Raw genomic sequence first — 144,179 nt, 5'->3', positions numbered from 1 at the left:
ATTTCAGGTTTAAATTTGTTTATAATTATCTGCACGATGTTGCCATACATATTTGCACATTTACTGAGAATACTGAACACGTCCGGCAAGTACTGGAGTGTTTCAGTAGTGATGGTCTCAAGGTAAGCCAGGTAAAGGTGAATCTGCGCTGTGAAGCTATTTCCTTCCTCGGACATGTAGTGACAGTCAGTGGGGTTGATACAGATCAGAAGCTAACTAAGACGAGTAGAAGATCCGTAGACCTAATAATAGGTAGGGAAACGCCATCTTTGAAGGAGCAGTGAATTTTTCAGGACGTTGATGCCTAGATGTGCACTGCTCGTCGTACCACTGAATGAGTACCGTGAGAAAAGGCAGGAATTTCAACGGATTGAAAATCCACAGGTCACTTTTGAAGCATTGAAATGCACCTTAACTAACGCCCCGATTCTGGCTGCCCCTGATTTTGATCGTGAACGAATAGTTGAGGCCAAAGCCTCTAATTTGGGGTTTGCGACAGTTTTGCTGCAGGAAAGGGCAGGGACCGACGTCCTACATTGTATGCCTTCTCGTCTTTGTCTCCTGATGAGGGTCTCCTGATGGGGTAAAATATTTCGTCTACGTATTAGAGGCACTTTACTCAAAAAAAATTCAAATTCTAACATGAACATTAAGAGTGTACTCTTGAATTGGAAAATGTGTCTTCAAGATGGAACCTTAATCAACCACATGAAGTAAATCTCATATCCCGTTGGGTCGTATTTCTACAACCCATTTCTGCATCAAACACATAAAAGGCTCTGACAATTAGTGACCGATGCTGTAAGCAGCATCTTGGAACAGCACGTCGTTGGTCCTAGTAAAGCTGAAGACATTGGGTTTCTGCTGTATTAGCTGACATGACTTCCTATTTTGGAGATCTCAAAGGAAGGCAACAACAAAACCCTAGCCTTCAGGAGATGAAATGGTGATTTGTAACTTGGAGGGTGGGGGGCGGGGGCTACTGTAGGTTATGAATTACTAAAGGGCTTGCTCTGTTAGCGTACTCATGGAGACAACATGCTGAACATCTGTTTTCTGTGTAGGAGAGTGCCGGATGTCTTAAAATATTTTCACCAGTCAGTGCTCAGCTGGCCATTGGAATATACAATAGAGTTCAAGAGATTAAGGAGTGTCTTACTTGGCCATACCAGAAAAAAACGTGAGGAGGTCTGTGAATTAGTGTGAAGCTTGAAAGCTTTCCAAGCCGAATTCCAATGTACATAAAGGTTTCCTTCATTCCAATCGGCCTGAGAGACAGGTGGACATGGCATTTACTGTTTATGTAGGGCAGCTGCCCCATACCTAGAAGGGTGTAACTGGGTAACCCCTTTTGATGCTAGTCAGTTGTCAGGATGAGCATTACTGCTAAGAGCATTTGATTGTAAAGGATCATGTCACGGTGAAAAACACACAGGATGCGTTCTTCCTTGGCTCGGGTATGAGGAAGAATGAAACAGCATTTTTACATAACTTTTATTGAAAGATTTGTACAATGGTTTCCTTACTGGATTGTTCTGGCTGGGAGAGCAGCAGCTGTGTCGTTTGCTAAGCCTTCTACTGCATGAGCGGCAGCGTCTCATTACGCCTGGCGGTGTGTATCCCGTGTCGCTGTTTCACTTAATTGACTGGAGACGCGCATTTTGAGGTGGCCTGTTTAATTATTGAGAATGAAGTCGTGAATAGGATGGTGATACCTTGGATGTGGTGTCCCAGTATTTCTCTTCTCTAGGCGGGTACGTGTGTCAGTGTCGTGCGTCAGCCAGTGGAGCAGCGCGGCGGGGGAAGGCCAGTGTCTCAGACTTGAACAACAGACTCCAGCTTGCCAGTCTTTGGCTGTCAGATCTTCATCACCAGCCAACAGGTGACTGCTGATGTGAGGCTCTCTCCTTCCCATTCTCACGAGTCACCCGGGTACGTAAAAATCAGTCTTCAAATACCTTCTAACTTCTGTCTTCCGGCAGCGAGGCTGCTGCTTGCTATTCCACTACAGCGGCGGACTTAGTCCTTCTGCGTACGATGTAGTCTCTTCCTGTACGACGGTCTTCAGCACAGACTGAATTGTATTGGAACTGAACTCGAACTGAAGCTGGACTGAAAACTACTGTCGGATCACTTTGTCTCGCGTATTTATTTACTTCAGTTCACTGGAGGTGAACGACTTCACGGTCATTGGCTCTTTTCTCACGTTGAAAAGCTTCTCGAAGAATCTTCTTAACGTCGGTCATTGGCTCTTGGAATGCAGGTGAGGGCCTTTGATCACATGTGACAATTGAGAAACACGTGAGCCGCTTGGGCGATGCCCTGCGGCTGAATCGACGGCTTCCGTTTATGTGGGGAGGGCAATGACTTCTCCTGAACGTGCTGAGTTGCAAGTGCTGGCCGTTGCCACTGCTGCTCTGCCCGCTGTTTGCCAGTGTGTAACTCTTCTAGACTAAACTAAGGTTTTATTTATTTTCTAATTTCTGCTTCACTTCACATTGATTTCACTAATTTATTTACGTATCTTAAGTACCACTCAACAAAGGTAATGAATTTGTATTCAACGTCACTGATATATTTTCGTTTTTTTTTTTTGTGGTTGGTTCCTTGTGGATCAATAACAGCTGCACGGACGATTAAATGTCTTCGTAAAGTCAACTCTGTATTTGAACCACCTAAGTGCTTTTCTTGTCATCAGTTCTCTATCACCTAATTCTCAACATTCTTCTGTAGCACCACATTCCATACTGTTCCGACATCCCTGGAGTCCACGTTGCATACCACACAATGCTGTGCTGCAGACATACATTCTCAGAAATTACTTCCTCAGATTAAGACCTATGTTTGATGCCACGATGCCAGTAAACACCTCTCGCCAGAAATCCCCTTTTTGCCTCTGAGAGCCTTCTTTTGATGTCCTCCTTGCTCTATCCGTCAAGGCTTATTTTGCTACGTAGCAAAAAACTCCTGATTTTTTTGGATACTGATAATCACCGAGTAGCAGCCTAATGAATGACTCTGAGTGTATCTTAAGGATAAGGGACTGATCAGCTAATACTGCTGAGGGAGTTGCTTCGTATCAGTGTTTCGGCTGCTGAACAATCAATTTACACAGATCTGTTCTCCACTTATCATCAACTTACCTCTTTCATCACTACAGCTAGGAAATACATATTGTTAGAAATAGAACAACTTGTGTGAACGCAAATGACATTCAGACATCAGTCATTACATGCTTCTCAGTCTATGTATCTTAAATCTTGTATAAACCTCAATGAACATGTACATATCAACCTTAACTCAACTTCTCAACTCCGTGTCACATTCACTTCAAATACATGTTCCTTCATAATCCATTATCGACTTTCATTAATCTCCATAAGTAAACAAAAACTCCATGATGCTCCATTAAATCTCTACGTATTATAAACCTCTTTAACTGCGCAACATCACAACACTGCTTCTCTATACATCTCAGTTATATTCAAATACAAACCTACTTGTCAATTATATTGCACTATAATCATCCTCCTGTTGACTACACCCGTCAGCTGTTATTTGACTACATTTTCTTTCATTTTGCTTACTCTTTCATTACTCTTGAGACAAAAACTACAAGATTGCATTAAACTCCTTACTGATACTAATTAGCCCTTTTCTGTATTTAAAAACATCTTTACCTTCATGTCTGGCACTACTCTTTTTGTAATGTAATTTCCAAAAATTACATAAGACCTGATTTCTTTGATACTTAATATTTATCTTCTATTATCGTAATGAAACATACCAGAGGAATTACTAACTAGTTTTACAGAAAACCTGATCTCTTTGACACTTAACATTTATCTTCTATTATCACAATGAAACATACCAGAGGTATTACTAAATGGTTTTGACTGCAATGCCTGGATAACCACAGAAAACATGACAACACAATAATTTAGACAGTAACTTCTCCTATATGTATGTGTTATTTGTGTAACCACTATATAATCTATTTATTGATCGAATGAATAAACCATAAAATTTTCTTAGCATCTTTTTAGTATTTGCCAGGATTTGCTAATTACACAGGCGAATGAAAAAATCTTTTTGAAAAACATTTTTTAACTCGATAGATAGATTTTTATGAGCTGAATCGAAATCTAGCCTTAGCTTTTTGTATCACCCATAGTTTTCGACTAATATACTTTTTAATATATAGTATGAAAATTCTATAACATACAGTAAATGGGGAAATTAATGAAACGCTTTGATATAACATAAGAATGATTTGTACTTATAGTAAGCTACTTAAAACAATGATATGTGTTAACAGAGGTTTTACTTGTCAGCTGGAATTGGTTTCTATTTTCTTTCTCTTTTTTCTTTGAAGTTTGTTGTGTAGCTTTTCCTGCGATGAGCAGCTTGCTTAACTTCTCAGTGAAGTGCCCAACATTAGTCCTCAATCATGTTGGTGTTCCAGTGGCCTTGGTAACGTTTCTCCTTCACATTAATGTCCTGGTGAAAACGCTCCCCTAGCTCCTCACTAACATCTCCCATAATGTCCAGGAAGTAATCAAGATGACTGTTCAAAACGTGAACTTTCAGGCTCATAAACATCCTAAAGTTTTAAACTTCCTTAACATTGTAGCTATAATAGAAACATATTCTGGGTCCTTTTCATGTCCTAAGAACTTTGTAACGACTTGCTTGAATGTTACCCATGCTTCTTTCTCATTTAAGGTCATTGTGGATTCTAAGTTACATGAAACATGAATTTTCTAATGTAAGATTCGATAAAGAAGCCTTCTTTTAGTTTAGCTTCTGAAAGGTGTGGAAATTTTTGGCAGAGGTACTTAAAACATCGTCCCTTTTTAGGCATAGTCTTTACAAACTGTTTCATTAGGCCTAACTTTAAATGCAGAGGTGGTATGAGTATATCTTTTGGATCTACAAGGTTTTTGCGTAGAATGTTCTACTCACTGGGCTTTAAGGACTTCCTCACAGGTCAGTTCTTTCTGGAAATTGGGTACAGCCACCTTGCTGACCAAGGAGCATGCAAGTTACTTTTAGATCGCGACATATCATCCAACCATGAGCAGAATAGCCTATTTTATTTACCACTATTTCTAGGTATTCATATATATTTTCCATATGTACAGAATGTCCAACAGGTATAGTTGCATACATGTTACCATTGTGTAATAAAACAGCCTTTAAACTAGTTTTGGATGAATCTATAAAGTGTCTCCAGTCTTCCTTTTTATGTTCAATACCACACTCATTCATCAGACTGGGAATGTCTGAGCAGTACACTAAATCATCTTCTTGTTAGAAAAAACTTGCAAAATTGCTGCTCTCTCTTTTTATACATGTATATGCTTTTCCAACTGCCAATAAGTTTTTCCTTTTAACCTAGTGTCGAGCAATTCAGCTTTTTCTTTTGCCTAGCCCAGATCCCTAACTAAATCATTAAGCTCGAATTGAGTAAACAATTTCGGCACAAGGCGTTCTGTATTACAATGGAATTCATCATCATCTGGCTCATGTAAATCAGATTGTACATCAAGAAATGCTTCTGTTGGAATTGAATTTAATTCATCAGGTGGTTCAGGAACCACCAAATCTACACCACGCCCTACTGGTCGTATGGTGGATGGAAGGTTAGGGAAGCTTATTACGTTCTTGTTTTTCGAATTATGACCGGTAATATCAACACTGCAAAAATAGCAATCATTGGAATGATTTCTTGGTTCCCTCTGTATCGTAGGAGCAGCAAATCTACAGGCTTTTTCTACTTTTTGAACCATTTTCTCAAATATTCAACACACACATTGCCTACCTTATGTGGTGCCCAAGATTTGCCTTGGTCACCAAGTTTAGACCCAAAGTATGATAGATAAGCCTTTCTCACAAAGACTGTAATGTTTCTTTGGTTTGTTTTAATCAGAAATACACCACAAATATAACAAAAACTGTCAGCAGAGTTTTTAAAACCACGATTATACATTGTAGTTAGCACACGGGAAAGTGAGATTATATTGACAGTAAACAAAACACAAAAATACAATCGACCTTCTTTTGCCAGCAAATGATTTTCATCAGTGCTACCAGCATCATCTACATTCATTACACCTCGTTTTTAAATTATTTTAACAGTATAAAATGTGGCAAATACTTAAAAAAATCGCTTAATTTAATAAATTTAACTGTAAAATGTGAAGAAATGGTGGGTGATACAGTTTTTTAGGTATCATATTTGTATTTCCCACCCTGAGGAACATAAGAATAAGGTATTTTCAGAAAGAACGTTTTTCCATCGTTGGCCTGTGTTATCCAACGAATTAATGCCTGAAGATATTCTGACGGGACATACTATGTGGACCGTTACATAAAATATTCGGTACCATTCTTTTATGTGTTATACGATACACATTTCACAGTATGTGTTCTGTATTGTATCACGTACCATGAGATATAAAAAATGTAACACATGCATTTAGTCTTTGGATGATTTAAATACAATCAACAGGAATCTTTAATTGTTGGAAAAGTATGTTGTTGCATTAATCAATATTACGAAATTTACAGAAAAATAAACTATTTCATGTGTAACTATCAGAAAATAATCATGTTGAAATGTTAGTATTATAATCAGTTCAGTCATTAACTGGAAAATTAATTTTCATTATTCAAATTTCATAAAGTTTGAAATTTAATGTTTTAGATACATGAACATACAGGAAAATCAGTTTGTAAGTGTAGAATCATGTCATACTCAGAGCTTTCGTGGAGACATGTCTGATGAGAACGTCAGTAATCCAGTTGTGAGAACGAAAATTATCCCTGATACGAGTTTTTATGGGGACATGTCTAGTGTATATGACAGCAGTCCAACAGTGAAAACAGAAGTCGACACCAAAATGCCAGTAGCTCGATCAAGTGTAACTTTTAGTAGTTCAGGTATAGAATATGGTGAAACATGCTCACTATCTTGAGACAAATGTTCACAGAAACAAACTCCAAAATCAAAAATTCACAGTTACGACTAGGACAGCAAGTGAATACGAGAACTGAAAGCTTACAGTCAGAATTAGGACAGCAAGGGAATACCAAAATCGAAAGTTTGGAATCAAAATTAGGAGAGTAAGTGAATACCAATTTCGAAAGTTTGCAGTCACAGTTAGAACAGCAAGTGAAAACTGAAATCGAAAGTTCGCAACCCAAATTAGGAAAGCAAATAGGATCACAGGACAAAACAGTACTAGACAATATAAAATACGAACTGAAAGAAGTTATGAAACTAAATAGTATCAGAACCTCAACTCTCAGCAAACATTACTCAGATCGTAGAAATGAGACAGGAATCCGGCACATCGAAAACAACAGTTGTCTCTGAACAAAAACAGCTTAGTACTCTTGTGGAAACTGCAGAAAATCGTAAAGGGAATGTACAATCTGAAGTGAAATTAGCACGATAACTCTATACACGGTGTAGAAGTACCACAAATTAAATGGTTATCCGAAGAAAAAGTGGATACAAGAGCCACATGAAAGAGGAAATTTCGCAAATTGCCAGTTGTGTTTGCGACATAGAAAAGTATATCAATGATATCATAGAGAACAGCGAAAGCAATGTGAATAAAGCCTAGAAGCTCTGCAGGAGGTTGAGGTACAGAAAACTTTTAGTGTTACTCATGTTGGTGGCGTATTGAGAAATATGCCAGTAAAGTGCTTCCCTGAAAGTGCAAAATTTCGCCCCACTGATTACATGCAATATTGTAAAGAGAATTTCACATTATACATGACTAACAGTTCTAAAAATAAAATTTGTTAATAATATTGTTGAATGGCCAAGCATTTTCGTGTACCAAACGGAGTACAAGTTCTGATATGACGTTTGAAAGTTTAGAGAAAAATTTCTTAAATAATTTTTTCTGAAACAGAGCAAGCACAAATCAGCTGCGAAATTCTTAACAGTCCATGCCATAAGGAAAGTGATGGAACAGTGAAAGAATATTGCGCAAAACAGATTTGTAAATTGAAACATTAAAAAAAACTATTGATGATTTAATGTAGATTGATGCATTTAAATGCAGATTACCTAAACGAGTTCAATTGGATCTCATCTATGGATTTGATGAATCAGTCGAACAGTTTCTTAAATATGTTGACAATCTGGATAGCGCGATCGAATGTAATAAGGGATCAGATTTTAAGTGGAGATTTCAGTGGTCTACCAGATGGGTGGTGGAATCAAAGTTGTAACAGATAAAAATAATTTTGGTAACAATTCGCATGGATACCAAGAGGTGGAAATGGGCTAAACTTTAATGGTAATTATGGGAATAGAAACTGGAATCGCAATCATGAGAAAAGAAATAGATCGTTCAATGGAAACAGATCAAATGATAATCGGCATCTGTGTGATGCCAGAAGTAGGCATTTAAAAGCATAGACATCCCTTTGGGAAATAGTTTGGTGCGAGATGCTGGTAAAAAGTCAGGCTAGTAATAACTGGATTAGACATAATAACAAGCACGAACGTTTGTGTAATAGATAAAAAAAATATAAAATCTAATGTTTAGAGTAGTCAACTCAGATTATATCAACCAAATAAGATTCGTTTTAACAGATAATTTTGAGATGTAATTAGAAGTAGTGCTGAGGAAAACCATACTGATAAACAGATCTGTTCAAGAGTAGCTTTCGAAGATGCAATCATTACAAATTTGTATGAACAGGGTAATTAACCTGATTCTAATAGGAAAAATACTGTGGATACAGATTACAATGAACTTGGATTGCATGGACTTATGGATACACTGAAATTCCTTTAGCCAGCCCTGATGTTGTTGCTGATACTGTTGCTGACAAGTCTGATGATCTTGTGGAAATAGTTGATGATAATTTAATGTTAGGCGTTGGTGATGATGATGTGGTCTCTAACTGTAGTAGGGATGTTAGTGATAGTGATAATGTTGTTACTGAAGGGAATTCGGATTTGATGATGGTGTTGCTTATAATAAAGATGATGATGATACCGTAGATGAATTTGAGAAAACATTAGATGGGATAATATTTGTTGAAATTATTGAAGATTTAATTAATGAGAGGGAATTATGTATCACAGATAGTGAAACTGAAACTCTTCAGCATGAAAATCGGACTGTGTCAGTATAACTTCGTAATGCATCAGTAGGCAGGTGTGTTAGTAATTCATTGGTAGTTAGGTGGGTTAATAATAAAGACAACATATATGAAGCAATATAATGAGCAGTTGGGGATAGATACAAAGATTATATTGGCAAAATTAAAATAAAAGATATGTGTGCATAGTTTCACCCTTCTAAGCAGGTAAGTAAAACCAAGAGGTGAACATGTCATCTAGTCAGAATAATCTAAAGGAACATGGTATGTCTGTAACGAAAGTACAACCTGAAAGGGAGAACCTAATGAGGAATCAGGAGTTGGAAGTGATAGTAGGAAATTTTATGACATGAAGGTGAGGATGACAGGGCAGCTGAGACCTGTGGGAGCCCATATATACAGATTAAAACCTAAAATTGGGGAGGGTACAGTCTACTTAACACAGGGAGCCTAGTATATTCTATTTAAGTTTAGGGATAAAATGAAACAGAGTGCAGAATTTGTGGAATTATCAGTTCTAGGGATCGAAATTAGAGGCAACTGGCAGGGTAGGTAAGATTATTTAGTAGACAGGTGCTTCTTGTTTTCAATATAAATGATATACAATTCACATAGCATAGTATGGTTGCATCTGATGTATGAAAATGTATTACTAGGGATGAATTACATTCTTAAGGCTGGTGCAAACTTCGACTGGACATGAAAGCAATTAATATTCACAGACCAAATCACGTGTGCTGATAGTGGATTTCAGATTAGAGAAGTGGGTTTCGCAGATGACAGAGGGTATTATTAGGTAGACATTGGGGTGGATGCGATGATGAAAATTATGGTGACATTGTTGTGTCAAATTGCACATGGCAGATAAGTTACATTTCAATCAAAAAACCGAACAACGAAATTTGTTGTGGGTCCAGTTCGCGATGCGCCAGCCTCGCGGCAGACGGCGGACGAAGGCTGGCTGGCGCGTTATGCAGGTGACACAGTTTCGCAACGAGCGTCGGTATGTGTGTGTGTGCATGGCAGCCATCAACAGTCAGCATTAGCAGACTTCCGCAGACTTTTTTCTGACCGGCTTGGTGAGCGGCAGACCGTGCAAATTTTTATTGGATACCGGGTCTCAGGTATCCGTGGCGTGTAGAAATGTACTCGGCAAAGTAGAATTAAAACCACCACGCTGGGTGTTATGTGGCGGGAGTGGAGGACAGGTAAAGTCTCTAGGATCAGCAGTGTTAAACTTCTGAGTGGAAATGAGGATCTTCCAGATGAAGGTAGAAGCTCTTCCAGTTGTTGGCAGCAGCTATAATGTCATACTCGGATTGTATTTCTTGGTTGCGCATCACGCAAAAGTTAATGTGGAACGGCGCACAGTACAACTGGACGGAATATAATTACGCCTACGTTCAGCGGCCGAAAAACCATTACTGTCGCAAGGAACCGCCCAGACGTCGGATGGGCCACCTAAAATGAGTACAAGGTCCCTTAGGGTTAACTCACGGGATACTGTACCGACGGGTACAGGGAAAATAATCTGGGCAGATGTTGGAGCTAGCGTGCCGATAAATTCGTTGTGTGTCGTTGAACCTATGTCTGAGAATGAGCGGTTGGATAAAATGAAGTGTTTTACGCGCCGTAGGGTCTCATACGTGAGGGAGATGGAAGGAAAAAAGGTTGTGCCTGTCAGTATTGATAATTTTGGCCTTGAAGAGGTGCAGTTAGCACGGGGTACCGTAATAGGTAATCTAGAGATAATAGGGGAAGATGAACTGGTTAAGGATTTCACAGCAGATTACACAATGCCGAGAGAGTCTATCAGCTGGTCCGCACTGAGGGGTAAAGTAGCACATTTAGAAGGGCAAGACAGACAAGTCATGGACAACCCTTTGACAGAATATAAAGAGTTATTTAATACTCACGGTCCACTGCCCGCCACACTGTTAGTTCAGCATTACATCCGCACTGGGAATGAAGCATCGGTGTATAAACGTTCACATCGTGTTCCATAAAGTTTGCAGCTTGTCATGGAAGAATTTATTAATCAGCAGCTTAGGGATGGGACAATAGAAGCCAGTAGTTGTCCCTGGTCCGCTCCTGTCGTAATAGTGGGTTAAAAATTCACCTGATGGGGGCAAGGCATATCGTTTTTGTTGTGATTATCGTTTCCTGAATGAAAAAACTGTATCGGATGCTTACCCAATGCCTAATATCACTGAAAATATTGATAATTTGAGTCAGTGTCGGTACTTCACGACCTTGGATCTTCGAAGTGGGTACCACTAGTTGGAGGTCGCCCCAGAAGACCGACCAGAGGCAGCTTTTACAACACCTACAGATCATTTTCAGTATCGTCGAATGCCTTTCGGACTCAAAAATGCTCTGGCAACCTTCCAACGGTTACTAGATAGTGTGTTACGAGGGCTGAATCCTAATCAGTTCAAATGGTTCAAATGGCTCTGAGCACTATGGGACTCAACTGCTGAGGTCATTAGTCCCCTAGAACTTTGAACTAGTTAAACCTAACTAACCTAAGGACATCACAAACATCCATGCCCGAGGCAGGATTCGAACCTGCGACCGTAGCGGTCTTGCGGTTCCAGACTGCAGCGCCTTTAACCGCACGGCCACTTCGGCCGGCCTCCTAATCAGTGTATGATATAATTCGACGACATAATTGTTTTCTCAAAGGACGTGCAAGAACATGTGCGCCGTTTGCGTGAAGTTTTCGATCTTCTGAAAGCAGCGCAGTTAACTCTTCATATGGAAAAATGTCATTTTTTGTTGCAAGAAGTCCGTTATTTCGGTCATATTATAGGACAGGAGTGTGTCCGCACGGATCCAAACATGTAGGGGCGGTAATGAATTTTCCAACACCTACGAAAGTAAAAGAGTTGCAGTCTTATTTAGGTCTCGCCAATTTTTACAGGAGGTGGATTCCAGAATTTGCCGAAATTGCAAGACCCCTCACGCAGTTTTTGAAGAAGGGAGCAAAATTTCACTGGTCAGCAGAATGCGAAGAGGCTTTTCAAAAGTTAAAAAATTTGTTAACATCTAGTCCGGTTTTGGCTTTTTCAGATTTTAGCAAACAGTTTATATTATCATGTGACTCTAGCAACTTTACTTTGGGTATTGTGTTATCTCAGGAAATAGATGGGCAGGAACACCCAATAGCATATGCTTCCAGACAGCTAAACAATGCAGAGAAAAATTACCCAACAACTGAGAAGGAGTTATTGGCATTAGTTTTTGGAATAACCTATTTCCAGTGATATTTGTATGGACGAGGTTTCACGGTGATTACTGACCATGCAGCACTTAAGTGGTTGTTAGTGGTTAAAGACCCAACATGTAGATTAACTAAGTGGGTTTTGCGTCTTAGTGAGTACGATTTTTAAGTGATTCATTGGCTGGGTAAATTGCACGGAAACGCGGACGGTCTAAGTCATAAAGTATGCGCCATGGAATGCACAGGAATAAATGAGAACGAATGAGTGGAGGCACAAACTGCTGACACAGATTGTCAACGATTTACCTTGCAGCGACAGTTCACCATTGAAGACGGGATATTGTACCGTAAAACTAGGAACGCTCCACGCATAGTCATACCAGAAAAATTGTGAAGCGAAATTTTAAGGCAAGCATATGATTCAATGTTTTCTGATCATTTGGGTCGAAGAGCAACGGAATGAGGGTAGCACAGCGTTATTGGTGGTCAACGCATAGGCAAGATGTCGATCATTATGGAAAGAATTGCGTTCCGTGTGCTCAACGGGCGGAATTGAGTCATCAGAAAATTGTGTTGCAACAACTACCGGAAACGGATAGACCTCTCCAACTACTTGGCATAGACGTCTTGGGAGCGTTTGGGCAAACACCAGTGGGTAATCGCTATGTATTAACAATAATAGATCATTTTTCACGCTATGTGTCTATGACAGCTATTCCGGACCAGCGAGCCGATGCAGTGGCTCACACCATGGTACATCAATGGATACTGAAATTCGGAACACCTGAAACTATAATTACAGATCAAGGGACAAACTATGTCCGATTTGATGAAACAGTTATGCAAGTTGTTGCTTGTAAAGAAATTGAGAACGAGGGTGTTACACCCGCAGGCTAACGGTTGGACCAAGAGAGTTCATCGTACAATAGCTAAGATGTTAAGTTATTATGTAAATTCGCAACACAACAATTGCGATACCCTATTGGAGTTTGCAACCACAGCGTATAACTCAAAAGTGGATGAAAGTGCAGAATTGTCTCCATATCAAGTACTGTTCGGTTGGAAGATGCCATCTCCGTTTGAATTGCTCAAGACCCCACCAGGAACTGATATTTCGGCTGTTAACTATTTATCCACAAAGTTGAAAAGAATGTGGCGGCAGGTGAAAGAAATGAATACTAAAGTGTTAGAGAGACAGGACAAAGTTGACAATAGAAAGGCGGCTTTACCCAAATGTCATGTAGGACAATGGGTGACGATGATTAATCCATATGTTCCAAAAGGCCAAACGAAGAAATTTGTATCCCGTTATCAAGGTCCATTCAAGGTGATCGAGATGACATTGCCGGTAAATGTAAAATTACAGCTTCCAACTCGTCATACTATTGTGCATATGAGCCGAATTATTCCTTTCAAGGGGAATTTTGAGGAACTTCCCTCATTGTCTGCAGTAACTTCTAGTGGAGAGAAACATGAATCCAAGACAAAGAATAAGAAAGGAGTAGATGAAGAAGAGAACCAAGTTAATTGTGGAAGCGATCAGATATGCTACTATGCTCTTAGGCCATATGTAAAAAGCAAGAGCTAATGTGAGTTGTTACTCAGGAGAAGTGATGTTCTGGTAAGACCAGCAGTTCCAGCACCGTGGGTTGCGCTGAGGAGGGAAGGTGTGCACTATCTCTCAGCAAAGTTATTCTGTTTTTCTGTTGCAACTTAGCTGAAGCCTTGAAGGTACGTGCTATATCAAGTGGTGTTCTGTTCTCGCGACAAGCGGATGTAATTATGTCCGAACATCAATGGACTTTAAGGGAGGACTGTAATATTTGGGCAGTTGAAGACGAAATCTGTAAATTAGAGGATACGTTTAATGAACTTCATTCCATGGTGGCTAATCAGCCAAGATTTAGTGACACACAGGGGGAATATCAGCTACTACGATCAGATTCTGCACGCTTACAAGCTCATGCGTTCCTCACTACACAAGACTTGTCGAACAGGTCCAGTTACCATTTAACCCGCGAAATTGTTACACACTGTTACCCAATCTTGTGAGTATTCTCTATTCCACTCTCAAGAACCAGTCGCCGAGTGCTCTACGGATATTATAGCAGGCATGGTGCAGTTCTTTCAGCAAGTGGTTCCACATTGGGTAATTTTAGTAATGGAAAACACAGACATTATTTGCGTTTGTTACGAGCAGGGTAAGCAAGGGAGTACGCAAAGAATAGAACTGTAGGGGCACGGACTGTTAATTAAGGCCACACAGTTAACATTTCAGGGCCATCTTTCCGTTTACCAGTCGTGATTACTGGAGCTATAACCATGAGCAAAACACGCACATTGATCTATGTACCCGACCAACCGGTGCAATTCGTCACAAAAGAAATTCTCACTCTTTTGAATAACACATTAGACCCGACTTTGCTCGCCTCTTTGGACCGGACCGGATGCTAGCAACTCAGGATGGACATATAACTATGGAACATCTTTTTCAACGAGTGCATGAGTACCGTAATGAGCATAAGCAATGCTTACTATTTATTGGATCATCAACCACAGCCACCTCTTTTATCTTTGTCATAGGATTAGTGTACTATCGGGTCAAGAGGAAGGTAGCCCCAATCCCGCCCCTTCCAACCTTTAACCAAAGGGTCCAGACAAAATCGCTGAACAGTTGTGAGGCACTGCAGCAGAACACTCAATAATATTTACGAACAAAGATTAGACTGAGGATAGAAGTGGATGAACACAGTGTAAATAGTGAATCAATCGCATTTTGTGGTGTTTGTGAAGTTAACGGTAGTTGTTTTGACTTTTTGGTTGAATTCGGGGATGAATTCTTTTCGTGCGAGGGAGGAATTGTAAAGGACAAGGGGTTATTTCTAGGAAATATGGTGCGAAATTTTGACTTAGTGTGGTCCAGTTCACGATGAGCCAGCCTCGTTGCAGATGGCGGATGAAGACTGGGCAGCGCGTTATGCAGGTGCCACAGTTTTGCAACGAGTGTCGGTATGTGTGTATGTGCGTGGCAGCCTTCAACAGCCAGAACGTAGCATTAGCAGAATTACGCAGGTGTGGGCCGCGTGTGGCGCAGTTGCGTTAGCCAACTCATTGAGAACCTTCTAATAAACATGGCGCCGCGTAACCAGCGGATTGAGCAGTGGTCTGCACTATTTAAGGGCATCAGAGGTGGGCGTCGGCATCAGTTCGACCGATTGGGCGTTCGGTTGCTGTTACGTTGTCGTCACCAGCGACGCTGTCCCCAAGGACCGGCCGGCGGAGGGCATTGTCCGCTGCTGCACCGGCGACTCCTGGCGTCGTCATGAGCTGCAGCATCTGCAGGGGCCATCCTGGGCGCGGGCATCGTGCTACTAACCTTCAACCACCTGCGCAGCCACTGACCGAGCGCGGCGTGGCGTTCCTTGGGGCTGCGCACATCAGCATGTCTCCACCACAGCACGAGCGGTGGGGCTAAGCTACCGTAAAATGTATTGGAAGAACCAACAATAAAGAGGATGATTGTTAAAAACAGCCACCTTCTTCTACTGAGCCACACCCTACAACCTCGACTACATCACCCACTCCGGTCTTCCTATTACAGAACTATGGGTGCAGGCTTAAGCTAAAACCACCTGACCTTGTTTTCATAAAACCAAATAGCGTACTTTAAAAATGGAAAGCTGTAAAAGAAGAACTATGAATGATGGAAGACTTGAATATTGTGAAAAAATTGTCAGTGAATATAATAGTCTATTAGCGGTAGTTAGTAAATGTGATGGTAGAATTGGACTGGTTCCAGATTCAAGTACATAAACCAGTTCTCACAGAGAGAAACAGACCATCTAAAGAATATTGAGGAGCTGTTGGATAAACTTGAACCTATGAAGATCATGACTAGTTTAAATCTTTCCTCTGAGTTTCATCAGGTAGCACTTGAATCAAACCCATGGAATTGCATAGCGTCTTTGTATGAGGGAGATATTATCAGTACAGCGTCGTCCAATTCGGATAGAACATATCAGTTGCTGAGTGTATCAGAAGTTAAGATTTTGCTTTAGGAAGAGAACTTTTGGCAAAATTGACAATTTATCTCGACGATAACCTGATTATTGGAGAAGCTTGGGAAGAACATGTTAACAGCCTGAGGAAAGTTTGCGACAAGTTAATGCAGAGAGGGATGTCACTGAAGTAAACCAAGTGTAAATTTGCTCTCAAAAAATTAAAATTTCTGACTCGCTGCCTGTCAGAAAAAAGAATTTTACCAAATAATGAGATCCTTGAGGCTATAGCAAGATTTCCAACCCCAAAAAACAAAGAAACAACTTAAGAGTGTGTTTGGAAAGTGTGGGTACGACCGAAAATTTCTGGTATATGGGTATGCGACCAAGACTGTCAGGAAATCTTTGATAATTTCAAGACAGAATTGTGTAACAGTAATTTCCTACGCCTGCTTGATTTATCTCTTCCCTTTTGTATTTTTGTGGACAGCAGTGATTATAGTTTGGGAGCACACCGTTTGCAGTAATTTGGAATAAATGGCACAGTGAACATAAGTCTATCTCTTTAACCAGCTGTACACTACAGAAACATGGAAAATGTATACAGACACTAAAAAAGAAATACTAGCAATTTATTGAGCATTTTTCAGATTCAAAAACTACTTGCTATGGAATCAGCAGTTTACAGTGACCATAGAGCAATGATTTATTTGCCCAAACGTAAGTTGCATCATGGCAGAACAACAAAAGCCAGAACAGCTTGATCACTGATGCATTGTCAAGATTCCACATAGGGTGTAACTTTGAGGGTGGTAGTGGGGAGTGTGAAAAAGAATTTTAAAATTATGTATCCTCAGGGAATAAGTAATGATCATGAGATCAGAGACATATAGAACGATATTCGAGAAATCAGAATTATGACAAAAATTGGAAACTGGTAAAGAGTTGCCTGGAAGAAAAAGGTCACAAAAAATCAGGATAATACTAAAAGGTGTAAAACGGCAGTTTGTTCAGAAGGAACAGCACTGACAGCGCATTTGACTGCATTGATCAAGTATGTGCATGAGAGCTTTGTTCATTGTGAGACACAAAAATGTTCACAGAAAATACAGGAGAATGGGTATTTTATAACATCACCTGAAGGCTTAAAAAATTATTAGCTTGTAGTCAGAGATGCCCAAGGGCAAAGAATATCAATCAAACATAGAGTGGTTTTATGCAGAATAGACAACCCAAAAGGGAATATGACCTTGTTGCTGTCGATCTGTGTGATGATTTACCTAAATTTAGAAGTGGTTCTTGCTACATTTTTGTCATGGTTGATGTTTTCCCAACATCTGTCAAATTTCACCCACTTAGGAAATCATCAAATAAGAATATTATTCACAAAATTAGGGGAGATTACTTCACCAATGTCGCAAAAACAAAAAAAGATATTGTCAGACAATGAGACACAATACACTTCGGGTACCTGGGAGACATACGTTGAAGTTGATGGTATAAAACACATAATGATATCTGCATACAATCCATCAGAAAATTTGACTGAACACTAGGTGTGTGAAATTGAGAGAATGTTCTGCATTTATAACAGAAAACCTGATATCTGGATACAGTATGTAGATAAGTTTGAAGACATCATGAACATTCTCCAGCACTCCGTGAAGGGTTTCTCATCACACAAAGTTCTGTTTGACAGTAGACCACCCAACCCAATCAGTGGAATAATAGATTTCGCAGTATATAAAACCATGGGCCCCCAGGAAACAGAAGAAATTGTGAGGAAAAGTGTGGAAACTCTAGGAGAAACATGGGAACAGAGACCTAACAGAAGACTAAAAGAAAGTATCTTAAGAGCAGATGATTTAGTACTAGTGAAAACACAAAAGAAGACAAAATCTATCAGTTGTGGGATAAAAAAGTTCTTTTATATTTATACAGGGCCTTTTGGAGCACAAGACAATCTTTATCCAAATGCACACCGACTTCTGTATCCAAGATCTGGAATAATGTGTGGCCTATGAAATATGATCGAACTGAAAGCCTATAAATAAGCACAATAATGATCATGGCACTAATGAGAAAAATGAGATAATATTCTGAAAATAGTAGGTTATATGCTTATAAGTGTATATTATTCAACTTAGTTCATTATGTATATCAAGATGTAAATAAACAACAGAGTTCTGTTAATTAATTGTATAATCAATTATGTTCTGTCCCTTTCATATTTGTAACTGGAATCAGTAAACACTATTTCTGTGATAAATAGTAATCTTCAAGTTAATTAGACCTTAAAAGTTTGACATTTCTGCATATAACAGATGAAGCCAAAGTACATAATGATTGACACAAGTCTCATTGATGCCATTAAAGACATTTAGCAAAGTATTACTGATTGTGGCATAAACATGATTCGCAATTACATAACTTGTTGCATTGATTATAGATGCCATTGCAGGTTTGTTCTAAACTTTATGGTGTATGTTTCCCACACAAGTACCCAAAACCCAAACATGTACATAAATAATCTGTGACTCTGTATATTTTTACGTAACCTAGATTCAGCTGTGGATGATGTGAAAACAACTGAGCCGTGAGTGGGACAGAAAGAGACTGCACTGTTGATGAGCAACCAGATTTTCCAATAATTTAAAAGCTCTGACAGACATGAGTGAGACAGACAGAGACTGCAATCCTGCAGTGCTGCCAGACGTTCCAGCCAATTAAGAAGAAAGTAGGCATCACAGGTAAGTGGTATCCGGCCATTAATATTGAAGAAAGGAATTGTAATGTGTAATGAAAAATCAGTTAAGCACTTACAACAAATGAGGTAAAAAATTAAATTTCATATTAAAGTTTTCGATATGTTTTTGAACATAGGTTTCTTAAATATACCAATAACTTAATTAATTGATGGAAAATTCAATAATAAATTTCGTGAAGTATTAGACTACATAACAGTTTTCAGGGTCATCACAATGAGTACAGACATCATCTCTGCCATGTCAGATTGGACATACTATGGGGGTCTTTACATAAAGTATTTGGTACCAAGGTACCATGCCTTGAAATGTTATACAATGCACATTTCACAGTATAGCACATGTTAAAATATAGCATTGGGTTAAGTTTAGTGTTTCAAATAGCACTGTACATGTCATATAGAAAATATAAGACATCCATTTAGTCAACTACAACTCATTTAAGTACAAGTATCCGGGATCTTTAATTACTGGAAAAGTATCTTACTGTTATCTTCAATTTTACAAAGTGTACAGCAAAACTAACTTTATCATTTGCATAACTATCAGACAGTAAGCATGCAGAAATATTAGTGTTAAAGACTGTTAACTTATTAAATGTGAAATTAGTTGTCATATTTTGATTATTTCCTAATAGGTACAAATTAATGTTTTGGTTAGATTTCTTGCTACCACATGCACTACAAGCTGCATTCGTTCACAGGAGATTATGTTTCTATAAGAACTCATGTCAGATTGATTGTAATTTCGAGTTATAGAACAGTCCATCATAAACAAACTATTACTTCGATCATTAGGTCAAAACGAGATTATTATGTAAAATTTGAAACCCAAAATCTATTTCTGCACTATGTTCATTACTTCAAAATATGTTAGCATGAACATTACTGCTGTAATGATCGAAAACTTAATTATTTTGTATCAAATATTGTTAGTCACATTTCTGTAACAGAATTTCAATACTAATGTTGAAAAGCAATTGCAGAAATCACAATTTGTTATAATCACACATTTAATGTCTTCAAAACAGTTATTGTAATTTCTTATGAAACATTCGATTATAATTGTTACCCAATTAATATAACTTTGTTGAACATAACTTTCAAAGAACTTGTGTTATTAAGAAACGATATAATCAGTTAGCCTAAGAGCTCAGGTGTGGCACTAGAGTGACCATTGCTCTCTGTTAGTTCAAGTGTGTAATTTGTAAAGTCAGTTTTTTTCAACAAGGCACTGTACAAATGTTCTAGAACAATAGAAGCAATAGCAAAAATTGAAAACTATATGTTGATGTCAATTATTTATTATGATCGACTTTTCACATTGACTTCTGGGACTTCTGCAGTGAAGTAATTGATGTTAAGCTCCCCAACTGTCATTGAATTGGTGGATAAAAATCGTCGAAAGCGGCAAGACAAGTACACACTTCAAGCATTTCGTTGAACTTAACATAATCTCGTAATCTACAAGTATGTTAAAGGAAAATTTTTGTCTGTAACCTGGCAAAATGAGTGTGTTACAACCTTTTAAACCTACAGATAGGAAAGATGGTAGAGGAGTGAGAACTGAAAAAGAAAGAAAAAGTCTCACACAGCTGGGATCGTGCCAATCGCCACATGGTATACAGGCAATAGAGCTACCTGTTCCCTATGCTTTAACTATATTCGTCATTCCTTCCGTGAATTACTGCTACACTGCTCCTGCATACACTTTCTCCACTGACATGTTCCACATCCTGGAGGACCTCCTCACTACGGATCAATTGGAATGAAAGTAAATCTAATCTAAATCTAATCTAATCTAATCATAATTCCTCTAATCCTCATCTCTTCTGCAATCACTGAAAAATTGACAACCATTTCCTTGGTTCCTGTACCCATGACCACTTCTTCTTCCTCAGTGAGATTTTTGATTGTTAGAGCTACTGTGCTTGCAATTATGTCCTCGGTTTTGCTCGCCCATCAAACTATCTTCCCACACAAACTTCTCAGTTACCTCCATTAGTGAATCTCTATCCTTCATCAGACTTACTGGTAAGGTCTCTTGCATTGTTCTAGTCAGTCTTCTCTTCATGGCAGATGTCATTATATCCCAATTTAAACGGATGCTCTGATGTTTTATTCAGTTTCCAGAACTGGTCAGCAAACTCGCTCAGGGTACCTGTTAAGTAATTTGCGATAATTTCATCTTTCTTCCGCCCCCCCCCCCCCATGTGAAAGCTTCAGCCACTATTCTGTGTATCACACACTGAATCATGTCTTTCTCCTTCAAATGTGCGTGGAAAGTGCCCTTTAATCATTTCATAAATATCAGTGGGTGCAAGATGCCCTCATGTTTTTATATTTGTGCTACGTGACCTTGGTTGTACCTGTCATCCCCATTCACCACCTTAATAACCTTACCCATCCATAGTTAATGCTGCATCAATCTACTTAACAGTCTTGTCAGTTTTCATTTCAAGTTGGCTTTATGCCATAAGTGCTGCATATCCTGTGTAATCTTCTGACTATCATCTCTACTTTACACTGATATAGCATTCTTTATATTTGCAGCCAGTTCAACTTGCTTAATCCATAGTCACTGAATAGCGGCATCACAATGCCATTGTTCTGTGTCATCTCTTCGATTTACTGGCAAAATGTCTCTCGCCTTCTTGGTTCTTCCCCTTCCATTATTCCTGGACGTTTTTAACACCTTCCTCGATTTTAATTGCCAGTTTCTCTTGCATTTTGCCCATATATTCGTGGGGTTGCTTCACGTTCTCGTACAATTTATTATCTCTTTCATCAAATTCTCTGTTCATCTTTTCCTTAAACTCCCATAACCCTTCCTATGGGTCTCCATGTTATTGTAATACCTTTTGAAACGTTTCTTCATTTTTGTTCCCCATTTTCTAAAATCTTTATTCTTCAGTCTAAACAGAATCATTATTGCTTTGGCAAATCACTGCTGTCATTGATTGCATTTCTTTCCACCTCTCGTCACTTGGATCGCTTTAGCTTTCCATTAGTTTTATCGGCGTTCAGTATCAATGGTTGAATTAGGTAACGGACGGTCCACTTACAATCCACAAACACTGATCCCTGTGTCGTCTCCATCTTTCAGCACTACCTCTTTCTTTCCAAGTTCTACTTCCTGAACCTCTTGCTTAGCCCCAGTAGACGTTATTGACTATGTGCTATACACTGGGAAGTAGCATTAAGATAATGCTTGGGTAACGCAGACTCTCCTAATTATCGACATATTAAGGACGCAAGGTACTTTTACAGCTCAATATTATGTAAAAGTCAACACCTGTTTCAGGCACTGTTTATAATGTGTGTGCTCTAGAGATTTTTTGTTGATATCGGGTAATGGAGCACATTTTCTAAACAAACTAGAAGTATTTTAAATATTTTCGAACCTGCTTCAGGTTACTAAAAATTGCAAAGTAATTGATGCTTTTTTTCCAAGATGTTTCCTCAATCTGAGGTACCATTTAATGCAATATTATACATCTGAAGGAGACCAAAATTTTACCAGATAAGCATGACATGATGGCTCAGGTATTAGACCTATTTAATTCCATCTATTCTGTACATTACAAGGATATAAAATATCGCACCTTACATTTTAATTATTATATTTTTTCCTAATAAAAATGTTATTTTTTCTATAATTAGTTGATTTTGCAATAAAGCTTACGTCTAATACGTAAGTATGGACTATTGCGAGTTACAGAGAAAACAGAGCAATGCTTTGTAAACTTTAGGAAATATTTGTACTGAATTCTTAAAAATAAAACTTGCAGGAAATTGCAAATGAAGATATGAGTCCAGTTAAACTGTGCCTCAGACATTCCTGAAGCGTTGTCTTCATCCTGATGCATCTTCAAGCGTCCTATGGGCATTGCTTTTAGCACTTCTTGCTTCTTTGGTAACTTGAAGAGCGAATCTTTCTGCTTCATGCACCAATTGCCTGTTACATATAAGCAATTGATCTTCCATATCAGAGCCACATTTTATGCCTAAATTTCTCAGGACTTCCAACCTCCCTATAACTCCATCATTGAAACATATCACTGCATGTCATACATGAACTTTTAACTCATTTAGTCCTACAAAAATATTCATGGGTAATGATTTCCGATATTCAATGGCTGAAACATTCATTTTATTCTGAGTGCCCCCATGAAGGCATTTATTAGGCACAGGGTCACTCAGGTGGCCAAAAATTGGTTTTATTTAATTCATAACAGGCTCAGGAAGAGACTGCTTGTGATTGTATATTTGACCACTTTCTTTTGCTTTTTGGTATCCACACCAAGAATCAGCTCCTTCACAGCAACGTTAGTGAACAGGATGGTAATCTGTGGACATCTTATAAAACTAGGTGGCTTTCCTCATTGCTGTAACATCATTCAGAGGTGTAGTTCGTCCAATGGCTAGTCCATAATAACTCTGAAGAAGGTCTATTTCAGTTTCTGTCAGTCTGCCTCGGCCAGACAAAGATTTTTTTTATCAGATAACAACTTTCCTTTCATATCTCTTAGTAACTTCCTCGATCTAGCACCCATACTCTTTTGCACATGTCCACAACATTCCAGTTTTGTTACCAAGGTATCACCATAGACATTGAACACATTAATTTTATTGAAACCTTTTGAGTATCGCCTAGGTACATCGTGTATCTAACGTTATAAACGGGTTCCTACCTCTGAAATATTTCTAGTGTCCTCACACTCCATACCTTCACTGTAACCATCATAATTCTTAGAACGCTGAAGTTCAATATGTCCTTCAGTGTTATCATGGCAGGTGTGGCAATACTTAGATAAGCACTCAACATCATCAACTTTTCCGTTCTCCATAGAAGTAGCACTCACAACACCATTCAAGGAACGATGTCCTCGACGTTGCCATGTCCCACCAAGTGCAACAGCAATGTCCCTGGTTACACAAATATTTAGAGTTTCTTCTACTGCACGTTTCATAGATGCTTTAGACACAACAGTCAAGGCACCTAAAAGTATTTTTATGTACTTCCTGAACCTACTGGGAGCTGGAAGAAGGTCCATCAAACCACAAAACGTTTGAGCAGCCTTTTTTCCTTTTCCAATTGCATGCACTGCATACACTAACTTCAAATTCACATCATATGAATTACGCATAATGTTCGAAGTCATTTTCGAGGTAGATATATTTCAGGATCTACACAGAACAACTAATTTTGATGCTAAACTCTTCCTACCACTTTGTTGTTCAGTTATTTCCAGACAGCATACACCATCACAATGTTTACATTTCGCCACTTCCTTTATCAAAGAAGATAGGACTCCCACATCAACAACAACAAATCAACTACATACAGCGTCATTGTTAACTAAAAAACTTTAATGACCAGGAGGTGTGTCATGTGGTAGTTTCTTCCCTGAAGAACTGATACATTGGTTGCGTTCAATGGGATGGCTGGCTTTGCTTGTGAACTGGTTACCGCGGAACTTCTTTATGTGTGGCATAGTTCATATTCATTGCACACTAAAGGATATGTCCTTCCACCAATATTTATGTAGCAATTGGGCAGCAAACATTCAGTAACACGTGAACAAACTGCTTCAGCGAAGAAAAGTAAATAATAGCGAAGACAATAATTTACAGACACCAGAAACCTGCACTGTTACCAACATATACAATGTATCGTACGTATAATCACTGGAAACAGGAAGTTCACAGTTCTTTTCGAAACAATGCTGGTTACTGTAACAGAAATTGAAGGGGGCATGGCGTGATACATCACAGTAACTTTAAAATTTGGCATATATAGTTCATTTTTCATTTGAAACCCTATAATTCACATATCAATGTAATCAGGAAAGACTATAGAATTTAATAAAGTCATAAAAAAATTCGACTTCCCCACCGTTTATAAGTACCCTGTATCCTTAAATAAATGCTGACAGCAGTACCTCAGCTAATCCAAATTAACACAATATCTACACTATTACCACTGAACACAGTATACCTCACAAGCTTATCGTAACCAAATATCAATGTCAACATTCACCGGGTTAATCACTACACCAAACAGGATACACATCATAAATTACTACACATTTCAACCCATAGTTAATTACTTGAGTGATAGCATCGGCTTGAGGCTGTAAGTAACAATTCTATTGATGTAAACCTGCATACACACGCACACAATACTTTACACCAAAAAATTTCAGAAACGGCAGAATTACCATTACAGTTATTCATATTACCGTAAAATATGATATGACGGTACTTATATGTTCTCAAAACAGCATAACATTGTTTATTGCTGTGTCAACAGATCATCTCCACTCACCACTCGACACTGGTACAAGTCACCGTACTTGACGGTTTGCGCGGGCGCGCCTGTGTTTACAATCGGCAGGCCTCGCTGTCAGTTGGGGCTGTTGCACGCAGAATGTTGTGGAGCCATGTGCATTCACTGTCTCGTCCCCGAAGCTCCGCAGTTTACCAAAAAGAGATGCTGCCGTCGTAGTAGTCTGTTGGTCGGCTACCAGATGGAGCTCCAATAGACAGTTCGGAGATTAGCCAAGAGATGTCGATATTGGCGGCCTTGCTTTTACCAATGTGCCCACTGGGAGTCCCTGCACTAACGGACAAGTGTATGCAGCGTGTCTGCGCTGTCCACGTTCCTTGCGCAGCATGCTATGATGTCGTGTACTGTCACCTATCACCTTGTTGCTAGAAGGTCTTTGGCATGGCTCCTACGTGAGTGTACATGATGTCATCCAGCAATCACGTCAAAACTTGGACTATCGTCTATGTCACAGTTTATTATTCCACATATAATTGATCGATTTTAAACATTTGAAAAACAATTGCAAGCATGCCACTCCAAAGCATATCTCTTAAATTCTCATGCAGAATATTTGACCTCCACGTATTTCTTCGTGATAATGTTCATACGTATCTCTCGTTGGTATACAATTATTATTGTTTTTTGCTTGGATTTTACCGTTCGGCTTTTGCGACACAGTTTGTTGATACCTATTGCACTGTACTATTTTAAACGTATTGTTTGTTCCCGTGATTTTTTAATTTGGCGCACTGCCTTGTAGTGCACTTTTCAAAATTCGATACACCTTACTATTCAGCTCCATTTACAATATCTAGCCACGGTGGTGCCTCAAAACCCACAAATAAAGCAGAAACTGCGGCACAGACTTAAATGTTAAGTACTGTAGTCCACTTGGTCCGAAAACTGTAAATATACTGGAACAGTCGCGACGATAAAACACTCCCAATTGTTTTGAATCTTACTAATCACCCAGCAGAAGCCTAATAAATGACTTAAGACTGATCGTGTCCTAATGGCCGATCTGCTGAATGGAATGACGTCGGGTGGGTCATCCAAAATGCGTACAAGGTCCCTTAGGATCAACTCGTGGGATACTATACCGACGGATACAGGGAAAATAATCTGGACAGATGTTGGAGCTAGCGTGCCGATAAATTTTCCAGGTCGACAAATCGTATGAATATGTCTCGATTTTTCTTTAGCCTGGTTCCGTTATCAACTATAGCCTCGGAACTTCCTCTGTTGCGCAATTACTTTTCCTAAATCGAAGTTGATTCCATGTAATTCATCCAAATTTCCTAAGTTCGTAGTGACTGAAAATGCACTTGCTTTTGTTTCGAGGAAATTTAAGAGGTCTCGTTTTCAATATCTTATATCTCTCGCTACGAGCATTTCTTACTGTCTTCAGCCTTCTTTCCCTGAAAGTGTGAACCATAAGTAGAACTAAGCTGTAATAATATTCTGTTCTCGTGCTGATACAAAGTGGTTCAGCTCTACCCTTTGACTCAACCAGTTTTTAACACTGCCACTAATGAGGACCATAAGACGACCCCACTGGCTTTAGGGTTTGCTTATTCGGTATATTCGCCCTTGTTGAACCTTTGGCCAGTGACTGACCACCTCCCAGGGCAGATGACTTTTGAAGTCATGCTGGATAACAGGAGGTAGGCACAAATTAATTCCCTCTGTGAACATCAGATGCAGATGGAACGATACAACAGGATAGGTTCTACGCCAAATTGAATATTGGAGACGTATTTCTTACTAACAGTTTCAGGGCTCAAGGGAAGGCTGATAAAAAATTTCAAATAAGTTGTTTTGTGGGACTTTCTAAAACTATAATAATGCTCACCTGTGCTACCCTTCACGGTGGGAACCAATCCAAGGCTAAGACACACCAAATACACCTAAGCCACTGGTCTCAGTACTTATAGTTTTGCTCCCTCCCCTTTTGTGGTGTTTTGGTGTCAATAGAGGAGATTGAGCCATGTTGGTTACAGTACGTATTCCATGGGATTACACTTGTTGATTGTTACCATGTAACGGCTTCGCATATCATGCAACGGAGGGCATATAGCGAGTTACAAGCCTCTTAGAGACATAACTGGATCGTATGGTGAATTATTGTTCTGGTGATCATGAGGCAAGGTTCCGGCTGGCAGATGGAGCACCATCTTCACTCTAAGCGTAGAAGATGAGTGGGTGCCTGCCGAGCAGTGTGTGTGGCCGGTGGTAACATGTGGACATGAGGCAAAGTTGGTAGCTGTACATCTGGTGAAGGGCTCACTGGGTGACAAGTTACGACCAGAGGAAGACTGGTGTACCACTGGCCACTTACCCTGTGTTCAACCAAAAGAGCTGAAACTGGCGAACATTTTTCCAAACATCGTCCGTTTTTGTGAGGTTGTAGCACGAAGCTGAACTTAACATGCATTGGATTCTGTCCAGTGTCGTTTGCTGGACCCTGTTCCCTATTGAGCTTCAGTCAGCTTTCTTTTATTGTTTGTTACCTTTTCTGACAGACTTGGAAAAGGAGGATTACTTACAGTCTTATGTTAAATGGATTCTGCCAGTTGGTTTTTTATTGTGATTGTGTGTCAGGAATAAATGATTTTCTCTGAAGGTTCATGTATTAGTTTGTGTACAAAAGTGGATCGGTACAATATTTTTGTGCGATACAACTGGTCTGATCTTCCTTAGTGATTGTGTATGGTTTAAAGATTTTATTGTAAGTTAAATCCTTGTAACCCTCTTGTTTGACGGTCTAACTTTGCTTCATTCTATTTAATCAGGCTTCCCTCATAACCACCTTCTATTATAGGTATCAGTCTACCTGTATTGTGCTTGTAACAGGTTTACCAGGACTTATTGTTGTTCACAAACTAAGCAAGATTTGTAAATAAGGCTCCAGTATCAGGAATTAAGACATTTATTGATTATTATGACAGTTCTTTCAGAAGATTCTCATTTTCAAGTATTTGGGTATACAAAGCTTGAGAATTACAGCGTTTTGTAGTTCAATAGGAGCTTTAGACTTAATTTTTTATAAGTGAAGAATTTAGTGAGCTATTGAGGTACAACTGAAATTACAGTCATAATTTTCAGTATCACGAATTACACAAATTTTTATGCTGTAGTTAGTTTTTATATTTCTAAATAATGTATGTAAAAGGGAGACTTACGTCTATGTAGTCCTGATGTATATATAACTTCTGGTCTGGCTGTAGCTGGTGACTGTTCTCATTACATCACATGTGAAATTCTAAAATATCGATTTCACGTCGATTTTGTGCTACTTCACACAGTGTGAGGTAATATTTTGGTATAGTTTTATAAATTATTACATCTCTTACCGTATGTGTTTTATATTAGCGTAGTAACAGACTATGCACAGAGGTGATTAAATCTTATGGTAACTCAAGTGTGTGTATCTTATGCCTAAGGATATAGTCACGTCTGACCGTAGTCTGTTACTATATAAATACAAAACACCTATGGTGTGAATTGTCAAGAAATTACAAGAAATATTTAAAATATTATATAAAAACATTCAGCTACACTGTATAAAACAACACCAAATCGATGTGAAATCGATATTTTAGAATTTCAAGTGAGATATAACGAGAACAGTGACCAGATACCACAATACCAGATGTTATATCTACATCAGGGCAATGTAGACTTAAATCTTCCTCTTACTTACATAATTAAGAAATGTAAAGGTTAATTACAACATAGCTGATTGTGTAATTCGTGATAATCAAAATTATGACTGTAATTTCAGATATACCTGAATAATTCACGAAATCCTTCACTTATAAAAAGATTAAATCTAAAATTCGGATAGAAGTATAGCAGACTGTAATTCTCAAACTTTATATACGCAGGTACTTGAAAATAGAAATATTCCGAAACAGCTGTCGTAATAATCCATAAATGTTTTAAGCAGTGATACTGGAATCTTACTTACAATTTCGTTTCAAGATATATATTTCACTGCAGGCTCAATGACCAAGAAACTATTCAAGATTTAGCAGCTATGTCCATCAGATACAAGCACCGCTGTTTTCACTTTCCCTTGTTCTTATTTTTGGGATTTAAATTACTTACTAATTTCTTGAAAATGTATTTCAAATACTAACCAGGCTGAAGGCAATGTGATGTGTAATATGGGAAAACTTAAAACAATTGCCCTCTTTTTGTGAATGGGTTATTGTGTTTGTTAAATGCATTTCATTTGTGTGTTTTACACATGCCAGTGACTGTGCCATTTAGCCAGATCCAGAAGGCCTTCACATTTAGTACTATGCTGTGTTCGAATGCTGTCCACATTAATATGACAGGGAAAAGAAACTAATTCAGTATCTCATTCCATTTGTAGCTGTAAAATTATTTTGCTACCTCTGCGCAGCGCTTGTTTATTTAAACAGAATTTTATTTATTGTGTGAATGATGTTAATTTGATGACCTAGTCCTACCCCTCCCTAAGCATATTGCTCTATGACTATTTTGTAGACAGCATTAACTATTTACACATTTACTGTCTGTTCATACGGCTGAATCATCTTGTCAATGGCAGTGGCGACTGCAGCACAAATGCCACACAGGACTAGAATACGCCGATGCAATCACCTTATAAATCTCGAAGGCACTGGCATCGGTGCAGCCACTATCATAACATATATGCATGCAGAGTAAGGTAGCTGGCCAAGCTGGTGAGCTGGTGGCAGAGATACTCATCTGTCAGCGATGCCAAACAGCTCAGCAGCACAGTAGATTAGGGCCCTGTCGTGGAACTGATATGGTCCTGTAAGTTCCCAGTGCCTCACAAAGGGGGAAATTGTTTATGCAGAGTTACGCCATTGCTTTCCCAACAGTGGATTGCTTACACATTCTAGATTGGGGGGGGGGGGGAGGGGGGGCAGTAGCAGTTGTGTGCCTCTCTGGCACAGTGGCCGTTTTACAGTGCGACAGACATAATTAGTGAACAGGTGTTAGAAGGCTCCAAGCCTTCACATCAACAAAGGGGTGGACGGCAGCTTGGCTGCTGTCTCGAATGAAGGAGTCATCTGGCGAATGGATGTCAGTCCATCACTAGTCCTGTCTCAGAACTGATTCACTGCAACTGAATAGAAGAACGGCTCAGAGACCTGAGTATATGTAGCTCTGTTGCGGTCGATGAAACTATCCCTTTGCAAGGATGACCGAATGACCTGGTTTTCTCCACCCCACAGCAGCTTCCCAACCTATCGTTTTCACGCGTTCAGCTAGTTCCTTTCTGGATTGAAAATGTTCAATTCACGAAATTCATTCAGTTAAGCTAGTTCCTTTCTGGATTGAAAATATTCAATTCACGAAATTCATTCAGTTTACGTTATGTTGTCTCTGTTTCCTCCTTAGATGCTAATACAGATTACTGTTCCATTACGTTACACTTATTATAAATTAGCCATTGCATAGATATCTGATGTACCATAAACTCGGGGATGGCAAAACTGGTAGTTGTAACAGTAACGGTAGTGGTGTTATAACGCTGATGATCTCAGTGTTTCTAGGTATATTTGTTCGGCAGAAATACGTCCTCTCAGCGATGCTATTCTTCCAAGCAGTATTACAGATCACAGTTAAAGACAGTGGTTAGGAAAAACAGATTTGGCGTTGGTAACACTTACAACGGATTTTCGTAATAATACAACACAGAGGTTGATAAGCTTATTGTGGTCGTAGTGCTGTTGGTAGCTGGAAGTCGAAACTGGGCTCCTGATATATCGTAACTTGTATTATTTGTCAGTACAGTACTTTCCTGTACGAAGCCTTCATCATGCGTTTAAATCTTCCGTTCCCGATATAACTCATGATTACAGTTTCCGGTGAGAAATCTATATAAATCGAGTGTGGTCCAACTCTCTGGAAATGGGATCTAAACCCTCTGTTGCAGCCCTTACACGTCCCTGAGTGGACGTTATTCTGTACTAGTCGGCTGGCCAAATTGTAATACTTATCCCAACAGTCTTTAAGGCTGCCAGTGGCATGGGAATGTAAGCTCTACTCTGCTGCGAGACTGCCAACACTCCCAGTGTGCGTACTTATATCCACTTCAGAGATAGAAACCTTTCTCACTTCACTTCCTCATCCAACAAAGCGTATACATGAATAAACAACAGTAAGAGAGTTCTCCCCCCCCCCCCCCCATGGACCATGGACCTTGCCGATGGTGGAGAGGCTTGAGAGCCTCAGCGATACAGATGACCGTACCATAGGTGCAACCACAACGGAGAGGTATCTGTTGAGAGGGCAGACAAACATGTGGTTACTGAAGAGGGGCAACAGCCTTTTCAGTAGTTGCAGCGGCAGCAGTCTGGATGATTGACTGATTTGGCCTTGTAACACTAACCAAAACGGCCTTGCTGTGCTGGTACTGCGAACGGCTGAAAGCAAGGGCAAACTACGGCTGCAATTTTTTCCCGAGGGCATGCAGCTTTACTGTATGGTTAAATGATGATGGCGTGTACTTGGATAAAATATTCCGGAGGTAAAATAGTCCCCCATTCCGAACTCCGGGCGGGGACTACTCAAGAGGACAAAGTTATCAGGAGAAAGAAAACTGGCGTTCTACGGATCAGAGCGTGGAATGTCAGATCCCTTAATCGGGCAGGTAGGTTAGAAAATTTAAAAAGGGAAATGGATAGGTTAAAGTTAGATATAGTGGGAATTAGTGAAGTTCGGTGGCAGGAGGAACAAGACTTCTGGTCAGGTGAATACAGGGTTATAAATACAAAATCAAATAGGGAAGTAGGTTTAATAATGAATAAAAAGATAGGAGCGCGGGTAAGCTACCACAAACAGCATAGTAAACGCATTATTGTGGCTAAGATGGACACGAAGCCCAAGCCTGCTACAGTAGTACAAGTTTATATGCCAACTAGCTCTGCAGATGATGAAGAGATTGATGAAATGTATGATGAGATAAAAGCAATTATTCAGGTAGTGAAGGGAGACGAAAATTTAATAGTCATGGGTGACTGGAATTCGAGAGTAGGGAAGGGGAGAGAAGGAAACGTAGTAGGTGAATATGGATTAGGGGTAAGAAATGAGAGAGGACGTCGTCTGGCAGAATTTTGCACAGAGCACAACTTAATCATGGTTCAAGAATCGTAAAAGAATGTTGTACACATGGAAAATTCCCGGAGATACTAGAATATATCAGATATATTATATAAAGGTGAGACAGAGGTTTAGGAACCAGGTGTTAAATTGTAAGATATTTCCAGGGGCAGATGTGGACTCTGACCACAATCTATTGATTATGAACTGTAGAATAAAACCGAAGAAACTGTAAAAGTTGGGAATTTAAGGAGATGGGACCTGGATACACTGACTAAACCAAAGGTTGTACCGAGTTTCAGAGAGAGCATAAGGGAACAATTGTCACGAATGGGGGAAAGAAATACAGTAGAAGAAGAATGGGTAGCTCTGAGGGATGAAGTAGTGAAGACAGCAAAGAATTAAGTAGGTAAAAAGACGAGTGCTGGTAGAAATCCTTGGGTAACAGAAGAAATACTGAATTTAATTGATGAAAGGGAAAATATATTAAATGAAGCTGGCAGAAAGAAATACAAACGTCTCAACAATGAGATCAACAGAAAGTACAAAATAGCTAAGCAGGGATGGATAGAGGACAAATATAACGCTGTAGAGGCTTATCTCACTAGGGGTAAGATAGATACTGCCTACAGGAAAATTAAAGAGACCTTTGGAGAAAAGAGAACCACTTGTATGAATATCAAGAGATCAGATGGAAACCCAGTTCTAAGCAAAGCAGGGAAAGCAGAAAGATGGAAGGAGTATATAGAGGGTCTATACAAGGGTTATTTATTTGAGGACAATATTATGGAAATGGAAGAGGATGTAGATGAAGATGAAATGGGAGATACGATACTGCGTGAAGAGTTTGACAGAGCACTTAAAGAACTGAGTCGAAACAAGGCCCCCGGAGTGGAGTAAATTAGAACTACTGACGGCCTTAGGAGAGCCAGTCCTGACAAAATTCTACCATCTGGTGAGCAAGATGTGTGTGACAGGCGAAATACCCTCAGCCCTGAAGAAGGATATAAAAATTCCAATCTCAAAGAAAGTAGGTGTTGACAGGTGTGAAAATAATCCAACTATCAGTTTAATAAGTCACAGCTGCAAATACTAACGCGAATTCTTTACAGACGAATGGAAAAACTGGTAGAAGCCGAGCTCGGGGAAGATCAGTTTGGATTCCGTAGAAATATTGGAATCCGTGAGGCAATACTGACCCTACGAGTTATCTTAGAAGAAAGATTAAGGAAAGGCAAACCTACATTTCTAGCATTTATAGACTTAGAGAAAGCTTTTGACAATGTTGACTAGGAAACTCTCTTACAAATTCTAAAGGTGGCAGTGGTAAAATACAGGGAGCGAAAGGCTATTTACAATGTGTCCAGAAAGCAGATGGCAGTTATAGGAGTCGAGGGGCATGAAAGTTAGGCAGTGGTTGGGAAGGGAGTGAGACAGGGTTGTAGCCTCTCCACGATGTTATTCTGTATGTTGAGCAAGCAGTAAAGAAAACGAAAGAAAAATTCTGAGTAGGTATTAAAATCCATGGAGAAGAAATAAAAACCATGAGGTTCGCCGATGACATTGTAATTCAGTCAGAGACAGCAAAGGTCTTGGAAGAGCAGTTGAACGGAATGGACAGTGTCTTGAAAGGAGGATATAAGCTGAACATCAACAAAAGCAAAACGAGGATGATGGAAAGTAGTCGAATTAAGTCGGGTGATGCTGAGGGAATTATAAGTGTCTCATTTCCTAATAAAGTAGTAAAGGAGGTTTGCTATTTGGGGAGGAAAATAACTGATGATGGTCGAAGTAGAGAGGATATAAAATGTAGACTGGCAATGACAAGGAAAGCGTTTCTGAAGAAGAGAAATTTCTTAACATCCAGTATAGATATAAGTGTCAGGAAGTCGCTTCTGAAAGTGTTTGTATGGATTGTAGCCATGCATGGAAGTGAAACGGACGATAAATACTTTGTACAAGAAGAGAATAGAAGCTTTCGAAATGTGGTGCTACAGAAGAATGCTGAAGATAAGATGGGTAGATCACATAACTAAAGAGGAGGTATTGAATAGAATTGTGGAAAAGAGGAGTTTGTGGCACAAATTGACAAGAAGAAGGGACCGCTTGGTAGGACATGTTATGAGGCATCAAGGGATCACAAATTTGGAATTGGGGGGCTGCGTGGAGGGTGAAAATCGTAGAGGGAGACCAAGAGATGAATACACTAAGCAGATTCAGAAGGATGGAGGTTGCAGTAAGTACTGGGAGACGAAGAAGCTTGCACAGGGTAGAGTAGCATGGAGAGCTGCATCAAAGCAGGACTGAAGACCACAACAACAACAACATCAACAACTAGAGATTTCTACCCTAAGCAACTACAAGAAAGCTTCCAAAATCTATGGTAATATATATTAGAAAAATAAATTCAGAGTAACACCTGAAAAACCGCAACCCAATCCTTCTTTCGAAGTTTCACTAGATACAGATTAAATTTGAGTTAAAGCTGTGAAAATCGAATAAATGCATTTTCACACAAATAATAAGTTAATAACAGTAACGCCAGAGACGATATGATTCCTTTTTTCTCTTCTGAATCTTAATCAACTAGGTGCATGCAGAATTAGTAATTCCTTTGGGTGATCTTTTCGGGTTAAGTTGCTCACAATCTTGAGTAGTTATAAACGCTGCCCTCATCGCAAAGAGAACGGCTGCCTGCTTTCTCTGGAAGACGGAATTCTGAGAACCGCACATTCACTGGAAACAGGTAGATGCAGCGAGCCACCCACATTGTCTATGTGACTGGCTAACAACTGAGACGCTGTGACTCTTGTAAACAATACGACGAGTCGAAAAATGAATTGGCTCGACTGCGCGGATATGCGGCTTTTGCCCACTAGAGCAATGCTGACCGATAAGGCTTCCCTGCGGATCGAGTGATTCTAAGAACGAGAAGCGGTGGCTGGGGTTATATGAAAACATAGCGTTCAGTAGATAAACATTTGCTGGCTGCCCGTTGGTACATTACATTCTACGCGAAATTTTGTCGCTGGGTAGGATGCAGACTGGCTGACGCCAGAGAATAGAGCTATATTTTCTCTCTTGGTTTCCCACCGTCGGAGAAAATCGTGGCGTTCGCCCTAAAGAGTGCTCGTTGCCAGAACTTTTGTTATGCATCAATGACCTACTGTTTGAGTCGACAATTTGTAAGAGAGGGGGCGAAAGGTTAGCTCGTTGAAGTCGTCGTTTTTCTCAGCTTGTGGTGGGAGATTGGCAATTGCTTGGGGAAGTGGACTCCACTCTCTGGCTCTGGACACTAAAGGCTGCTCTCGTCTTACGAAGCTACTTTGTTCGAATCTGATGTTCGAGTCTGCTGTAGAGTCTTGCATGACCGAGTAAGCGAGCACAAAATACGAAATGGGGCGAGCACACCCTAACTGGATAGGCTACCCACACTAGTTCTAGTGACCGAGCATAGATGCCGTGACCGAATACGTAGCACGTAACGTCAAACACATTACACGTGTCATTATCCGTGTGGTGTGTCTCTCTCTCTCTCTGTAATCATGCCAGTGCAGTAAGATGTAAGATTGAAACCAATGTTTGCACATTGAAGCAACTGGAAGGTCTAAAAAGCCTAGTATGGAGTAAATTTATGTTGGTTGTAGACGAAAACAGTGCGTCTACTGGGTACGTATCGTGCATAAACTGCTCCACATTATCGTGTTTCCAGTCGGGAACCATTCATTTAAGGGGCTCCGGAACGCCCTATACTTGGAATGTTAAAATAACGCTTATAAATTACATCTTTCCTCACAAAGTATATGAGGTAGGAAGTTGAACTTTTTACAGATTGTTTATTGGAATATGGGCTACAACCTAACACAAGGATATTACAAAATTTTAGTTCAGTTATTAAAGATGATTTTTTTCTATTGTAATGAAAATTCACAACATTTTTTTGCAATTTTTTATTTATATATTCAAAAATATACAGTTTTTTGGAAAAAGGCTGTGTTAAATTATGCAGAAGGTACTGTGTAACATTTACTGAAAGTTTGAAACAAATATGTTTGGAAGATCCTTAGAAAACATGTAATTACTACGAGAAAATAAAAGTTTTGGGAATCGAGTGACAAAGATTGGATTAACTTTTTAGTGCATTCCAGGTCCATAGGATGGATTATCTTCATCCTCTGCAAACTCCTCCTCCAGCTTCCTCTTGTTCCTCCTCCTGTTTACTCTTGTTTGTATTTCTAGACTCTTTACAGCCCTGTCTGCAGCCCAAAGGCGTTCCTTGTCTAAAGCAAGCATCGCTCGTTGTTGTGTTCGTAGATTTTGCTACCATTTTCTTCAGTTGCAGTTACTGCAACACCGTTCCAAAAGGTGGTCATGTATGAACACTTATCACATTTCAGTTGTATTTCACTAGCAAGTCCTACGTGCTTTATTATGGAGAGTTCCAGACCAACTTCACTACCTTGAATACATCTTACACAGTTTGAAAAAATTCCTTTGAGAACCGACATATCAAATATTTCATTCACATCCGATTCACCCATAAAACATTCATAGTTTTCACTCATTGAACCAAGCTTCTTCTGTGAAGTATTTTCTTTCCCACTTTGACTGCTATGGGCGGGTGTACTTGAGAGGTTAGGTTCACTCACTTGGTTATCGTCTGTATTGTTTACAGTAATAACACATACCTTTGGCTTTCCAACATTTCTCCTTTTCTTAAAAGCCTTCAGAGGATTTCTAATAACTTTACTTTTACTCATTATTATACTTCAACAAAAGAGAGACTCAAGGAACAGAATTAATTACGAATATTTTCGAGATAACGACAGAGTAAATGAACATGAAACAATCGACAATCACACCAGCGATATATATTGAACCATAACAGGATAGCCACAACACATACTTTATCTCACATCACTGAAATGTACCTGATGAACACGGACGTTAATAATAACACCATTTGACAGCAGTTTAACAACCCCACAGTGGGTCACGCCCATGTAGAACACATTTCAAATAAAATTTAAAAATAGTTGCAGTCTTCGGAATTGAATAAATTATATATCTATTAAAAGATAATAGTCTGCAGATTCAGAAAACGCAAAAAAGTAAAAATTGAACTTTTCATGATTTTGAGCCTTTCCGGAGCCCCTTAAAGAAACATAGTTGCAAGATACAGCTCCTTCACGGATATCCACAGTAAAAAAAAAAAAAAGATAGTATTACAGCAAAATGTGTTGCCATGTGTGCTAAAGATATGAGACCTTTTAATGCTGTTTCCGGTGAAGGTTTCAGAGAACTAGGCCAAGAATTAGCACATCTAGGTGCGCATTATGGAGAAGTTAACGTGGCAGACGTGGCAGACATGTCAAAGAACGAGCTGATGAATACGAAACAGCATAATGCCTTCTGTTATTGCAGAAGTTATTAATGAAATATGTGCTGCGACAGATGATATGTGGACTGGTTCGCAAAATCTGGTGCACTATTTAACGCTTACAACACATTACATTAACACAGATTGATCTGTTGTGAACAATGTTTTATTTACAACAAAATTCCCTGGAGTTAAGAAGACGAGAGTAAATATTATGACAGAAATTGAAGAGAGGATGGGTGATTGGGACATTTCGCCGGACATGTTGCACAGTTTTGTTTTTGTCTCCGACCAGGGTGCCAATGTAATAAAGGCTTTGGAAAATCACGAAATGATTCCTTGTGCTGCCCATTGTATAAACACACAGTTAGCCATAGTTTCGATGAAGATAACTTCTTGCTAAATCATGCCCCGAACATCGCATCAACAATAAATACTGCAAAATGCAGTATAAGGTACATTGAGTAGCCTCTGCTCGTCTTTGATATCATCGTTGAAACTAGAGGCCTACACACGCTGGAACAGCTTGTACACTATGCTGGAATCCTTACACAATTATCATAGATCCTTCAAGTACTATGTCATCACCACCCAGAAAGAGAGTTCGTTTCAAGGAATGGAGGAACAACAGATCATCCGCAGCAGATGAAGTAGATCTCTACATTTTAATGTACCCCGGAGATGATGATGACATCTTAAAGTGGGGGAGCAGACATGAAACAGATCTACCAGGCCTGGCTGCAGTTGCACGACGTATTTTCTGTATCCCAGCAACAAGCGCACCTAGTGAAAGATGCTTTAGTAAAGCCGGCATGTTACTAACAAATCGCTGCAGCCAGTTAAATGCGGAACGCGTAGGTGATTTATTGCTGATAAACAATAACTATAATTTTGTTTCTGTTGCAAACATGTGAAAAGTACGACAAGTCACGTCTGTAAATGTTTAATGTTCTTTGTATGCTTTCTTTATGAAGATGGTTGTCTTCTAGATTACAGGGACAACACTTATTTAATGTTTCCTATTAATGAAAGGAGAAATATATCTTCTGCTTGGAAATGAGACTCGTCTTCAATCCAAGATTGTATTGAAATATCATTTTACTTCCCAATTGCTTTATGAATTTAGCTGTGTCTCGTACCCGTTCTTGGAAACGTTACTTTTGTACTAAAAGAGAGAGAGAGACAGAGATAAATACATTGTGTCTGTGTGTGTGTGTGTGTGTGTGTGTGTGTGTTTGTGTGTGTGTGTGTGTGTGCGTGTGTGTGTGAGAGAGAGAGAGAGAGAGAGAGAGAGAGAGAGAGAGAGAGAGGCGTTGGATTTGTACAGTACGGTGCAGCGAGCCGGGGCGAGGCGAGGAGAGACGTCAGCGGTGACCGGTCACGCTCGGTTATCCGCGTGTCCGGAATCCGGACAACAGACATGGGGCGAGTACGTGACCGAGTCGAGTCGTGTGAGGCCGGACACGAGCGGCTCGGTCCCCCTGTCAACAGGCGAGCGGTGCCCGGTCAAACATTGAGCGTTGCAGCACTCTAGTCTGCTGCACAGCATTACTGGGTGCACTCTTGGTGGCAGCTACCCGCGCCATCAGTAGCCAGGTCACATGCAGGGTAACAATTATTGAACTATATGAAATAAAATTGTCATAACTTCTGAACGGTTCAAACTGGACAGTTGGCCGCAGAGAATGATGGGAATTAGTATGCGCAGTATAGTTTGGTTTAGCGACAAAGCCGACTTTCATTTGGATCGGTTTGTCAACAAGCAAAATTGGTGGATTTGGGGGACTTTGAATCCGCATTTCACGATCGAAAAGTCTCTTGGCCCTCAACGGGTGACTATGTGGCGTGCAATATCCAGTCATGGAATAATCGGTGCGATATTTCTTGATGGTAAAGTGACTACCGAACGATACGTGAAGGTAAAGGAAGATGATCTCATCTCCGTTATCCAGAGTGACCCTGATTTCACCAAGATGTTGTTCATGCAAGACGGAGCGCGACCCCATCGAAGTAGGGAATGTTTGATGTCCTGGAGGAGCACTTTGGGGGACCGTATTCTAGCTCTATGGCACCGAGAGGCCACTGGCACGGGCCTCGGTTGGTCGCGATATCCTCCGGATCTGAAGACATACTACTCATTGTTGTGGGACTACGTTAAGACAAGGTGCCCAGCAATATCCCCACAATCGTTTCTTAGTTGAAAATAGCCATTCAGGTCATCAGCAGCATCAATGTTCCGACACTTCAGCAGGTCATGCAGTTTCGCTATTCGTGTACGCCAACCATCGGCAGTGATGGCAGGCATATCGAACAACATGTGTAATGACGATTACATGTTGAATAAAGTGTGTCCATGCCGCAATTCCTAACTACTGTATGTTTTCTCATATAGCTTAATAATTGTCACTGTGTACTATAAACGAGTGTCGTGAGATTATCTCGGAGCATTGGCGTCTTGGGACATGTTGATGTTAGGATGCTGTCATTACCATTATCCAAGGCTTCCAAGAATAGAAATAGCAGAGTGGCATGTGTAGTTTCATTATTCTCACCGAGACATGTACGATCATTGTTACTAGCTGTACCTACGTTCTGTTAAATCAGTCATGTTAGTTAGCCAATGTGACCAAAATCCAACTCCCCTATTAACTAACTCTGCCAACCATAGTTTTCTGTACCTTAATTTCATTGTAATTAATAATTCGTACTAGTTAATTTCATGGGATGTTTGTTCCTTTAATTTTGCAAATCAAATTTTCTAATAAATCCTGGGTTTATGCAGGTCATGTTTCAATTCCGTATCTCGCAAATCCTTTCTCAGTAAGTGGTTTAAAATGAGAATGTTTGAATATCACAAGTTACGTTACATTGCTAACGGCCAAAATTAGTATATAACGTCAATAAATCTGTTGCATAACTTTCAATCAAACATCAATCCGGAGGAGCTATGTGACTTGTCGTAGACATTTACGACACAGATCATGACAACAGTTAGCTCAAGCAGGTTTCCGCATAATTTTGTATTCATCTTGCCATGATATAAATTTTTATTGCATAGCCACAGATGCAGTCAGTGAACATCACTTTTTCATTTTAAAATTTGGGAGTGAACCATTACAACTGCCGAATCTTAGAATAGTTGCTGGCATAATTAAACCACATATGTATTTTTATTGCAACATTTTCAAATATATATTACGATGTCCGTCCACATAGCTGAGTGGTCAGCGTGACGGATTGCCGCCCTACGGACCCGGGTTCGATTCCCGTCTGGGTCGGGGATTTTCTCCGCTCGTGGACTGGGTGTTGTGCTATGATCATCATTATTTCATCCGCATCCTGCGCACAGGTCGCCCAATGTGGTGTCGAATGTAATGAGACCTGCACCAAGGCGTCCGGACTTGGGTCACAAGTAGGCTGCCGGCCAGTGACGTCAAACGCACATTTCCATGTATTACGATGATTCCCTCCCGCTTATGCTGGACTGTCTGCGTCGATAACAGCGTCGAAAAGTAATTCTGAAAGGGAATTTGTATGCGTGTTGTTCGCGTATTTGCAACAGGTTTCATTCTAACATTCTGCATGGTGTCTGTTAGTTCCAAGTCGTGCCTCCCTACCACTTTCGCGCAACGGCGCTCTGAGCGTGTATTTTAGGGAATTGACTAATCTGAACCTGGGACCTGTTGCTGGTAAGGAGACGCCAGACGACACATGACATGTAGAGTTCAGAAGAGTTCAGTGAGACTAGCGATGATATAATAAATTACTTAATGATTTCAGCGTCAGATCTACTGCACTCCCTGTAAAAGAATCTTAACACTAACTAAATTTAGAGGAAAGGGTACAAGGCTTTCCTATTTTTAGTTAGCTGGTAAAATAACGTCGTAAAAGCAGTTAAGTTCACCACTGCAATTTTTATTCTACTCACAAAACATTTGTTTATAAATTGCGCTATTGATGAAAGGAAATATTTTAATACAGGATGATAAAAACCAACTACGTTCAACAAAAATGTGAACGAATATTCCCTGAATGGGTTTCCAAGTTCTATAATGGATCGAAGGATGACCTATGCCATACCACATCTATAATCTACGTTAAAATTAAGTTTCATAAAAGAAAAAAACTATCAAATATGGTCTACAGCGACCCTCAATTATCTTTAATTACTTATTTAACTTGTCATAAATTACAGTGGCTGATGTGGCTTCTCAATAATTATATAACAATAACATCATCGCGTTTCAGATTTTAACTTCAAGTAGCAAATGTGAATACCATGAGGTTTAATTGACGATCGACACTAGTATTACGTAAAAGGGGATGTAACAGATAAGACCTCTGCAGTCCTGAATGAAGCCTTATGCGCTCTTATGCGCCATCACGTGCGTTCATTACCTTGTCGGTGGTTAGGCAGCGTCAGCGGCGGGAAGCGGCGCAGCTCCGCACACCTCGCTGTCTTGGTATCAACTCTCTAACTTCTCCTTACTACAATTTACTGAAGTGGGTTTAAGAATAAGGTATCTGGCTGTGTTTCCAACTGACCAATCAGGGTCTCAATGTTAACCTTAAGCTCGACCTACAAAAATTCTGTCAATCCAATGAGAAACGTTATACTTTTAGTGGTGTAGCAAAGGTTTTAATGTCTGCAATGTAAGAGACATGTGTATAATGTCACGCTAAAAGTGGCAGCTGGTGTGGCCCTTTTAGCGTTATCGTAAGATCTGTACTGTTCTTCCTGAGGGCTCTATCTTTTAACATGGGCTGGGGGCTGCTCTTGGCGATCAGCCGGCGATGTGGGTATCCGTCCCTTATTGTAGGGCCTTCTAGCTTACACGGCTGTGCGCTCGACTTCTGATCTCGTTTCTCCCCTCGGAACAGCGTCTGTTTCACGGTGGGACAGTATGACATGCATTTAGGCGGTATTGTGTTAGTCTGAGATATTCCAGTTGCTCACTCGTTGATCGTATTACTTTGGTTAATTTAATGTCAGGATTAATTCGGAGCTATGTGACATACTGCCAGATTTGCTATCATGTCAGGGCTTTCGTGGAAGGTGTTGGATTTGCCTGACACCTTACATATCACCACCCTTCGAACTTAATTTTTGCACTGAAATTAGGCAATGATTGAATCGTTGTTTAAGTCAGTCAAAAATTAATCCTTTATCTGAATTTTGTTGCCTACCTTTCAGCCATGTTATTCTAGTTCTACGCTAGTCTGTATTATTAATTCATGTTTTTATATTCTTCCATGTTATTCTCAAAAATATGTTTATATTGACAAGAGAAGAATATTTTTATGCTATTATCATTATTAATTTCTAATTATTTTCTTTCTTTATTTAAGTGTGAAGTTTGTTTTTTAAAACGCTTGTCATCGAAAGTGAGGAGTCTTTTACATCGATTTCCTTAGCAATATTTATTTTTTATAAATGTAGTAATTAAATAAAACCTATTCCTAACACGTTTTCTATATATCATGTACAAGTAAATACTGTGAATATTGTTGGCCATAATACAAAAAATGTTTTTGTTTGAAGACATTCATTTCAACATTGTTACACTAACAAATAAGAATTTTTTCCAAGAATTGCTTTGACAAAGAAATATACATATATAAGTATTCAGATATTATCCTAACAAAAGGTACAAATGTTGAAAAACGGAAAATATCCAACAAGACAATTTATATTCTTGGTTTTTATAGGGAGAAAATAAGTAAAATATAGTTGTTCATTTATTTTTGTGAGGAGAAAATAAGTAGCATATAGTTTTACTGTTTATTATGCCTTACTTTTGTTCTTTATACACTGTCCATTTCAGAACTAATGACTTATTCTTATCGATAGTCTATTTTTACTTAAGTCCATAGTCAATGACTGTTATTTTGTAGGTTATTAGGTTTCTGGTGTGCTTTACTTATTTAGTTTTTCACATGTGTCTTTTGCATAATTCTTACATCACATGATTTCACACATTTTCACGATACTGTGAATGTTTATCCATTAGGTTGACGAATGTTATTGCACGAAGTTGATGGACTTGAGTGAGATGGATGTGGGCAAGTATTTGATGTACAGCCTCGTTCGTCGTCCTTGTTGGTTTTGCAACTGTGTATTGCTGTTGTGGAGGTCCCATAATGGAATGGAGCTGTGAGTGCGGTATCTCGTGGTTTACTGGCTTTGTATGTGTGAAAGTCATCGTTATGTGTCGCTGAAAGCGGTTGTTTTTCGTTGTAATACTTCGCAGACGACTAGTTTACTGTAGGATTGGGATTTGGGAAGGCATGTCGTCTATTCTTCATCCATCTTCTTTCTTCGTCTCAATCTTGCAAATCTTCAACTCCTGTTCTTCTTGTTTTATCTCTGCTTCTTACCTGATTCTTGGTTCTTCTCTAGGCAGGATGTTGGAATATTTATTGATAACTAGTCGCTTTGAATTTCTCCTCTTAGTAACAGTTTGATAAATAGTTTGGACGTGTCATTTCCACTTTGTGGCAGTTTTCTTCAGTTTCGTGGTACAGTGTTGTCGTTTAATAGGAGTAGTGTGACTTTTACACATATTTTTTGCCAGTGGTGGCTTTCCCAAGCTGTCTTCCTGTCGGGCCGATTTTAGTTCGCTCCGCTGAGTCGGGGCATCTCAGGACCCTCGGCCTTCCGTGTCGTGTCCCGGCAGGACTTAGTAGATTTACTGCCGAGTTTGGATACATGTGCCCTTTGTTGGTCTTGCTGCCCTTTCCCTTCTCTCGACGCTTCTGACTTGTAGGAATCATGTCTTGCTAATTACATTCTTTTCTTTGTTAATACTTCTCTCGTTGCAGCTTGTGGGTCGTTGTATCTGGTTCTTGCTGGAACTTGTGGGTTGTTGCATCTGGTTCTTGCTGGAGTTTTTTACAATGGTTCTTACAAAAAGTTTTACTTATAATCATCTAACGTATGTCTAGTACCTACATTGTTTTACGCCTTTTTAAAACGCTTTACAAATTTCGGCACCCTTTCCATGTTACAATTCAAAGATATTTTGAGTCTTAATTTCTACAAGAATCACCAAATTCGTTTTTTTATTTTTGTGTAGTGTTGTAGTGTATAGTATTTTAGTATTTCATGCTACAAATTAATCCCTTCAGCTTAATCTATGTTACTGTTGGTGTTATTTATGTTTTTGTTTTTATTGAAACTACTTTCTTTTTCCCACCTTCCTCTCTCTTCATTCTTCTTTCTCCTGACGATCTTATCTGCAACATAAACTTGAAATATTGTACTGATTATTTACCAGTAATAAAATTAATCCTCAAACTTTTTGATATAGCTCACATGGTGAAGTCCTAAGATTTTGCCTGTTTTGGGTTCATTATTTCCACAGCATTACCATGAGCAATTCAGCTAATTATGACCCGTCCTTTGTATGCAGCGTAAAACTTATGTATTTTGTGTTTCCGTTTGGTGGAGACATGATGTGTTTTTACAAATACTTTCTGGCCTACTGATAATGTTCTTTTAATTGCTGTTCTATCTCCTCTTTCTTTTCTTTTAATGGCTGCCTTTCTGACATTGGAGAGTGCTGTTGCTATGACTTGTTTGTGCTGTCTACGTGGTACAATAGGAAATCTTACATTTTCTCTGGTTATGTTTGGGAGTTCAATATTTTTAAGCCCAGCATTTGGAGGTACTAGTGTAGCGCTATATGGCATTTCATTTATTACTTCTTGCAAATATTTAAGGTATATATCCCAAGTGTTGTGTCTTTTGCCTGCATATAATCGGTATAAAGTTCCTATGTCCTATAGATCGTTCTGTTGGATTTACGCTAGGTTTGTACTTAGATATGTAGATGGGTTTTATTTTGTGTTGTTTTAACGTGTTCTGCCATTGCATTGATTTGTATTGTGGGCCATTATTCGAAATTATTCATTCCACTCAACCTACTTGTTTGCATAAATCTTGTCTAAATGCTTTACTTATAGCAAGACCTGTTGCCCGTTTTAATGGTGTCAAGGTAACATATTTGGTAGTTAGTTCCAAAACGACAAATATGAAAATATATCAATTTTATGTGCGTAAGAGGCCCATCGGGGGGCCCCATCAAATCCGTTGCAGCTATTTGTTTTACCTTTTTAGGGATTATTGGAAACATAGGCGGTTTGGTTTGGAAAGTGACGTCTTTTTTGCATTTGACTAATACTGTTCTAATTCGTCTTTCCATATTAGGAAGATGGCTTCTTTGTTTTATTTTTAAAAAGTATTTCTTTGGTCCAAATTGGCCATTACGTAAATGTGTGTATCATATGTACTTTTTAATTAGTTCATTTGGGTATAAATTAACCTTTCATTCCTTGCAACAATTTGTCTAAAAACTAAAATATTATTTTTTTAGGAGATAGTGTTGTCGAATGTCTGGAAAATACTTACTTCTCCACTTGTGTTTGATTCCTTGTATTTCAGGAACCTTTTCCTGTTCTTGGCCTATGGTTTTCAATGATGTCATAACGTAGTTTTCGAAAGGTACTCGTTTCATATAGTACATTGTCAACTGGTTGGTTGGTTGGTTGTTTTGGGGAAGGAGACCAGACAGCGTGGTCATCGGTCTCATCGGATTAGGGAAGGATGGGAAGGATGTCGGCCGTGCCCTTTCAGAGGAACCATCCTGGCATTTGGCTGGAGTGATTTAGGGAAATCACGGAAAACCTAAATCAGGATGCCCGGACGCAGGATGTAAACTGGTCTTCTTCTGCTTCCACACCTATGTTATTGGATGCACCCTGTGGACATTGTGATAAAGCATCTGCTAATACATTCGCTGGACCTGGTATGTGTGTAATAGTGTAGTCAAATTCTTCTAGCATTAACATCCATCTGGCTAACCTCCCGTTAGTTAGTTTGGTGGATAACAGAAACTCTAATGGTTTGTGGTCAGTGTATACTTTTGTTTTTCTTCCGAACAGGAAGTATTAGAAACGTTGAAAGCTCCATACAACGGCCAATCCTTCCAGCTCCGTGACTGAAAAGTTTTTCTCGCTTTTTGTGAGTACACGACTGGGATTTGCAATTGTTCTGTATCATATTAGGCCTGCCTGTTCGTGTGCCTGGAATAAAACAACTCCTAAACCTGTTTTTGCGCTATCAGTGGCCATACAAAAATTTTGTGTTAGATCAGGATGTGCCAAAATCGGTGCTGTTGTTAGTGCGTATTTCACTTTTAAAAATTCTTCATTCGCTTGATGATCCCATACCCATGGCGTGTTTTATCCAGTCAATGCACATAGGCGTGTTGTTGCGAGAGAGTCGATCCAAATTAATTTTTTAAACAACCTGGTGAGTCCTAGAATTCCTCTGAGAATTTTCTTATTATATGGACTACAGAATTCTTTGATTGTCGTTAGTTTTTCGGGGTCGGGCTTTACCCCTTTCTCTGAAATTATGCGTCCTAGAAATTTGACGTCTCGCCTTCCAAAGTTGGATTTTGTTATATTTTCTGTAGCCCCATGCTCTTTCATGATCTGTGAAAACTGATTTAATGTGTCGTTGTGATGTTCCCGAGAGGGTTCTCCTATAATCACATCATCAACATAACATGTAATATTTTGTAAAATCTCAGGACTGAGTATAGTATTAAATACCCAAATAAACGCTGCTGATGATATGTTGAAACCAAATGGCAATCGTTTAAATTGGTTACATCTACCGAATACGATAAATGCTGTAAATTTTATACATTCTGGAGCCAATTCTATTTGCCAGAAACTACTCTGTAAATCAACTGATGAAAATATCTTAGCACTGTGGAAGTTTTGTAACAATTAGTCTAATTTTTCTGGGCGCTCTGTCTCAGTGGTTGTGATTGTGTTGATCTGTCTGGAATCAGACATCTCTTTATTGTACACTATGGAGCGGTTTGTTATATGTGGAGGTAGCTGGTTCAATAATCTCATCATCTAACATTTTAAACATCTCCTTGAATACTTTATTCCTATAGCTTAATGGGATTGCATAGGGTGGCACAATAAATGGTTTGTGCTGTTTTACTTCAAACGTGTACTGAAAGTGTTTAATACTGCCAGTCTTAGGTATAAATACCCATGCTTTACCTCGTAAAACACCCTCTAATTCCTTTTACTGTGTCCCGAAATACCTTGAACCTCTTGCAATATTTCGTCGATTTCTTTATGGACTTCTAACATGAGTTGAGGAAATACCCCCTTTTGTGCATACCATTCTAATTCTGCATCCTCTTTATCACGCATCATTCTTAATTGTTTGTTTATAACTGGTATTTCCTCTAATTTTACCTTTTACTCAAAGAGAAGTGTGACATTTCCGAATGCTACGCTACCTTTCCCCATATCTATTATTGCTCGTCTCTCATTTCAAAAATCTGCACCTATAATCAAATCTACAGTTAGTGTAGGCATAATCACGAAGTTGGCTTCGATCTTTTGACCTTGGCACGAAAGAGTTCACCTTGTTTGTCTCGTAACTTCCACAGCACTGTTTCTAAAAGGACCTCTTACTTTAATCTTAGGTGTTTTCAGAACTGGCAATTCCTTATTGGCATTACACTGCATGAATAAATATTCTGAGATCGCGGTAAGTTCATTCCACTATCAATTACAATATTAACTGGGATCTCTTTTACCATGGCCTTCACAAATGGTTGAATTTGAAAGGGGTGGTTCTGTTCTTCTTCTTCTTGCATCAACGAATCCTCCACTGAATCATACATGAGTCTTTCCAGGACTTTCCCCTGTGAATTCGAACTTTCTGTAGGATAGGCTTCGACTGCAACTTCTCTCTCTTCTGTTTCCTCTTCACTATTTGTTCCTTCATTTGCACTTTCTTCAACATCCTCTACTTTTTCCTCATCTTCTGCTGTCTTCTCCTTCTTTGTCGCTACTTCCACATAATCGCATCTAAATGCTCTAATTATCGCTTCATAACTTCCTTCATTATATATGTTGGCTTGTGTGCCCACTAGTAACTTATTTTTAACTTCTGCCGACTGCGCATTATCCTCAATGAGTTCGCTTTCCCTGGTTTCCATCTCAAATAGCTCTGCAATACTCATTACTTCATCCTTTCCTCCTACATTCGTTGTGCATGCTTCTGGTAATTCATCTTCCTCGTCACTATTCTCCCAATTAATTTCGTCCCAACACGATATTGTTATTTTCCTGTCTTCGTTTTCATCTGGTCCCTGCGGTTTTGTTTCTTCCTTCTTCTCTTCTCGTGACAAGGCGTTTACTTCTCTGTTCAAGGTGCTACAATTATCCTGGGTCGCTGCGTCATTCTCTTTGGCATGGGCGCTAAGTTGTCAATTCGAACGTTTTTCGGGGTTTGGTGTTCTTACGTCCACCTCTTCCATCTGTATTCTCTTTACTTGCTCCGCTTGTTGATGTTGGTATCTTTGTTGATAATTTGTCGGTCTATTGGTTCTCCAATACCCATCCCGGTTGTTATTATTCCCTCTGTAATACTTGTTGCCGTTCCTGGGTGAATTATAATTACTGCCATATTCTCTTCTAAATCCATAACTGTTTCTTTGTTGAAATCTGTTGTCGTTTCTTGGTGCGAAGTTATCACGTGGTTCGTAATTATTGTTTCCTCGTACTGTCTTGTGGATTCCACTGCTTTTTCCTATCGTTTTCACGTGCGCTTCGTCTTTTTCTTGCGTCATCGTCCGAAAATATAAACTCTAGTTCCCTTAGATTTCCTTTAAATGCTTCGACGACATTGCCTCCGCAACCTACTAATGATTGCTGGTATTTCAATGGTAACTTCATCGCGCATAATTTAATCAACTCTCTGTCACTGTATGGTACATCTAAGCGTTGATTTTTTTTTTTTTTTTGCCACTATTTCAAAAATTTTCACGGGTCTCTTCTCTCCTGAATTTTCAAAATATGAGTTCTGTAATAATTCGTACTTCACTCTGTTCTGTGCTTCGCTGGACCAATATCGTGAGATCGGCATGTCGCTGCAACATTCTGCATGGTTTCTGCGACTGTTCCTGACGTGTGTGCACATATAAAGTCTAATTGGCGTGGTAGCATCCAGTGTTCTGGTAATCCTACGCTGAACTGATCAATAAAAGTTCGCGGATGTAATGAGTACCCTTCTCGAAATTGTTGAAATTTTCTGACTGTGGGGAAATGATCGTTGTCGTACTTCGTCATGGTTCCATATGAAATTCGCGATTCTTCAACACTTTTGTTTCTGATCAGTTCTCCCGTCGTTCTTTCCGGCTGTGGTAGATCCATTGGATATTGTCCACTGTAACTTTCGCCTACCCTTGCGTGATGTCGTTGGAGTGGTACACAATAATTTTCTTCCATCGGTTGTGAACGTGTAGCTGAATACATTGCACTGTACACTTCACGACCTGGCTTTCCATTGTCACGTATTGGTCCGGTATCTTGTCTGGCTAACATTGCCGATTCATTGCACGATCCAAACTGTCTTGAACATACATTCGTGGTTCCGCATGTGTTTATGGTGCCGTTTGTTCATCAAGAATTTCGAAACGTGTTTGTTGCGGTGCAGGCTGTCTGATTTCACGTATGTTACTTTCCGCCTGTGATTGGATTCGAAAATGCATGATATCTTCGTTAATTGCTTGTTTTTTCCGGTGCTGTTACAGGTACGGATGTGGTTGTAGACTCAGTGCTTGTTCGATCCTGTTCACTACGCTCTTCAATGGTTTACAACAACTCTGTTCGCAATTTCTGAAATTGTTGTTTCGTTTGCGCTTGTATTTTGACTATGCCATTATCATACCTTTTCAGCGCTGCTTTTGTGATATGTTTGTGTAACACACTGTTTTAAACAATTTCAAGCGCTGTACCTGCTGCTTGTCTAATAATTACGTTTATCTGTTTGTCTAGTTTCTTGACTTCTTCCTGGGTGTTGTTACGTAATGTTTTGATCTCGTCCTGAGTGTCATTACGCAATGTTTGTATGCCCACTTGTACCTTGTCAATGTCTGTTATCAATTGATTGTGACCTCTTTTTAAGTTTCCTTCTCGAGATTCTTTTGCCTCGTCTTCAATATGACTTAGGTGTAACTGAATTTTTTCGTTCTGTTCTTTAATCTCACGCATTTGTTTCGTGGTTTCTCCAATCTGTTTCGTCGTTTCTGCATTGTGAATTTTAATTAGGTTCGCAATTTCTTTATTTTGCCTTGTCATGGTTTCCGTCATTTGTTGTAATAATTCTGCCAGATTGGTGGGTCCTATTGCGTTTTCTTCCTACGTCCTATGCTCTGTATTTTTGCTCAAGTGTTGGTTTGCAACCGATTGCATTGAACTGTGCGGTGACACGTTTCTGCTCGAATTCCTTGAACTCTTGTTGTGAGGGAGCTCTGATTACTTGTACTGTGGGTTCTACATATTCAAGACGCAAGTTAGATTCCTCATTGACTGTCTCTCTACATTCCTGGTCCTCTGTCGCATGCTGACCTACGTTTTCTGTTCCTTGGCGTACATTATCCTCGTTATGGTGCGTTATCTGTCCTATTTCTCGCGGTACTGCATCGTCTGTTGTACTGTCCTCTATTCTCTGTCCGTCTTCATGCTGAATCTCTATCTCAATTCGGTTAGTGTCTCGATCTGCCATTGATAATGTTTCCGATTCCCTTACATTCTGTTTTAAAAGCAATTCACGCGCCCTACTTCGCGTTAACATGCGCTCATACGATTTCCCGCGTTTCATAAACTTTTTGCTCACACGACTTGATACTTATTATACCCAAGACTGACAATCCATTCTCTTACGATTTGGGTCAGAACCAACTCTTCAACGATGTATCAACCAGCTGTGTGCTTGCATTGGAGAGAAAACTTAATTCTAACAATATTAAAATTCATAACTTAATTATGCTATTGTCTCTGCTAGAATGTCTCACTTTCTATTGAATACTTTCTTACTATCTATCGCTGCAGCTACTGTTTTTAAAGATCTATACCTTTTAGAAAAATTACTTGTCTCGAAAATTTTTCAACAGGATATTTTTCTGACCTAGTGAGGCATGTGGTCGACCCTCAAACATGGTATTTTACCATCCTGGCAGGGTCGCCATTCTCTAACATTCTGCATGGTGTCTGTTAGTTCTAAGTCGTGTCTCCCTACCACTTTAGCGCAATGACGCTCTGAGCATGTTTTTTAGGGAATTGGCTAGTTTGAACCTGGGACCTGTTGCTGGTAAGGAGACGCCAGATCACACATGGCATGTGGCGTTCATAAGAGTTCAGTGAGACTAGCGATGATCTAATCAAATACTTAATGACTGCAGTGTCAGGTCCACTGCACTCCCTGTAAAAGAATCTTAACACTAACTAAATTTAGAGGAAGGGGTTCAAGGCTTTCCTATTCTTAGTTATCTGGTAAAATAACGTCCTAAAAGCAGTTAAGTTCACAATTGCAATTTTTATTCTACTCACAGAACATTTGTTTATAAATTGCGCTATTGATGAAAGGAAATATTTTAATACAGGACGATAAAAACCAACTATGTTCAACAAAAATGTGAACGAATATTCCCTGAATGGGTTTCCAAGTACTATAATGGATCGAAGGATGATCTATGCCATATCACATCTATAATCTACGTTTAAATTAAGTTTCATAAAAGAAAAAACTATCAAGTATGGTCTACAGCGACCCTCAATTATCTTTAATTACTTATTCAACTTGTCGTAAATTACAGTGGCTGATATGGCTTCTCAATAATTATATAAGAGTAAAATCATCGCATTTCAGATTTTAACTTCAAGTAGCAAATGTGAATACCATGAGGTTTAATTGACGATCGACACTAGTATTACGTAAAAGGGGATGTAACAGATGAGACCTTTGCAGTTCTGAGTGAAGCCTTATGCGCTCTTACGCGGCATCACGTGCGTTCAAAAAATGGTTCAAATGGCTCTGAGCACTATGGGACTTGACTTCTAAGGTCATCAGTCCCCTAGAACTCAGAACTACTTAAACCTAACTAACCTAGGGACATCACACACATCCATGCTCGAGGCAGGATTCGAACCTGCGACCATAGTGGTCGCGCGGTTCCAGACTGTAGCGTCTTTAACCGCTTGGCCACCCCGGCCGACCACGTGCGTTGATTACCTTGTCGGTGGTTGGGCAGCGTCTGAAGTGGGTTTAAGAAAAATGTATCTGGCTGTGTTTTCAACTGACCAATCAGGGTCCCAATTTTAACCTTAAGCTCCATCTACAAAAATTCTGCCTATCCAATGAGAAATGTTATACTTTTCATGGTGGGGCAAGGGTTTCAATGTTTGCAACATAACAGAGACGCGTATAGTCTCACGCTAAAACTTGCAGCTGGTGTGGCCCTTTTAGTCTTATCGTAAGATCTATACTGTTCATCAGGAAGGCTCTATCTATAACATGGGCTGGGGGCTGCTCTTGGCGATCAGCCAGCGATGTGGGTCTCCGTCCCTTATCGTAGGGCCTTCTAGCTTACACGGCTCTGCTCTCGGCTTCTGTTCTCGTTTCTCCCCTCGGAACTTCGTCTGTTTCACGGTGGGAAGGTATGACATGCATTTAGGCGATATTGTGTTAGTCTGTGATATTCCAGTTGCTTACTCGTTGATAGTATTACTTTGGTTAATTTAATGTCAGGATTTACTTGGAGCTATGTGACATACTGCCGGATTTGCTATCATGTCACGGTTTTCATGGAAGGTGTTGGATTTGCCTGACACCTCACAATATGAGAGTGTTGGCTTAGTTAATTAACTGAATGAGGATGACAAACAAAACCGGATTAGGAAGGGACCAATTTAAGATTAATCAGATAGCAGCCATAGAGCAACTTTAGATACTTGAGGAATTGAGACAACAGAAGAACAGACAATTTTTTTTGTCCACGGAACAGTCAGGTCTGAGCGTGAAAGGGATGGAAACAGTGCCAACAGAAAGCAGGGAGTTAGGAGGTGCGAGAGGTTATAACAGTGAAGAAGAGGGCAAATTCATTTCACCACACATTGGTGCGGCACTAAAATTATTAATTTCAAAACAGTGATGATAATAATAAATACTCCATCACATAATGGTATACTGAATTAAGCTTGTGTGCCTTTCACCAGGTAGGCGATCTGGGTCAAGGGATGTCGGAACTCTAGACCTCTTGAGAAAAGCTGACAAGGGGACAAGTGAGATGAGCAAGAGTTCGAAAGAAGAGATAGAAACTAGTGAAGAGTTGGCAAAATATTCACATAGGTTTCAGAAAATGGCTTTAGAGGTGGAACAAATTCCTTTCCTAAAGTGAAATCTCGAACCTGTGTATGATTAGCAAAAGAATCAGGAAATAAGCACTGGTGAAGTGGAGCAGCGTGCTGGTTGTATGGCAGAAAAATTTATAGGAGACTATGGGAAGCCACAGATCAGTTAAAGATAACCAGCTGTTAGCCATTATATCACGAAGTACGAAAGGTATAAGCAGTATCAGATATCACAAACACACAGTCGTTTCGAGAATCTACTGAGGTTCTGTATCTACTTTTTAAAAGAATCCAGGAATGGGTGACTGAATGCCAACAATGAAGAAGAGAAGATTTGGAGAATGGTTATGGTAGATTTAAGGAGAGGCGAGTACTACCGAGAGAAATTAGTGAAAACAATTGGAGGGAGAATCACAGTAATGATTACACTGTTAACTCAAGGAATGAAGAGGAAAGAAGAGGTTTGCCAGTGCCACATAGGACATGTGTGAGACAAGAAACACGATTTCATTTTAAACATTTCATCTCAGTCCATAAATTTCAAAAGTACAAGGACAGTGCTAACACACTGCATCCCAAATGGACTGTGACTGCTGTGTTCAGATGCAGGCTGGGTTAGTAATCCTCATGGCTCCAGGCAGTGCTGGCTTCAGTCACATGGCTTGAGGCTGTTGCCAGTGAGCATCGCTCTGGGGGCTGACCTGGGGATGCATGTATGTCCAGCACATCCCTCATATCCCCTGATCGTTCCACTGCTGTCACTGCCCAATTTAGTGACCTCATTGAGGATGAACCCTCACCTATGGTCGAGCTGGAGGATGTTCCAGCGTGTGGCAGGCACTGAAAGACTTTCCATGGGCAGATCAAAGGGCTTTCCAGGTTCATGTGATAAACAGGTATTGGGCACTATCTGTGACATAGATCCCAAGTCACATGCAGTACCTCGCCCTCATTCAGAGGAAGCTTTGGGTCTGCAAGATCTGAGCTTTCGCAGAGGCTGGGCTTACAAGTTATTGGGAGCTTCATCATCAGGTGTGTAATGGGGAAGAAATTCATTGTTCACTCTGTGTGCATACCAAAGAGAGTTATTCCAGATGTGGAATGAATGTCATGAAGACAAGAGAGTGCAGCCAAGTGCCGGTGTTGGCACATGTCAGTGTTAAAGATGTTTGTTACTTTGGATCAGAAGAGATTATTTTCGGTTTTGGGCAGCTAGCTGAAAGTAATAATTGGTTCCTTTTATCGACCGCCGACTCAAATGATACAGCTGAGTCTCAGGTAGGTACACAATTGAAACGATTATTGCTGGTGGTGACTTCAATTGCCCTCGATTTCTTGGAGAAAATACGTATTCAAAACCGGTGGTAGGTAAAACACATCGTCAGGAAGAGGGTAGTTGTAAACTATTGTAGCTGTTTTGGGAAAGAACCAGAGCTCCAGGTCCTAATACAAAGCACTGAAACTCAAATCGTTATAGGTAACTGAAGATGGTGAAAGCTGGAGATAAGTTCAATCAAAATGTTTATAAAGGACTCAACAATGTTTAGGAAGATTAGATTAAATACACTACAGTTGGTGACGAGATGAAGGCAGAACTCACCATCTCTGGCATCGTCGATAGGAGCGACAGGTGACATTTGGCACAGACCCAAGTGGAGGGTTCGAATCGGAGGCTCACACGGTTCTGCGACCGAAAATAAAAAAAAGAAATCAAGTGAAATGAGAGTAAGCATGTGATATGAGAGTAAGCAGGGGTAGCACACAGCTTAGAGGTACTTTTATAATAGAAGAATTGTTGCACCTCGTGCTACCAGGTGTTCTGTGAACTGGGTGGGTATGGTCACCTGACGTCAGTTTGCAGCTCGTAAACGTCAGCACAGCCAGGCGTTTTACCGGCGCGAGACACACCATCACTGACACTAACATAGCCCGTCCTGAAACAGTGGACGACCCGCCTGCGTTGTCAACGCAGGCAATCTCTCACCACAACACAGAGAAGAAATGTACCTGACTTTCCGCTCTCATTCCACTGTAACCGAGAATGGACATTAAATTGTAACTCTGCATGTGTTTATGGAGAATGACTCACAGAATATGTATAACATCTTTTACTTTTCGGAGGAAAATGATGTGACTAGTCTGTACCACTAGCAGCACTGTGCAAAGGCACAATTGGTACCACATCATATTTTCTTGTCTTGTAGAGTACATTCCTGTGCTATCAGCGTTAAACAGCATTCCTAACTCAACATATGTGACTAGTCTGTACCACTAGCAGCACTGTGCAAAGGCGCAATTGGTACCACATCATATTTTCTTGTCTTGTAGAGTACATTCCTGTGCTATCAGCGTTAAACAGCATTCCTAACTCAACAAACACTCAAGGATATCAATTCAATAATTCTAATTTAGTTTTGCTCGTGACTGAGTGATTTCGCATCTCACTGTAGCAATTCAGCAAAGAAGCACACCTCTATAGGCCAAACAACGCGGACGAATACCGTAAGAGGTATAATTCTTAAACAGACATTTACCTTGACCGAAACCATGACGAAACTGCGACCCCACGCAGTAGCTTGTGTCTCATCATTACTTGAACACTCGCTGCCACAATGTCGCAGAGCACAACAATGAATCTGTTCCCAGACGACCGTCACGTTAAAGGAAAGATGACCGCCCATCTACATCATGATGAGGACCAATGAGCTCATGGTCTTCGTCTGAACTGAACGTCTTGCTTCATCAATAACTCATATGATAGAGCCTACCGGGATCACTCATGTGCCAAAAGTGAACACGACAGAGTTGTTGGGTGATATCCTAGTTTTATTTCTGGTGTAAAAGTGCTTTACTTCGTTGTTCTGAATTTTATTTCAGACGCACAACTAATGACTGTTTATTCCATATCGAATTTCGCATATTTTATGCAACTGCATTTATATTTTTATGCCAAAATTACGCACGTTGTACACATACCATTACGGGATACACCTGTTTTGTGTAATACAATAACCTGTGCCACTGAAACAAAACAAACGGTTCATTACACATGTTTTCATGTCACAAAGGATACTCAAAGATTCCCCACATTTTGCATACACATTTTCTGTGCGCACAGTATGTTTGCTGTTGTATTTTACCATGTATTTTTCTTGTAACAACTGTGTAAGAAAGGATTCAATGATATTAATATTAGAGGGAAGTTTACCGTTTTGAATTTTTGCTCACAATTCTATATGTTTACAACGTTATTTTGAAGAGGGAATGTTTTACAATTATGTGGTTAATTAGCATGGGTGGACCTTACGTCTTTTTCCCTTGTCTTTTTGAACAGAGGTACAACTGGGGGCCACAAATGGATTGAAGGTATCGTCTTTAACTAACGTTATAGCGAAAACGGTTTCTGTCTCCTTCCAGAATGAATGCTTTCCTTTATCAATCTGGTGATTTTTAGTTCACATTTTTGGTGAAAGATGTTTGATAACAAAGTGAATTGTAAAATAATTAATAGAAACATGAAATTAATACCCTTCACCTACATGACTATCCGTAATAGTAAATGGATTAAGGTGTTCCGGCAAGTATGGAAGGTTATTTTTATTCTTTTGTCTGCAGAGACACCCTGTTTGTTTGCCATACCCACCATGCCACACTGGTACATCAGACAAGGAAAAGGTTAATTACATTTTGTTAATTCACGCCACAGTGGCATTTCCTTACATTCCTTCTCATTTAATTTGTTCTATGGACAATTTATTCCTATTTTCTAGGTTAAAGAACCGGAATAATACTATTATGACTACATCTGATAAGGGACTCCGGTATGGGATACATCACGTAATGCAATGACTACAACAGGGTCTGATAATTTCACTTACTCCATTTTTTATATAAGGAAGTTATTTATGTGGCTGTAAGACTCGTTATGTCTGCAGGAGACAGATTCTCTCGGAGTCGTAAAAACTCTGTGGATATAACATGGAACTTTACGTGTACAAGGATTTAGAATTGTGGAGAGCAGGATCGCAGCAGAACATTAATTAGTGGCATTGCTGCAAGCTGCCATCCTGAATACCGAATGAAATTTGGTTAATTCTGATAACATTTCATCCCATAGAAGAGAATGAGGTATAATTGAATGTAGCTAGGAATATTGTTTACGGAAAATTATAATTTCATGAATGGGAAAGGTACGTTTAATTCTTTGGTTATTTTAACACCTCTCTTGTTTGTGGCGCGAAACATTATTCGGTGTTTCGTAACTCGTAGGGCACTTTGTATCCTGGGAAATCAGTACAGCTTGCTGTTAATCAGAAAAGCAGTTTACGAACATGCTGACAGCATTTCATTGTCTTAACTCGGGCTCAGTTTAAAATGCAAGCGGAACAAGAAAGCTAAATGCAGTCAGCTAATCTAACGGACGCTATAGACGATCCCACAAATGCGGTGCTGGATCTAGCTGGATCTTCAGCACCTGCTGTTGTGCAATAGCTTGTTTTGCTATCCGATAGTATGCCTGATATAGGGCAGGCAAAGTCAACCGAGGCACAAGCACAGTAACTCGTGGCACACGCGCAGTCAAACTTGCCACAAGAGCAAAACAATAAGAAAATTCAAGTCTGTCAGAAGGCATAACCGCAGTCTGAAATCCAGACATAGCTTGATTAATTCTGCTGATCGTGCAAAAACAAAACGAAATGCAAGAGACGATAGCAAGCAAGAGGCCTTGTCGAATGAGTTACGTGAGTTGCGACAGGTTCCGGACAAATTTCCGAAAGAGATCGAAAAGATGGGTAATAGTGCATAAGAAATTATGACTCAACAGAATCGGGTAGAAGAAACGATTGTTAGCAAAATTGTGCAAAATATTTTCTCAGGATTGGACGATAAAATCAAAGAAATTTTTAGGTGCATAAGCGTTACCTTTCGGAGGAGATCGATAAATGGGCAAAGGCGAAGGAATAGCAGCTGAATCAGGCGACCACAGATGGTGTAAAATCTCTTGTCTCATCGTCGTCTCCGGGTAAATTGGCAGAAGAGAATTTCTTTAAGAAAGGTTTAGAAGAAGTTCAGACTCGGCTAGGTTCTGACTTTGTGAAATGGGAGCAGCAAGTTGAGGAATCTATTAAAAGGCTTAAAGGAAAGCTAGAAGAGTTTCGAGGGGTGGTATAGGTATATCAAGCTGCACGGCCACAAACGTCGGGCGAGGCACCCAGTTACAGAAATCGAAACGTGTATTCGCCATATTATATTCCCCATATAGTCCACAAGAAGCCGCTACGGGCCAATACATGTATTCTACACTTATTATCGAAGAAAAATTGCTCCAATATCGACAATTTCAGACATTTAATCCCTATAAGAGGACGGTTCATCCCGTAGCGATCGTGCGAAGCTTCAGGTGAGATACGCCAAGGAACTGGACTGAAGCACAGAAGATAAACTTTGCATCAGGTTATATTCAAGAAGGTGCACTAAGCGCAACCAATGCACGCAAATCTTGTCGGACTTAACGATGAATGTGAACAGGCGTTCTTAGAAAACTACTGGTACAAAGGTTGTGTCAAGAAGTGTTTTACCCTGAACAATTCTATTTCAAGCAAGCGATTGTTAATGTATAGGGTCAGGGAAGGGGGGAGACGGTTGTTACATACGCCTCGTGATGACAGTGTGCAGGAGGTCGAGCGGTCAGGACTTGAGAGTGGCCATCCAGGGCTACCGTTAAATGACGGAACAGGAAATTATGTACAATAAGGGGGGTATACATATTTCAATGTACGGTGTACAAAGGGCGCGTCTAGGGTCGGAAGTTACTAGGTCTTAGCCAGCCTAGCCGGCCGCGGTGGTCTCGCGGTTCTAGGCGCGCAGTCCGGAACCGCGCGACTGCTACGGTCGCAGGTTCGAATCCTGCCTCGGGCATGGATGTTTGTGATGTCCTTAGGTTAGTTAGGTTTAAGTAGTTCTAAGTTCTAGGGGACTGATGACCACAGCTGTTAAGTCCCATAGTGCTCAGAGCCATTTGAAACATTTTTTTTAGCCAGCCTAGGAGGTCGAACAATTAATTGAAATGGGCAACGGAACGGGCAGCGGTTCATGTTAACTTACTTTGGTGGCCGGTCGAGATAAGCAGAGCCAGAGGTTCTGTCTCCCAAAAAGACGCCTGTTGTTCTCGAGGTCTGGATTGCAAGAGAGAGAGGCAACTGTGTTACGCACCGCAGAACACTCCAGCGTCCACACACGTGACCAGTATCCCACACACGGTATTGGCTAAAACCAATGGCGTGAATTTGCTAGCAGTTTCGGCAGAGGTCTCAGATCGTCTTTAGTCAGCAGCTTTAACTGGACAGAACTGTCTCGGTTTTGCACGACAGGCGATTGTGTCACGTAGGTACAGCGTAAGTTACTCTGGGAGAAAATTCGTAAGGATTTTACTGGGCCTTTGAAATAAATTTTTCAAACCAATTCCCCAAAATATTCCTTGACTGGCTGTCACCGCGTACATCCCTTCCCCTTCCAGAGAAGTGGTGACAAACATTGTTTACATAGCGGCGTCAGTCACTCCCCTGAAAGATCGTTTGCCCTAGTAGGTGCCTTAATACTATTAGAGGAATCTGTTACAGTATTTCATTTAGTGTATGTAAGTGCGAGGGGAGTTACATGCAGTTAAGTTTATCAAATTTCATGAGTTAAGGAAATAATGAAATATTAACTTTTCAAATTACAATGAAATATCTCCTGCAGTAGTTGAAATCATTACTGTCCATATAATTAGATCTTAATATATACGATGTTAAAATCATGCCAGAAAGCTTCACAAAAGAGGAACGAACTATTATGATTTCTGTTAGTTACAGGAAAAAAATCTGTTATTAATCTGCTGTTGCAGTACAAACTCGTTGTCATGGGGAGTAGATGGTGGCGGAACTGAATCAGCACAGACCTTTTAATGATCTACAGGTGTTGTTTGTCTTTTTTGGCAAATATTAATCTCATTGCTAGATAGTGGAACTAATGCCAAAAATAAAATGCATCCCCAACTTGAAAGAATACTCAGTCCTAGGCTAGTCAAAGTATTTGGGTAAAAAACAATAAATCAGCAGAACGCAATCGTTAATTGGGTAAGAACTGGGTGAAGCACATTTAAAAAGAGTGATGACGAACCTACAATGGTCCTGTAGCCTCCACAGATTAGTTACAGGTAATAGTCGCACAAAGTTTCACATGCTACAAAATATTAAAACATTTCAGTAGACTGGAGGACGCAGTTAATTCCATAAACCGCATGAAAATCTTTAACCGCATTACTCCATGTGAAAATACAAGGTACAAAAGTTTTATTGTAAAATACTGGAATTATGGATGAATTCAGGGGATAACAAAGGCTACTCATCAAAATCCATGAATATCTAATACCAAAGTGCTACCTTCTCACTTTAAAGTACTTTAAATCTCAGAAAATCACAAGATAAGACACACTTAATGATTTAAAAACGACTTTAAATTTCCTCATGGGATAGTACTGCTCACGTGCATCACTTGGTTTTACATGTAAATTAATTAGTTAAAAGTAAGGCAAATAAAAATTGACAGTGTTGAAATGTGACCACGTTGTGATCTGATTGGTTTCTGGTTTGTACAACAAATGCTATAGGTCTCATAATAGGAAGCTTGTAAGCAGGCTGTTCAGGCTTTTATGCTGGTGACGCCACGTAACGCTCTGTATGAAAATCGCTGACTGTGCTGTGTGCAGTCTCTTGCTAGTGGTACTCACTGTTGGAATATTCCCTAGTGTAGTGTTGGGCTGTTGGATGTGAGCAGCGTGTAGCGTTGGCTAGTTCGAGATGAGTCGCCAGCAGTGGTGGATGTGGCGAGAGAGATATCAGAGTTTTGAGATGTTAATATAAGCAGACGATCTGGACGTGTGTCCGTCAGAAAAAGGAAATTTGTCAAAATAGATGCCAAGAATTTATATATGTATATATATATTACGATTTTTGAACACTATTAAGACAAATACATTGTTTGTTCTCTATCAAAATCTTTCATTTGTTAACTACGCCTATCAGTAGCTAGTGCCTTCAGTAGCTAGAATCATTTACTTAGCTGGCAGTATTGGCACTCTCTGTGTTGCAGTAGTTCGAGTAATGAAGATTTTTGCGAGGTAAGTGATTCATGAAAGGTATAGGTTATTGTTAGTTATGGCCATTCTTTTGTAGGGATTATTAAAATCCAACTGCGTTGCGTTAAAATATTATGTGTCAGTTTAGAAATGATCAGAATAAGTAAAGAGAAAACTGTCTAAGTACGTTCAGTTTTACTCAGCTGTTTCCGTATCAAATGACGTGGAAGTTTACCAGCACAGTCTTCCTTTACATACGAAGGGGAAGTTTCAACCTATGATCAATGTTTCTCGTAAGTTAGTGCTCAACATGTTACACACGGATTTAATGTTTTTCCCAATAGTGCCACTAAACCATAACGTTCTGCAAACATGTTCCGGTAGTTATTAACAAACTGTTCTCCATAACTAAAATTTTAACAAGAATTTCTGAAGGACAGGACCAAAACAACACTTTTAGGACTGTCAACTGACAGTGAAGATCGGTTACAGCCCTATATTATCCTCTAAAATGAAAAAGTTCAAGAAAAATATATGTCCCATCAACTGTGCTTCGAGTTTACAGTTTTGACATTATCAAGTTACTGTCATATGGTCTAAAATAAGCTTGTAGAACAAAGATGTATGCATGAAGAAACACAGAGGCAAAACTCTACTAAAGATAATTCAAATGCGTGTCCACAGTAACAAAACAGTTAACACTGTCCTCGTCCTCTTCATAAAACCTCACATTAAAAAAGGGTGAAGAATGCAGCGAGTTTACAATCAGATCATAAAGTACGAAAAGGTTCACAGCTCGAATGCGGTTCTGTGCGACAGAAGCGCACACATTGTTTGTAAACAGACTTCTGACTGACGGGAGAAGAGCACGTGGCTCGTCCGGCGGGGTAGGAGAGATATGCGTGAGACATCGACAAACTTAAATGGCCGTTCTCTCTAGCAGGTTAATGGAGGAGCTATTATCTTAGGCGTAACACACGTATTGTCGGAGGGGAAAGAACAGAGAGGTATGCGCAATGGATAAGAAATGGCAAGAGGGGGGGGGGGGGGGGAGGGAAGGGCGTGTGCTTGCTAAGGCGATCTTCAAGCAAACGTTCTTTGAAGCACAGATGATTGCAAGTTGGTAGAAATTACTGCCTGGTGTGGGTATGCAACCGGTCGGACATAACTCCTGATTTGGACGGGTGATTCCTAAACGGTCAGAGGCCAACAACAATAGCAACAAGAGCGAGCACGAAGTAATATGTCATTGTGTCGGCACACAGGAAGACAGGAAGACGTTAAAAGGCTAATAGTGGCCGTCGTGGTGACAGGTGGTAGTAGAGAGTGCCGGTGGTCAGGCTTGAGTACCTATAAACACGAATTAATCTTCTTAGCTCCAGCTGGTGGTTGTGTTACAAAAGGGAAGTATTACAGTGGATGAAAAAGTAGTAATTAATTACCTGAGGTTGTAGTGGCGGGTGAAAAGTAGGTGGTTAACTTAAATGTCAAATGCGCACTATGTCACTGGGCAATCTAAACTGGCAATCCCAAAGAACGGCAGGAGTATAAGTCAGTAGCAATGGGGCAGTGGGAGAAGGAGGAGGGTATGGTCGTGCTGAAAAAAGGCTTACTCGTCATCATGATCAGCATGAGTGTAAAAATGCGGGGTTGCATTAATCAATGCCTGTAATCGATGCGTAGGTGGAATTCGCGGTGCCGGTCACAGTCGCGGAACAGTTCTAGGCTCTTCAGTCCGGAACCGCGCAGCCGCTACGATCGCAGGTTCGAATCCTGCCTCGGGTATGCATGTGTGTGGTATCCTTAGGTTAGTTAGGTTTAAGTAGTTCTAAGTCTAGGGGACTGATGACCTCAGATGTTAAGTCCCATAGTGCTTAGAGCCATTTGAACCATTTTTTGGTTTTAGTGGTTTGCTGAATCGTAAGCCTTAATAATGAATGTTGTGGCTTAGGAGGAAAAGGGATTTGACCAATATGAAAATTATGTTGCGGAGATATATCTCGGTATATTCGTGGACAGTGGCCCGCGATCGCATCGCCATGACAGCTCGACATATTGCCCATCTATGCTGAGCGGCCTGCTAGGGACGAACCAGAAGGGTGCCCACATTAAAGAATAAGTAATTGGGTACAATCGGGAACAAGTGCAGGTAGCGGGTTTCAGAATAAGATTGATTCAGCAGTGATAATTCCACTTGCTGCAGGGTACAGAGATATGAGGTCAGACACACATGTCTACTGGGTGATCGGACACTTGCTCGACTGACTAGCCAAAACACAGATTTTCCCTAACGGTAATACCTCAGAACGTTGCTAATGGGCCACTATAGTCAAGGGAGGAGCGATACCTCTATATAATGGCTGGAAAAGCGTGTCTAATATACAGTGCTATATTAGTTCTTGTGGTCCTGCCAGAAGGCATAGCAACGGCACCCTACCCTAACAGAGGAAAGGAAAAAATAGAATAGAGACGTTGACCCAGCAGTAGGGTAAGATAAAAGAGGGGGCAAAAAAGTATCTGCAACGACTGACACGGCAACAGGGCGCACCATCCACAGGGACCTCCACAGCAGAATTGGCCGCCTACCGCCAGTCTAGCAGGAGAGTAAGGAACCAAGTCAACGAAATGTGGCCTCTACTAAACTGAGTTTACTCTGGGGAGAAACAGGTCTGGTCTTAGTTAACCGGTAGTGAATCGGCTACGTAGCATCTTGGGGGTGTGCGATGTCCTTAAAGAACAACATAAATGGTCTGTGGGGCACAAGTGTGAGTCAGTTGCGACGCAACCATCGTGTAGCATATTCGCTTATGAGTGCAGGTAATTACTAATATTATACGAAGCTGGATGGTGGGATTCGGAGAAAAGTTCTCGACTGGCTTGTGGGCCACACAGTAAAATGAGCCACAAACAACGTGCTTTCTGCTTTGGAAGTGGGGCATCTCGTTGCCCGGGACTATCACAGTCACATAGTCTCGACAGTAGGTTGTGTTAGTGTAGGTGAACAGTGTCAGATATCCAGAGCTACTAGTGTGTGAATGTATGTTTGTGCTGTTGGTTGAAAAACAGTTGTGCTTAACTCCTGTGCCAGGGAAGAGAAGAGTGGAGCAGTGTTGCAGAACAGCTTTGCTTAACCCTCACGCCATGGAAAGAGAAGAAGGAAGCAGTGTTGCTGCAGTTGTATCATCATTCAACAAGTTTCCATACGAGGGTCTGGGCAAAAATGGTTGGATATATTAAGGTATGCGGCTGGAGGAGCCGAGAAGGTCTGTAGACTGAATGAGAATGGTACCATGGTGACTGGGGCAGACGACAACAGAGAAATTCTAGGTAGTGTGGGAGGATGTCATGTCCTTCCCCCTCCCTCTGGGGGGAGGCAATATGTCCGAGCAGCATTGACTACCAACCAGGGTGTAAACGAAGGCGAGCCTCGTGAAGTGTCAATGAAGTGTAGATGAAAGAGATAGGTAGGCGATCAGTTTAAGAATCAGCTGGGCGCCCTATGGGCGCTAACCACATTGTGTAAGGTACACGGCCCTGGAGGAGGGAGGTACCAAGTAATTATTGAGGGTGGAACAAATAGAGGAGCAACTCAGAGCAAGGGCAGTAACCCAGTGTAATGCATGGGCGAGGGAGGAACTGAATTCTGTCTCCATAGGGGCGATTACGGCTCGTGGGAGTTAACCATTACAAAATTCCCAGAATCCATTAAGTAACAGGGTGAGCTACGAAAACAGAGGGCCGCGAATTACTGCGACGTTGTACAATAAAAGTTTTATTCATTAGCGTGGAAGTCTCTTGCTGACTATATTTCCAACAAGATAACGCGTAAGTACACTTGGGTGATGACATCACGTCATGGATGCTAATTATGAACAATCTATTGCTTATTTCAGTGGGTGCTTCAATCTTATGACATTGTGGATGTGACTGAATAAACAAACTGGTGTCTCTCACTTCCTAAACACACGGCGAACCACTGCATGCAAATGGTAGCAGTGTCGATTTCCGTGCACACTAGTAACATCTCCACTTCATTATTAAATTATTTCGTAAGAAGTAGGGTGAACAAGAGCGATACTTGTGTACATCTGAACATGGGGTGCGAACTACTGTTCTTCACTCACTTGGGTGAAACTTAATTACTTTTATCCTATCACAAAACCTATTTCACTTACCACTCTGCAGCGAGAAGGTAGCGCACATCTTATCGACTTTAGGGCATGTTCGACTCTTCTCTATTGAGTATCCTAGATAACTTGGGTGCTTCTCTTTCTTCTAATCATACCAGTCTGGCTCTTGGCACGAACATGGCGCATAATGGGATTCCAGAATCGCTAACTCACAAAATCGTGTATCACAACTGAAGGGGAATATTATGTAATGGGAGTGTTGCTGTAGTGCAACATATCTAGAATCCAGGGCTGTGGTGGGTACGTAATGGTGAAACCATTTAAGAATTAGGAAATGGAGCAGGTAGATGGTTCTTAAGATGCTTCAGACTAGACGGAAGTGGTATGGTGGTACTATACCTTGAAGGAGGCACGGAAATGCAGAGCGCCACCAAACAATATGGCGGTGCACGGGAAGACACCCCATAACGGCGCGCTTCGTTATTGCGATGTGCTTCCACGTCGCGTTCCGTCAGCTGGAGGATGCTTGCTTCCAAACTCCCCTCAGAGCTACAGTCTGGTCAGCGGTATGAGAATAAAAAACTCGTCATCATTTTCTAATGTTAGGCATCTTGAAAGAAAACAGGGACATAAATGCTTCTAAAACGACAGTAGACTTAGCCCATCTGCAAAGCAGTGGAGCATTAGTTCCATAAGTTAGATGAAAATCCGAAGTATCACAATCTATTGAATAATAAAAGACAAACAGAATAGACACCGTTTGGAGGGTCATGCTTGTAAAATCTAGCATTGTAGAAAAACCTTAGTAGGGTGAACTTGATGCATTCTTTCGAAAGACAAAACAAAATCATTGTCGATAGTGGAGAACGTAAAGTGAATTACAGTACAATACTTTTTTTTAAAATCGTGTGAATAGGACCTCCCGTCGGGTAGACCGTTCACCGGGTGCAAGTCTTTCGATTTGAAGCCACTTCGGCGACTTGGGCGTCGATGGGGATGAAATGATGATAATCAGGATTACACAGCACCCAGTCCTGGAGCGGAGAAAATCTCTGATCCAGCTGGGAATCGAAGCCGGGCCCTTAGAATTGACATTCTGTCGCGCTAATCACTCAGCTACTGGGGGCGGACAATATGATACTAAAATTATGCAACAAAGCTGAAAAATGCAAGTAGCGTAATACATTAAATGATAAATACTTATACAGTAGTTGGGAGAGCGTACCTTTAAAGACCTCAAAATCTTCAGGAACATCTAAACTTTTCATATAATACAAAGAGGTATTGGGCCATCATTCACTTAAAACTTTGAATGGTTACTTACAACCGCTTAATATTTATACTCCATATAATACTCTCAGTAATCTGTCACTCAAAACATTCAATAAATGACTTATAAATGAAATGAAAATTAGACATCATTTATGACAGACCAGACAAAATGAGGGAGAGAATTGGTAGCGCTTGGGGGTGTCACTGGCTTATCGCAAGGCGACAACTGTGCCAGTCCACGTGTTTGCGCCATGCGGTCTCTGCTTATAGTAAGCGTTCACTGGGAACATAGGCCGCAATTTAGATGACTAAAAAACCGTTGTCTCAACTGGAAACTCGCTGCATGGTAAAGTGAATCATGGCTAACGGTTCTGCACTGACCTCTGGGGTGGCAGCATAAAACAGCCCATTTAACATAACTGAAAACAACTTACACAGAAACTCTTGCCTGTACGTAATTATCCCCAACCACATGACCACATGACCTCGTGTCTGCTCACAAATAACCTCAATAAAACAACGTATTACGTATCCTCATATCAACAAAACTTCGCTGCTCTCTAGGGGATAACAGCCGGAAGTAATCTATCCTCTTTTATCAACTTACAGGGATGGAACACATCAATTCTCTTTCATGATGATAATTCTTATTACTGTACATCACGTAATACATTGTAGCCTCGTGCATTGAGTTAACCAATCAAGGAACTACCACTTACGAAAAGCAGGGGGCATGGACAGATAAAGAGTAAATGGCTGGAAAAGACAATGCAGAGAGACGAGAAAGAAATGAAAGAGAAGGTAGAAGAAGTTCATTCCTTAGTGCGCCAAAGATTTCGGAAACCTTACAGACGCGGTATGATGGCACAGGGTGTTACAGAACCTTTAAAGCGCTCGCTTCTGTGGAGCAAGGTGAAGGAAAATACTTTCATCATAGTGCGGGGAAATGAATCTTATAGGAAAGGTGAAAGAAAAAAACCAAACGGAAGAAAATGCCATGAACAGCTGGTATTCTCTGTGGTTGCCAAACATATTGCGGAAGCTGCATGTCCCTAGAGATGGTCGTGCTTAAAGTTCTCAAAAAAAAAAAAAAAAAAATCGTAAAAAACTTCTCATCACAACAACTAGGTATGACATACCTCGACGACAACAGAGTTTAAAACAAGGATAAGAAATTTATGGCAGTACACATATTCAACAGAAGTGTATTTTTAAACTAACATTCACCTAACATACATCTGAGGGTCATATATAGGAATTCAGCATACCTCATGGTAATCAGACTCACTAAAATTTAAAGTTCAAGTCGTTCTTGTAAATAAAGTCTGGTCCAAACAGAAGGCAGTAACTGTGTAAGGCGCAAAACTTATGCTATTAGTTACTGATCTCTAAGTTCTTCTCTGGATAAATGGCTGCAAGACCTCAGCGCATATCAAAACTCACAGTACAGAAAAGACGGTGGCAGCGGTGGTGCAGTGGCTGTTGGCCGTACGGACACCGGTACTCGCATAGCAGCGGCGTGGGCGGCGGGGCGGCTGGCTGCATATCACTGAAAGTACGCGTCCCGGGCGTTGAGGCTAGGACCCAAATGCAGATGGCAGCAGGGACGGCGGCGAAAGTGGGGTGGCAGGTGGGCGGCGGCAGGTGGGCAGCGGGAGTGAGGCTGTGCCGACCGTGAACGGCGCCCCAGTGCTCTCAGCTAGCCACGGCACCGGCTAGGACGCATTGCGCGTCTTCCTCTCGCGCCTCGGTGCGCGGTTCAGAGTTAGCGGGAGGCGACCGAGAAGATGTGCCGACTGCGACCCTCAAATGGGGCCGGAGCGCACGCAGGATGCATGTGCACTGTGAGGCACGGCTCGCCATTCTCAGAGCGCGCGTGTTGGTGCGGCGCGCTGTGAGGGGCAGGCAGCAGCAGACTTTGCCCGAGGTGCTGCTATGTGCGGACGCAGCATTCGGAGCGGCAGCGTAGCCGATGCGCCGCAGCGTGCTGGCTCGGCTCGCAGTGGAATAACAGTGGCGAATACTGACCGACCACTCAATGTCAGACATGAACCAAAAGTAAACGGCCACCGTATGGACCGAACGGTGTGAACGAATCGTGATTCCGACAGCAGTGTTAATGAATATGATCATTATCTATCCCCCTTCTGACATCAGTGTTAATGTATGGGGTCAGGGATTGGGGGAGAAGTTTGTTACATACGCCTCGTGACGACACTGTGCAGGAGGTCGAGCGGTCAGGACTTGAGAGTGGGCATCCAGGACAGCCGCTAAATGACAGAACAGGAAATTGGGTGCAATAAAGAATATATATTTCAATGTAGGGTGTACAAAGGGCGCGCCTAGGGTCGGAAGTTACCAGGTCTAGGCCAGCCTAGGAGGTCGAACAATTAATTGAAACGGGCAACGGAAGGTGCAGCGGTTCATGTTAACCTGCGTTGGTGGCCGGTCGTGAAAAGCAGAGCCAGAGGCTCTGCCTTCCAAAAAGACGTCTGTTCTGCTCGAGGTCTGGATTACAAGAGAGAGAGGGTACTGTGTTCCGCACCGCAAAACACTGCAGCTTCCACACACGTGATCTGTACCCGACGCACCTTATTGGCTAAAACCAGTGGTGTGAATTCGATAGCAGTTTCGGCAGAGGTCTCAGGGCGTCTCTGGTCAGCAGCTTCAACTGGACTGCCTCGGTTTTGCAAGATAGGCGATTTGTGTCACGTAGGTACAGCATAAGTTACTCTGGGAGAAAGCTGGTAAGAATTTCACTGGGCCTTTGAAATAAGTTTTTTAAACCAATTCCCTAAAATATTCCTTGACTGGCTACCAGCTCGTACAGGGTGCTAAGAATGTACCTCGAAAAATATCTCAATAAATGTTGCTACTGGGACGATCGGTTGCTACGATAGGATATGCTGAGAATATTAAAAGCAAGATTACCGGTCAGTGCCAGATATCAGCTAGTTAATGTGCCAGACGAAAATTTGGAGTAATCTATATGTCTGTTATATTCGAGTGACCTGATTCAATAACCCTATGAAGTCCACGTCAGGATCGAATAACGGGTATAATAATGTGTACACTTGTGTCTATCACTCACCAAGAGGCCGTGGAAATAGTAGTAATGCACAAGGAACCAATTAAATGGCTGAAAAATATTCAGGCAATGAACGAAATGGTAATTCAAACATTAGCTGAAAGTTCAACAATGTAAATGGAAATGGTAGAGGCTTCCGACCGGTCAGAAACAAATTTAATAGAGGCGATCGGAGGCACAATCCAGTCCAACCTAATAACCAGCATCCATCAACTAGCCAGCTTTGGAACAGTAACTTTCCGCAACAACAACAATAGAATTGGCCAAAATCTACGCCAGAAGATTGGCCCATGCAGACAGTAGTAATCGTGGAGGTAACAGACGGCACAAGTAGTGGCTGCGAAGCACGCTCAGTAAACTAATCGTGACCGCCTCGTGCCCCAGAGACGTGGTCAGGAATTCGAACAGACGCTACGACCAGCAGTTGGCGATACTACGTTACGACGATGGAAAGGAATTATCAGAGGATATTTATCAGTGTGACAAGGTTTATCCTTTCGTGACAGTATCGGAAATCCTTGCTACAATCGAAGGAATTCCAATCACTGTAACATTAAACACGGGAGCTTCAGCTAATGTGATATCAAGCACTTTGTTCCAAAAGCTATCGCGAAATGCAAAACTACCAATTCTGCCAGTGAAGAACTTTAGAATTATAGGAGCGTTAAGCACAAGATCCGTAAGTGTCAGGATGCAGACACTAAGTGAAGGTGGACTTGAGAAATGCAGCAATTACATGCGCGTTCCTAATTATAGAAACATTGTTATTGGATTGTATCCTGGGCATTAGTAGGATACGACAGACGGACAGAAGCATCGACTTCTCACCGGGAAAGCGATATTTTGGATCGACGGTGCTTTAGGGAGGTTGATTTAATACGGAAAGAAGGAGTACATAAGCGATACTGTCTTGCGGTCCGCATAAACTTGATCATCACAAGTAATAAACGCCGATCAATATTATCCCTGAACACAATGAAAGTATCCACCTTTTGAGATCAAGTATTGAGAAGGCAACATAAGCATCTCACTGATGAAAAGAACCAGCAATTATCAAGCCTCCTGTTATCTGTTTCAGTTATTTTTTAAGAAAAACCCGGAATCATCAAAGGATATGTATGTCATCTTCATTTTGTACCAAATAGTACGTACCGTCATACATTCTATCCTGTTTCATGGCGTCTTAAGAAACCTGTAGAAAAGGAAAATATGAACAATCTGCTTCACTCATAAACCAAATTCATGCCCGCTGAACTGGTGTTCAGAAGAAAGGAAAGAATTTAATGGGTAGATAAAATTCCGAAAGCAGACGATAGTGACGTACCTTGGAATTAGAGAATTAGACAAGCTGTGGTTAATCTCACCGAGAAGGCCAGGATCAGAAAGAGGGATTATGATAGCAAACTAAAACAGATATAGACACTGCGGTGAGCACATCCAAAATCCGCATTACTTTCCAAAAAGAATTGGAAGTGTCAATTAATATACACTGGACCATTCTAATTGTGAATATTCCTAACTTGATGCCTATTTATTGGCGTACCCAGAAAGTTTACCAGTCAAACAACTGCATCCCCATCAGGATATTAAGAAATATCATGTGAAGAAATTAACCGTGTGAAATGGACTGTGATGATTAAATTCATAGTGATTAAGAATTAGAGAGTGAGGAGTGATGGACTATGATTAAATTTATAGTAACTGTATTTTGTGTTTGACTGTGACGTATTCATAATGAGATCAGAGTTACTAATAAGAGACTATGCACCGCATAGAGAGTACTTTGGAGAGCGAATGGTAGTGTTTATCTAGTAGCTAACAAATTAATTCTTCTCGTTGGTGATCAAGTTAATTCTTAATATTTATAGGAAGTGTATGTACAGTCATACTCAAAAGTATCCGAACGACCTGAATTGCATTTTGCCTGATTCGCATGCAACCGGCAAAACGCAGCTGTTTAGCAGGTCTTCTAATCGCTCCTTGGTACAGTCGTTTGACTATTGAAAATGTTTCCAACACGTCACCACCAGAAAACACTGCTCTGTATCGCAATAACTCAAGATGTAAAGTAATACCACGATGCTACAAATATCAGGGAACACCTTATCACAGATAAGACTGTCCTTAAGGCTTGTAAGCTCACATTTATTGCAATAAATGACATACCTGAAATGTTACCACGCTCATTATTACGTCAGATAGGTAATGCACGTAGTACGTCCGTCATATTCATGATTTCCTCTTCAAAGTAACATACAGTACTTATTATTTAACACAAAATGACATTAAAAATTTAAGTTTTCCACGAGCAGCTAGTTGAGAATATGTATGAACTTCAAATGACACGACGAACCGTCTCGTTCTGCATATGGATTCAAACCCAGGTCAGGCAGACTAAGCAAAAATTTCGTGACTGACGCAAACTAACAGTCATTCCTGATTAGGCATACAGAGAGTGAGATACCTCGATTTTAGACAGTATCAGTTAGCATATATCAACTTTAAATTACGTAACACAAACATTTTTAACGGACGCAAATTCCTACCCAGCATCTACTGTCCCTGTTAACGAACTACGAGAGATGTTAAATATTGCTTCTTCACAAGTAACTTACTTGAAATGCCGTGAGGCAAAGCTTTGTGTTGGACAGGCATTCCAACCCAGAACCTAAGCGGATTGATATCGAAGCACAACCAACTGTGACATATCGGATTTCCTCGGCAGTAGCTAGATGTTTTGACTGAAATGACGAGACGAAACATTAATTTTTTCCTTCCCAGGACTCCAACCCAGCACCTATCTCTGTTATATTCTAGAGAAAACGAACGTCAAATACGGGTTTGTTGCACCAGCAGCGACATGTGAGCATGTTTGAACTAGAAATAATATGACGAAGAGTTCAGTGCTCACTGGGAATAGAGCCCCACACATATCGTTGTTCACTACACACAAAGACACGTCAGCTACCGATTTTTTCTGCACCAGCACCTCCGAATAACATCTTGAACTCGCAAATAGTTCTGTGTCCCACTGGGAGTCAAAAACGTCAGATATCGTTAGTGTTGAAAACGAATGAAAAAACATTAAAAATCAAAATTATTATCCACCAGCAGATAGGTGTTCTCATGTTAGAGCTTGATAATACATAATGAAGTCCTTAGTGCCGGGCCAGGATTTGGACCCATTCACGCACAATGTGTGAAGATGTTGAGGAATCTGCAGTTTTGAACAAATAACAAAATGTAGCCGAGCTGAAAATCTTTCTGTTTTTTTTTCAAGGGATAACAACTGATTTTCTAAACATTATGTCATACACAACTTGAAACAGGTCATGTCGACCAAATCCTATGGAAGAACTGACAGCGACGTATATCGGAAGGCAGTAAGATCTCTTGCCTTTTGGTTTGGCAGTACTCGATAGCCATTTATAGAAGTAAATGATGAAAGGCAGCGCGTTTTTGTTATCAAGTAATGTCTTCATAAATTTCTTTAGTTTTAATGTTATCCACGAGTAATTGCTGATGTTTGACATTAACATGAAAAGGTCTCCGTAGACAGGGAAGGAAACTGTTCTTGGCAAACTGCTTCTATAGTGACCAAAAGGCATTATATGATCTTCAAGTGATGTGTTCCAGCAGCGGTATGAATAAAATAACATTAATAACTACGGTAAGAATCGCACTATCCGATAACTTCACACTTCACAGTGGATTTTCTCGAACTAAGAAATTTGCTCAATTTGTGAAAATTCAAAATACCTTTACTTCGAGCCTATGATGCCTAGAAGAGTCTTTACATCCTGCTAACATGAGAATAGCATAACCTCTGCGTCAGAAGTTTGCTCCTACTTAACCATTCAATAGACTTGCATTTTTTCCAGTGTGAATAATTTTTTAAGAGAAGCACATCATCCGTTACAGCACACTCCTGGGGCTGAGAAATGTGGCCACAATGGTCTGGTGGAACTAATTATCACAGGTGCACTGCGTGGGTTCAGGCATTTACTTTGAAGAGGCACAAACAGATCTACTTTACCTCTGGTAACCTCAAGAGAAGGACGTTATAATCCATAATCCGCATTAAACACCGCGTTCCTTTATTACTAACTGGGCAGAGCCGGTTTATGTTGGGAAATGAAATAGCGGAAGTCATGGCAAACAGAAATACAGTCGCCAGTAAACTTACTTACATTAGAAAATTTTATTTTATTTGATGAACCGGTAGCCATTTAAAGGAACAGGTCTCTTATTTTACTTGTACTTGATTGAACTAGAGACGTTGAGAAATTTGGTGCTGGACTGTGATTCGAATTCGTATCTCCCCTTTCGAGGATCTGAATCTCTCAGAAGAGTATAGTTCAATCATTTCGTTCCTTTTTGCTAAGACTGCAATCTTCTCTAGGTCTCCTCCAAAGGATCCAGTACAAAAATATTCATAATTTCATTTCAAGCCCTATCAAGTGCACACCCACCTGCTAGTGAAAATTAACGCGCATTTTTAATGTCTGTTCATGCGTTGCCAACAATCGCAATAGGTGTCGTCATTTCTGGTCAGACACGCACACATCTTACTGTTGGTGAGTAAGCAACTGATACTTAAGCTATATTCGTGGATGCACGGCAGATGTGCAGTTCGATTGTCGCTTAGGCACAAAAGTTTGTAGCCGGCCGGTGTGGCCGTGCGGTTAAAGGCGCCTCAGTTTGGAACCGCGTGACGGCTGCGGTCGCAGGTTCGAATCCTGCCTCGGGCATGGATGTGTGTGATGTCCTTAGGTTAGTTAGGTTTGATTAGTTCTAAGTTCTAGGCGACTGATGACCTCAGAAGTTAAGTCGCATAGTGCTCAGAGCCATTTGAACAAAAGTTTGTATCCTTATTTAGATACAAACACCATGCAGCCCGTAAGAAAAACCGATACGTAACCTTTGATTTTCCTTAGTTAACAATCCGATTATGTGTTGCGTTCGTATCTCCATCACAGAACTTCACATCATGCACTTCATCTTTAAATGCATGCACACTTTGTTACACCAGAATGGAGTTATATCAGACATCTTTCGTGGTTAGATAACAGGGACGAAAGGGTCTTGATAAGAGTCCCGGTTTATTACAGAAATTGTCGTCTTTTATTTTCAAGTTTAGATTTGGTAATGGTATTGGCAAAAATTTCGGTAATTTATGACTCTTAATGGCTAGTCATCAATATAATGTGATTAGATTAGATTAGATTAGATTAATTCTTATTCCATAGATCATGAATACGACATTTCGTAATGATGTGGAACGTGTCATTTCAAATGAAAGATTTCTTTAAATACCATGATTAAATTTCTTTACAACATTTTTTTCACACACTCTCTCTCACAGTCATTTTTATTTCTCTCTCTTTCTCTCTCTCTCTCTCTCTCTCTCTCTCTCTCTCTCTGTGTCACACAAACAAACATTCCTTTTTATTTTTATTTGTTTGTTGTGCTCGACTATTGGCGAGGCACGAAAACGTCTATGAATGAATTTCTTAGTTTTGAGTACACTTACGAAAGAAATATAAAAACAGCTATGAGAGTTACTGATTTATGATGCTTCGTTTTCAGTCAGTTCTGAGTATTACTAGTAACTACTCTCCAGTCCCTAAACCTAGTTACAGAAACGCGAATTAGACGCATTACGTACTCCAGGCCGTAGCAGCTGCGACTTGGAGACTCCAGCTATGGTCACTTCCCAGCCAGCTGTATGATCACATCGGTTCATCTTCTTCCTCCTGGTACTGTAACTGAGATTTGGCTACAAGGCACCGTATGTTTGGCAACTCTCTGATCGACGAATTACTTCCTGGTGTGCACGGAATTAAGCCTCAAAGTTCACTTGATTTTACCTGTCATTTCCATTGAGTAATCTTAGTTATTATCGCTTGAGGTGTAACAAAAGATTGTAAACTTATGGTTTTCAGCCCACGAAAGTCGTTGCAGGTGGAAATCGCAACTAATCTCGTCCTTTAAATAGCGGTTTATGAGATGTAGCCACTACTGGCCTCGTAAGAGGCCAGCTCTGTTCTGACGTGCTGACCTGCGAAAAAGCGTCTGTTAGGGTTCGCAGTTCCAGTCTAACTGACTCAACGTATTTACCACTTACGTGAAAGAGCTACAAGCAGTCAGATCAAACACCAATAAGGAAACCGCAAGAAAATACTTTCGGCTCATAGTGCAATGGTGAAAAACTTACAATGCTGCACAACAGGTAACGCCTCTTTCCGCTGCTGACAAGCTAATTTTGGGTTTCTAGAAATACATAACTATACTATGCCACATTTGCATACCTCTTGTGTATGACACAGCATACCAATTAAACACACCGAGGGAGGTGGCGCAGTGGTTAGACACTGGACTCGCATTCGGAAGGACGACGGTTCAATCCCGCGTCCGGCCATCCTGATTTAGGTTTTCCGTGATTTCCCTAAATCACTCCAGGCAAATGCCGGAATGGTTCCTCTGAAAGGGCACGGCCGACTTCCTTCCCCATCCTTTCCTATTCCGATGAGACCGATGACCACGCTGTCTGGTCTCCTTCCCCAAACCAACCAACCAACCAATTAAACACAGACCCAATGAAAATCTAAAGGAGTAGTATTTTGCTAATTCGTGTGGATAGAGGCATGCTTGTGTACAGATACTCAGTTTTATTAAACTGAGTTTCGTTATAAGGTTATCGTGGGTAGTTTTATTTCATTTCTTATAATACAGTGCATAATTTTCAGTGAGTTTTCCTTTAGTGTTGTTAAAACAATAGTAAACATGGGAGAGAATTTAATCATCAACGACATATGTGAATCTCTGAATTTATCTAGAACAGTCTGACAATACACCTGCAATTTATTGATTACATGCATGTAGATAACATGTGCTGAGTTAAAGCTTTCAGACAAGATTTGAAGAAGAATAAAATGCCACTACGACACGACAGCCAATGCAGAAAATACTTTTCTGACGTATTTGGGCTCGATGCGCTCTCCCATACATAATACAAATGCTTCAAGATGCATCTGCTGCCTGGCTGTCTATTAAACCTGAAAAGAACATAATGTCAGAGAAGTTAACCGTTTTACCACATGCGACTATTTTGAATTGAGAAGTGAAGGGAATTATGTTCGAAGTTACATTAGATTGGTAACTTCAGCAGACAGCAGAATTGCGTTTAAAAAAAAATTAGCAGCAAATGTAGTCGAACTCACGACATCTTATCTATAGTGCACGACACTTACCATCCCGCTACTAGCTGACACGTAGCTACAGTAGCTTCAGAGCTGAGCAACAATTCCTCCAGAACTTCTGCATACCACAGCGCTGCGAGATAATGCAAATGGCCTGGTCTATACTTCCGAGAGAAGCAGTTACAGCTTTTCATTTGCGCTGCACGACGTTTTTACAAACAGATAGCGCAATAGAATAACTCAAGTTGAAAGGAACACTTCCAATTTTATTTTCTGCATCCTACACTATTGGTAGTTCTGTGTAGGTGGCAGTTATGTGATTTTATTTCGGTAATTACAAAGTAGAGTCGAATGTATGCAATGCGTAGCCGCTGCAGCTATTTCATGGTGATTTGGCCAATCAATTAAATGAATTTACTGAACATGCTGTAGTTTGCTACAGGGAGCCTGTGTGTCAGAATTCTCATCCAGTGAGGCACAACGGTGTTATAATAGAAAAATGAGTCAAAGAAATGAGGAGTTGGTGGTCTGGTGGATTGATGATACGTTCTTATACCTATGGTCTGCGTTCGATTCCCACTTCTGTCAATGAATTTAGATAGGGAGAGAAAGATTCCATTCTCTTCTGGTTACACCAAGTGAAGAAGATATAATGGCAGTGTGGTCTGAAATTCACATTAAAGATGATATTCCTTCTCTGCCAAGTAGACGTTAGGTTGAACCACAATGAAGTCTGGAGTGGCGACATGTAGAAACTCTATCACCAGTAACCTTTCTTATACTAGTTACCTATTTCTAGTGACGAAACAAACGCTATGTAGGGTCACAGAACACTTATTCCATCTTTTATCTGAGCTTCTGTATGTCGATATAATTGGTTCTGAACTGAGAATGCAAGTCAGACCACCCTTAACGCGGAATTTGATCCCTTCGTGACAATACAGCTCGGCTACGGTTTGTTATTTGTTCAAAACTGCAGATTCCTCAACATCTCCACGTATTGCGCGTGAATGGGTCCGAACCCTGGCCCGGCACTAAGGACTTCATCATGTATTATCAAGCTCTAGCATGAGAACACCTATCTGCTGGTGGATAATAATTTTGATTTTTAATGTTTTTTCATTCGTTGTCAACACTAACGATATCTGACGTTTTTGACTCCCAGTGGGACACAGAACTATTTGCGAGATCACTGTAAGTTCAAGATGTTATTCGGAGGTGCTGGTGGAGAAAAAATCGGTAGCTGACGTGTCTTTGTGTGTAGTCAACAACGATATGTGTGGGGCTCTATTCCCAGTGAGCACTGAACTCTTCGTCATATTATTTCTAGTTCAAACATGCTCACATGTCGCTGCTGGTGCAACAAACCCACATTTAACGTTCGTTTTCTCTAGATTATAATAGATATAGGTGCAGGGTTGGAGTCCTGGGAAGGAAAAAATTAATGTTTCGTCTCGTCATTTCAGTCAAAACATCTAGCTACTGCCTAGGAAATCCGATATGTCACAGTTGGTTGTGCTTCGATATCAATCCGCTTAGGTTCTGGATTGGAATGCCTGTCCGAGACAAAGCTTTGCCTCACGGCATTTCAATTAAGTTACTTGTGAAGAGGCAATATTTAATATCTCTCGTAGTTCGTTAACAGGGACAGTAGATGCTGGGTAGGAATTCGCGTCCGTTAAAAATGTTTGTGTTATGTAATTTAAAGTTGATATTTGCTAACTGATACTGTCTAAAATCGAGGTATATCACTCTCTGTATGCCTAATCAGGAATTACTGTTAGTTTGCGTCAGTCACGAAATCTTTGTTTAGTCTGCCTGACCTGGGTTTGAATCCAAATGCAGAACGAGGCGGTTCGTCGTGTCATTTGAAGTTCATACATATTCTTAACCAACTGCTCGTGGATAACTTAAATTTTTAATGTCATTTTGTGTTAAATAATAAGTAAAGTACGTTACTTTGAAGAGGAAATCACGAATACGACGAACGTACTACGTGCATTACCTATCTGACGTAATAATGAGCGTGGTAACATTTCAGGTATGTCATTTATTGCAATAAATGTGAGCTTACAAGCCTTAAGGACAGTCTTATCTGTGATAAGGTGTTCCCTGATATTTGTAGCATCGTGGTATTACTTTACATCTTGAGTTACTGCGATACAGAGCAGTGTTTTCTAGTGGTGACATGTTGGAACCATTTTCAATAGTCACACGACTGTACCAAGGTGCGATTAGATGACCTGCTAGACAGCTGCGTTTTGCCGGTTGCATGCGAATCAGGCGAAATGCAATTCAGGTCGTTCGGATACTTTTGAGCACGACTGTACATACACTACTGGTCATTAAAATTGCTATTCCACGAAGATGTCGTGATACAGACGCGAAATTTATCCGACAGGCAGAAGATGCTGCGATATGCAAATGATTAGCTTTTCAGACCATTCACACCTACAACGTGCTGACATGAGGAATGTCAAACGTTGTTGTGATGCCTCGTTTAAAGAGGGGAAATGCGTACCATCACGTTTCCGACTTTGATAAAGGTCGCATTATGGCCTCTCGCGATTGTGGGGTATCGTATCACGACATTGCTGTTCACGTTCGTCGAGATCCAATGTCTGCTATCAGAATATGGAATCGGTGGGTTGAGGAGGGTAATACGGAACGCCGTGCTGGATCCCAACGGCCTCGTATCACTAGCAATCGAGATGACAGGCATCTTATCCGCATGGCTGTAACGGACCGTGCAGCCACGTGTCGATCCCTGGGTCAACAGATGGGACGTTTGCAAGACAACAACCATCTGCACGAACAGTTCGACGAAGTTTGCAGCAGCATGGACTATCAGCTCGGAGTAACCACCCTTGACGCTGAATCACAGATAGGAGCGCCTGCGATAATGTACTCAACGACGTACTTGGGTGCACGAATGGCAAAACGTCATTTTTTTTGATGAATCCAGATTGTGTTTACAGCATCATGATGGTCGCATCCGTGTTGGGCGACATCGCGGAGATCGCTCATTGGAAGCGTGTATTCGTCATCGCCATACTGGCGTATCACCCGGCGTGCTGGTACGGGGTGCCATTGGTTACACGTCTCGATCACCTTTTGTTCGCATTGACGGCACTTTGAACAGTGGACGTTACATTTCAGATGTGTTACGAACAGTGGCTCTACCCGTCATTTGATCCCTGCGAAACCCTACATTTCAGCAGGATAATGGACGGCCGCATGTTGCTGGTCCTGTACGGGCTTTTCTGGATACAGAAAATGTTCGACTGTTGCCCTGGCCAGCACATTCTCCAGATCTCTCACCAATTCGAAACGTCTGGTCAATGGCGACCAAGCAACTGGCTCGTCACGATACGCCAGTCACTACCATTGATGAACTGTGGTATCGTGTTGAAGCTGTATGGGCACACGCCAGCCAAGCTCTGTTTGACTCAAAGTTCAGGCGTATCAAGGCCGTTATTACGGCCAGAGGTACTTGTTCTGGATACTGATTTCTCAGGATCTATGCACCCAAATTGCGTGAAAATGTAATCACATGTCAGCTCTAGTATTATACACTCCTGGAAATTGAAATAAGAACACCGTGAATTCATTGTCCCAGGAACGGGAAACTTTATTGACACATTCCTGGAGTCAGATACATCACATGATCACACTGACAGAACCACAGGCACATAGACACAGGCAACAGAGCATGCACAATGTCGGCACTAGTACAGTGTATATCCACCTTTCGCAGCAATGCAGGCTGCTATTCTCCCATGGAGACGATCGTAGAGATGCTGGATGTAGTCCTGTGGAACGGCTTGCCATGCCATTTCCACCTGGCGCCTCAGTTGGACCAGCGTTCGTGCTGGACGTGCAGACCGCGTGAGACGACGCTTCATCCAGTCCCAAACATGCTCAATGGGGGACAGATCCGGAGATCTTGCTGGCCAGGGTAGTTGACTTACACCTTCTAGAGCACGTTGGGTGGCACGGGATACATGCGGACGTGCATTGTCCTGTTGGAACAGCAAGTTCCCTTGCCGGTCTAGGAATGGTAGAACGATGGGTTCGATGACGGTTTGGATGTACCGTGCACTATTCAGTGTCCCCTCGACGATCACCAGTGGTGTACGGCCAGTGTAGGAGATCGCTCCCCACACCATGATGCCGGGTGTTGGCCCTGTGTGCCTCGGTCGTATGCAGTCCTGATTGTGGCGCTCACCTGCACGGCGCCAAACACGCATACGACCATCATTGGCACCAAGGCAGAAGCGACTCTCATCGCTGAAGACGACACGTCTCCATTCGTCCCTCCATTCACGCCTGTCGCGACACCACTGGAGCGGAAGACGGCCTAACGGTGTGCGGGACCGTAGCCCTGCCTCATGGAGACGGTTGCGAATAGTCCTCGCTGATACCCCAGGAGCAACAGTGTCCCTAATTTGCTGGGAAGTGGCGGTGCGGTCCCCTACGGCACTGCGTAGGATCCTACGGTCTTGGCGTGCATCCGTGCGTCGCTGCGGTCCGGTCCCAGGTCGACGGGCACGTGCACCTTCCGCCGACCGCTGGCGACAACATCGATGTACTGTGGAGACCCCACGCCCCACGTGTTGAGCAATTCGGCGGTACGTCCACCCGGCCTCCCGCATGCCCACTATACGCCCTCGCTCAAAGTCCGTCAACTGCACATACGGTTCACGTCCACGCTGTCGCGGCATGCTACCAGTGTTAAAGACTGCGATGGAGCTCAGTATGCCACGGCAAACTGGCTGACACTGACGGCGGAGGTGCACAAATGCTGCGCAGCTAGCGCCATTCGACGGCCAACACCGCGGTTCCTGGTGTGTCCGCTGTGCCGTGCGTGTGATCATTGCTTGTACAGCCCTCTCGCAGTGTCCGGAGCAAGTATGGTGGGTCTGACACACCGGTGTCAATGTGTTCTTTTTTCCATTTCCAGGAGTGTATATTTGTCCAATGAATACCCCCTTATCATCTGCATTTCTTCTTGGTGTAGCAATCTTAATGGCCGTTAGTGTATTTGTATGGCTGTGTGATCTTCAATTTTAATTATGTAAGTTGTGGTTATGTATACGACCTTTGTTTTATTCACTCGTTCTTGCCACTTAGTGTAGTTGCAATTTGGTTGGCCTATAATGGATAGATTGTGACTGGTTTGATGGTTCCTGACCCTAATGAATTTCTCTTTCAGGAAGATGAAATCCAATTCCATATTAGGCTCACCGAAGTGTGTTTTTCCTTGTTGTGAGTTCTCTGTCATCTATATTTCAACATTCTTCCGTAGCATCACATCCAAAATGTTTCGATTACCTTCTGTTCCGGTTTTCCCACAGTCCATGTTTCAGTACAACACAATGCTGTGCTCCAAACGTACATTCTCAGAAATTTCTTCCTCAAATCAAGGCCTACGTTTGATACTAGTAGACTTCTCTTGGCCAGGAATGAACTTAAGACATAGCTAGTCTGCCTTTGATGTCCTCCTTGCTCCGTCCGTCTTGATTATTTTGCTGCCTAAATAGCAGAATTCCTTACCTTCATCTACTTCGTGACCATCAATCCTGATGTTAAGCTTCTCGTATTTCTCATTTCTGCTACTTCTCAATACTTTCGTCTTTCTTCGATTTACTCTCAGCTTATATTCTGTTCTCATTAGACTGCTCATTCCTTTCAGTAGATAACGTAATTCTTATTCACTTTCACTCAGGATAAAAGTGTTAGCAGTGTATCGCATCATTGATATCCTTTCACTTTGAATTTTAGTCTGAATCCTGAAACTTTTTTTTTTATTTCCATCATCGCTTCTTCGATATTCGTATTGTACAGTAGAGGTGAAAGACTACGTACCTGTCGCACACCCATTTTAATACGACCACTTCCTTCTTGATCGTCTACTCATATTATTCGCTCTTGGCTCTGGGACATATTGTGTATTAGCCGTCTCTCCTTACGGCTTACTCCTGTTTATCTCAGAATTTCGAACAACTTTCAAGACTGTACATTGTCGAAAGCTTATTCCAGGTCGACAGATCCTATGAACGCGTCGTGATTTTTCTTTAGATTTGCTTCCATTATCAACCGCAAGGACAGAATTGCGTCTCTGGTTTCTTTACCTTTCCTAAAGCCAAACATATAGTACTCTAACACACCATCAATTATCTCTTCCTTTCTTCTGTACATTACTATTGTCGACAACGTGTATGCATGGCAAACTATTTTATATTCCGTGCAACAGCAGCTGCTGACAAACATGATGTTAGGAAGAACTCCGCTTACAGCTGCTTGGGTTGGGTTGTTTTTGTGGAAGGAGACCAGACAGCAAGCTCATCGGTCTCATCGGATTAGAAAGGACAGGGAAGGAAATCGGACATGCTCTTTCAAAGGAACCATCCCGGCATTTGCCTGGAGTACTTTAGTAAAATTACGGGAATCCTAAATCATGGCGGCCGGAAGCGGGATTGAACCGTCGTCCTCCCGAATGTGAGTCTAGTGTGCTATTACAGCTGGTAAAATTGCTGTTTATTAAAACGCGACCGGTTTCGAGGGTTTAAGCCGCATCATCAGGTGATCCTACGTGGTAGAAAGGAAAGCACAGTGTCACCACATTTTGCGGATATTAAAATTAGTAAAGTATATCTAAAATACACTCACAACGTTAAGACATCATAGGCGTACTCATCTCTCCTAGTCAAAATTTACTATTCAGAGTATACCGTCAATACTATGATGAGCGAAAGCAAGAAAGAGTTGAACCATTCTTTCAATTTGCCTGCATCTAAAAGGAAAAATAAAGAAAATAATTTAAAGTGGGAGAAGGATAATTTTTTAAAAAAGATGCCGGATTTGCGAAATAGCAATTGTCACTGCTGACGTGATTTGTCGCTGTAGACGCAAGTTACAAAGTGGTAAGAATCAGGTGGCAGTGTGTTACCAGAATGACAGCAGGGCAGCTCAGTGCAGAGCAAGGCAAAAGCGGCCCGCACGAACGACAAAGAGACACCAGCTGGCTGGCGGAACGGAAGCTGTCCATGTGGACAGTGCGACGTCATATGCTTGTGACTAGGAGCGCCGGGTCGCTACTTTTACAAGCAAGAATAGTACGGACTTTTATTACATACTAACACCTGTTGTTGTTGTTGTGGTCTTCAGTCCTGAGACTGGTTTGATGCAGCTCTCCATGCTACTCTATCCTGTGCAAGCTTCTTCATCTCCCAGTACCTACAACAGCCTACATCCTTCTGAATCTGCTTAGTGCATTCATCTCTTGGTCCCCCTGTACGATTTTTACCCTCCACGCTGCCCTCCAATACTAAATTGGTGATCCCTCGATGTCTCAGAACATGTCCTACCAACCGATCCCTTCTTCTAGTCAAGTTGTGCCACAAGCTCCTCTTCTCCCCAATTCTATTCAGTACCTCCTCATTAGTTATCTGATCTACCCATCTAGTCTTCAGCATTCTTCTGTAGCACCACATTTCGAAAGCTTCTATTCTCTTCCTGTCTAAACTATTTATTGTCCACGTTTCACTTCCATACATGGCTACACTCCATACAAATTCTTTCAGAAACGTCTTCCTGACATTTAAATCTGTACTCGATGTTAACAAATTTCTCTTCTTCAGAAACGCTTTGCTTGCCATTGCCAGTCTATATTTTATATCCTCTCTACTTCGGCCATCATCAGTTATTTTTCTCCCCAAATAGCAAAACTCCTTTACTACTTTAAGTGTCTCATTTCCTAATCTAATTCCCTCAGCATCACCCGACTTAATTCGACTACATTCCATTATCCTCGTTTTGCTTTTGTTTATGTTCATCTTATACCCTCGTTTCAAGACACTGTCCATTCCGTTCAACTTCTCTTCCAGGTCCTTTGCTGTCTCTGACTGAATTACAATGTCATCGGCGAACCTCAACGTTTTTATTTCTTCTCCATGGATTTTAATACCTACTCCGAATTTTTCTTTTGTTTCCTTTACTGCTTGCTCAATATACAGATTGAATAGCATCGGAGATAGGCTACAACCCTGTCTCACTCACTTCCCAACCTCTGCTTCCCTTTCATACCCCTCAACTCTTATTACTGCCATCTGCTTTCTGTATAAATTGTATGTAGCCTCTCGCTCCCTGTATTTTACCCCTGCTACCTTCAGAATTTGAAAGAGAGTATTCCAGTCAGCATTGTCAAAAGCTTTCTCTAAGTCTACAAATGCTAGAAACGTACATTTGCCTTTCCTTAATCTATTTTCTAAGATACGTCGTAGGGTCAGTATTGCCTCACGTGTTCCAACATCTCTACGGAATCCAAACTAATCTTCCCCAAGGTCAGCTTCTACCAGTTTTTCCATTCGTCTGTAAAGAATTCGCGTTAGTATTTTACAGCTGTGACATACTAAACTGATAGTTTGGTAATTTTCACATCTGTCAACACCTGCTTTCTTTGGGATGGGAATTATTATATTCTTCTTGAAGTCTGAGGATATTTCGCCTGTCTCATACATCTTGCTCACCAGATGGTAGAGTTTAGCCAGGACTGGCTCTCCCAACGCTGTCAGTAGTTCTAATGGAATGTTGTCCACTCCAGGGATCTTGTTTCGACTCAGGTCATTCAGTGCTCTGTCGAACTCTTCACGCAGTATCCTATCTCCCATTTCATCTTCATCTACATCCTCTTCCATTTCCATAATATTGTCCTCAAGTACATCGCCCTTGTATAGAACCTCTTTATACTCCTTCCACCCTTCTGCTTTCCCTTCTTTGCTTAGAAATGGGTTTCCAACAAAGCTCTTGTTATTCATGCAAGTGGTACTCCTTTCTCCAAAGGTTTCTTTAATTTTCCTATAGGCAGTGTCTATCTTACCTCTCGTGAGATAAGCCTCTACATCCTTACCTTTGTCCTCTAGCCATCCCTGCTTAGCCATTTTGCACGTCCTCACGATATCATTTTTGAGACGTTTGATTTCGTAACAACTAATTAAGCAAATAATCAAATTTAGCTAGAATTAGCTATGGTGCTTTAATTCCAACTGGATATTCTACTTTAACTGTGTTTCCTTTTTTATGTCTAAAAATTTCCACTTCTCCAAATATATTCAAATCATGGCTCTTTTCTTTTTTGTGAAGTATTTTTAAATTTCCTGAAGGGCTTGTGATACTGTGCCCCTTTCACGTAAGTGCGCTGTCAATGCAGAGCGGGGATTTTTTAAGTTGAGGTTTTCCTGAAATCTTTTCGGAAATAACCCTCCGGTTTGTCCTATATACTTCCTAGGGCAATCATTGCTTATGATGCAGTATACACCCACTTCATTACGTTTATTCACCCCAGTATTTTCCTTGTGTCTAAGTTTTCTGGGTAAATCTGAAAATTTTAAAAACGCAGGAATAATGTTTTGGATTTCATACGTCCTCCAGTTTTTCCGGATGTTGCACCCAGGTATAGCATACTACAAAACATAGAGCGTTCTTTAATCTGCTCGGGTGGTCTAAGAGTTATAAAATCTGCGTCTAATCCGCTATGGGAAGGAAGCTTCCTCTGTTTCAATATACTTCTATTAATTGTGTTAACAAATTCTGGATTGTAAACTTTTTGAAACGGTATGTACCGTAGAACCTAATATTCAGCCACTTGAGTTTCTCTCGTAAGGGGAACTTCACACATACTGTATAATATGGCTCTGAATGCTGCGTATTTGTATTTAATTGGATGACACGACTGCCTGTGAATGACAACATCTGTCGTGGATGGATTTCGGTAAATATCGAAGCCGATATTTCCCTTTTTTGGGCACTCGGAGGTCCAAAAACCGTAAAGTGTCATTCTCAGCGCACTCCCGAGTGAAATGTATCTTTTGGTTCAATCTGTTTAGATTCCGAGCAGATAATACCTTGCACCTGAACAATAGGTACATTAGCATACATGTTATTAGAGTCTCATATCATCGTAACTGTGGTTGGCGCTATGATTACATCTTCCAAACTGTTAAAAAAGCTGCTACCTATTTTTTATACTGACATTAGTAGGACATCTGAAATGTTTATTCAGATACTCTGCGAGCAGCTTATCTACGTCGTAACCTGCAACCCCCTAGCATTCACAATAGAGCCTGAAAGTTTACTTGCTTTGTTAAGTTTTATAGTATCACGTAATTTTAGTACAGCTGGGTGCATTGGAAAAAGTCGTTTCTTTTGATTTTTATTAGGAAAAATTTCCGATTTACTAAAAATTTTTTTTAAGTTCGCGAATATTTGGCAGTTAAATCATATGGAATTATCATTATATTGCTCTGCCCAAAAAAAATTTGAAATTTACTTATGTAGTCCGCGTCGAAGATTACTACCGCTGACTTACTTTTACAGCCTGTACTATGAGTGCTTGACGTTCTGATACCTTACTATTTATTGACCTTAGAAAGAGACTGTCCGAGTTTTCTTTCTCTGCTTTTTATTTTCCCTCCTTTTCTAATGCAGATATGAGCTGGTTCACTTTGACCGCCACATCATTACTCTCTTCCGTAGATAGACGAGCACTATTTAAAGCGGCCACCGTATGAGCCATTATACTATGCATTTAACCCCGAGAGCATGTTGTCTGCTAATTGTAGGATAAATCTTTTTGTAATAACATCTCCTCTTTGCCATCGACTATGTGGGTGCAATATCCGGAAAAACTGGCTGACGTGTGAGATCCAAAAACATTATTCCATCGTATTTTACATTTTCAGATCTAGGGAGAAAATTCAGCCGCAAGGAAAACACTGTGATGAATAAAAATAATGAAGTTGATGTATACTGCATTATATGCAAAGATTGCCCTAAGAAATATATCAGACAAACCGGTAAGACATTTCGAATAAGATTTTAGGGACACACTAATTTAAATAATCTCCGCTCTGCATGAATAGCACACTTACGCGAAGAGGGGCACAGCATCACAAACCCTTCAGAAAATTTAAAAATACTTTATAAGAAGGAAAAGAGCCATATTTTGAATATATTAGAGGAAGTGGATATTTTTACACATAAAAAAAGAAAAAACTCAGTTCACGTTGAATAACCAGTTGCAATTAAAGCACCATAGCATTCTGGTTAATTTTGATCGTTTGTGTAATTACCTGCTAGTATTTCTGTATTATTCTTGCTTGTAAAGGTAGCGACTCGGCGCTCCTAAAGTATATGACGTCGCACTGTCCGAGGTGGCCGAGCGGTTCTAGGCGCTACAGTCTGGAACCGCACGACCGCTACGGTCGCAGGTTCGAATTCTGCCTCGGGAATGGATGTGTGTGATGTCCTTAGGTTAGTTAGGTTTAAGTAGTTCTACGTTCTAGGGGACTGATGACCTCAGAAGTTAAGTCCCATAGTGCTCAGAGCCATTTGAACCATTTGTCACATGGATAGCTTCCGTTCCGCCAGCCAGCTGGTGTCTCTTTGTCATTCGTGCGGACCGCTTTTGCCTTGCCCTGCACTGAGCTGCCCTGCTGTCATTCTGGTAGCACACTGCCGCCTGATCCTTACCACTGTGTAATTTGTGTGTTGTGATAAACCTCTTACATTTCTTACCCTTATGTTTTCGTCTTCTTTAAAGGCAAAGAGAAAAGATGAAGCGGTAGCCCAGCGTAGAGCCTGTGCCTAAGGTCATGTAGTTTTGATTTTCAGTTGTTGAAAGAACAGAGGAGTTTTTTCTTGAACCAGTCGGAAGGAAGGATTCGCCCTCAGTTAGTGAACGAGTGAGAAGCACGCCATCATTTTTAGCGAGTAACTGTAGACCTCCATTTTGGGATCGCTATGAGTAAGTGAGGATTATGTATTTCATATGTGCAATGTTTAGAAAACTACAGCACTGTTTTATTAACAGAAAGGTCGTGTGAGTTGTTATTTAAAATAGTACGATAATTTCAAGAACTGAGGCCCACCTTTGTACTTTGGAAAATTACGAAGATCCGATAAGCTCAATAGGAACACGGTCAAGACTTCGAAGCTGAACACGGCGACCAGACGTAGCGTTATAAAGAAGGGTAAGCATAAACCTACAGCGGAGAAAGAAAGTAGTTCCCCCTGCAGAGTGGTATGAACTAATACGAACTTATTTCCGGGCATAGCTCAGCTTATTGTGCTTGTCATTCATGCCGAAAAATTAATCTCATTAAAAAGGCACACATTTCAACATTTTATTATCATTCATTCAATTGTTTTATCATATTATAATGTGCTGCGACTAATCCTTTCAGCAGTGACAATTCTTTATCGTCAATCCGGCCCTTTTTCTTAAAAAAATTATCGTTGTCCTACTACAAAATATTTTCTTTTTCTTTTTACATGCAGGAAAATTTGAAAGAATGATGCACCTCTTCCTTACCTTTCGCTTGCCATAGTGTTGACAATGTTCTCTGAATAGTAAATTTTGACCACAAGCGATGGGTATGCCTGTGATGTCTTAACGTTGTGAGTATATTATAGACATTCCTTTACTAATTTTAATATCGGCAAAATGTGGTGACACTGTACTTTGCTTTTTACCACGTAAGTTCACCTGATGACGCGGCTTAAGACCGCGAGACCGGTCGTGTTTTAATAAACAACAATTTTACCAGCTGTAAGCGGATTTCTTCCTAACACCATTCGATGATTGAGCTTTTAAGTTGATTGTCCGATAATTCTGGCACTTGGAAGCTCTTGCACTCTTAGGAATTGCGTGAATGGTATTTTTTCAAAAGTCTGATAATATGGTGCGAGAGTCATACATCCCACACACCCACGTGAATAGTCAGTTTCCTGCCACTTCCGCCAGTACTTTTAGAAATTTTGGTGTAGTTGTTTGATCTTTAGTCCTCTAAAGCTGTCTTAAATTCTGATTCTAATACTGTATTCAATAGCTGTCCTAAATCGACTCTTTCTTTTCCTCTGTCACATAGACAAATCTTCAGTGTACGCTTTCCACCTATACTATCTATCCTCAGTATTTAACAGTGGAATTCCAGTTGCCCTCTTAATGTTATCACCCTTCCTTTTAATTTCACCGAAGGTTATTTTGACTTTCCTATTTGCTGAGTCACTCCTTCTGACAATGTTTTCCAATTCTTCACATTTTTCATGCAGCCATTTCGTCTTGGCTTCCCTGCACTTTTCTATTTATTTCATTTTTCAGAGACTTGTATTTCTGTATTCCTGAATTTCCCTGAAAATTTTTGTACTTCTTCTTTCATCGCTCAAATGAAGTATTTCTTCTGTTACCTATGGTTTCTTCGCAGTTACCTCCTTTGTAGCTATGTTTTTCTTTCCACCTTTTGTGATTGCCCTTTATAGAGATGTCCATTCCTCTTCAACTATTCTGCCTACTGAGGTATTTCTTATTGCTGTATCTTTAACCTTAGAGAACATTAAGCATATCTCGACATTCCTTAGTACTTCTGTAACCAACTTCTTCGCGTAATGATTTTTCCTGACTAATGTCTTGAGCTTTAGCCTACTCTTCATCACTACTATATTGCGATCTGAGTCTATATCTAATCCTTCGTACGCCTTACAGTAGAGTATCTAATTTCAGAATCTCTGCCTGACCATTATACAGGGTGATTCAAAAAGAATACCACAACTTTAGGAATTTAAAACTCTGCAACGACAAAAGGCAGAGCTAAGCACTATTTGTCGGCGAATTAAGGGAGCTATAAAGTTTCATTTAGTTGTACATTTGTTCGCTTGAGGCGCTGTTGACTAAGCGTCAGCGTCAGTTGATGCTAAGATGGCGACCGCTCAACAGAAAGCTTTTTGTGCTATTGGGTACGGCAGAAGTGAATCGACAACAGTTGTTCAGCGTGCATTTCGAACGAAGTATGGTGTTAAACCTCCTGATAGGTAGTGTATTAAACGTTGGTATAAACAGTTTACAGAGAATGGGTGTTTGTGCAAAGGGAAAAGTTCTGGACGGCCGAGAACGAGTGATGAAAATGTAGCACGCATCCAGCAAGCATTTGTTCGCAGCCCAGGAAAATCGACTCGCAGAGCTAGCAGAGGGCTGCAAATTCCACAATCAACTGTATGGAGAGTCCTACGAAAAAAGTTAGTTATGAAACTTTATCGTCTGAAATTGGTTCAAGCACTGTCTGCAGTTGATAAGATTAAAAGAATCGATTTCTGTGATTTTATCCTTGCTCAAATGGAAACAGATGAATCTTTCGTTTCAAAGATTGTGTTTAGTGATGAAGCAACTTTCCACACTAACGGGAAAGTCAACCGTCACAATGTCTGTATATGGGGCACTGAACATCCGCGGGAAACAACTCAGTATGAACGTGACTCGCCTAAGGTGAACCTTTTCTGTGCCATTTCAGCCAATAAAGTTTTATGTCCCTTTTCCTTCGAAGGTGCTACTGTAACTGGACTACAGTATCTGGAGATGTTAGAGAATTGGCTGTTCCCTCAGCTCGAACAAGAAGCACAACAATTCATATTTCAGCAGGATGGAGCGCCACCACATTGGCACTTATCTGTCCGTAACTACCTGAACGTCAACTACCTGAGGCGATGGATCGGCCGCCAGCCAGCCCGTGACAGAGCACTTCATCACTGGCCTCCAAGAAGCCCTGATCTTACCCCCTGCGATTTTTTCTTATGGGGGTATGTTAAGGATATGGTGTTTCAGCCACCTCTCCCAGCCACCATTGATGATTTGAAACGAGAAATAACAACAGCTATCCAAACTGTCACGCCTGATATGCTACAGAGAGTGTGGAACGAGTTGGAGTATCGGTTTGATATTGCTCGAGTGTCTGGAGGGGGCCATATTGAACATCTCTGAACTTGTTTTTGAGTGGAAAAAAACCTTTTTAAATACTCTTTCTAATGATGTATAACAGAAGGTTATATTATGTTTCTTTCATTAAATACACATTTTTAAAGTTGTGGTATTCTTCTTGAATCACCCTGTATAATGTATCTGAAATATTCCCGCATCACGCGTCCTTTCCCATGTATACCTCCTCCTCTTGTGATTCTTGAACAGAGTATTCGATATTACTCTCTGAATTCTATTATAGATCTCAATTAGTGTTTCTCCTCTCTCATTCTTTGTTCCAAGCCCATATTCTCCTCTAAGCTTTTCTTCTGCTCCTTTCCCTAAAACTGTATTCCAGACCCCCATAACTACTAGATTTCATCTCCCTGTAAGTAGACCTGCTGTACTACCGTTCCACTTGCGAAGTTGGCATGTATACCTTGACTACCGTTTTCGGTATTGGTTTATTGTCGGTTCTGATAAGAAGGAGCCTATCACTAAACTGTTTCAAGCAACACACTCTCTGCCATACCATCCTATTCACAGAGAATCCTCCTCCCACTATACGATTTACTTCTGTTATTGGTAGTACCATATACTCATCTGACCAGAAATCCTTGTCTTCTTTCCCTTTCCCTTCAATGACCCCAGCTACATTTAGATTGAGCCTTGGCATTTTCCTTTTGAGATTTTCTAGCTTCCCTACCACGTATAAGCGTCTGACATTTCTCGCCCCGACGCGTTGGTTATCCTTTCGTTGATTATTCAGTCTTTATCTCATGGTGACCTTCCATTTGGCTATCCCCTCCCGGATATCCGAATGGGGGCCTATTCCGGAATATTTTGCCAATGGAGAGATCAGTAAGACACTCTTTCAATTACAAGCCGTATGTCCTGTGAATACACGTTATGTGTCTTTAATGCAGTAGTTTCCATTGCCATCTGTATCCTCAAGGCGTTGATCATTGCTGATTCGTCCGCCTTTAGGGGCGGTTTCACACCACAATTACAAAAGAGTGCCCTGAATCTCTGCCCGCTTCTCCGCCCCAGTTTGACAATGCCATTGGCTGAACGAGGGTGACTTCTTATGCTGGAAGTTTTCTTCAGCCAATGCTGAATATTAATCAAAATTAAAGCGGTGGTGAGCTTCGAAAACGGGACCAAGTATACTTTAATTACCAATCAAAGACGCTACCTCTAGTAACGAGAAACATGTAAATGTTAACAGTTAAATGTAAGAGTGACGTTAACAATAATTTTTACAATAATGTGAAATTGGATTCCAAATATCATACGTTTCTTTATCACCACCCCAATAAAAGTGTTTTAAGATTATTGTGACGGGGAAATCCATACGATACATGTACTTCACAGGCAATTTATCGTATAGTAGAAATATTGTAAATATGTTTCGTGGAAAACCAGTTATCCTATTTGACATTCACAGGCTTCAGTATACTGATACCACAAATGTACACATTGTATCGTGTATTAGAATGAGATAGCCAGAAGGCAGGAATGTGGAACAAGATTTATTAATGAGGTTGTTTTCACTTCACAAAGAGAAAAAAATGTTCTTAGAGATATTTTAAGTGGCTATGCTATCGTTAATTGTGGGAGGAGTGAATCTGATTAACATCAAGAATGTTTATTTAATTCGTTATAGGTTCTGAATGAGTGAATAATGAAAGGTAGGTTACTTACTGTTAGTTATAATTCCGTGTGTTTTAGCGCTGCCGCTTGAGGGACCAAGGAAAATAGTTATCTTTTTTCTTACCGTCGCCTACAAAATATGCTGCTTCCTTCCAAAACACACGAAGCCCCTTAGGCGCGTATGTTGTGTACTCCCAATATTCTTTTCAGTTCAAAATGGTTCAAATGGCTCTGAGCACTATGGGACTTAACATCTGTGGTCATCAGTCCCCTAGAACTTAGAACTACTTAAACCTAACTAACCTAAGGACATCACACACATCCATGCCCGAGGCAGGATTCGAACCTGCGACCGTAGCTGCCGCTCGGCTCCAGACTGCAGTGCCTAGAAACGCACGGCCACTCCGGCCGGCATTTTCAGTTCGTACAGAATAATAAACATAACTTACTCTTAGTCTTGAGCCTGCCTTCAAATTGTAATGTAAAGTAATAACAATATTTAAATTATTAACTAAGAAAGCATTAGTAATGTAAACCATGAATTCCTTTTAAATATGGAAATACCGGTTTTTCGTCTCAAAAAAGAACACTGAGTCATTCAAACAGCACTGCATCTCCTTGCCGATATACAGGTTAGTTTATTATGAAATTGGAAAGATAAACAGACAATAAATAAAGCAAAAGCTTATGTGTTTTCCCTACTAAAATAATTTTAATAATTTCTGTCATCGTATTTGCAGGCAGAACTCATTAAAATAAACCATTACCGACTGGAGTGTGAAACATGTTTGCATCATGGCGAATAAACTCGGAAAAATTTTGTATTATCAAACAAAACAGTTTTATTATCATACTTTGTCTGATGCAACACAGATTCCAGTTATTTGAGACAGGGTGGTGATCTTGCTTATATCTTAAAACGTATTGCATTATCTTACACTACAGTCATGTAACGTTTTACCTTACATTATTTCAACGAATATAAATATGACACCCTATCCATCCGTGATTAGGAATTCCTTCAGAGAGTAATTGATCGATACGAACATACTAATTTACCACAAAAAATTGTTTTGGTGACTGTACAATTATTTTCAAGACCGATAGAGGTCTGAGTCTTGATTGCACACATGACAAACAATATGTTTAGTACAGAACAATAAGTTTAATCAGTAGTTAGATAGCAAATGTTATCAGCCGTTATATCGATATCTAGTGGGTTCACACAGATGCTAAGCTAATAGTGTTCAGCATAGTGGTACGTAGGAATTGGAGTTGTGCTGATGTCTAGCACAGGATAATGCTTATGTTTTACGAAAGTTACGGAAATGAAAAAGGGGAAAAGGATGAGACGAAATGCACATCTACGTGGTTACTTCGCTATTTGAGAGATATTGCTAAATAGTCTTCTGCTCTGTAACATGCAGTGGAGAGATTTAAAACTTACAACCAAGACATTATTACCCATAATAATTAGGGACTGAATACCAAAAGACCTCATCCTCTGGCCAGTTTCGTAGTAATAAGGAAACTCTCATACATTAACTGAAGCTGAATATTCTACACGTTTTAGTGCTCGAATACAGTTAATCGATATGTAAGTGCGAACTGAATATACATCAGATGTTTCGAATTCGATAAATTTGGACAGCTCCGATTCCACACGACGTAGGAAACCAGTCATTGAGCTGATTTTATGTTGAGAAACTGAATCACTGACCGCAAATGACACGCAGAGAAGTATTTTTCATCGAAAACAGTTACACTTATTTTTCTGGATGTAATTTCACGTTGACAGGACTTGGATATGGTATCAGTTCTGTAAGCGAACGGATCCCCCCCATGAACCATGGACCTTGCCGTTAGTGGGCTGGCTTGGGTGTCTCAGCGATACAGATAGCCGTAACCTAGGTGCAACTACAACGGAGGGGAATCTGTTGTGAGACCTGACAAAAGTGTGGTTCCTGAAGAGGGGCAGCATCCTTTTCCATAGTTGCAGGGGCAACAGTTTGGATGATTGATTGAATTGGCCTTGTAACATTAATCAAAACGGCCTTGCTTTGCTGGTACTGCGAACGGCTGAAAGCAAGGGGAAACTGAAGCCGCAATTGTTGTTCCAGAGGACATGCAGCTTTCCTGTATGGTTAAATGATGATGGCATCCTCTTGGGTAAAATATTCCGGAGGTAAAATAGTACCCCATTCGGATCTCCGGGCGGGGACTACTCAGGAGGACGTCGTTATCAGGAGAAAAAAACTGGCGTTCTACGGATCGCAGCGTGGAATGCCACATCCCTTAATCGGACAGATAGGGCAGAAATTTTAAAAAGGGAAATCGATAGGTTAAAGTTAGGTATAGTGGGAATTAGTGAAGTTAAGTGACAGGAGGAACAAGACTTCTGGTTAGGTGAATACAGGGTTATAAATACAAAATCGAATAGGGGTCATGCAGGAGTAGCTTTAATAATGAATAAAAAAATTGGAGCGCGGGTAAGCTACTACGAACAGCATAGTGAACGCATTATTGTAACGAAGATGGATACGAAGCCCACGCCTACCACAGTAATACAAGTTTGAAAGCCAACTAACTACACAGATGATGGAGAGATTGAAGAAATGTATGCTGCGATAAAATAAATTAATTAGGTAGTGAAGGGAGACCATAATTTAATACTTATGGGGGACTGGAACTCGATCGTAGGAAAAGGAAGAGAAGGAAAAGTAATATGTGAATATGGAATTGGGGGTAAGGAATGAAAGAGGAAGCCGCCTGGTAGAATTTTGCACAGAGAGTGACATAATCATAGCTAACACTTTCTTTAAGAACCATGAAAGACGATTATATACGTGGAAGAGGCTTGGAGACAATGGAAGATTTCAGCTTGATTAAATAACGGTTAGACAGAGATTTAGGAACCAAGTTTTAAATTGTAAGACATATTCAGGGGCAGATGTGGACTCTGACGACACTTTATTGGTTATGAACTGTAGATTAAAACTGAAGAAACTGCAAAAAGGATTCATTTTGAAGAGATGAGTCGTGGATAAACTGAAAGAACCAGAGGTTATAGAGAACTTCAGAGAGAGTATTAGGAAACAATTGAGAAGAACGGAGGAGAGAAAAACAGTAGAAGAAGAATTTGTAGCTCTGAGAGACGAAATAGTGGAGGCAGCGGCGGATCAAGTAGATAAAAAGACGAGGACTAGTAGAAATTCTTGGGTAACAGAAGAGATATTGAATTTAACTGATGAAAGCAAAATATATAAAACTGCAGTAAATGAAGCAGTCGCTAAGGAATACAAACGTCTCAAAAATCAGATCAGCAGGAAGTGCATAATGGCTAAGCAGGGACGGCTAGAGGACAAATGTAAGGATGTAGAGGCACATATCACTAGGGGTAAGATAGATGTAGCCGACAGGAAAATTAAAGCGACCTTTAGAGAAAAGAGAACTACCTGTATGAATAGCAAGAGCACACATGGAAAACCTGTTCTAAGCAAAGAAGGGAAGCAGAAAGGTGGAAGGAGTATGTAGAGGGTCTACACAAGGGTTATGTACTTCAGGGTAATATTGAGGAAACAGAAGAGGACGTAGATAAGGATGAGGTGGGAGATATGATACTGCGTGACGAATTTGACAGAGCAATGAATGATCTGAGTCGAAACAAGGCCCTGGGAGTAGACAAATTCCATTAGAACTACTGATATCCTTGGGAGAGCCAACTATGACGAAACTCTACCATTTGGTGAGCAAGATGTGTAAGACAGACGAAATACCTCAGACTTCAAGAAGAATATAATAATTCCCATCCTAAAAGAAGCAGGTGTTGACAGGTGTGAGATTATCGAATTATCAGTTTAATAAGGCATGGCTGCAAATTACTGACACGAATTCTATACATACGAATGGAAATACTGGTAGAAGCCGACCTCGGGGCAGATCAGTTTGGATTCCGTAGAAATGTTGGAACACGCGAGACAGTACTGATCCTACCACGTATCTTAGAACACAGATTCTGGAAAGGCAAACCTACATTTCTAGCATTTGTAGACTTAGAAATAGGTTTTGAAAATGTTGACTGGAATACTGTCTTTCAAATTCTGAATATGATAGGAGTCAAATACAGAGATCGAAAGGGTATACACAGTTTGTACAGAAACCAAATGACAGTTATACGAGTCGAGGGGCATGAAAGGGAAGCAGTGGTTAAGAAGGGAGTGAGGCAGGGTTGTAGCCTGTCCCAAATGTTATTCAATCTCTTTATTGAGCAAGCACTGAAGGAAACAAGCATTCGGAGTAGGTATTTAAATCCATGGAGAATAGATAAAAGCTTTCACGATTGCCGATATTGTAATTCTGTCAGAGACAGCAATGGACCTGTAAGAGCAACTGAACGAAATGGACAGTGTCTTGAAAGGAGGATATAAGAAGAACATCAACAAAATCTAAACTTCGATAATGGAATGTGGTCGCATTAAATCAGGTCATGCTGAGGAAATCAGATAAGGAAACGAGACAAAGTAGTAGATGAATTTCGCTATTTAGAGAGCAAATTAACTGATGATGTGTTTGCCCGATGTGTTCGTAGATTCTCCAAGCGAATGAGATGCTTGAAGGTCTCTCGGTCATGCTGCCGGGTTGACTATTCGTTGAAGAACGAATTTTCGACGGCGTAACGTGCCATCATCGTCAGCTTACTCCTGTTGGCTGACATCCTAGGCCGGCGGGTGTTGTGGTATACAAACCTGTCGCCTCCCCCTCCACTGAGTCCGCGTATGGACCGAGGGATGTGCAGCCGCGGCGGTGGGGGTAGCTTGCGCTGACGAGATGATTGATGGGCGTCAGTGCGCATGCCGCCTTCGGCGGGTGTGGTGCCCCGTTTCCGCTGCTCCTGCAGAACTTTTATTGCTGGATTCCACGCTTGGCTGAGTTGAAATCCGTTGTCCTTGTTAATAAGGTTCTCGTGCTGCCGAACTTCAATTGCTTCCTTTTATACACAGTCCCAAAAGCGGGATGTGTTGTGCAGGACTTTTGTGTTCTCGTATTTCATACGATTATTTGTCTCGAGGCAATGTTCTGCGATTGCAGATTTTGTAGGCTGTTGGAGATCGGTGTGCCGTTTGTGTTCAGTTCACCTTTCCTCGATCGTGCGAATAGTGTCAGCTGTGGTGTGGTCTTCTGCTCGAAGGCGCGTCTAATTTGGCGATCGCTATAGCCGTTCTTCTGGAACACATCCTTGAGGCGGTCTAGTTCCGATTTTAAGCTTTCTTCGTTGGAGATCACACGAGCTCTGTGAACCAATGTCTTTAGTACTTGAAACTTGTTGGCCAGCTCAGATCTTATGGTCAGTTTCGATTTTGTATCACTTTTCACTAGAGTTCCACTCAAGGATTCGTTGGATCTTATTGAGGAGAAATTTGGGCCCACATTTACGAAAGTATTTAACTTTGTGCACACGTCAACATATTTTCTTTTTGACGGACATTACTGCGAACAGACAGATGGCGTAACTATGGGTAGCCCTCTGTCACCTGTTGTGGCCAACATGTACATGGAAGAATTTGAGGAGAAAGCGTTAGAATCAGCACCACTAAAACCAACAGTCTTCTACAGATATGCTGACGACACATTCGTCATTTGGCCTCACGGGGAAGAGAAGATCCAACTGTTCTTACAACATCTGAACTCTATCCACCCCCAAATTCAGTTCACCACGGAGGTGGAGAAAAACGGGCAGCCACCATTCTTGGATGTTCTGGTACAGAAAAAGCCTGATGGAACCCTGGGACACAGCGTATACCGGAAGACAACCCACACGGATCTGTACCTTCACGCCTTCAGCTCTCATCACCCGTCACAAAGGGGAGGAGTACTAAATACATTGGTTCACAGAGCACGTGTGATCTCCGACGAAGAAAGCTGAAAACCGGAACAAGACCACCACAAGGATGTGTTCCAGAAGAGCGGCTATAGTGTTCGCCGAATTGGACGCGCCTTCAAGGGGAAGACCACACCACAGCCGACACCTGATGATGATCCACTGAAAGCGACAGCCTACATACCACACGCGGGCAACGTATCTGGAAAAATAGGCAGGATTCTAGGACGTCATAACATCAAATGCGTCTACCGCCCGCCGCCAAAGATCAAGTCCCTTGTAGGGACAGTGAAGGACAATTTAGGACTCCGGATTTCTGAAGTTTATTTCATACCGTGCGACTGTGGGAAAGCGTATGTGGGGAAAACCATTCACACGATCGAGGAAAGGTGTACTGAACACAAACGCACACCGATCTCCAACAGCCTACAAAATCTGCAATCGCAGGACATTGCCTCAAGACAAATCATCGTATGAAATACGAGAACACAAAAGTCCTGCAAAACACATCCCGCTTTTGGGACTGTGTATACCAGGCAGCAATTGAGATCCGGCTGCACGAGAACCTTATTAACAAGGACAACGGATTTCAACTCAGCCAAGCGTAGAATTCAGCAATAATAGTTCTGCAGGAGCAGCAGAAACGGGGCACCACACGCGCCAAAGGCGGCATGCGTACTGACGCCCATCAATCATCTCGTCAGCGCAAGCTACCCCCACCACCGCGGCCTGCACATCCCTCGGTCGATACGCGGAGTCAGTGGAGGAGGAGGCGACAGGTATATATACCACACCACCCGCCGGCCTACGACGTCAGTCAACAAGAGTAAGCTGATGATGATGGCACGTTACGCCGTCGAAAACTCATTCTACAATGACCAGTCAACCCGGCTGAATGCCCTAGAGACCTTCAAACAAAATAACTGATGATGGTCGAAGTAGAGAGGATATAAAATATTGACAGGCAATGGCAAGGAAAGCATTTCTGAAGAAGAGAAATTTGCTATCATCAAGTATAGATTTAAGTATCAAGAAAGCCTTTCTGACAGTATTTGTATGGAGTGTAGCCGTGTATAGAAGTGAAAGACGAGAATAGACGCTTTCGAATTGTGTTGCTAAAGAATATAGCTATAGATTAGGTGGGTAGATCACGTGACTAATGAGGAGGTAATGAATAGAATTGGAGAGAAGAGCCGGCCGAAGTGGCTGCGCGGTTCTGGCGCTGCAGTCTGGAACCGCGAGACCGCTACGGTCGCAGGTTCGAATCCTGCCTCGGGCATGGATGTGTGTGATGTCCTTAGGTTAGTTAGGTTTCACTAGTTCTAAGTTCTAGGGGACTAATGCCCTCAGCAGTTGAGTCCCATAGTGCTCAGAGCCATTTGAACCAATTGGAGAGAAGAGGATTTTTTGGCTCAACCTGACTAGAAGAAGGGATCGATTGGTAGGACACGTTCTGAGGCATCAAGGGATCACCAATTTAGTATTGGTGGGAAGCGTGGAGGGTAAAAATCGTAGAGGGAGACCAAGGGATGAATACACTAAGCATATTTAAAAGGATGTAGGTTGCAGTAGTTACTCAGAGATGAAGAAGCTTCCACAGGATAGAGTAGCATGGAAAGCTGCATCAAACCAGTCTCAGGACTGAAGACCATAACAATAACAAAACAACAAGCAAATGGATACTTATGAGCCGCTTAAAAGAAGGAAGCTCATGGGTCACTGTTTTGTTGACGACGCTGCAGATGTAGTAACTATAATCTTGGAGAGGCATCCCAAATAACGATTAAAGCATTCACAACTAATTGGAGATTGGAGGAAAACAGCCAGCTCCTTTCTTAAAGACACGTGAAAAACTTAATGAGGCAACTGTTTCATATCACGTTTGAGCGTTGCTGCCATTGCCTCACCCTGACCAAAATAAATTTGAAGCTTCAAAATTATGCTTCTTTCTCTCAGTGGAACTGTTACTGTTTAATTGTATGGTTTTCCCTCAGACAGGTGTGGTTCCAACTGATACCTTCACAATTACTGTTCGGGTGCTGTGGCATTTTACTTCTACAAGATGCCTGATATACCACTTCCAGTTTGTGTAATCCTGCAAAGGATTCGTAGTTTAACTCCAGCGTACTGGTTTAAATTTACGTGAAATATCATTCTCTTATTCTTTATAAGCCAACAATAACTTCGGAATTTTGTAAGGATCCCATAGGTAAGAGTTTCTCAAGTTACAACTCTGAATCAAGCGCTTATAGTATTAGCTTTTTGAGGCTCCTGGATTCCAGCTGGATTACGTTGATACTTATATGTGCTACATCCATGTCGAAACTGCCGGTACATCCAGACCGCAGAAACAGACAGCACGTTACTGATGCTATAAATAGGTACGGTCTTGGATGTCTTCGCCTTAAGACGACGAACTCGCTGTACTAAAATCTTCTGATATTTAGAACGCACGAGCGTCATTAATGTACTAAATGTACGTCATGTAATATATGATTTGAATGATCGGTATGATGATTGACCTTTCGAGAAACAGAATCACGATGAACAATTTCCCTGAATTAATTATCATGTACCATCAATATTTGAACTCTCCTCTTCCCTCTTGATTTTGTCAGTAGTTTAGCCTATGTGTTTTGAGCTTGAGGTTCAAACTCCCACAACAGTTAACAGCTCACTGTATCAATAACCACGCTACTTGTAGACAAATGATTTGGTGTTTATGAGGCAGCATTAATGTGTTGCAGTTTCCACTGAGTTGTTTCAGCTACGTCTGTCGTGCCTTGTTGTATGGCTCACATGTCTCTCAAAACTGCTAAGTAGACTCAAGCTTTACAATAACAATAAAATAACGACCGTTTTACGAACTTTATCGTCGACGTCATTCTGTCTCTCAGAAATGTTTGGTGTCTTACGAAAGTAAATTACAGACTGTCTTGATTGCCGCAGTAAATATAACGCAGGAGGGATACGTTCTGAGTCCAGACATTACGATTAACCTGGGAATAATTACCTTATTCTCGGGAAACAGAAAGCGTTGAGTGAACTTCGATTCTTGAAAGCCAACTCACATTCTTCTGGTACAAAATCCCCGGTTTCCTGGTTGGAGGAAAATTGATTAGGTGCCTTAAAGTGGTTTCGAAAGAAAATACTCTCCTATCTATATCTAACAAGGTTTGTAACTGGATCAGAAGTTTCCTGTTGGGCGGGATACAACACTTTCCTGAATGTGTAGTCTCCTGCAGACGAGAAAATAATGTGCGTTGTATTCCAGAGGAGTACAATTTGATCAGCCATGGCATTATGTCCACCCCCCTAATAGCATATCCACCTTTGACACAGATAGTAGCGGTGACGCGTTGTGTCATGGAAGCCACGAAGCCTTGGTAGGCCACTGGGATAGGGGGGGGGAGGGGGGGGGGGAGTTGGCAACACATCTGCACACACAAATTACCTGATGCCCGTAAATTCAGGGGAGCGGAGCGATAAGCTCTGGCGCCACGTTTAGTTACATCACAGACGCGTTGCATGGGGTTCAGATCTCGGGAGTTGGGGGGCCAGCACATGAACTGGAACTCACCACTGTGTTCCTGGAACCACTTCGTCACATTCCTGGCCTTGTGATATGGCACATTATCTTGCTGAAGAATTTCACTGGTGTCGGTAAAAACGATCGTCATGAGGAGTGTTACGTAGTCTGCAACCAGTGTAAGATACTTCTTGACCGTCGCGATGCGTTGCAAGGGATCCTCTCGGCCCATGTTCCCCAGGACAGAATGGAGCCGCTCCCAGCTTGTCTCCGTCCCGCAGTACAGATGTCGAGGAGCTGTTCGCCTGGACGTCGACAAACTAATGCCCTACTATCAGCATGATGAAGAAAGTATCGGAATTCATCATACCATGCAACGCTCTGCCATTGCGCCAGCGTCCAGTGACGATGGTCACGTGACCATTTCAATAGTACATGCTGATGTCGGGAGTTGTTAACATTGGCACATGCATGGGTAGTCGGTCGTGAAGGACCATCAGATGGTTCAAATGGCTCTGAGCACTATGGGACAACTTCTGAGGTCATCAGTCCCCTAGAATTTAGAACTACTTAAACCTAACTAACTTAAGGACATCACACACATCCATGCCCGAGGCAGGATTCGAACCTGCGACCGTAGCGGTAGCGCGGTTCCAGACAGTAGTGGCTAGATAGAACCGCTCGGCCACTCCGGCCGGCGGAAGCCCATCGTTAGGACTGTTTGGTGCACTGTGCGTTCAGTCACACTTGTACTCTTGCCAGCATCAATGTCTGATCCTAGTTTCGCCACAGTTCGTCGCCTGTTCTGTTTTACTAGTCTGACAAGCCAACGACGTGACGTGTCTGTAAAGAAGACTGGCCGCCTAACATCACGACGTCTGGACTTTGTTCCACCTTGGTTTCATCACGTGTTGCAGACACTCACCACAGCACTCCTCGAACACTCGAAAAGTCGTGCAGTTTCCGAAATGGTCGTGCCGAGCCTCCGATACATTACAAAATACTGTCACAGATAGATCGCGCACTTTCCCCACGCGCTCACTGATACTACATGCGTATGTCTGCCTAGGAGTCATTGCTCGCCGGGTGACGCTGCAATCGCCTGGACGGGTTTATGATGATAGTAGGTCGGTGGTCATAATGGTCTGGCTGATGAGTTTAATAGGACCGTTGTTGTTCGTGTTATACGTATTTCACCTACGGATCTGTACTAGTTGGCCCTTGTAAGATACGTAGCTATCTACGAGGACATTATGTCTGGTTCAACTGTATCCAGTTAGATCGTGAAATAATATCAGCCAGACGCGAAGACGAACAACTAGTTTGTAACGAATAATGCAAAGTTATGCACTTGTTGTAACATGGACATAGACGTAGTTCAGACACGGAGTTTTACGATCACGTACGGTCATTTGTAGGTAAAGCGAATGGCAGCCATAGGTAACAAAGAAACTAAAGGTTGTCCAAAAAAGACACCACAAACAAGACATGTGTAAGGCGTGCACTTATGTATTGCTCAAGAGCATGGCAACCATTTTAGATCAGAATAACCGAAGACAAGGAGCATATATTACCAATGACGTAGTGAATGCTCACAGATTTCTTTGACAGACTGGATGCTGTATGGTTCGTCTGTAAACTAAAGAACGATGCAGGCGAGTGCCAATTCTCTCTACCCAGTTGCGTACAATGGAGCACCTATAGGTTGTTCCGTAAAGGTCACATCGTTCTTTCCGCAGTGTTTAAGGTCATATCGTTCTTTCCGCAGTGTTTCTCTTAAATCAATGACAATGCAGTGCTCGGACCCCGGCGTAAAATTTTTATTTTCTATCAAACGTGGCAACACTAGACGAAATATAGAAAGTAGTAAGTAATATAACTAAGAGAAGAAACGCACACCAACAGAATCTTACTACAGCACACCATACTGTACAGCTCAGCAAAATAGGCCCACTGAATTATAGTCATCCTGTAAAGCAGTTGAAGCGTTCTCTCGGTAAAGACGCTTCTTCGACCAGAACTGGTGCTCGCTCTTCCTTTTACACGCAGGCTGTAAGAGAGACATTACAACAAAACAGTCGTACAGGACTACTACAAATACTTGTTGTTGTTGTTGTTGTTGTGGTCTTCAGTCCTGAGACTGGTTTGATGCAGCTCTCCATGCTACTCTATCCTGTGCAGGATTCTTCATCTCCCAGTTCTTACTGCCACCTACGTCCTTCTGAATCTGCTTAGTGTATTCATCTCTTGGTCTCCCTCTATGATTTTTGCCCTCCACACTGCCCTCAAATGCTATATTTGTGATCCCTTGATGCCTTAGAACACATCCTACCAACCAATCCCTTCCTCTAGTCAAGTTGTGCCACAAACTCCTCCTCTCCCCAATTCTATTCAATACCTCCTCATTAGTTATGTGATCTACCCATCTAATCTTCAGCATTCTTCTGTAGCACCACATTTCGAAAGCTTCTATTCTCTTCTTGTCCAAACCATTTATCGTCCATGTTTCACTTTCATACATTGCTACACTCCATACAAATACTTTCAGAAACGACTTCCTGACACTTAAATCTATACTCGATGTTAACAAATTTCTCTTCTTCAGAAACGCTTTTCTTGCCATTGCCAGTCTACATTTTATATCCTCTCTACTTCGACCATCATCAGTTGTTTTGCTCCCCAAATAGCAAAACTCCTTTACTACATTAAGTGTCTCATTTCCTAATCTAATTCCCTCAGCATCACCCGACTTAATTCGACTACATTCCATTATCCTCGTTTTGCTTTTGTTGATGTTCGTCTTATATCCTCCTTCCAAGACACTGTCCAATCCATTCAACTGCTCTTCTAAGTCCTTTGCTTTCTCTGACAGAATTACAATATCATCAGCGAACCTCAAATCTCCATGGGTTTTAATACCTACTCCAAAGTTTTCTTTTGTTTCCTTTACTGCTTCCTCAATATACAGATTGAATAACATCGGGGAGAGGCTACAACCCTGTCTCACTCCGTTCCCAACTGCTGCTTCCCTTTCATGTCAAAAAATGGTTCAAATGGCGCTGAGCAGTATGGGACTTAATTTCTAAGGTCATCAGTTCACTAGAACTTAGAACTACTTAAACCTAACTAACCTAAGAGCATCACACACATCCATGCCCGAGGCAGGATTCGAACCAGCGACCTTAGTGGTCGCGCGGTTCCAGACTGTAGCGCCTAGAACCGCTCGGCCACCCCCCTTTCATGTCCTTCGACTCTTATAACTGCCATCTGGCTTCTGTACAAATTTTAAATAGCCTTTCGCTCCTTGTATTTTAGCCCTGCCACCTTCAGAATTTGAAACAGAGTATTCCAGTAAAGCTGCATGCCCTCGGGAAAAATTACGGCTGTGGTTTCCCTTTCAGCCGTTCGCAGTACCAGCACAGCAAGGCTGTTTTGGTTAGTGTTACAAGGCCAGATCAATCATCCAGAGTGTTGCCCCTGCAACTACTGAAAACGCTTCTGCCCATCTTCAGGAACCATACGTTTGTTTGGCCTCTCAACAGATACCCCTCCGTTGTGGTTGCACCTACGGTACGGCCATCTGTATCGCTGAGGCGCGCAAGCCTCCCCACCAACGGCAAGGTCCATGGTTCATTTGGATATTATACTGTTCAACACGACTGCTGTCGTTGTCGTATTTCAATAACCGTATAACTGAAATGTTGAAATGCCTTGGAAGATACTGCAAAACGTCGTTGTTCTTTCGGAAACTTGCAAATAAAATTTCAAGAACGTTTCTTCGGGACAGAGTTTACGAATATTGCCCAGACCTCCACAGATGTGTCCAGTATGGTGGAGGTACAATCAGACAAGTCGTTTCTTTCTAAAGTTTCTTACCCGAATGGGCCGAGAAGAAACATAACACATGGTACAATACAAAAATTCCTTTGGCCATTCACTTCACACTTATTCGAACAACATAGATGCTGTATATGCACTGCAGCAGTAAGTGACACATGCCACAACAAGATCGAACAGGGAGGAGTGTATGGGAGATTGGGACGAGTGGTCCATATATGGATGGGTCGCCACTGGTGAGCGTGCAGCTCACAAATTAACCTGTTTCTGCCTTACTACATATATGGCTATTAGGACACATACGTGGCATTTTTCTCATCTTCAAAAGATGTATAAAATAATCATTTATCTCAAAGACACTGCTGAAACAAAGCTTACGCAGTCAATATACAGATATGGCAGATGGCTCCCATTTGTGGGACATATACACTACGTGAACAAAAATATCCGGACACCTGGCTTACAAGTTCGTGACGCCCTCCATCGGTAATGCTGGAATTTAGTATGGTGTTGGCCCACCCTTAGCTTTGATGACAGCTTACACTCTCGCAGGCATACGTGCAATCATGTGCTGGAAGGTTTCTTGGGGAATGGCAGCCCATTCTTCACGGGGTGCTGCAATGAGAAGAGGTCTGGATGTCAGTCGGTGAAGCCTGGCATGAATTCGGCGTTCCAAAACATCGCAAAAGTCTGCTGCAGGATTGAGATTAGGTCCCTGTGCACGCCAGTCCATTACATTCATGTTATTGTCGTGTAACTACTCCGCCACGAGCCGTGCGTTACGATCAGGTGTTCGATCGTGATGAAAGATGCAATCGCTATCCCCGAATTGCTCATCAACAGTGGGCAGCAGGAAGGTGCTTAAAACATCAATGTAGCCCTGTGCTGTGATAGTGCCACGCAAAACAGCAAGGGGTACAAGTCCACTCCATGAAAAACTCGACCGCACCATAACACCACCGCCTCCGAATTTTACTGTTGGCACTACACATGCTGGCAGATGAAGTTCACCAGGCGTTCGCCATACCCAAACCCTGACATCAGATCGCCACATAGTGTACCGTTATTCGTCACTAAACATGATGTGTTGGTAAATGTGCCAACACCTTGTAGACAGAGGAGGCCTAAATGCACGCTATCTAACGCAGACGGGCGTGAATTCTGGAACAGGATAAGTAGTGAATTCTAATAAGAAAAGTATGCAGCTCCTCGAATACTTATCTTTATTCCATCCTTGTGGTACATCGCTCTTGATAATACAAATAAGACTATCTTCAGATACGGTTAATGGCGCCTTGCTAGGTCGTAGCCATTGACTTAGCTGAAGGCTATTCTAACTGTCTCTCGGCAAATGAGAGAAAGGCTTCGTCAGTGTAGTCGCTAGCAAAGTCGTCGTACAACTGGGGCTAGTGCTCTTCCGTATCTCGAGACCTGCCTTGTGGTGGCGCTCGGTCTGCGATCACACAGTGGCGACACGCGGGTCCGACATGTACTAAATGGACCGCGGCCGATTTAAGCTACCACCTAGCAAGCGTGGTGTCTGGCGGTGACACCACAAAACACAACGTTTTTCCACTGTTCAATTGTCCAATGTTTACGTTCCTTACACCGACGAGGCGTCGTTTGACATTTACCGGCTTGATGTGTGGCTTATGAGCAGCCGCTCGGCCTTGAATTCCGTTTCCTCTCCTCCCGTCTAACTATCTTAGTACTTGTAGTTGATTGTTATGCAGTTTGGAATTCCTGTGCGATCGTCTGGATAGATGTTAGCCTATTACACATTACGACCCTCTTCAACTTTTGGCGAGCTCTGTCAGTCGATAGACGAGGTCGGCCTGTACGCCTTTGTGGTGTACGTGTCCCTTCACATTTCCACTTCACTATCACATCGGAGATAGTGGACTTTGGGATGTTTAGGAGTGTGGAAATCTCACGTACAGAAGTATGACACAGGTGACATCCAATCACCTGACCGCGTTCGAAGTCTGTGAGTCCCGCGAAGCGGACGACTCTGCTCTCTCGTGATGTCTAATGACTACTGAGGTCGCTGATATGAAGTATCTGGCAGTAGGTGGCAGCAAAACGCACCTAATATGAAAAACGTATGTTTTTCGGGGTGTCGGGATACTCTTAGTCACATAGTGTATGTGTCCCTTAGGTGTTCCATGTTTGAATCAATTTACTGAATGATTCAGCTGTGTGCATGTGTGTATGTGCGCGCATTGGAGGGAGAGGAGGGGAGTTTCGATCAGTTTTCTGAGTAATTTGCTGTTATGTAATTTAATGCGTGAATTTCTCTTTCTTGCTGGTCTCAACAGCGGATCCGATTCTGCGCACGCAAGCGAGTTTTGTGCAGTGGTAGAGTGCACACTAATTTACTTAGACCCGAACTGCGCAAGTGGCGTGGTAGGGATACAGAGTGCAAATGTTGTGTGTATCCCTTCCGGATGGGGTAGCACGGTATACTAGGAGTGGATCTTAGACCTACAGCTGAAGCCTTCACCCTAAAGCTTATATCACAGAAATTCTTTGTGTTTGATATTTTTAAAACTTAATGGCTGTCAAACCAAAGGTTACCAACACCCTTACACGTAGTGTAGGAAATGAATGCGATTAAAATTATTAACATTGTAGCGTCCGCAGCTCGTGATCGTGCGGTAGCGTTCTCGCTTCCAACGCCCGGGTTCCCGGGTTCGATTCCCGGCGGGGTCAGGGATTTTCTCTGCCTCGTGATGACTGGGTGTTGTGTGATGTCCTTAGGTTAGTCAGGTTTAAGTAGTTCTAAGTTCTAGGGGACTGATGACCATAGATGTTAAGTCCCATAGTGCTCAGAGCCATTTGAACCATTAACATTGTAGCACGCAGTGAGAACGAAACAAACAAAGTGACATTCATATACTGTCTCCCAACTCACTCGCGTAGACCCACTAAATCGTTCTATCTCTCATGCCTTAAGACAACGGAGAATGGTGAAAGGCACTATATCTGGCATTAAAACAGTAGTAAAACCACAAAAGAGCTAAAAAGTAGCACAAGGAAAAGTGACAGGGTGATCACATACAAAAAGCATGGGTGTGCCAATCAGCCTTTTAACACATTACGAATATCTCGATAAAATTTTGGGAAACGAGATGGACAAATCACAAAATCTTAGAACTCTCACCACGCTCGTTAGAACATTACTTAAGACAGAGGGCACATCCGTCTCTAAATCTGTCGCTGCCCTCGGAAAATAAAATCATTGTAGTTAAATGTGGCAAACAGTGATCTGTACGCCACAATAACCACACACTTGAAGGTTCTCTCACCGGAACAAGAAGCTATGTATGATAGGGCTGAGGCTTCCTCGAAGACAAGTAAGGAGAACCTCATTCCATGGTTCAAATGATTCAAATGGCTCTGAACACTATGGGACTTAACATCTATGGTCATCAGTCCCCTAGAACTACTTAAACCTAACTAACCTAAGGACATCACACAAGACCCAGTCATCACGAGGCAGAGAAAATCCCTGACCCCGCCGGGAATCGAACCCGGGAACCCTGGCGCGGGAAGCGAGAACGCTACCGCACGACCACGAACTGCGGACCCTCATCCAGTGTGTGTGGCTGGAAGAAAGTACATCATGACCGCACTGTGGACTTTACCAGACGGAGCTTCTTGTCTGTCATTTCTAATCACTATCTTTCTATCGACGCATGAGACCGGACGCAGTGTCGTAGAACACTGAAATGAGGATCACGACGCGTCTCCTTGGCTGCTACATATTCCCTTTTGTTCCCCACAGTACTCCGGAGGTATATGAATTTTGAGGACACGATCAGCGAAATCAACAATGCTACCACCGGGGTCTCTCTGTTTAAACCCATCTGTGACTATAGCAACATAGATGTGGTCCTCATTTAAGATGTCTGAAAATGTAGTATTAAAACAGAAGCAAGAGTTTAGTCCCATGTGTAGGGCACTAAATCTTCAGTAACCAACGTCACAGTCTGTTAAAACCCCGTATTTGAGTATGTACGTGCGCCACACTAAGGGATTCCAGTACACACTTTGCATGGATCCCAAATGCCCTCGATGCCCGTGAACGATTGGTAAAGAGGCGTTCCTTAGCTGAACTAACTACGATAAGGCATGTTGGATAATCGGTAGAAGCGAGGAGCTGACGCAACTGATGATCCATGAGAAGCTGACGTCAGACGGTACGTGGCAGATCACGAGCCATAGCACAAAAAATGCGTATGGTGTTTATCATGTAAGAGCCCATGGCCATTCTGATAGCCTCATGGTGTGCTGCGTCACTGATCTACAGGTACAAATGTCTCGCTGACTCGTACACTGTGCACCTATAGCCCAGCCGCGATCAAACGGAAGCGTATAAAACTGAAGCTGACGCGCCCTGTCTGCTCCCCAAGACCGGTGACTAAGGCACTTCAGAATGTTCAGTGCCTCTAGAGCCCCCTACCATCAGGTGTGGTAAACACCACGGTTCGGCGTAAGAAATTAGTCTGAAAAATCACACAGTGTTTTTAAAAGGGAGAGTAGTGTTCCATATATGCAATTTAAGTAAATTAAAAATACGACGAGACCGATTAAAGTGAACACACACGCACTTCTCTACAAAAAATTTAAGACCAATCTTTGCAGCCCACTCCTCCAGCTCCTTTGCTGTAATTTGCAACTGACCCTTTTTTGTTGCATACTGAAAAAAAAACGGTAAACGAAAAAATCATCCACAAATAAGGAGCATTGTATGAGACTCCTTACTGTTAATGGCTATGAAAGAAAGAGTTACACTTCAAACAATGCGCTGAAGGTCACCACTCCCCAGCCCGAAATTATTGAACAGTACGTCACCAACGCTGTACCGAACAAAGCGCTTTGATACGAAGGACAGAGTGAAGATTGGGGATGGCCGCAGAAGCCCCGTTGGTGGAGCTGGCCTAGAATACTGTATCGCCAAGTAGAGTCGTACGCCTCAGTGAAATCATATCATATATCTGTACAATGTTGTTTGCTTAGGAAAGCGTACTGAATAGCCGCCTCCAGCAGGACAGGTTGTCGACAGTGGATCGTCATCTCCCGAATCCACACTGAGAGCGACTTAGGGACTGCCTGGTCTCTAACGTACAGACCAAACGATGCCTAAACATTCGTTCCATGGACTTTCCAACACAACCTAGTTAAGGCATTGCTCCAGTAACTAATGGGAAAATTACAGTCGTATCCTCGTTTGAGAAGAGATATCAAAATTGTCTCCACCCACCAGTTGGGAAAGTGGACTATCTGCTGTAATGAATTAAAACGTGGTAAGAGGACTTCCTTTGACGCTGATATCTAGTTTCGCAGCAATTTGTGTCGGATTCGGTCGTGAGTGGGCGCAGTATTGGGAGAATCTTATGGACTCTGAACTGGTGTACTTGAAGTCCAGCTCACCTCATTCCACGGCACACGATATCGACAAAACACTGATCCTGGCTAGCAGTGGCAGTAGTTGAAAAAAGTCTTCCATTATCTGCGCAATGTCTCCAGATGTTCTTTGAAGACGCGTCCGATTCAACAAAGCTGCTACAGGTAACCAACTGCTTTTACTGCTTGATGGCTTCCCACATTCTAATAAAACAAGTGCGTAGGTTGACAGAGGCCAATAACGCATGTCACGACCATTCTGTGTTCTCCTTGATGATGCGTTGAGTCTTTGCCGTTGTTAAGCGAAAGGCTGCGAGGTTTTCCTCCGTTTAAGGACACTTTAAACCGTCGCAGAGCTGCACGCCTTATCTGGGTAACTGAACAGCACTCACCACCTCTTCAAGTGGCCTCCTAGTGTAACAAGAGAACTACGGGATTGGCAAGTAGTTGTGTGGTGGAATACTTGTGGTTCACCGACTTCTGGAAGCTGTCGTGGAGTTAAAACACAGTAACATTACTAAATAATGGGCAATTGGCTCTGTTGATAATCTATTGTGGGTGCGTTTACCCATGGATAGCTGCATCCAATACCTGAATGCAAAGTGAAAAGTGGACATTGGAATGAGGGTGTCGATGACTTCGCACTGAAAAGAGTCGGCACGGGTTGGAGAGCAGAAGAGACGTGGACGGCTGAGAATGACCATGTAGCAGCACATAAATGAGTGGGAATGCCTGTCTTGATAATGCACTTATCCAGGGACGCCAAGAGACTTTCCAAAACCCAACTCCTAGGGCAAGTAGAGTCCAGCTCCACAATACATGATGGGCAATGGAGTCACTAAGTATGAAAAATGGTCAGGGAGTTTATCTGTTGGAACTGCTTGACCCTCAGTGTCAATCGTATCTTCAGGAGGTACATATAAGCAGCAAACAGATATCCTCTGCACCCCCTTCAGGCCAGTAGATTGGGGGAGGCCAGAGGAGTGGAGCACTTTATTGACAAACACAGCGATCCCTCCCTAGGTCCTTTCCACAAGCAGGTAACTCTTGTGATAGAAAGGCTCCGTAGTAAAAGGTATCAGGCGCTTTAAAATGTGTCTCCTGCAAACACAAACACAGAGAACGACTGTCTGAAAGCCTCCGTGCGCGCTCTAATCTCTCTAATTTTACATTCGTGATCTCCTCGGGAGGTATAAGTAGGGGGAAGCAATATATTCGATACCTCATGCAGAAACGCACCCTCTCGAAACCTGGCGAGCAAGCTACACCGCGATGCAGAGCGCCTCTCTTGCAGAGTCTGCCACTTGAGTTTATTAAACATCTCCGTAACGCTATCACGGTTACCAAATAACCCTGTGACGAAACGCGCCGCTCTTCTTTGGATCTTCTCTATCTCCTCCGTCAAACCGATCTGGTACGGATCCCACACTGATGAGCAATACTCAAGTATAGGTCGAACGAGTGTTTTGTAAGCCACCTCCTTTGTTGATGGACTACATTTTCTGAGCACTCTCCCAATGAATCTCAACCTGGTAGCCGCCTTACCAAGAATTAATTTTATATGATCATTCCACTTCAAATCGTTCCGCACGCATACTCCCAGATATTTTACAGAAGTAACTGCTACCAGTGTTTGTTCCGCTATCATATAATCATACAATAAAGGATCCTTCTTTCTATGTATTTGCAATACATTACATTTGTCTATGTTAAGGGTCAGTTGCCACTCCCTGCACCAAGTGTCTATCCGCTGCAGGTCTTCCTGCATTTCGCTACAATTTTCTAATGCTGCAACTTCTCTGTATACTACAGCATCATCCGCGAAAAGCCGCATGGAACTTCCGACACCGACCACTGTCAGTGGTTGACACTTTAATATTTTCCTCTGTTTAGGCTTCAGAGCCACAACCGTGGCTGTGGTAGTGACAGCACTGGATGGTGGATCAGACTTAACCCTTGGAGGGGCAGGGAGCTCCGCAAAGGCTGCGCCCACCTTTTTTCTGATGTTCTCGTGGGAGCCATGAGCTTCAAAATAATTGCAACAACATAAGCGCACTGACAAATACACGTGCTCGTGCTCTGTTTGTGTAGCGTTATTGGCTTTCTGGACTTGCTGTTTAAGAACTGGAGCAAAGGAGGCAGCGAATAAGGAACTGGCATTTAAAACGGCGCACTGGGTCGATAAAATAAGGTCACACATCTCTACGAAGTTAACCTGCCTTAACATGATCTGGAAGAGTCGAGACCGAATTCACGACACCATCATCCACACTTTCATCATGTTTTGCACATAAACAATTCCTTGCTGGGACCACTCAGCTTTCAGCTCCTCTCTGGGAATGTCAACCAGATCCCTGCGAGGCACATTACGTTGCTGTGATTCTGGGTGTTGTGCTGTACAGTTTCTATTGCATACTCCCCGAGGAACTGAGTTTTCTGGATGTTCTTCATTTGCTTGGAACTAGAAGTTTCTACCAACTTATTCGCATTTTGCAAGTGCTTGACAGATTTTAAAGTTCCAGCAACGCCCTCTATAGCTTTTGGATTTAGAAAGATGAAACTTCCTCAAAGCTGATCTCTTTTCGTTTAACTATGAGAAACACATCCTGATCACTTTCATGTGTTCTGTTTTAGGAGACCAAAACACTCTGTGTAATCCTCAAGACTGGAGGACTGCCTACATGAGCTTTCTTGTTTGATTGGGTGTCGGTTGCCACCCATTCCGCTGGGAGAAGAAGGAGAGAATTTCGAGGGTTCCATCTCGGCCCCACGAGGAGCTAGAGAAATGAAGTGAACCTAGAGAGCGCAGTGTGCCTGGGAAAGCCTTATACTGAGGTGAGTCATGTTCGCAAGGGGTTGTCCGCTAGCGACTGTTCGACCTCAACTGCCACTCATCTTATCGGCCCACAGCCCACCATGGGACCGAAAGTTTATTTATGGGGGTTCTTACCACTTTCACAATCCAGCTGGTGAAACCGAGATCCCTGTTCCCATTGACACCCAAGATTCCACCGTCGTGCGACACAGGGGTCAGTGAAGCAAACATAGAGTTTACAGTGACAGAGGAACAGCTGCACTTATCACTCCCCAGCTCAGGACCACCGGGGTTTGCAAGCCTGTACACAATAAACGAACGCTGAGACCCTGAGGCCTCGGAACTTCTAAGCTGCTACTAGCTTGCCTGTAAACGATCGTATTAACAAGTTATGACAATATGACCAATAATTCGACAAATAAACAGTTTATTATTAAAACATAATATTTTACAGGACAGTGGTGAAATTGCAAGAGAACAAGCAATTTATTTTAGCCTGACTTGTAAACTTCAGCTTCTTTCTCTTGTTGCCGTATTAATATTTGTTTCTCTTGTCAACACACAGTAGGGTTTATAGAATTTTATCTCAGTGACATGGTAACGCAGTTTCAAATGCAACAGAATCCTTATACAGTCATCACTAAACAAACAGTCTGCATACACATTTGGTAGTCAGTACGCTAGGTAGACATCTTATTCTCAAAATTAGAGTCATATAGACGTCGTCCCAAGTTTAAGGAAAATTTTAAGTACGCTAGATTCATTTCGTGAACAGCAATGGATGACCTAACATGCATTGAACATAAACTCATAAAACCCTGTTTTCGTTGCAAGCTTTTCGAATTTCGGTCCGTGCCTTACTTTCACAATATTTACGACCAATTATTAAATGATGGTCAGTTTATCTTGTAACTGACGAATGAGGCTACGCTACGCAGGAAAATCAAACTCTTTTATCAAAAAGTTTCCTTATAAATGCTCGAGAAACTTGGCTGAATAGATATCATGTGTCCATCATTATTCTTACAGTGCCAATTAAGTGAGCGGAGAATATTTCGTTCTTAATGTAGGAAGTACACAGCTTAGTAGACGATAGCGAACTGAACTGGTCACCCCTTCGGAAAAATCAATACTCTCAGTGCTGTGAACGTGAATGCATCTCTCCACAGGGGCCAAGTCTCGTCCAACCTCTACACATGAGGTGAGTCGCTGTGTGCATGCATGTCTAGCAGCCACACTGGTGTGGTATTTTTATTGAGTAGTTTAATTTATTTCACTGTGGGGCTGTATGTATGGCATTGGAACACGGTCATTAAAAATCGTTTGAAATTATCATTATGGGCTTTTGTGGAGTTGAAAAATAAAAGTTAATGTTTTTACGTTTTTGATTAGTAGTGTGCTAATCTGCGACTCTTACACAGTGCAGGATCGTACCAAAGTTTTTTTCAGATTGCTTCCTATCTAATGCACACATGAGGAGCAAGATTAGAGTGATTAGAGGAGCTTACACACCCCAGATGAACGCAAACCCCTAAGCAATTCACCATAACATTAGTCAAATTAAAGGTCTGTGCAGTTCCAACAATTTCTGTCTTAAAAGCCCAGAAACCATATTTTATTGTTTATTTGGACTGACCTAGCATACAAAAGTCATTTGTGTAAAGGACAGACAATTTGAATGTATACCTACTCAAATATACATTCAAATTGAATGTATACCTACGGCTGAAGGCAAGGGAAAACGGCTGAAAGCAAGGGGAAACTACAGCCGTAATTTTTCCCAAGGGCATACAGCTTTACTGTATGATTAAATGATGATGGCGTCCTCATGGGTAAAATATTCCAGGGGTAAAACAGTCCCCCATTCGGATCTCAGGGCGGGGATTACTCAAGAGGACGTCGTTATCAGGAGAAAGAAAGCTGGCGTTCTGCGGATCGGAGCATGGAATGTCAGATCCCTTAATTCGGCAGGTAGGTTAGAAAATTAAGAAAGGGAAATGGACAGGTTGAAGTTAGATATAGTGGGAATTAGTGAAATTCGGTGGCAGGAGGAACAAGACTTTTGGTCATTTGAATACAGGGTTATAAATACAAAATCAAATAGGGGTAATGCAGGAGTAGGTTTAATAACGGATAAAAAAATAGGAGTGCGGGTAAGCTACTACAAACAGCATAGTGAACGCATTATTGTGGCCAAGATAGACAAGAAGTCCACGCCTACTACAGTAGTACAAGTTTATATGCCAACCAGCTCCGTAGACAATGAAGAAATTGATGAAATGTATGATGAGATAAAAGAAATTATTCACATAGTGATGGGAGATGAAAATTTAATAGTAATGGGTGACAGGAACTCGATTGTAGGAGTAGGGAGAGAAGGAAACATAGTAGGTGAATATCGATTGGAGCTAAGAAATGAAAGAGGAAGCCATCTGGTAGAATTTTGCACAGAGCATAAATTAATTATAGCTAACACTTGGTTCAAGAATCATGAAAGAAGGTTGTATACATGAAAGAACCCTAGAGATACTAGAAGGTTTCAGATAGATTATGTAATGGTAAGACATAGATTTAGGAACCAGGTTTTAAAATGTAAGACATTTCCAGAGGCAGATGTTGACTCTGACCACAAACTATTGGTTATGATCTGCAGATTAAAACTGAAGAAACTGCAGAAAGGTGGGAATTTAAGATGGGACCTGGATAGATTGACAGAACCAGAGGTTGTACGGAGTTTCCAGGAGAACATAAGAGAACAATTAGCAGGAATGGGGGAAAGAAATACAGTAGAAGAAGAATGAGTAACTTTGACGGATGAAATAGTGAAGGGAGCAGAGGATCAAGTAGGTAAAAAGACGAGGGCTAATAAAAATCTTTGGGTAACAGAAGAGATAATGAAGTTAATTGATGAAAGAAGAAAATATAAAAATGCGGTAAATGAAGCAGGCAAAAAGGAATACAAACGTCTCAAAAATGAGATCGACAGGAAGTGCAAAATGGCTAAGCAGGGATGGCTAGAGGACAAATGTAAGAATGTGGAGGCTTATCTCACTAGGGGTAAGATAGATACTGCCTACAGGAAAATTAAGGAGACCTTTGGAGAAAAGAGAACCACTTGTATGAATATCAAGAGCTCAGATGGAAACCCAGTTCTAAGCAAAGAAGGGAAAGCAGAAAGGTAGAAGGACTATATACAGGGTCTATACAAGGGCGATGTACTTGAGGACAATATTATGGAAATGGGATAGGATGTAGATGAAGATGAAATGGGAGATATGATACTGCGTGAATAGTTTGACAGAGCACTGAAAGACCTGAGTCGAAATAAGGCCCCGGTAGTAGACAACATTCCATTAGAACTACTGACAGCCTTGAGAGAGCCAGTCCTCGCAAAACTCCACCATCTGGTGAGCACGATGTATGAGACAGGCGAAATACCCTCAGACTTCAAGAAGAAAATAATAATTCCATTCCCAAAGAAAGCAGGTGTTGACAGATGTGAAAATTACCGAACTATCAGTTTAATATGTCACAGATGCAAAATACTAACGCGAATTCCTTACAGACGAATGGAAAAACTGGTAGAAGCCGACCTCGGGGAAGATCAGTTTGGATTCCGTAGAAATGTTGGAACACTTGGGGCAGTACTGACCCTACGAAGTATCTTGGAAAACAGATTAAGGAAAGGCAAATGTACGTTGCTAGCATCTGTAGACTTAGAGAAAGTTTTTGACAATGTTGACTTGAATACTCTCTTTCAAATTCTAAAGGTGGCAGGGGTAAAATACAGGGAGCGAAATGCTATTTACAATTTTTCAGAAACCTGATAGGAGTAATTAGAGTCGAGGGACATGAAAGGAAAGCAGTGGTTCGGAAGGGAGTGAGACAGGGTTATAGCCTCTCCCCGAAGCTATGCAATCTGTATATTGAGCAAGCAGTAAAGGAAACAAGAGAAAAATTCGGAGTAGGTATTAAAATCCATGGAGAAGAAATAAAAACTTTGAGGTTCGCCGATGACATTGTAAGTCTGTCAGAGATAGCAAAGCACTTAGAAGAGCATTTGAATGGGATGGATAGTGTTTTGAAAGGAGGATATAAAATGAACATCAACAAAAGCAAAACGAGGATAATGGAATATAGTCGAATTAAGACAGGTGATGGTGAGGCAATTATATTAGAAAATGAGACACTTCAAGTAGTAAAGGAGTTTTGCTATTTGGGGAGCAAAATAACTGATGATGGTCGAAGTAGAGAGGATATAAAATGTAGACTGGCTAGGGCAAGGAAAGCGTCTCTGAAGAAGAAAAATATTTTAACACTAAGTATAGATTTAAGGGTCATGACGTTGTTTCTGAAAGTATTTGTATGGAGTGTGGCCATGTATGGAAGTGAAACATGGACGATAAATAGTTTGGGCAATAAGAGAATAGAAGCTTTCGAAATGTGGTGCTACAGAAGAATGCTGAAGATAAGATGGGTAGATCATATAACTAATGAGGAGGTATTGAATAGAATTGGGGAGAAGAGGAGTTTGTGGCACAACTTGGCCAGAAGATGGGATCGGTTGGTAGGAGATGTTCTGAGGCATCAAGGGATCACCAATTTAGTACTGGACGGCAGCGTGGAGGGTAAAAGTCGTAGAGGGAGACCAAGAGATGAATACACTAAGCAGATTCAGAAGGATGTAGGTTGCAGCAGGTACTGGGAGATGAAGAAGCTTGCACAGGATGGAGTAACATGAGGAGCTGCGTCAAACCAGGCTCAGGACTGAAGACCACAACAACACCCTACTCAAACGAGAAAAATGCTTTTAAATATTTCACTGGATCTATCTCAAAATCCCGTGATGAAGGTGTTTGCACTGGTTCGAGAATAAATGGATTCATTAAGAACTAGTCACCATTAAGGAATATGCATGCAACTGTGACAAGGAACTAAATAAATACCAAACTAAATGTCTGTGTGTATCTATGACAAGGACAGAATATGACCATTCAGAAAATAAGTAATGGGGTAACATTGCTCATCATTATCATCAACATCATTAGAAAATTCACTGTACATACAGAATAAAGGCTTACTCATGTTTATTCCATGTACTCAACCCTTGAGTTAGATGTGTGTGTGTCTCTATCCTGTGCATTTTCTAATTTCATCTACCAATCTTTCATTATGTCATCATCTCAATCTTTTCTTATCTCTATAAATCCAGCAAAGAAATCTTTGTTCCAGCCATCATCCATTAGGCTCACTACACCTCTAATTCTCCTCCATTTCATTTCCATTATAGATATAATTCCGTCTTCCACTCAGTATGTCTATTTTACTATCTTTTGTAATAGTTCCTGAAATGATTCTTTCGTTTTCTGAATGGACATCTCTTAAACATTTGATAGTGTTTCATACCAAAAGTTTATTTCTCAGTGTCATATGTAAAATTTAGTCATAGGTACTGAAAAAGTTCCAGGCCACACTTACAGTTATGATAATTTTTTTCCTTCTGCATCGAGCCATTGTCTACTGCCCCAAAATTTATAGCCTCATCCATTGCTTCTACGACATTTTTCTTTTTAATGTGGCTTTACATAAGTGATTTAAGGGCTGTTTTCACACTTGCCTTGCTCTATCACAGTATTCGAATTGTTATTGAAATTTATCTGTAAATGATGTTTAAAAATAAAATTTATTACTGCATAAAAGATGTTGCGATATGTTCTGTTAACAAGCGTTTCTTTTTCAGATTTCCAGTTTAAGGATCAGATATCTTCTTCTTGGAGTACTAAGGATAGTATTGGTGATCTAAAATCTCCATACCCTCATCGCTTTCAGTTCTAAACTTGTCTCTGTCTTGATGAAGTCTAGTGGAGACTACCATTGATGTATACGTCCTTTAGCATAATAAAATTGATTGACTCAGTTATTTCTCAAAATTTCTAATAGAGTCTCCGTTAAACACGAGGCAACTGATTTTTCAGGAAACTACTCGTTCTGTTTACCGATTGAAATTTAAGGTTACTTCCATGTTTCAAATCATTACCAAACCATACCAGACGTCGGGTATATCTAGAGACAGATGAGGCCAATGCGAAAATTTTTGAACCTAACATTAAATGGCGTTTATTTCACCAAAATATTTTTCCTTTTATGCTGGTACAGTGTAATTAATAAGTCTCTGTTTTTCATGGAAAGATTCTGTACAATTTGCTGTCGTAATATTATGCTGACATAATAGACATATGTTCTAAGTGATTCAAGTTTCATTTAGTACAAGAAGGATTACTATCACATTTCATTCATTAAAACGTGTTTATGAATATTTTTAGCCTGTTAAAAAGTTGGAAACTGCCAAGTTGTTGACACAACACCCATGCGCCATCAATGTGCTCTAATTACAGGGCACATTCTGAGCCACTGCACGTCAGGATGGGTGAAAGAAATGGTGAGGGAAAGGGCAGATTTACGCTGGTGCGTACAGTCAAGCAGTGGTATTACCAACCGGTGTTTATTCAAGCAACCATGCACAGTACTTCGTCCGTCCACATGGCAGCACTGTATGTTTGCAAATGTAACCAACTACAGAATGAATTGTACACCAACCCAGCAGTCACGTCCGTAATCCCGGGTCGCGGGTGGGATCCACCGCTACGCTGAGCTACCCACCAGTAGATGATACCCTGCGTGCTGCTAGCTGTGAAGACCGAAAGCGGCCGCATCAGGTCCTCTCGAGTTTTGCAGGCTACGCAACCCCGCTCTACTCACGGTCTCCATGTCACAAGTTGAGTGCAGTAGGCGATATCATAATCTGTTACCAAGCAACAGTGCCCCACCCTCCGCTCTCCTCTCCCCAGGGACTGCCCAGAATGATTGTCGAAGACGTCTGGATGGCTAGGAGGCCAGAACGACGCGCCTCCCCATAAAGATAGTAAACAACCTGCAGTCCGCCAGCCAAAGTCCCTCACAGGGTGGGTGCTGCCAACACACCAGCGTCCCGCATTGATGAAATTTACAAAGTCTTGCGGCCTCTAAGTCGCAGCCTCGCTGGAGTCAATCAGCTGTAGGTAGCCACACCATCTTCATCACTGAGGACGGACAGGGTTTCTCAGAAACCGAACCCCATCATTCTGACCAGTTGAATACACATACACAATAGTGGCACGACTGAATACTTTGAACCCATAAGGTCGATTATTCATACCCACATACACTATGTGACCAAAGGTATCCTGACACCTGCCTCAAAATGACTTGCAAGTTCGTGGAACCCTCCATCGGTAATGCTGGAATTCAATATGGTGTTGGCCCACCCTTAGCCTTGATGACAGCTTCCTCCCTCGCAGACGTACGTTCAATAAAGTGCTGGAAGGTTTCTTGGAGAATGGCAGCCTATTCTTCACGAAATGCAGCACTGAGGAGAGGTATCGACGTCGGTCGGTGAGACCTGGCACGAAGTCGGCCTTCCAGAATATCCCAACGGTGTTCATAGGACTCAGGTTAGGACACAGTGCAGGCCAGTCCATTACAGAGATGTTATTATCGTGTAACCCGTCCGCTACAGACCGTGCATTATGAACAGGTGCTCGATCGTGTTGAAAGATGCAATCACCACCCCCGAATTCTCTTCAGCAGTGGGAAGGAAGAAGGTGCTTAAAACATCAATGTACGCCTGTGCTGTGATAGTGCCACGCAAAACAACAAGGGGTACAAGCCCACTCCATGAAAAACACGACCGCACCATAACACCACCGCCTCCGAATTTTACTGTTGGCACTACACATGCTGGCAGATGAAGTTCACCGGACGTTCGCCATACCCACACCATGTCATCGGATCGCCGCATTGTGTACCGTGATTCGTCACCCCACACAACGTTTATGCTGTGTTCAATCGTCCAATGTTTACGCTCCTTACACCAAGGGAGGCGTCTTTAGCATTTACCGGCATGATGTCAGGCTTATGAGCAGCCGCTCGACCATGAAATCCAAGTTATCTCATCTCTTGCCTAACTGACATAGTACTTGCAGTGGATCCGAATGCAATTTGGAATTCCTGTGTGATGGACTGGGTAGATGTCTGTCTATTACATATTACGACCCTCTTTAACTGTCAGCGGTCTCTGTGCGTCAACAGACGAGGTCGGCCTGTACGCTTTTGTGGTGTACGTGTCCCTTCACGTTTCCACTTCACTATCACATCCGAAACAATGGACCTATGGATGTTTAGGAGTGTGGAAATCTCGCTACAGCCGTATGACACAGTGACACCCAATCGCCTGACCCCGCTCGAAGTCCGTCAGTTCCGCAGAGCGCCCCATTCTTCTCTCTCACGATGTCTAATGACTACTGAGATCGCTGATATGGAATACCTGGCAGTAGCTGGCCGCACAATGCACCTAATACGATAAACGTGTATTTGGTGAGGTGTCAGATACTTATGATCACATAGTGTAGATACGTTGCTGATGTAGTCCTGCTTTAAGTGGACAAGTAACTTTGCATCCTATTGCTTGTCTGGTCACCTTTGCCTAACTTGCTCAGCGTCAAGCATAGGTTGCCAAGCCGAGTTGAATTAGCAACAAGTGAATTTCTCAGTCATGCCGTGTTAGATGTTACATGCACTTAGCCATTGACTAGTGTTGCCAACTGTCGTCTTCCCGGAGTGTTTTGTCGTAGTGTCAGCTATACTGCATAGTGGCTTACCTGAGCAGTGCATCAGCCAGGCTGGCAGCAGTAGAAATAGAACGGGGCGCAGATTTGCTATCACATATTCAATTAAACAATTGAAAGTCTAACCTGCATTCTAATGTCTTTACGAAGTCCGATTAATGTTGTTGTCATCATGCAGATCACTTCATTGCACTGAAATATTACATTGACCTGATTTTGTCTTACCAAGCTTCAGGCTTATGAACGACAGTATCTGTCTCTTAATCGTCTATGTGCATGGTAAGGAGTATATACCACACAATGACTTATGGTCTGCACTTGGGGAAATACTTCATTTAATGATGAAACGTGTTTTTTCAGAATTATTCTATAGTATGAACATTAAGAATTCTCTTGCAGCCAACTGTTTAATCCTGACTATCTCGTTTAGAAGCTTCATACCGTTCTACCAAATTTAACTAACCCCAAAAGGTAGCCAACATTATAACGTCTACCAAATATATGTTTACTGGATTTCACAAAGTTATTTTCCAATATGGACAGTTGCAATGCTCACAAGATGAGGTAAAGTGATATACAACACTCACGTTACTCCATGTTGCAAATAACGTATACATCGGTTGCTAGTTGTGGGAAATTAATCAGCGGGTAAAAGGAGTTGGCCCTCCAATAATCCCTGTAGAGTTCTCGTAATCTGCACATTATTTGTAGATGAAGGTAAACTTTTTGTGTTTGTTGGCTTGTTTCTTCAACTGAACAAATCTCTAAATGCAAAACATTTTGAGTCATACGAAATGGTTATCGTGCCTGTAATTTAAATCGCATCCACAGTCGCAGTTCACCTTTCTAGTCTAGTCTAGTTGACGAATAGAGAACAAAAGCAGTGACCTAAAGTGGATGTACACATATCGAAAGGTAAGCACACTTTGGCTTCTTTCTCTGCCAAGCTGAAAAATTTTTATATTAGTCAGAGAGAACACAGAAATTTATTCAAATAGTAGTTTTTTGTGTATGTTATTTGGCCCTACATATCACATGCTGAACATTTTTCTACTAGATATTTACGCTGAAAGTAGCTGTAAGTTTCGTGACACAGAGAAATTTTCTCTGTGGTAGGTGCTAATGCATTTGCCTTCCTATTAACTTACAAAACATGGCAAACAAGACAGGATAATTGTCTCAGTGCAGGCTACTTATTCTTTAACTCAATTTTCGTGGTTTGTGCTGGATTGGTGTCTGAAAATACAACAGTGATGCATGTAAATTTAAAAATTTGGTTTAAGGTGGTGACAAACAGCAGTTTTAACAGAAACGTGTAACAAAAATATCCAGAAACTGATAAGTAACGATGGGCAGTAACTCCGACACAGTCCCAACTCGACAGTTGGGGACAAGACAGGACTGCAGGTTCAGTTTGAAACACAACAGTTGATTGCTTAATTCGTGGTGACAACATGTATTCCTACGCTTAACGTCAGAAGTAGCATCTTTAGTCACAACATTCGAGTGAAAATTGGTGTGAACATTTTCTTCTGTATGTGAATTCTCTTCACATTCACTAATTTCTCCTGCAATGAAACTCTTAAGGCCTATAGTTTTGTGTAGCTCTAGTACAATTCTTGTTAGATGCATGGGTTTCGAATTGATAAGAATTTTATACTCACACAAACATCTTGCAAGCGTCATTCGTCATATTATACAATGACATACCAACAGTGAGGACAAAATAAGAATCAAAGAAAGAATTTCTCACGAAGTCGAAAAGATTTAATTATTCTTGCATCTTTCCATAACATGATAATGTGTTTTGGAGGCCAGCAGCTTAAGAGAAGTTTTCGTTTTAGACAGATCACTTCTTGTGGCGCCTCTGTGGCTACATACCTCATATTTAATCCTCTTGGTGCCTATGGGTTGACCTGCAAGGAAAATCATTTGATTCTGCGTGATGGCCAATTCACTTATTTAGATTACTACCCTGAGTGGTTATGCATCCACCACTGGCAAAGACAATGTCAGTAAGTAAACTGAGTCGTGGGAGCGCTCACAAACATTAAAGATATACAGAAGTAAGAAGCTATCATAGTTATCTTCCTTCAACATTTACTCATTCCTTAAACCGGGAAACTGAGGCACCTCGCACAAACCCTAAGAAAATATAAAATCATTACAACAGAGTTACAAGGTAACAGTTAGACAGAAAAGACACCTGGTAGACAGAAGCATATAGAATTCTGGAGGGAAAGCGAGGCCAGAGACTAATGAATAATGTGACTCACCTAGGCACAGGTTTTATAGTCAATAAACAAATTCTGGGAACGTTCAATGAATCAACTCCAAGAACAGTAGGCTCTGTAGACTTACCTTCAGGAGAGGAAATAAGATACACACTGTGGTGAATGCACATTTCCTCCCAAGTAAGCCTAACAGAACAAATTCAGAGAATGCAGAATAATTCTGGGAATACCGCGGTTAGACACTGTCCCAGATTCCAGCCAAAGCAGTTACAGCACTTAGTGTTCAACCTTAGCTAAGAAAGAAATTTCAGGAAGCTAACGCGGTATTATCCAGCACAAAACACAACTTATCGGAAGAGAAAAATCTAAACTGGATATCTGCCAGTGTTTCGCTCTGAAATTTGCAGATCGATCATTGCAGCAATAGCGACATATCTGGAAAAGAAAATTGAAAATATTGAATTCGGCGGAAGTGCAGACTTTGTTTGACGTCAGTTTCTTTCCAAAATTGAGGACCCAGAAAAATATGAATGGTAAGCCTATCTTGAAGTCTGATGGAGAGAAACTAAGAGAGAGAATAACTATCAAGAATGTAAACAGTTAAAACGTTCGCTGTTTGTCAGTGTGACGAAAACAGTTCGCTTGGAAGAAACGAGAAAACACGTATGCATTTTCATCCGGAAAGGAAATTCCTTGAGGGTCGTACGACACAGAGCGGATAAGGCCAAATTTTGAAGGCGCAAGTTTAGGTGAATAAGGTGGGTGTGGAGTGACTTCCCAGCGCAACACCTACACAGCGTTTTTCGTCAGTCTTGCAGAACGCTGGCGGGCGTTATCGTGGACCAGTATCACTTCACTTAGTCTTCTCGGTCGTTGTTCTTGGAATTCGTCTGCTAGACGTCTCAGTTGTTGACAATAAATGTCAGCAGTGATGGTCACACCTCGGGTAATCAATTCGTAGTAAACGACGCCGCCGTTTTTTCATTAGGTGCATAACATTATATTACATGAACGCAGGCAGGTCTTTCTGCGGGGACTTGCTGCTTGCATTCACCTGAACCACTCATTTATTTTCACTATTTTAGAATAAAGACACCATTTCTCGTCACCATTAAGCATAGAGAATTGAAATGGTCGGTGTTACGCACGACTCATTTGATGACGAGCAAGCAGAGATGCTTATATAATTATTGCTTATATATATTATATTTTTGTGGTTTTGACTCAGAGCATTTGGTACGCAAATACCCGATTTAGAACCTTTCCCGTGGCAGGTAAATGTCCCACGATTGTGTAATGATCACAGCTTATCACATTTTGCAGTGGTGTGGATCTTTGTGGATTAATACGTTTAAAGATCCACACGAAATCCTGAAGATATTCCTGAACGTGGAGAGTCGCTTATGTCAAAATGATACTCCTTGAAACCTGAAAAACATTTTCTTGCCGTGCTCAGTCCAGTGCCATTAGCCTCATACACAGAGCGTATGTTTCTGGCTGCCTCCGCTGCTGACACCCTTCTGCTAAACTTAAAAAGAAGAATACGCCGGAATTATTCCGATTTTTCCTCTTGGTACTCCAATTTCTAGCAACCGCACCTTCTCTCACTAGCTCTAAACAACAAAATGACACAATGTAAACTCAAATAGCAACAGTGAACTAAAAATTAAAAAATAGATAATAACTACAAATAAACTATGCATAACAAATAATCACTTATGTGAAATCATATATTGACGTACACTTATATATATAGAGCCTTTTCAGTAACCTTTGCAAACACTGAAGGAATAGAAACAGTTATATAATTACTACATTTTCTCTTTCTCCGTTTTTATTATGTGGCAATACTAATGAGTTCTTTATTCGTCCAGGAAACCGACCATTCTAAAGGGAAAACTACAAATCTCACTAACTACTGGGCTAACAAATGCTGCTTTGGTATCCTGCTGGATACGAGATAGTATCTACGAGAGTGCTTTTCACACATTCACTTATTGAGTCGGTCGCCCTCTTGTCTGTGTCACAGAGGTGCATTTCAGATACTGAAGTGCTGTTTTGTAAGAGACTCATACAATTTTCTACACAAACTGTGTTTTATTTAATTCGTCATATATTCAGAAAATGATTGTTAAACATACATCTGACTCATCGGTAACAAAAACATGGTAACTACGTACTGGCTCTATACCTTACATCTTGTGCTACTGGCGAGACACTTCCTCAAGACTGACCACATGGTTTTAAATTTGCTCTAAGAATCATCTCTTTCTATTTGAAAATAACAGGCTTTTTGCCTTCCTTGTATAATTTGAAGCACCGTACGTACTACTTGTAATGAACTACTATAGATCGAGCCTTACTATCCCTGACGTTTTGATATAATCTCTACGTTATTATCCATGATAACCTTATTCCATCAGCTGTTCAGATTTTCTGTTAGGCCCATCCCCTGTTTTAAACGTCCTACAGGAAATCAATATTTGAGGATTCTGAGAAACGTGTGAGGAACACGTTATATTTATCTTCTATGTTATCTGCACTTCTCCATTGGATCGCTCACCCCCAAGGAAAATACTTTCCATAAATCCCACACCACTACCAAATACGCAAGAACCTACAACAAAGCCCACACTTCGTAATTATGGTAAAACGATTTTGTGAACTAACTAAAGTGACTTCAAATTTTACTCTCTGGAAAGGATGACTATTACTATTGACACAACTACTATACCACAATTACTTCTGCCACAGATACTTTACACGACTACTTATTTATTCCAAAGAATAGTTTCAGGCGTCCAATGGTACACTCAGCGAAAATTCAAAAGTACACAGTGAGCAAACATTTCCGATAGCTTCTTCTATCCCCCATTTAACAAGAAACACAATAAATACCTGTCGGATACTACTAATATTAAAAACTCATTACTCGGCACAAACAAAATTTAACAGTACCTGCTTTCAGATCTGCTCCAACAACTAACTTCTGGCCACGAAATGTAAACACAGCTGAGAGACTTCGATGCACGATGACCCGGTAAACACACACAAATATAACAGAGCGCTAGAAGCAATATTAGTACAACAGAGCCGTAGATGTATTTTATATGCCCCAACACATTTCTTTCAGAGCAAATATTACCACAAATAATTACAAAAAAATTATTTGATATCTAAAACTATTTAAAATCTGAAAAATAATGTATAGCGGTCCGCCACTTGTGACGTCACACTAAACATCATATGACTAATTACAGCACAGCTCTTAAAGGGATGAAATCAGAAGGTGAGAAAATTCAGAAGGTACACTGATTAAAATAGTTAGATGGATAGAAACACATCTGGCGGAAAAATACCCAATGGTATCACGAAGAAACAAAATGAAATTAGCACACGAACGTCTACAACAAGAAGAATCTCACTATCTACGTAAAATTCGGAAAGTAAGAGACAATTACCCGCCCGGAAGCCATACATGCAGCTGAATCTTGCAATGTTTTAATTACCTGACCTTATGGTGCGAAGGATCCTTAGGGGATATTAGGAGTTCGAAGAATAGGGAACGGTCAGTACAGAAAACGAGTGAGCCACAAACTGTATACCCTGGTAGAGAGCAACTCGGTTACCGCGAGGAAAAGAAGGAACACGTTCTTCTGTCACATCATGATAATGGACCAGAGCAGTTAGGCACACTAGATAACACTGCACGTGGGCTCCAGCAGGTACGTAGGTATCTGGAAGGAATGAGAATACTGGAAACAGCGAACTGCAACAGAATAACTTTCAAATAATAAATTGAGGCTGTCATAGGTTTACAGGATAACATTATATCCACGGCAAGATCTTCATGAACAGAAGACAGAAGAATGTGGCAAATTATGAAAGTGAAGGACACCGACAAGTATAAGAAGATACCAAAGCTGATCCAATTTAGGGCGTTCCTCAAATAGCCAACACGAAAAGAAGAAGAAAAATGGACAATTTTTTTATTGTGGCTTGATTCTATGATAAAATATAAGGACGCAATATGTTTGTGCTACACCACGATTAAATGTAAAGAAGAAAACATCTATTGATAAATGTATTCGTGCGCGTTTGCGTGTGTGTGTGTGTGTGTGTGTGTGTGTGTTTGCTCGATCGCACGCGCGAGCGCGAGCTCTTATTTCTACGCGATGACAGAAGCGTCAAACCCATCCAAATAGTAGCATCCACATTCCAATGATTATATTTTCCAGTTTTTGCGACTGCATTGAGAACATAAATTGATTGCTGCGAAAAAAATTTGTTTTCATGTGTTTCTGTCATATACATATATACTGGTGCTGACAAATTTGTTAATTAAAAATTGCATTTATACCTGACAGATGTGCAAACTGACTGACTGAGAAGGATGACATAACTACATGGGTTTAAATGTCATAGAGATAAATTGTGTCACGTACAGCGTTAAATGAGTAACTGTCAGTTTATCACATTCGATTTGTTGACGTTTAAGGAAGCATGTTTTCCTACTGAAAAGAATGACACGAAAGGCCTCTCACAAACGCAGTGTTTTTAGGCTATTACTCCCATGTGTCCACCACATATTTTATCAGAATGTGTATTTACGTAAAAGAATAATCTAAACGAATACAGAAACATATTACATCTTTACTGGAGTTCGACTCTCAGTTCCGTCAAGAATTCAATGATAATTTCTTTGTATACTGTTTTTTTTTTAAATAAAGATATCGTGTACCTCAGTAACTGCTTCATGTAACTATAAACGACATGGCGGAAATGAGAAGTTCTACTATAGTTTCAAAATTATTATAGTTAACTCTGAATGATGGGAAAGGAAAATTTTACGCCACAAAGCATCAATACGCTATTTATCAAAGTTCGTAGAAGTGTCATCGCATAACCAAATAGCGGGTGTCATATTATTAAACCTTCACACCATTCGGAACTTGCGTTCAAGAGCAACAACAGTATGAGGTATGACTAAAAAAGCATGAATAAATTCTTTTATTCGGTGTGGCATGCAGGCAAATTATCACCGAAAATCATCTTGTGGAACTTCTTGCTATACTTGAAACACATACTTTGACGATTGATGAAGACTTCTGGCTGGATACTGGTATGAGGTACACGTCTTCGCGTCGCAAACCAGACGTATCGTATGGGTGACATCAGAAGACTAGACAGACCAGTCATGGGTCCATGTACCCCTCATGTGGTTTATGGTGTAAACTGCATTATTCTGCTGGAATATCTCGTTGTGTACCGTCATCATGAAGGGATAACAACAAGTCTTAACATCCATATAATATATCAGCGAGCGTTCAGTATTCTAGGCCACCTGTGTTCTGATCTCCATTTGAAAAATTTCAGTACCGTTAAACAGACCATACTCCCGTCATGTACCCACATCATTCTTCATATGTAGGAATGACTTTTTTCTGTTCAGAAAATCGGAACAATAATCTCTCATAACAACGACATTTTAACCAACATCCAACATAGGCATGTACGACTTAGTTACTGGTGTGTGAGTTTGCGGCCTTTCGGATCAGTGTGCCCATGGTGTATCAGTTTCCATTTCTGTCAGAGTATTTTGACGGTTACGTTTTCCATTAACTACTTATGATTACTCATGTACGTTCAAATGGTTGTGCATAACAGTTGCATAATATCTTATTTTTGTCCCTGATGTTCAAAATAAACAGTAGACTTCATATCTCGTTGACCATAAGATTACGTCTACCAAAGTTCAATAACCTCAAGCCTAAACCCATTGTGCTACATCACTATACACTCCGAATTCCGCATGGTTTCCTAACTGTTAAATATCTAAAGTTGTTTCATCGTTAACTGTAGTTTACCGTTGTGACAATATCGGCGACGCATTTTTTTTTTTTTTTCAAATTCAGATTAACGTACCGTAAATTTATATACCGGAAACTGATATTGTGGCGTTAGTACTACCTAAACGTGAGAAACACTTTTGACCTAGTGAGATAAATGGAGATCACATTTTCTCCAAATGAGTTCCCAGGAATGCGTTCGGAACGTTAATTATCCAGAACAGTCGTGTGCAGTATTTTGCCATCGGACCATCTCGGCTAGTAAATACAGGCTATTAGCGCAGAAGAGGAGCAAACATAACGCATCCCGAAGTTTTTAAGTTTAAGATGAGGGGAAACCCACCAGAAAATTTAGTTATTCTTTCATTTGTTAATAGGAGAAATAAACTCCTTTGATAGTTCTGCGATCTTTATGAAATTACGAATGAAGTACTGTCTCGATCTTTTAACTATTCTATTATTTTATACCTTAGTGGCAAGTCTCGGTTGTTGCAACAATGAAACCAAAAACATAAAACTGTCATTTTCAATAAAACCTATTAACACTGAGTGGATAAACTGTATCCTGCTAGCGAATTCCACCCACAGGGACTCAAACACGTTCAAATGGATAAATACAAATGTCAGCTTGTATCATTCGTGCAGTACGTTACAGAATCCCTAAAATATTTGATCTTGACGGTATTAGAGCTTTAATTGATTTTGCTCTGAGTTGAGTTTTTCCTTAGCAGTCTTGACCTCTGAAGTTAATTGCAAAACGATGTAGGGACGATGACAGGAGTATTCCAATCAAGAAAAGCAACAGGTAGTCATCGAGATGAATGGGATACTGAACGTTACTTCTGTATGATGACATTTTTCCACAATGCAGGTCGTGAACGCTTAGTTCGCTAAATATCACAATGTACAGAATCCGAATATATCCAGCGAACGCCGAAATCAATTATTGCTGTTGCCATATTATGGGACTGAATTTAAAAAGGGAAGAAAGTAATAAGACGTCACAGACTTTATGTCACAGACAGCAAGTGATTTTGAAATCGCTTAGTTTGTTGTGTGAAAAGGCAGAATGGTAGTATATCACTTGTAACACTCGTACAAAAATGCATAGTTTCGGTATAATTAGGCGCCTAAGTGGCATGAAAGGTTATTTGGATTGCGACTGGTAGTCTTGCAGCCCACCGAGTACCAGTGTAAGTTGGATTTTCTGGCTGTGACTAATAGCATCCATGAACATGAAACGCAGTTTCCCACAATCCTTTGAACTCGCTATAATTCGGTATTTTGTTTACGTACCAGCGTGGTGACATTGCGGTCAACATTACGACCTGTACCAGTATACACATGGCGAAATAACTGCTGTATTTTTCCCTACGGTAAAGTTGTGGGCAGTGGTAGAGCAGGTACACATTTGCATGCAGAATGATTTCTTAACAGAAGTGTCCTGCATCATTAAACGTTTTTAGAAACTAACAGAGGACTGACAGATCATGTGCAGTAGCCAGTTAACAAGGTATTTTCTGTCTGGAGTTTTTCCTAAATTACATTGTACATGTTCAGCAATGTGTGGCTTCTCTTGCTAGTTTTCTTGTAAATGCAGTAGTACTTGAAAAGTCTACGGTGCATATGGTAGACCATCAGAACGTCCGTAATTACTTGTGCAAAATGGACGCTTACAGTCCACACTCGATTTGAACTGTTGCCTTTGAAGTAGAGATTATGGAACATTTTGTAGGGGAAACATCCGCAATCACTCGGAAAGCACGCAACAGTTGACCACATTTTACGATAATGTGAGGACAACTGTCTGTGAAGAAGCGCAAGAACTGTGTTACTAGAATTGGATTACGTGAATATATTACTGGTGTGTACTAGCGGAGGAAGCTCAGCGACGAGTCTAGTTTGAGCAAACGGTAGACTACTTTACAACTGCTAACAGATTGATTTGAAAAGTTCTCAGAATCACCACGAGAGGTCAGCGCTAGCGCAACGAGTTTTTCACGTGTTATTCATTGGACTGTTGTCTGTAAACACATGCCACGTCAGTGCTCTCGAAAGAGAGCTGTGGTGGTGACGTGACTCTGTTGTTCCCGCGTAGTGATTTGCGAAGGTGGAAAAATCGAGATTCGCACAGTGATTAAGTACTTGGTAAAGAAAGGTATCAAAGCAAATGTGATTCTTGCCGATTTTCAGAATACTCTTAGGGACATTGCTCCTTCATATTCACCTGTTGCCAAGTCGACAAATGAATTTAAATTGGGTCGGGGGACCTTAGATGATGATCGTGGTTCGCGACTCTTGCCATGGTCTCCAATTAATACATTTACACTCTTGACGCAGTAGTGAACACGCGAGACACTCTTACTATCGGTCAGAGGTAACCAACAAAGAGGGAACGTGTGGACTGCCATAGTTAGTAGTACGATCATTGTATCGTATCTAATGTCAGCCAGACAAACAAGATCTGTGTGTGTCATTTTCCTCCTCCATGTTAATTTTGTTCTGCTGGGTTAGATACCATAAACTGGGACAATTTAGCCAAGCATGGCCACTTTGCCACTTTTTGAGGGAGATTAAATTTGGCTACCTACCAGGATCCTTAATGATCCAATAGAGGCGGCAATGCTTTCATTGCACAGACAAATGTATCTTGCATTTTAGGTTTATTCGCTGTTTCATCGTCTATGACAGTGGTTTTTCTTTCAGCTTGTGGACCTTCTTGTGTGCCAGTCTACAAAAGTTCCTCACTCTGGCATTCTCGCTTAAATGAAAACTACACACATCAAAAAAAGTTTTCCATCAATTCGTTTCAGAGAATTCCGGAACCTGTACAGAAAATTCGAATAGAGATCAACATAAACGTCATTCCTGCCCTTTTTATTATTAATTAAAGCCACACATTGCATGTTGTACCACCATACAGCGAGATGTGGTGGTCCAGACTGCTGTACACATCGATACCTCTAACACCCAATAACACGTCCTCTTGCATTGATGCATACCTGTATTCGTCGTAGCATACCATTCACAAGCTCCTCAAAGCACTGTTGGTCCAGATTGTCCCACTCCTCAACGTCGATTCGGCGTATATCGCTTAGGGTGGTCATCCATAAACAGCCCTATTCAATCTATCACAGACTTATTCGATAGGGTTCATGTCTGGAGAACATGCAGGCCACTCAAGTCGAGCGATGTCATAATCCTGAAGGACGTCATTACCAAGATGTGTGCAATGGGGACACGAACTGTCGTCCATGAAGAAAAATGCCTCACCAGTAGCCTGCCGATATGGTTGCGCTATCGGTCAGAGGATGGCATTCACATATCGTACAGCCGTTACGGCGCCTTCCAGAACCACCAGCAGCGTACACCAGCAGCGTACGTCGGCCTGACATAATGCCACCCCAAAAAAGATGGAAACCTCCACCTTGCTGCAATCGCTGGACAGTGTGTTTAAGGCGTTCAGCCTGACTGGGTTCCAGTAATAAGTGGGTCACTTGAGCGAGCTTGTAGATAATTTAATATGTATTTTATTTTCTTATAAGCAACTAGGCTGAGCACACTAGCCACCTACTCACTAACACTTTTTTTATAAATGGATGATACCAACACATCCACAGAAATCAAAATTTTCAACCATACATAGTATATAAATAGTAAGTGGGTTACTTGATCGAACTTGTAGATAAATTAATATATATTTTATTTTCTTATAAACAACTAGGTGAGCACACTAGACACCTACTCACTAACATTTTTTTATAAATGGATGATACCAACACATTCACAAAAATAAAAATTTTCAACCATATATGAAATTCTGCAGCCCTGAAAAGCTACACAACAACTCCAGATCATGAAATTCGTTATCATTAATTTTAGTTCTCTTCATTCCTTTATATTTTGGTTTAATGTCACTATCTGTAAAAAATTGGAAGTACCAGTTATCTTTTATTTTATTGAACCTTTCTGGCAAAATAATTTTAAAATTACTATCGACATCGTGAGAAATTTCCTCCCCATACCTAGTTTTTAAACGTTCTCAATCAGTAATGTAATACCTCTCATCTGCCTCAAGCTCACTAATCTTTCTAAACAGATTAGAATTGCTTGCATTATTGAGCTTCTTCAGTAGAGTGTCCATTTATAGAGAACAAAAATTTTAATATTCTTTTAAATTTTTAGTCTCTATAAATATTACTAATGTGTGGGATGAATTTAAATTTTACATCATCGTCGAGAGAAAAAGTAATCCAAGAGACAAATGAGTTAAATGTAATACTTGCAAAAATATTTTAAACCATCACTAAGCATAGAACACAGGAGAAGTCAGGTTGATACTGAATGTTTTAGTGTATTAAAGACAATTTGTGGAGAAAAATACGAAAAGTATTTTGACAGCTATGAGGAAACTGATATAGCAATATGGGAGGAAATAGAACACACAGATTCTATCTTTGCTATGGCTTTAAAGCAAATGATGGATTCTAATTTGCCAATTAATAATTTACCTACAAAATTACCAAATTACATTAAAGCCTATTCGTTATTTTTAAAAGTTTATCTTTCTATTACCAAAAAGTTAGACTATGAAGAATACAACAAAATGCAGCTAACTAATTTATCCCATTTGTATTTGGAATTCGCTATGAATTTTTTCTTTACCTTAGAAGATGTAGATAAATTATTTAATTTTCAATATCCATGAAGCATTCTATCATAATTTTCTAGAACCACTCTTTTATCATACCGAAATGAAAATTCTTTCTTAACCTATTTGTTGACCAGATTTTTAGTATCAACATCTCTGGTTATCTGATTGCACTCTAGCTGCATCTTTTCTTTCACTTCACTTTCTATTAGCCTTATCATAGATACACCATTCAACTTTTGAATGTTCTTGTAATTTAGAGTGAATCGCTTTACCTTCATAACTGTCTTTTTATCGCTTTCCTGATAATTAAAACTTTTCAAACCTGTTGAAGCCCAATCTGTAATCCAATTATTTCAAATTCATCTGTCAATTCACCCAATATACAGGATGTTTTCACAGTATTTTTACCAAAATCAACATATACTACAGAATCTTTATCAAAATATATAACAGATTCACCTAGTTTATCTAACATATCATATAATCTGAGTCATGCAATTGATGTAGTGACTGCAGCTATGAAAATATTCGTAGCTGCATTACTTTCCGTGTCATAATACTTGAAACAGTACCTCATCTGAATCATCTGATCTGTAATAAAATTGACATCTAAACTATCTAATCAGTCATCCAGCAGTATCTCATGAAAGTGCTGCAAATTGGTTACATATTCTGCTTGACTCATATTTTGCCTTTCCACGTATTAGCCTTATAATGAATTAAGACTTATCTTAGAAACAGCTCGTTTTCCCGGATTTTCCTTTATTCCATCGTGATCTAAGTCAACATTCATCTTCTCTTTAACTGTTTTGATATACTCTTCATCACTTTCAGAATTATGTGTACTGGTCTCTAATTTTATCTTTTAATTTTACCTTTTCACATAATTTTTAAAGAGCTTATTGCTTTTATTTTTTAAATCGAAAACTCCATTGACTTCTAAAACTTTATACCCCTTTTCTACAGCATTATTCATTTCATCAGTCGTTGAAGTTCCAAAAACATCTTTCATCATCTCTGTGATTGCACTTGCCTATTTTTACTTGAGCACGTATGACACACAAAGGAAACAACAGTTTTTCATTTTTATCGAGGCAAAACAGGGGGATACAATCCTCTAGGAGCCAATACTTTACACTTTATTAAGCCATACCAATTTTTAGAATAATATCTAGGTCTATTTATTTTTCTCAGATGTTTTTCAGGATAAAAGTCATGAAACTGCACAGTGGAAAAAAGACTACATACATCAATGTATATTATTTTTGAGCTAACGCCATCTGCTTTACCTCTTAATTTTATTGCATTTGTTCGACCACCAAAAGAAGCATCTCTTGGATTCAACAGTTAATCAATTTCAGGCAACTGCTTTAATCTCTTAAGCATTTTATGGTCTGCTGAGTACAATCAATTAGATTCCCACATCTCTACCAGATTGCATCCAGCATTTCGCATTTCTGCACATCTTCTGAAATTCTTTTGATAAAGATCATCCATCTTTTCCTTATTTTTATTGTTAATCGTCTCGCTTTGGAAAATTTTTTACATCCATGCCAGATACAACCATCATATTGATAAACAGTATTAGTTTATTTACCAAAACCATCTACTTTAGCACCAGGTATTCCTCCTTCACCACCATTAAGAGCATGTGATATGTTGTTACTGCTTAACCAAGCTATGGATTCTTCACTATAATTATCTTTCTGTTATTCATCCTATACAGTGATTGTATTTTCTGGTAAATATTAAGATCTGTAAATGACCATGCAAACGCCTGCGATAGTTAAATAACAGAATGGAGCAAAATTTGCTATCTCCAGAAACTGTTTTCTTAATTCTAAATAACCTCTTCTCAAAATATCTACATTAGTATAACAGTACTCACTAATTTCTTTCTTCATATTGAACACATAATATTCTGGAACTCTGGAGCTCTGCTATTTGAAAAATGCTTCTGTATCTTTCGGTTTCATAGTGTCAACAAAGTAATATTCAGTACCAGGAATCAGAACTATGTAGTTTCTATTTTCTGGTGTATTGAATAAATGTGGGAGGTAGCTTTTCTTAAATTCTTTCAAATCAAAATTTTTGGAAAACTTCGAAGTGGATCTAGTACAGAATTACTGCTATCTATAATTTTTATGCACAGCTGCTTGATTTCCAACAACATCAGTTTAGTTCCTGTGTAGATGGTATATGGTCTCATTGTATTGTCATACACAGTACTTCTAACTGAATTGGGAGTCATATTCCTTTGCATAGTGAGCTATGAATGTGTAATAACTGTTATTTTTAGATATCATCCACCTTCAGATTTCATCGTTTGTCCTAAATTTACAAACATTATCACCATTAAAATTGTGAATATTATCAGATTTGGAATATTTATGTCTGTTTCTTGATTTGCTTCATAATCAAACTACATGTATCTTTCAGTATAGGTGCAAATAACTTTCTTAGGGAAGTCTTTTTTACAACATTTAAACTCTTTTCCACCAGCTATTTCCTTCTATTTGAAGCACTGGCAAATAAAAATCTTAGAATTGTCCATTGACAAAGCAAATTTCTTTATTACAGTTTGGCCAACCTAGCACTTTCAATTCCTCACCAGATCTTCTTCTAGAGACACCAACTTGTTGCAATACAGGTTGCAAATAACATTGATGATTTCCAATTTCGACTAGTTGTTTACAATTTCTGCAAAATTCAAAGCCACATTTAGGTTCTTTATGCCTTAAACAAATCTTTTTGCATCCTTCACACTTGTAAGCTGTATCACAAACTTCTTGGTGATTGTTCAAGAATTCTTCATTATAACAGTATCTATTGCATTTCTCACAATCTTTTATCTCCGTTTTCCATTAGTGAGCTTCCTTGCTGTAATAAGGCTTGTTGCATTTATCACAGAAATATGAAAATGGCAAGAAACCAGTCATACTGTAATTACATCGAAATGGTTGTGATCTTTGTATAGATAAGTTTTAACTTCTTTCTCAGAACCGCTATAGACTACACAATTTTAATTTTCAGCACATACAACATTTACTTGGATATCCAACAATTCTACAATATTTTTAATGTCATCTAAAGTAAAGCCTTCTTCATGGAATTCACCCAACTGATTACATAATATATCGGTTAACTCTCTCAGTAATTTGTATTTATCCCCTTCTCTGATTTTCTTAATCTCATTTGTAGTTAGTTCTCTTCCGAAAACATTATTTGTTTGGTATGTCAAAGCCACAACTACAGCTCTAAGACAGCACAAATTATCATCATTTTTAATTCTTGTTATGCATCTCTTTGTCATTTTGTCTTCAGCCAGATTTAAAATTTTTCACGCCTTTACCTCTAGGTATTGCTAACATCTAGATATTAAACGATGTTTCTGCTATATCAACAGTCTCGTCGGATGTTAAGATGTCCCTCATTTTATTGCACATAACTTTAACAGTCTCTTGACTGTTATTTGATGGTTTATATCCTGTAGAAATCAGAAAAGATTAAATCTTCCTGAAGACAAAAAGATAAAGAGATGCATAACAAGAATAAAAAATGATGATAATCTGTGCTGTCATAGAGCTGCAATTGTGGCTTTGAAATACCAAACAAATAATATTTTGGCAAGAGAACTAACTACAAATGAGATTAAGAAAATCAGAGAATGGTATAAATACAAATTACAGAGAGAGTTAACCGATGCATTATGTGATCAGTTAGGTGAATACAATGAAGAAGCCTTTACTTTAGATGACATTAAAAACATTGAAGAATTGTTGGATGTCCAAATACATGTCATATGTGATGAAAATTTCAATGCGGTTATCTATAGCGATCCTGAGAAACAAGTTAAAATTTATTTCTATAAGGATCACAGCCATTTCGATGTAATTAACAGTATGACTGCTTTCTTGCCATCTACATATGTCTCTGATAAATGCAACAAGCATTATCACAACAAGGATGCTCACAGATGGAAAACACAGATAAAAGTGTGCATATATTGGAAAAATCCAGAACATGAAGGTGAAGAAAATAAGATTTATTGTGAGAAATGCAATAGATACTGTTATAATGAAGAACGCTTGAACATTAACCGAGAAATTTTTGATATAGCTTACAAGTGTAAAGGATGAAAAAAGATTCGTTTAAGATGTAAAAAACACATATATGGCATTGAACTTTGCAGAAATTATAAACAAGTAGCGGAAATTAGAAATCCTAATTGTTATATGCAACCCGTATTGTAAAAAGGTGGTATCTGTGAAAGAAGATTTGGTGAGGAATTGATAGTGCAAGTTTGCCCAAATTGTATTAAAGAAGGTTGTTATATTAATGAAGAATTCTAAAAATTTTATATTTACCAGTGCTTCGAATGTAATAAAACAGTTGGAGATAAAGAGCTTAAATGGTGTAAAAAAGGGTTCCCTAAGAAAGTGAATTGTACCTATACTGGAAGATACATATGGTTTGATTATGAAGCAACTCAAGAAACAGACATAAATATTCCAAATCTTATAATTGTTCACAATTTTAAAGGTGATACTGTTTATAAATTTAAGACAGATGATGAATTCTGTAGGTGGATGATATCTGAGAAGAAAAGTTATTACATATTCACAGATCACACTGTGAAGGGCTATGATTCCCATTTCATTTTGAAGTGCTGTGTTGAAAATTGAATAAGACCATACACCATCTACACAGAAACTAAACTGATGTTGTTAAAGATCGTTCAATTGGGCTTAAAATATTATTTATAAATTTCAGACAAATGGTGAATTCTGTAGATGGATGATATCTGAAAAGAACAGTTATTACACACTCATAGCTCCCTATGCAAAGGGTTACGATTCCAAATTTAGAATGAAGTACTGTGTTGAAAATACAATAAGACCATATACCACCTACACAAGAACTAAACTGATTTTTTGGAGATCAAGCAGCTGTGCATAAAAATTATAGATAGCAGTAATTTTGTTCAAGGTTCACTCAGTAGTTTTCCAAAAACTTTTGATTTGAAAGAATTTAAGAAAGGCTACTTCCCACATTTATTCAATACACCAGAAAATAAAAAGTACATAGGTCCGACTCCTAATACCGAATATTACTGTGTTGACACTATGAAACCAAAAGATACAGAAGCATTTCTCAAATAGCGCAGCTCCAGAGTTCCAGAAAATTATGTGTTCAAGATGACAAAAGAAATTGATGAGTACTGTAAATGTAATGCAGATATTTTGAGAAGAGGCTGTTTGGAATCAAGAAAACAGTTTCTGGAGATAGAAAATATTGCTCCATTCTGTTATGTAGCCATCGCTGGCATTTGCATGGCCATTTAAAGATTTAATACTTACCGGACATTACAATCACTGTGTTAGATAAAGAACAGAGAGATAATTATAGTAAACACACCATAGCTTGGTTAAACAGTACCAACATTTCACATGCCTTGAGAAGAACCCCAGAAATACGAAATGCTGGATACAATCAGGTAGAGATGTGGGAATGTAATTGGCAGAACTCAGCAGACTATAAAATGCTTAAGAAATTAAAGCAGTTGCTTGAAATTTTTTAACTGTTGAATCCAGGAGATGCTTTTTTTGGTGGTCAAACAAATGCAATAAAATTAAGAGCTAAAGCAGATGGTGTTAGCTCAAAAATAATGTACATTGACGTATGTAGTCTGTTTCCCACCATGCAGTTTGATGACTTTTATTCTGAAAAACATCTGAGAAAAATAAATAGACCTAGATATTATTCTAAAAATTGGTATTGCTTAATAAAGTGTAAGGTATTGGCTCCTAGAGCATTGTATCCCCCTGTTTTGCCTGTACATATGTAAATCGATAGAAATGAAAAACTGTCGTTTCCTTTGTGTGTCATATGTGCTCAAGAAAAAATAGGTAAGTGCAATCACAGTGAGGACGAAAGGTGTTTATTGGAACTTGGACGACTGACGAAATGAAGACTGCTGTAGAAAAGGGATATAAGTTTTTAGAAGTTTATGGAGTTTTGGATTTAAAAAATAAAAGCAATAAGCCGTTTAAAACTTATGTGAAAAGGTAAAATTAGAAGATAAATTAGAGACCAGTACACATAATTTTGAAAGCGATGAAGAGTATATCAAATCCGTTAAAGAGAAGATGAATATTGACTTGGATCATGTTGGAATAAAGGAAAATCCAAGAAAACGAGCTGTTTCTAAGATATGTGTTAATTCATTATAAGGCAAATATGTGGAAAGGCAAAATATGAGTCAGACAGACTATGTAACCAATTTACAGCACTTGAATGAGATGCTGCTGGATGACCAATTAGATAGTTGAGATATCGATTTTATTATAGAGCAGATGGTTCAGATGAGGTTCAGTTTCAAGGATTATTACGTGGAAAACTATGCAAGTCTCAGATTATATGATATGTCAGATAAACTAAGTGAATGTGTTATATATATTGATAAAGATTCTATCGTATATGTTGATTTTTGCTAAAAATACTGTGAAAACAGGCTGTATGTTGGGTGAATGGACAGATGAATTAGAAATAATTGGATTACAGATTGGGCTTTAACAGGTCCAAAAAGATATTACTATCAGGAAAACGATAGAAAGACAGAGATGAAGGTAAAGTGATTCACCCTAAACTACAAGAATATTCAAAAATTGAATGGTGAATCTATGTTAAAGCTAACAGAAAGTGAAGTGAAAGAAAAGATACAGCTAGAGTGCAATCAGATAACCAGAGATGTTGATACTAAAAATCTGCTCAACAAACAGGATAAAAAGGACTTTTCATTTCAGTATGATAAAAGAGTGATTCTAGAAAATTATGATAGAGTGCCTCATGAATGTTGAAAATTAAATAATTTATCTACATCTTCTAATG

This window comes from Schistocerca piceifrons, chromosome 3 (assembly GCF_021461385.2).
Source record: "Schistocerca piceifrons isolate TAMUIC-IGC-003096 chromosome 3, iqSchPice1.1, whole genome shotgun sequence".
In the NCBI taxonomy this organism is placed as follows: domain Eukaryota; kingdom Metazoa; phylum Arthropoda; class Insecta; order Orthoptera; family Acrididae; genus Schistocerca; species Schistocerca piceifrons.
This window is presented reverse-complemented; position numbering follows the sequence as displayed.